The 144,179-nt window shown below is 39.2% G+C and overlaps 9 protein-coding genes and 1 pseudogene across 11 annotated transcripts in view; 4 read left to right on the top strand and 6 right to left on the bottom strand.

Annotated features, from left to right (window-relative positions):
- LOC115669741 (disease resistance protein RGA2-like) overlaps positions 1–5,351 on the bottom strand; it is a 13,620-nt gene extending 8,269 nt beyond the window's left edge. Inside the window, exon 1 of the mRNA XM_056315743.1 lies at positions 3,872–5,351. Within this exon, the coding sequence (XP_056171718.1) occupies positions 3,872–5,232 (1,361 nt within the window). The 5' untranslated portion in view covers positions 5,233–5,351. The remainder of the gene's footprint in view (positions 1–3,871) is intronic.
- Positions 5,352–21,975: 16,624 nt separating this feature from the next.
- LOC130139228 (putative disease resistance protein RGA1) lies at positions 21,976–26,665 on the bottom strand. The gene is made up of 2 exons (XM_056315742.1): positions 23,924–26,665; positions 21,976–22,295 (listed from the first exon to the last, which is right to left on the bottom strand). The coding sequence occupies exon 1, from the start codon at positions 26,507–26,509 to the stop codon at positions 23,924–23,926; it is 2,586 nt and encodes an 861-aa protein (XP_056171717.1). The 5' UTR covers positions 26,510–26,665; the 3' UTR covers positions 21,976–22,295.
- Positions 26,666–34,484: 7,819 nt separating this feature from the next.
- On the bottom strand, positions 34,485–37,469 carry LOC130139227 (putative disease resistance protein RGA3; annotated as a pseudogene).
- A 13-nt stretch (positions 37,470–37,482) lies between these two features.
- On the bottom strand, positions 37,483–39,289 carry LOC130139226 (putative disease resistance protein RGA4). Its single transcript, XM_056315741.1, has 2 exons — positions 38,984–39,289; positions 37,483–37,524 (listed from the first exon to the last, which is right to left on the bottom strand). The coding sequence occupies exons 1-2, from the start codon at positions 39,287–39,289 to the stop codon at positions 37,483–37,485; spliced, it is 348 nt and encodes a 115-aa protein (XP_056171716.1).
- Positions 39,290–44,204: 4,915 nt separating this feature from the next.
- On the top strand, positions 44,205–99,427 carry LOC115673878 (external alternative NAD(P)H-ubiquinone oxidoreductase B2, mitochondrial-like). Of its 2 annotated transcripts, none has more exons than XM_056315803.1 (10): positions 44,205–44,424; positions 95,040–95,310; positions 95,665–95,871; positions 96,142–96,392; positions 96,897–97,113; positions 97,225–97,329; positions 98,099–98,371; positions 98,465–98,586; positions 98,842–98,961; positions 99,063–99,427. In XM_056315803.1, exons 1-10 carry the CDS (start codon positions 44,222–44,224, stop codon positions 99,148–99,150), a joined length of 1,857 nt encoding a protein of 618 aa, XP_056171778.1. In that variant the 5' UTR covers positions 44,205–44,221; the 3' UTR covers positions 99,151–99,427. The 2 variants fall into 2 exon arrangements, with proteins under 2 accessions (XP_056171778.1, XP_030451999.1); XM_030596139.2 differs by lacking the exon at positions 44,205–44,424 and adding an exon at positions 93,633–93,847.
- Positions 53,454–58,018, bottom strand: LOC130139255 (disease resistance protein RGA2-like). Its single transcript, XM_056315802.1, has 2 exons — positions 55,330–58,018; positions 53,454–53,696 (listed from the first exon to the last, which is right to left on the bottom strand). Exon 1 carries the CDS (start codon positions 57,910–57,912, stop codon positions 55,330–55,332), a length of 2,583 nt encoding a protein of 860 aa, XP_056171777.1. The 5' UTR covers positions 57,913–58,018; the 3' UTR covers positions 53,454–53,696.
- Positions 79,677–83,418, bottom strand: LOC115667813 (putative disease resistance protein RGA4). Its single transcript, XM_056315801.1, has 2 exons — positions 80,719–83,418; positions 79,677–79,841 (listed from the first exon to the last, which is right to left on the bottom strand). Exon 1 carries the CDS (start codon positions 83,302–83,304, stop codon positions 80,719–80,721), a length of 2,586 nt encoding a protein of 861 aa, XP_056171776.1. The 5' UTR covers positions 83,305–83,418; the 3' UTR covers positions 79,677–79,841.
- Positions 99,428–102,862: 3,435 nt separating the features above from the next.
- On the top strand, positions 102,863–104,830 carry LOC115673789 (importin subunit alpha-1-like). Its single transcript, XM_030596032.2, has one exon. The coding sequence runs from the start codon at positions 103,005–103,007 to the stop codon at positions 104,751–104,753; it is 1,749 nt and encodes a 582-aa protein (XP_030451892.1). The 5' UTR covers positions 102,863–103,004; the 3' UTR covers positions 104,754–104,830.
- A 1,718-nt stretch (positions 104,831–106,548) lies between these two features.
- LOC115673893 (pentatricopeptide repeat-containing protein At5g46460, mitochondrial) lies at positions 106,549–109,104 on the top strand. Its single transcript, XM_030596158.2, has one exon. The coding sequence runs from the start codon at positions 106,629–106,631 to the stop codon at positions 108,750–108,752; it is 2,124 nt and encodes a 707-aa protein (XP_030452018.1). The 5' UTR covers positions 106,549–106,628; the 3' UTR covers positions 108,753–109,104.
- Positions 109,105–116,045: 6,941 nt separating this feature from the next.
- LOC115673800 (sugar carrier protein C-like) lies at positions 116,046–127,878 on the top strand. 2 transcript variants are annotated; one of them, XM_030596038.2, is made up of 4 exons: positions 116,046–116,298; positions 116,371–116,693; positions 117,470–118,099; positions 118,491–119,232. In XM_030596038.2, exons 1-4 carry the CDS (start codon positions 116,163–116,165, stop codon positions 118,968–118,970), a joined length of 1,569 nt encoding a protein of 522 aa, XP_030451898.1. In that variant the 5' UTR covers positions 116,046–116,162; the 3' UTR covers positions 118,971–119,232. The 2 variants fall into 2 exon arrangements, with proteins under 2 accessions (XP_030451898.1, XP_030451899.1); XM_030596039.2 differs by lacking the exons at positions 116,046–116,298; positions 116,371–116,693; positions 117,470–118,099; positions 118,491–119,232 and adding exons at positions 125,028–125,173; positions 125,445–125,767; positions 126,359–126,988; positions 127,324–127,878.
- Positions 127,879–144,179: the final 16,301 nt, after the last annotated feature.

Raw genomic sequence — 144,179 nt, 5'->3', positions numbered from 1 at the left:
GTGGACAGATTAACCAAGTCAGCGCACTTCCTAGCAGTGCGAAAGGATTTTGAGCTAGAAAGATATGCAGATTTATATGTACGGCAGGTAGTCCGATTGCATGGAGTACCGGTATCGATCACTTCAGACCGTGATCCCCGGTTTACTGCGAATTTTTGGAAAAGTCTGCAATTGGCCATGGGGACTAAGTTGCAATTCAGTACGGCCTATCATCCTCAGACGGACGGCCAGTCTGAAAGGACGATTCAGACATTAGAAGACATGCTGCGAGCATGTGTTTTGGATTTTAAAGGTGGTTGGGAGGAACAGTTGCATTTAGTCGAATTCGCCTACAATAACAGCTTTCAGCAGAGTATTGGGATGGCGCAGTTTGAAGCACTTTATGGCAGAGCGTGTAGAACACCGTTGTGTTGGGATGAAGTGGGGGAAAGAAGTATAACGGGTCCAGAGTTGGTTCAACAGTCGGTAGAAACAGTAAAGATTATCCGGGAAAGGCTAAGAACAGCTCAGAGCCGTCAGAAAAGTTACGTAGACCGAAGGCGTAGACCGTTGGAGTTTCGAGTTGGCGACCATGTGTTTCTTAAGGTCTCGCCGATGAGAGGACTATCTCGATTTGGCAAGAAAGGGAAACTAAGTCCAAGGTATATAGGCCCATTCGAGATTTTGGAAAAGATTGGGATGTTGGCATATCGTCTCGCCTTGCCGCCGAATTTGTCGCAAGTTCATAACGTCTTCCACGTGTCAATGTTAAGAAAGTATGAACCGGACCCGACCCACGTGCTGAACTACGAGGAAATAGACGTGGACGATAGAGTGTCGTACGTGGAAAAACCAGTTCGGATCGAGGACAGAATGGAGCGAGTGTTGCGGAACAAGACAATTCCGATGGTTAAAGTGATTTGGGAACACCATGGAACCGAAGGTGCGACGTGGGAAAGTGAAGAGTTGATGCGACACCAATACCCCCATTTGTTTGAATAGTTGGGTTGGATTGTAAATTTCGAGGACGAAATTTTTGTAAGGGGGGAAGAGTTGTGACATTCCGAATTTCGGCCCATAGTTGGGATTTATAAAACGTGTAATTCGTCAGTGTGCTTATAATAAAATCTCGCCCGGGAACTGATCACTCTCGGTTATTGTTTTAAAATTGAGATTTCGCTAGAATCCCGCTCGATCGAATTTGGCCGTTATTTAGACCCCGAACTTGGCAGTCGATTTTCGGGAGTTTCAGGACGAAATAAATTGGACGGTGTCAATATTATCGTAGCCAGCGTTGAGATTGTCAGGAATAATGGAAAAAGGGGAGTTTTTGACCAGGTGCGAATTTGGACTAGTAGACCTCCCTCGCTATAGTTTGATTTAATTAATTCGGCCTTTGTCCCTTTTTATATGCGAGGCTTATTTTGGACCGGTAGATCGCTTTCGGTTTTGAATTTGGGTCATCGGATCGCATTTAATATTTGATTGAAGTTAAATTTTTTTATTATTTTTCTCTCTCCTCTCTCCTCCGCGCGCACGCTCCCCCTTCTGACCGCGCACGTTCTCTCTCTCTCTCTCTCTCTCTCTCTCTCTCTCTCTCTCCCCGGTCACCTTTTCCCCTTGCGCACGTTTGCCCCCCTGTCAGACCCATCCCTTCTCCTTCTCTCTCTTCCTTTTTCTTTTTCTTCTTCCTTCTTTCTTCTTCTTCTTCCTCCTCCTTCGCCGCTCGATCGTTTCTGCTTCTGCTCGCACCAGCCGACGCCAACCGAGCTCGCCTCCAGCCCCGTTGCCGTCGCTGCCGTCGCCGCCGTCGCCCGACCGAGCTGTGCCGCCGCTCGTCGCCCGCGACCACCGCTCGTCGGCCTTGTCCGCCCTGTCGCCGGCCACTGTCCACGCTGCACGCGAGCAGCGGCTTGCAGCTGCGTCCGCCGTGGTCCGCGTTGCCCGGCCGTCCGCCGGCCTGTCCTCCGTCGCCCGGCCACCCGAGACGCCACCGTGCCACCTCCGGCCGCCGCGCGACCCCCTCTCCCCCGGGTTCTCTCTTCCCCGATGCCTTCCCGAGTTTGGTGCCCGGCTCCCGCCGCCGCCGCGTGCCGTCGTTCCGGCCGCCGCCGCTCGGCCTCCGCCACCCGGCCTTTCCCCCGGCCACTTCCGCCGATCTGCCGGCTCCCCCCTTGGCCGCCACCACCTTTCTTCCTCTGTTGTTCTTCCTCCCCGACACCTTCCCTGTTTTGGGCTCTCCCCGGTGCCGCCTCGACCAGCCGCCGCGCATCGCCGTACCGGCCGCCGTCGCTGCCCCGTCTACCACCACCTAGCCCCGGCGACCCTGCCCAGCCAGCCCGAGGGTGCCCCGGGCCGTGGCCGAGCCCGCGCCCTTGCTCGTACGGTTCAGCCGAGGGGGGGCCGTCACTGTTCATTCCGGGGTACTGTTCATCCGGGGCCATTACTGTTCATTCCGAGTACTGTTCATTCGGGCCATTACTGTTCATTCCGAACACTGTTCATCAGGCCCGTTACTGTTCATTCGGCACTGTTCATCCGGCCCGTTTTTGAGCCCGTGCGGGTTTTTCCCGAGCCAAATTGAAGTAAGTGACTTCCTAAACCCTACCTAGTACTTTGGGTATTTTATAGGCTTGTCTCGGGTTTAGAACGGCTAGGGCGTGTTTTAATTAAATTATATTATGATATAATTGTGCTAATTGGATTGGATAAAATAATGTGCATGATTTGGGTGATCATACGTGGCCGACTTGAACGTCGGGTTTGTGGATTGACGTGGCGAATTGTGAATATGGATCCTTTGATGCAATTGGCGTGAAATTGATTGAATTGAATGGCGTGTGCATGCCTGTCGATTTTAAGCCCGGATTGATCGGAGGGCTACGGACTTGGGACGTGTTGACGGCGGTCCGTGTGAAGGCATGAATGGTCGATGTGCCAAATGGATTCGGGCTTGAGACATGTTGACGGTGGCCCGTTAAAGGTGTGTTGGACCGGGACGTGTTTACGTCGGTCATTGGAAATTGATTGAATAATGTGGCTTGGGACGTGTTGACGGCGGCCACTGGAAATTGATTGAATAGTGTGGCTTGGGACGTGTTGACGGCGGCCACTGGATTTGTTTGAATGGTATGGCTTGGGACGTGTTGACGGCGGCCATTGGAATTGATCGAATTGTGTGGCTTGTGTGCCTGTGAGACCGGACTTGAGACGTGTTGACGGTGGTCCGTGAGAGGAAAGTTGGTTGGACACGTGTGTGCGATGTGACTGATTGGTTTGGCGGATTGCGAGTGGGAGTGTGTGCCGAGTGATTGTGATATGGTGGTGAACTATTGTTGCGTTATCATGTTGGACTAATATGCGGGGTTGGCACGTGGTTCGAGGCGAGGTAAGCTTGTTGTGTGAAATTGATTGTGTTGTTTGGCTATTCGCATGTTAGACTTGTCTGGGTACGCATTGGCCTACGTGGGGTATAGGGGGTTGCTTATTGAGACTCGTTCTCACGGTTATTATATAACCATTTCAGATCCGCGATCGTGATCGATTCGGAGATGCCGCCAGAGCTCCACAGGGATTGAAAGATAGATCATTTACCCTGTCTTTTGAGTACCTTTTGTAGAGGAGATAAGTTTGTCAACCACTGCCCCCTTTTGAAAATTGTGGCTTTAAATTTGGTAGACTGGGTTATTGTTTTGTAATAGTGACTGCTTTATGATGTATGCAATTACTGTTGCGTGCTATCCCTTTGTTATTGTTTATTGTCTGGGTTAATTAATTTCGCTTCTGTTTGCCTTTATTGTTGGGTGTTTCGTTTGGGTCGGCGACGCGTCCTGGGACGTCGCGTTCAATACGACCGTGGAAGGGGTGTCGCAAGCCCGTTGGGGTTCGGGGCGTGACAGAACTAATGAGTCCTAAAGCCATCCATATCCTAACTAACCTAGGGCTAGTAATTGCACATCCTTTGGGAAAGAGTGAAAATATGGTGAAACAACGTTTTAAGTGGGATGGTAAATGATCATAGCTAAGCTTAAGAACCGGCAGAATGTCCTCCTTTTCTTCCACTAACTTCCATATCTCGCTATCTCTTATATGGGCCCAATACCCTTCTTCGCCCTTTGTGTAAAGGAGACTCCCCAAAGTTTTCACGAGGAGAGGAACTCCTTGACATTTTATGACAATGTCATTTCCAATGTCAAGGAGATCAGGACGTGGTTGCTTTTCCTTTTGATCGAATGCCCATTTTTTGAACAATGCCATGGAGTCTTCATGAGAAAGACTGTTTAGATTATGCGCTGGATGGGTACCCATCATAGAAGCGACTTCTAAACTGCGCGTCGTCACAATTATCTTACTTCCACTAGCTCCTTCGCTCAGCAAAGCTTTCAATTCTTCCCATCTACTGCGGTCGTGGCTCCATACATCATCCAAGACTAGTAGAAATTTCTTGTCCTTGATGGTGTCTCGGAGAAATGTTTGTGATTGCTGAATAGCATGGTTACTCATGCTTTGACCAATTGCATCTTTAAGGATTCCGTCAATAGTTTTTTTAAAATCAAAATCCTCGGGTACACACATCCATAGTCGCAACTCGAATTGCTCCTTCACACTGTCGTCATTGTAAATTAATTTAGCTAGGGCCGTCTTGCCCATACCTCCTATTCCAACAATGGGAATCACTAAGAGGTTTTGGTCATCTGGCCGCATCAATATCTCAATTATCTTTTGTTTATCAACATCTCTTCCGACGACATCCAACTTGTTTATGAACGAGTAAGTCATCTCTCGTGATCGCAAATGCACCACACCATTGTCAACACTCCGCACACTAAGATCAAATTGATTCTTTTCTATAGAAATTTTAGATAATGTCTCCCTGATCTCCTTGATCTTATGACTAATCTTTGCACGGAGTATTAGCGGATTAGAGAGGGAAAAGAAGTGGTGTACCTTCTCTCTGACACCCCCGTACTGATTGATTACCCGCTTTCGTAAGGCTTCACACTCGAATTCATCGAGAATATCCTCTGCATCGTATAACACGTCTTGAAGCCGTCGCAGCCACTGTTGCAGGCGATGGTCCTTCGCCTGTTTCTCCTCAGCATCTAACAACACGGCAGTAACAGTAGTCAACGTATTTTCAAGCTCGTGGATCTGATTTTCGAAGCAGCAAATTGTGACGGCTTTTTTGAACGCTGGTGATGCTATCTTCCCTAGCACACCCTGTGCAATGCTGAAAAGGAGTGATTGAGCCATGCTAAGTGATGGGGAAATTGATTCAGGCTATTTGGTTTGAGACGAATCAGAAGAACACACAATGTCTTCCTCTCGTGAGTCAGTTGATATGATGATGGCTTGCTTACGATTGGATGAAAGGGAGGTTCTTTCCTTACGAGTGGCCTGCAAGTTAACCCAAGCATGCCTTCTGCCTTTTCTTTATCTTGCTTTCCTGGGAACAATAAAGAATCGTGATTACTTCAAAGATCCAATCTCGTCCAAGTATCTATTCTTTACTTGTGTATGTAACTCACCTAAAAATGATTGTCTGTATCACCCGGTATAGTTAGATGACCATAAATTTGTTCATTTTAAAAAATAATCTATGCCTAAACATTTTCGTTGATGATGAAAATACTTTTCCATCAATTCAATTTTGCGAGCAACATAGACGATCATTTTTTGTTAGGAAAATATTTTCTGCATCGTTCATACGGTTCTCTCGGCATTTAATTTTCAGAGATGATCCGGAACATTAATGATGTTAAGAAAAGAATTATTGATCAAACCAAACGAAAAAATTAAGTTGGGATCCGACGAAATCAATGAAAAGAAGGATGGCACATTGGAGAAGAGTCGAAAACAAATTCTGCCTCAACCATTTGAACCAAAAGCCTATCTCAGTTTCTACGGATTAAGTTTAGAGCAAGGCATTGGGAACTCCGAGACTCGTCACTTTTCTTCCATACCGATCAAACCAAGCAAAGAATCAAAGTGAGATATGGACAAGACCTTGTACGGACAATGGATTGAACTCTTTTGTGATGTGCTGGACCATCACCTTTAAAATTATTAATTAATGATGAGCACCCGTTCACTAAAGATTGGAAAAGAAACTCTTTTTTTGTCTGAGAATCCGTTTGATTCTCAAAAATATTTTCAATTTCCATTTTCATTGAAATTGAGAGTGAAATTAGTTTCATTTTCTTGATTTCTATTTTCCTGAAAGTGCGTTCAGTTCGTGGAGAAGAAAACTTTCGATAGAAATGAAACTACGAGAATATGTTTGGTCGTAATGTTTTCAAAAGGAGTACCTATCAATCCGTTTCAATTGCCCAGTTGCCCATTAGATTACAATTTGTCGCTGAGAAAGCCCGATAGATCGATCTCACCAAGAAATTTCAGTTCGAACAAAGTCCAAATGCATTTCGGCGAAAGTTTCAAGAGTTTCGGATCTAAAAAATTGAAAGTTCTCGAGCCGTAAGACTTAGACTGAGCAAAAAAAAAGTGAAAGACAAAAGTCGATCCGTATAGTCAGACCACTCTAAACTTTCATGAACCCAAAAGAGCAATTTTAAGATTAATTTGGATTTGCCCCCAAATTGCAATCGGGTGGAAAGCAGTTAATTTGACAAGAGAGCACTTGTTAGTGTCACGTTCTCCATGAAAGCATAAAAGTAATTTTTATAATTTTGTAAGGGGTAAATATGATATACACACATATATTTTTAGGGTGGACACCAAATTTAATTTAAATTTTATATTAGATGAAAAATGGCAATGAAAAGAAAGAAGAAGAGAATATAGATGTGCTGCTTGGCCAACGTTGGAGTTGGGATACTATAAAGCTTGAAGGAACGTGGGAAACTATGATGCAGAGAGTTGGGGGAGCCCAACAACATGCATCCTTCTCGAATTCCACCCCACCATGTCCAAAAGTGTTTTTTTTTTCAAATTATTTTTACAATTTAGCAAGTATATTTTCGATATTTTCATGACATGTCTAGTTTGGAGGGCTAATACCACAAAAAATCACAAAACTGAAACACTTGTAACAAATTTACCCGCAATTAATTTTCATTAAATTTTACCGTCAAATTACTGAGTTAAATTACACGTGATAGTTTATGGATATATCATTTTGAGGTTTTACCCCTCTTTTTGTCACAAGCTTACCAGTTTATGATTCTTCGTGATATTAATCCAATTTAACGGAAGGTAAATTTATCACAAGTGTATCGGTTTGGAGCTTTTGATGGTCAAAAAATTAGTTTCAGGTAAATTTGTCACAAGTGTACCAGTTTATAGTTTTTAATGATCAAAAAATTAATTTGGGATAAATTTATCACAGTAGTACCAATTTAGAGTTTTTGGTGGTATTAACCCTGGTTTCAATAGATAGTGGGAACTATAATGGGAAAATGACAAAAATTGTCTTTAAATTTTGGCTAGATGTGCAATGTTATCTTTAAATTTTTAATTCGTTCAACGTTTTCCTAAAACTATTCCTAAATATGTACTTTAGTCACTAAACTTTCAATTAACTCAATTTAATTCCTCAACTTTCCATTAAAAAGTTAAAAGTTTTGATAATTTTGACTTGGGTTCGGAGATGCATGTGCTCCTCATTCTGAGTAGCTAAGTGGATAAATGTCCATTTCATTTCGAGCTCGTATTGACTTGCGTTCCAGTTTAGATTTGGGCGCCAGACTTGGGTTCAGTAATTGTTACCAAAGATACTATAGCGAGATCTCAACAGCAAATTCTATAGAGAGAGATGTGCTTAGAAACCGAAAGTTTCCGCTGCCATTTTCAACCGCCCGTTGATCATTTATGGCCTTCCAACCATTCCCCGAAGTATGGATCTCGCTCCCGATGTCATCGATCGCTTGCCTTCGACTTGTTCATGTGCTGAGTAATTGGGGCATGGACGCTCGAGCAAAGTGTCTTCTTGGCGATCAAGGGTGGCGGTGGCTGGGGTCTTGGCTCGGCTAGACCCGATATCGTATGAGATCCATTGACGTTGGGTCACGCTGATATCAAAATCCATTCAAGCTGCTCGTGCAATATTTTTCTTTTCCATTTCGAGTGTAGATTTTAGTGTGTTTTCTAGATCGTGTTGAGATCGATCGTAAGCTGACTTCGTCATTTTTTAATAGCGAAGCGTCACCGAACTCCTCAGTTTCTTTTCGACACAGTCTCGGCCAACTTCTACCGATGCTTGGTTTTCATTCGACGGACGTACCAATCCACATGCTCTCCAAAGATTATTCAAACGATATCCGGCGTGCCAGGTAATAATCTTTGAGAAACATGGAACAATACATGTGACATAATGTTTCAATTGTTCTTGGACCTTTTCGTCATAGTACAAAAACTTAGCGAGCATAGTTTTGCCTAAACATCCCATCCTAATTATGATGGGAAGGCACGCGATCTGAGCTAGCTCAGCAGAATTTCTGCGATGTCGTTGAAAAGGATCGATTTGGCCATTTTTTTTTACATTGGAAAAGCAGTAGGGGGTATCAAGAGCGCTTCATGAACCGCAGACAATGAATGCCAATTGTCGTCTCGTCTTCTCGTCTTTGGCAGACGATCAGAATGGCTATACTTAAAACCGTTCCAACTAAAAGGATCATTCTGTTTTATAAGCAATGAACTGAACATTAAGGTTTTAAAATGGTGCAACTCGACCATTGGTTCTTCTAGGACATGTGGCTTAATGGTTATCTTTTTATTTTCTCACTTTCAAGGTGAAAACCGGTTTCAGCTTCGAATGATACTGATTTGGCTAAATCTACGAACCGAGCCCCTCAACTTTATTCTCATATTCAGGATGTCCAATTTGGGCACAGCCGAGGATATGCTGAATTTATGAGGAACCATAGCATAGACAATCATGAGTCCAAACAAAAGTACCCGGGAGTCTAACAAATCTGATGAAGGCTTTGAGAAGATAACAAAACATTTATTGTTCATGCGATTAGCCTCTGTGAATTCATATTCTAAGATTCAGCCTTAGGAGCAAAAGGAAAAGAAAAATCTAATCTTCCTGTGTAGAAGTGAAGTAAAATAAATTCAAAACGAAAAAAGACATGGTTTTTCAAATGCATCCTTTATGGTAAACTCTTTAAGTAGACTAGTGAGATAATTACAAAAAGGTCGAGGAATTGACTTTCATTTACCAAAAATAAGATTTTATGGTGTGGTGTGACGTTATTCATTGTCCATGGATAAAAGATAAATATCAATATAAGAAAATTCAAATAGAGATAATGCGACAGTTGGTCTCATACACTATGAATTAGGCATTTTCTCCATAGAGAAATTTGCAATACAAACACAAACGGATAATAAAGAACTACGCTCATTTAAGGAAAGAAAGAAAGACATATAATATCAACGGCCATTGTTTTCATCCATGAAAATGAAAGAGATTGACGAAGGATTAGCTGAGTGTATATTTATCATAAGTGTACTAATTTGAGATTTCTAGTGGTCCAAATATCAATTTGGGATAAATTTATCATAGACGTAGCGGTTTAGGGTTTTTTGTGACAAAAAAATTAATTTTTGATTAAATTTGTCATGTATGTACCAATTTGGGATTTTTCAAAGTATCAACCCTACAAACAATTGTAATTTAATGTCACACTGGTGTCGAAATAGCAACGACGTATGACAACATTTTTTGCAGTTTTAATTTTGACATTGATCTTCGAAAAATTGAACTATATACTTTGCCTTTCATAAATTTCACTATTCCAGATGTCAATCACCAGAATAGTTCAAATAGTATGGCAAGGAGAGCTTATAGGATCCCAAAAGTTGATTTTTACAACAACTATAGATCAGATTATAGCAATGTCATGTACACATTTCAAGCTGAGGAAGTTTGTACTGTCCATCAATTTGAAAAGGAAAAAAAATGAAAGATATAAATAGCGGAGGGTAGACATGAGAGGCGATGAGTGAACTTGCACCAAATACCCATCATTCATTTGAGAAAATTTGTACGGAAGATGGAAATTTGTATTCATAGCAACCAAAACCATGATAACCAACAGTTTGACATGGCTCAAAGTTATGTGATTTCATCTAAACATACTTGCAAAAACAAAATTTTCTTCGGAATCCGCCGTCCTCGCAAGCCCCTCCCAAGGGATATCCGGCGTCGATGCAAGCCGTGTTGCAATCCGGGAGCGCAAAACACGACCCTATCCTCTTTTTCCAAATCCTTCTCGCAACTGATGTTTCTGAGACGCACCGGAATTCGAGGTAGTTCAGCGATGATCGACGTAAGACATGATATAAATTATATGGACTTGGAAATTTGTTAATTCGAGCGAACAGATAAAATGCGTCCTTCGACCCTTCGAGTTGAATATCGGTCTCAAGCGTGGTCTAAATCGAAACAGAAGGAACTCGATAGAGAGATGAAACGGAAGGCTAGCGATTACCTGCTAAACAAAGAGAAATGAGGCAAAGAAGGACGATGAACAAACTAACTCTTCCTGAAGCCATTTTGAATGATGACCTCTTCTCACTTCTCTTTAGGTTATGAATGTAGAGTTGGTCGTGGAAATTTTAGACAAAATCCCATCCCATATGTAAGCAATTGGAGCACCACCATCATAGCCGCTTTACATATATGGAAATTGAAATGAGATATCAATTGCCATTTACAAAGCTCTAGAGTCCATTTTATGGCAAAATGAATCTACAATCGGATATCAATTGCCATATGATGATAATTGTTGGGAAAACTCAATTCCCGATCGTCGTGTTCGAAACATATTCGGAACGAATTCGATCAATGCGGAAAACGTGCCCAAGGATCATCAACTTGTATCACCGATCGTACAGGCATATCACACAACGAACATACCCGGTATTGTCACAGATTAAGTGCCACTTTGCGCTTGAGAGTTCTACGATCGTCTTTCGTACTCACGTGCGTTCCGAAGCAAAAACAGAGAATACGTTGTGTCGAAGGAGTGTGTTTGCACATATGAAAAAATCACTTCTGTTTTCCAAGGGGTGCCTTCTATTATAGATAGGCAAATAACTACCTCGTGGGCCCTTGTGGCTCACGGGCCGGGTTTGGCCCATCTTGGGCGGTCCACCCAATATGTCTTACATCTCCCACTCGCCCACGATGGGCTAAACACAACTCTCTTCCTTGCAAAGCTCATATTGGCAAATAATCCGTGCGACCAGCATACTACGAGAGCTCGTTGTTATACATCTGTTAGGAATATATAACAGCTCAAATTTGGGCATTATCCAGAGTAGAATTAGTATGCAGTTCCCTAGATCAATCAGTCACAATTTTCATCTCTCTTGATCTCTTTTAGTATCTCGTATATTGTATTCACAACTATGATTTACTCAAAATCATAATTGGTCGACCTGTGAATACAAATATAGAATGTGACATCATAAATTAAATTGATCTTCCTCTTTCCTTAAACCTCTCCATTTCAGTCCAACTCGCTTTTCTAGAAATGCCCCGTTAGACCGAATTATCATGATCATCGGCAACATCCTAAGATAGCAAACACTGAATAGAAATTTTGAGAATAAGTAAGAGTCGTGAGGGCACTTTAATTGAGAAGAACTATTTTCTTCAAGAGTCTCACACGACTTAAAAATTGAGATCACAAATTTTTGCCAACTCTTATCGGTCGTCCCATGCATACGTAATATGAAATACGTATTACGGTATTCTCTCCTTTTCCCATAGAGCGTATGTCTTTACTCTCAATACCGTACAGATGATAGTTTAGACATACTCAATGTCTAACTTGAGTTCACCAATCTACTCTATTCATAAGCATCTATCAGAACTCACATCTGGCATTAAAGACAGGTAAAGTGAAATATGTGGGTCATTTCACTTTCGGACATAATAATCCATATGTCCTCATCTTAACATTTTGTTAAGGCGACGTCCATGCTTCAAGCTCGAGCTCTCAATTATCACCTAGATAACAAGCTTAAAACTGTCTCATCTCTATTCATCACATAGTGAGTAGAGGCGATTACCCGTGTGAGTGGGCTAATCTCTCATCTGTCCGACATAACTTTTCAATATAATGCACTCAGCATCGACATTCACAAACGTCATACAAACTTATAGGCATTGATAATAACAAACTTCATTAATAGTGAACATTCTGGGAAAATTACAATATTCAGTACATCATATTCTACACAGTCCTAGAGATCTCACATGACCATGGAAAACTTCTCTAGGAATCGGCTTCGTCATAGGATCTGCTATCATCCTTTGTGTAGATATGTACTTCACGTTCACTTCCTTTCGTGCAACCATGTCCTTGACATAGTTATACTTGATATCTATATGTTTGGTCTTTCCATGGTACTTGGGATCCTTAGTGTACGCTATTGCTGCTTGGCTATCACAATAGACCAATACTGGGTTTGCAGCATTCTCAGTAACACCTAAGTGATCCAAAAATCTTCTAAGCCAAACAGCTTCTTGTGCCGCTGCTGATAGAGCCACGAACTCGGCTTCCATTGTAGATAAGGCTACACACTGTTGTTTCTTACTGCTCCAAGATATGGCGCCATTATTCAGTAAGAACACGTATCCAGAAGTAGATTTCCTTTCTTTTAAATCTCCTCCCCAGTCAGCATCAGTATAGCCTTCAAGGTGTAGATCACTTCCTTGATAAGTCAGCGCATAGTCGGCACTTCCCTTTAGATATCTCAGGATTCTTTTGACGGCGATCCAATGTGCTTGACCTGGATTGGATTGGTATCTACTTACCATTCCAACTGCATAACAAATATCAGGTCTTGTACACATCATAGCGTACATCAAGCTTCCGACAGCACTAGCATATGGAACTTGTTCCATTTGCTCCTTTTCTTGTGAAGTCTTAGGACACATTCTGTGGCTTAATGCTTCGCCTTTTGCAATAGGAGTATCTATTGGTTTACAGTCTTGCATACGAAATCGCTCAAGGATTTTATTCACATACGTCTCTTGTGAAAGGGATAGGGATTTCTTTGAGCGATCTCTTGAAATCTTAACTCCAAGAATGTATGCAGCTTCACCCATATCTTTCATCTCAAAATTGGAAGATAACCAATTCTTGACTGTATTAACCAACTCCATACTGCTTCCGGCAATTAGTATATCATCAACATATAATGACAAGATCACAAATTGATCTTTGGATCTTTTGATATATACACAATTGTCTTCACTAATCATTACAAAATCATATGCCATTATGGCATCATGAAAACGTATATACCATTGTCTCGAAGACTGCTTAAGGCCATATATCGACCTCAATAGTCGACACACTTTGTGCTCCTGGCCTTTTGTAATGAAACCAACAGGTTGTTCCATATAAATTTCTTCCTCTAATTCTCCATTGAGGAATGCAGTCTTTACATCCATTTGATGTAATTCCAGATCCATACTAGCTACTATTGCCAGAATAAGGCGAATAGAGGTAAATCTAACCACAGGAGAAAAAGTTTCTTCAAAGTCAACTCCTTCCTGTTGATTATATCCTTTCGCCACAAGGCGAGCCTTATACCTCTCTTTTGAGCCATCAGCCTTACGCTTTATTTTGAGAACCCACTTGTTCCCAATGGCTTTGCGTCCTTTTGGAAGGTCAACCAATTCCCAAACTTGGTTTGATCTTAATGACTCCATTTCCTCTTCCATTGCATGTATCCATTCTTCCTTATCAGGGCACTTTAGAGCATCGTTCACATTCTTCGGCTCATCTTCATCTTGTGGGGCGATCATGAAAGCTTCTCCTTCAATGTCAAAACGTCGACGGGGAATCCTATTACGACTTGACTGTCGTATGGAATGCTGTACTCCTGATGATTCACCCCGTTCCATTGCGCTCCCACTAGAATGAGATAATGGTGGTGTCGTCTCTTTAAGTGGTTGCAATTGAGACTGGGTTGCATTCAACTCTCCATTTGTCACAATGCTCCCACTAACTTCACTATCACGATCCACAGATTCGTATAGTGAGTAATCACCACCTACTTCGCCCTTTTTAGGAAATTCATTCTCTAAGAATGTGACATCCCGTGATTCAAATTCAGTTATACTTCCGCTTTCTTGCTCACCTATGAATACATATCCTTTTGAGTGCTCCGAGTATCTTATAAAAATACTCTTTTTGCCTCTTGGGCCTAATTTTCCATACTTGTGAGAAGATTCACGAGTATAGGCAGCACAACCCCAAGGTTTTAGAAAGCTTAAATCAGGCTTTCTGCCTGTCCATAACTCATATGGAGTAGAAGCAACTGATTTAGAAGGCACACGGTTAAGTATGTAGGCAGCAGTCAACAAAGCATCACCCCAAAAGGTGATTGGCAAGTTAGCTTGTGCCATCATTGATCTAACCATTTCCATTAAGGTTCTGTTTCTTCTTTCCGCAACACCATTTTGTTGAGGAGTATATGGAATAGTCAGTTGTCTTTCTATTCCCTTTTCATCACATAAATTTCTGAACTGATCAGACAGATATTCTCGACCTCGATCGGATCTTAATGCTTTTATTTTCTTGTCTAATTGATTTTCCACTAAGGTCATAAATCTTTTAAAGCAATTTAAAGCTTCAGACTTTTGAGAAATCAAATCGACATGTCCGAATCGAGTATAATCATCAATGAATGTGATGAAATAAACAGACCCGTGCCTTGCTTTTACATTCATTGGACCACAGATGTCAGTATGGATTAATTGCAAAGGAAATTCAGCTCTTGTTCCTTTTCCAAATAGTTTCCGTGTTGTTTTTCCTTCTAGGCAATGCTCACATATGGGCAAATCAACCTTTTTAATATTGCCCAATAAGCCATCTTTAGCCAATCTATTCATTCTTTGTTGGCCAATATGACCAAGTCTAGCATGCCACACGTTCACATCATTCTCATAAGAATCAGATGATGTAAATAAGGAATAACTAACATTAACTTCACAATAGTCAACATCTAATACAATGAAACCATCTAAGAAATATCCGGAACCATAATAACTTGTATCTAAAGACAAGTCTACACCATTTTTATGGAAGTTTACATTAAAACCAAGTCTAACTAAAACCAACACTGAAACTAAGTTCCGACGAATCTCTGGAGCAAATAGCACATCATGTAGGAACAACGTGCGTCCACCGCGCATAAGTAGTTGACAGGTGCCAATGCCTCTGACCTCCACTCTTGAATTGTTCCCCACGTATATCCACTTCGTTCCTTGTGGAACTCGTCGGAACTCCACGAAAGCTCCTCTGTCCTTCGCTACATGGTCTGTGGCTCCCGAGTCTACAGTCCACAAAGGATTAGATTCGGTTAGAAACACTGAACTAGACACATAAGTAGCATTTTCATGAATGCTAAGGGTTTCTACCTTCTTTGGTTCGCCACAGTCGCGAGCAAAGTGACCCTTCTTGCCACAGTTGAAACATTTCACTCTTGAAATGTTCTTCTTGAAAGGACGCTTTCCTTTCTCCCGTTGGTTGAGCCTCGGCTTCTTGCCTGAAGGACTTGGCCCCTTGCCTTTCCACTTCTTTGACCCAGCAGGGTGCTTCCTCTTGGAGCCCGAAACTCCATGTGAGCTAAAACCAGCAAAGTAAATATCAGTTTCTGGCTTAGCCGCCATGAGGCGATCCTCTTCCAGCTCAAGATGCCGCATAGCATCCTCGAAGGTCTTGATGCCCTCATTGTGGGTCAAATGGATCTTCATGTGCTCCCAGCTTTGAGGCAAAGAGCGGATTACTGCCTGCACCTGCTGTTCATCAGTGAGTATGTGCCCGGCATCCTTTAGCTCACTAATCATATTCGACATCTGCCTCAAATGTTGTTTCATGGTCTTTCCATGAGACATCTTATATGAGTCGAAACGGATAGTGAGTTGTCTTAGTTTGGTCACAGAAGTTCGACCAAATCTTGATGCCAGTGCAGCCCACATGTCTTTGGCGCTCTGGAAACGTCCGAACTCTCGCATGATGTCATTGTCCATGCTGCTTAGCAACGTAATGCGAGCAAGAGAGTTCTTTCTTTTCCAAACAGCAAAGGCATCTTTGTCCCTCTTGTGTTGGGCAGTTGTCCCATCCTCAGGTTCTTCCATAATCTGGTTTAGAGCTTCGAGTGCCTCTTGCTCTTCCAGCACATATTGAATCTTGAGACTCCAAATCTCATAATTGTCACCATTCAATTTTTCTCCCTTATTCAGTTCAGCCACTATGTTCTTAGTTGCTTGAAGCCATCGTATCTGAACATTTCAGACACATACGCACGAGTTATTAAAGCCTATCTAAATGCTTCATCAGCATCATGATTACATAAACTAATCATATTAATGAATGGTTTCACAAAAGGTCTTAGAGTCGAAAGTTCACTATGTTCCCAATCATCGTCTAAAAAACCCAATTTGAAATTACCATTAACATAATCATTTATGTAAAGAAATTGGTTTTTCAAAAGTTATACAAACTTTGAAGAACTTCCCACATATTAACATAACATGTGATATGGCAATATAAAATGAGAAATCACAAAAAATTCATAGCCATATATATATATTTCATAACACATTCACAAATATTTAAGAACATGTAATAACAACTTGAAACATATACAGAATTGATTCCAAATTCCAAAAGAACAACATCAAGTGTACCAATCTAACACATAGACAGGAAAGGACTCATAAAATTCTTTAGAAAGTTTTATTTTCTTCGGAACATAAACAGAGGCTCCTGGAAAACCCCTAGATCCGGGCCATGATGTGCGCCTCGACCCATTCAATGCAAGGGTTGATGTTCTTCTTGCCCCAACCCTTATGTATTCTTGCACAAAATTCTCCACAAGCATCTTATAGCTTGGACCATTTAAGGTTTCTTTAACCTTATCAAGCATTCTTCCCAACTCATCAGGCATAGTGCATTTTAGGGCTCCGACCATTACATATCCCGGCATTACAAAACCGTTCCAAATGATATCCTGTATCATTTTGTTGACCTTGATGATGTGTGTCATCATATCATCTTTAGCGTCCCATCGATAAAGAGCTAGCTTGACTCTTAGGTTTTCAAGCTTCTCCTTTTGAGCTGCCGTTCTGGGGATTATCGGAGTGCATCTCAAATGTACCATTGTTCCTGCAACGAATGCAGAACGAAGGATTACTTATAATCCATGATACATTAAGATAAGGAATGCTTATTCATATACATATGATCTAGCACTTGTATTTCAAAAAAAACTATAGAGAAATACTAGAGAAAATGCTAAAGAATATACCCCTAAGTATGTGTACATAGGGTTTATCGTGCATTTTCACATTCATAAGTGCAGAAAAACTGTAATATGAATACACCATAACGTAGAACATTCCGATACGAGCACGTCGATACCAAGAACGCCCAAATCGGAGTTCAAATGAGCTCGAACGGGCCGAAAGAAATAACTTGGTCATTCTGCCGGTTTGAACCGGTCCGGTCCGACCGGTTTGACCGTTCCGACCGTTGACCGGTCAACGGTCAACCGGTTTGGTCAACGGGGCCGGGTCAACGGGTCGGGCCAACGGTCAACGGGTCGGGTCAACGGTCAACGGGTCGGGTCAACGGTCAACGGGTCGGGTCAACCAGGTCAACAGGGTCGGGTCACCGGTCAACCGGGTCGGGGTCTCGGGTCGGGTCATGGTCCGCTTCTGATGACGTCACGATGACGTCATCATCGGCGGTTAGCGGCGACCGACGCGCCCTTTCGCACGGCCGCGCGTGGTACGCACGCGCCGTCGCGCGCACGGTCCTTGCCGGCGCGTGAGGGCGCGTGCGGCGTCCTCCGGCGACGTGCCGCCCATCATTTTGCTCGTCTCGACGAGCCCTTTCTGTTTATACAATAAAATTTAAGTTTTGACGAAAAAAAAAAATCGAAACATGTATGAACAGTTCGGTGACGCGACGAAAACGAACCAAAAAACAAGGCCGAAACGAAAAAACAAGCAGTATACACTTCAGACGATACATATGCATGTTCGGGAAACAAGTAAACGGGCTCTGATACCAATGTTGGGAAAACTCAATTCCCGATCGTCGTGTTCGAAACATATTCGGAACGAATTCGATCAATGCGGAAAACGTGCCCAAGGATCATCAACTTGTATCACCGATCGTACAGGCATATCACACAACGAACATACCCGGTATTGTCACAGATTAAGTGCCACTTTGCGCTTGAGAGTTCTACGATCGTCTTTCGTACTCACGTGCGTTCCGAAGCAAAAACAGAGAATACGTTGTGTCGAAGGAGTGTGTTTGCACATATAAAAAATCACTTCTGTTTTCCAAGGGGTGCCTTCTATTATAGATAGGCAAATAACTACCTCGTGGGCCCTTGTGGCTCACGGGCCGGGTTTGGCCCATCTTGGGCGGTCCACCCAATATGTCTTACAATAATGATAATAACGAAGAGGGAAGAATTCATCTATTTCTCCCGGGCGCGTCTGTGAGGAATGAAGATGACCGACCCCATTTTCTTATGAACGACCGAGGAAGGCTTCTAGAATGGGTTGGAGACAAATTTCATGCACACTGATGGTTATAACAGAAAAAGGGAATTGGTTATCTCGGCCGCAAGGAGGGGCTGATCGTAGTGCCAGATGCAGAGAAGAAGGGAAGATCAGTTGGGATCGATCGGAAGAAAGAAAAACTGAAGTTCTCGGATCGGAGGGGGCTAGAGGTACACACATTCGACTACGAAAATTCTGGGAAGCTCTCTGGGATTCTCGTTTTCGTTTTTAACTCACTGAGGAGAGTCGGCCGGAAGTTGCCATTCGTTTCAGATCGCCAGCCACTGCCGCATCACCGGGGGAGACATCAGCCACAGCTTTTCGTGATCAGGAGGAAGGATTGAACGGTGATTTCCGGCGTCTCCGTCTTCGTCAACCCTGATTCCGACGACTTCTTCTCGCCGCATGAACCAGGTAAAACCTCTCTCTTTTGTACTCTGTTTTGCTCTGTTTTCTTATGGAAAGGCAGCCTAGAGTCCAATTCTCTGAATAGGATCAAACTGAGATGAAACCGACTATATATGAGAGACTTTTTCTCCGATTTAGAGTGTCATATGTTCATCTAGTTTGAGTTCAATCGCATGCTATTTCTGTCAGAATTTAAATTCACGATATTCTAATTAGGGAATGAATTTAATCATACGAGTCAAACAATGTTCAAATGCAAATCTAATTAACGAATGAATCCGTGATTCTCATGCTAATTCAACCCAAAAAGTCTTTTCAACCATTGCGGTTCAAGATTTCCCGGCTAAAGTATTGCTTCAATGTGGAAATCCCAATTTTGAAAGATTGACTGAGTCGGTTTCATCGAATTAAATTTCATTTTTTTTCCTTTAAAATATGTAATAAAAGTATTTATATACACGGGGCCTCGCTTCACGGATTGACGACTCTCAAGGTCTCCGGTTCTCTAGTCAATTTGAATTGATCTCCTCTATATCTATGGAGATGGGTTCAGCTTTATTTAATAGGGTTTCTAAATAATTACATATAATATTCAACAGAATGACGATCTATTTTATTTTCTATAAAAAATATACATTTATTTCAATATCATAACAACGTTTTTTCTAATTTGGGGATCTATTTTTAAAGCGTGTCTCCTTCAACATGCAATTTTTGAGAGAGAGAACCTTGCCCATGAAAGGCAAGAAAAACAGCAAAGACAAGAGAGACTCCAAATAAGAAAGATTTTCAATTCAAATGAGCTAAAATTTCAAGTATGAGAGCTTACAGAGAACTTACCATGCTTGGAAATTATCAGATTGAAGCTTATTTATTGGAAAATGAAATGATTCATAGTGGGAAATGAGGTGAAGGGTATCCAAAATGTTGGACAAGGCCGGAAAAATGATGTGCAAGATTTTAGGTACACGAAACCGGGCCACAATGACCACCCCGCCCTCAAACACATTAATGGAGAATTCCTTAGAGCCCGTTTGATATATCTGTGGTGGAATTGTAATTATGCTATGAAATGATGTAACACGTGTTTTAAAGTTCTCTCTAAAGAGAGAGAGAGGAAGGAAGATTGCCCTCTGGTCCATTTAAACTTGTATATTTTGGCCTCTCCTTATAATTTACGAGCAATTGTTACTCAAAATACCGTATAAAGATCTCAACAGAAAATTCTCTAGAGAGAGATGTACTTAGAAACCGAGAGTTTCGCTGCCATTTTCGACCGCCCGTTGGTCATTTGTGGCCTTCCAACCATTCCCCGCATTATGGATCTCGCTCCCGATGTCATCGATCCTCACCTTCGACTTGTTCATGCTCTAAGGAGCAATTGGGGCCTGTACGCTTGAGTGAAGTGTCTTCTTGTCGGTCGACAGGGGGAAGATCGGTGCTACTCAGTCTGAAAGGTGCTCCAAGGAGGACAGTGATTTGAGGGGATGGGTGGTGGCGGTGGCAGTGGCTGGGGTCTTGGCTCGGCTTAGACCCGATGTCTTATGAGATCCGTTGACGTTGGCTTACTGACATCAAAATCCATTCAAGCTGTGCATGCTATAGCTTTCTTTTCATTTTGTGTATAGATTTAGTGTATGTTCGAAATCATCTTCGGATTGATCGTAAACTGACTTCATCATTTTGAATAGCAAAGCCACAAAGAACTCCTCAGCTTCTTTTCGACATGATCTCTCCCAACATCTTCCGATGGTTAATTTTCATTGGACGGACATATTAGTCCACATGTTCTCCAAAGATTATTCAAAAGATAGCTGGTGTACCAGTAATATTTGGGAAGCCACTTCGTTGACTGCGGGTTTTGCCGAAACTAGGCAACTTCCCTTAGCGCCTTCCATGAACGAATCTCTCATCTCATTCCACGTGCTACAAGTTCGACCATTGTCCTCTACGTCGTCTAGCACGAGGAAAAATTTCTTAGCATTAACTATCGCAAATGGGTTTGCAATTGCTCAAAGTCCAAGTTATCCGATAGTGACTGAAACTCTAATCAAACCTTGACCGATAGTGTCTCTCGAGACTTTTGCAAGAATTTTCTTTTGATCAAAATCATTGGAAATGCATACCCATATTCGGAAATCAAAAACTGGTTCGTGGATCTTTTCGTCGTTGTACACGAGCTTAGCAAGCACTGTTTTGTCTAAACATCCCGTCCTAATTATTATGGTAGGGCATGCAATCCGAATCGGCTCAGCACACTCTCTATGATGTTAAGAAGGACCAATTTGGCCATTTTCTTTTCTTGCCATTGGAAAAACAGTAGGGGGTATCCAGAGAGCTTCATGAACTGCAAACAATGAATGCCAATCGTCCCTCGTCTTTGGCTAAAGATCATAATGGCTATACTAAAAACCATTCCAACTAAATGGATCATTCTGCTTTATAAGCAATGGACCGAACATTACGGTTTTAATACGGTACGACTCGACCATTGATTCTTCTAGGACATGGCTTTATGGTTATCTTTCTGTTTTCTCATGTCATGGTGAAAACCAATTTGAGCTTCCCAATGATGCCGATTTGGCCGAATCTACGGACCGAGCCCCCTCAACCTCAGTCTCGTCTTCAGGATGTCCCATTTGGGCAGTTCTGTGCACTCTAGTTTAGTCATGAAAGCAACCGAGGAGGTGCTATACTTTATGAGGAACCATAGCATACACAATCATGAGTTCAAACAAATATATGTGAGGTATTAAAATTGATAAAGGCTCTGAGCATAAAACAAAGATGTTATTGTCCATGCAATTAGCCTTCGTGCATTTATTTTCATAAGATTCAGTCCCAGGAACAAAAGGAAAAGAAAAACGTAATCTTCCTATGTGGAAGAGAAGTAAAACAGAATAAAAGCGAAAAAAATATATGATTTTTTAAATGCATCATGTCTCGGAAACTCTTTAAATAATCTGGTGAAATAATCATAAAATGATCAAGCAACTAGCACTAATATACCATAAATAAGATTTGATGGTGCGGCGTGATTTCATTAGCTATCCATGAATGAAAGATATATATCGCTCTAAGGATATTCAAACAAAGATAATGCTACAGTTGGTCTCATACAACACGAATACGGCGTTCTCTCCATAGAGAAATTTGCAATACAAACACAAATATGGGATGAAGAACTACACTTATTCAAGGAGCGAAAGAAAAAGGTACAATATCAACGGCCATTCTTTTCATCCCTTAAAATGAAAGAGATTGAGAGAGTAGTAGCTGAGTGCACGTCCAAATGTTTGCGGAGACCCTCATGGCGTGGCAAATAGATTTGGGAGTTCATCTGCGGTCAAAAGGGAAAAATAAAAGAAATGAGCTTAGAGTATTTATAACATAATATTCTGGCACTGATTGCAATGTCATGCGGACTAGTCATTCTTAGATTTCCTACTACGCAAATATTTTTCAGTCATTAGCAAAATTAATTTTTACATGGTTGTAAATTCCTTTGAATAGAAGCTGGTGTGGAAGGTTTCGCTTGTATAAAAACGTGTGGAAATTTTGGTTCTCATAAGTTTTCCTCAAAATTTCTGCTAAAACAAAATATCATGACTGCAGAGGTACATGTGTCCAATTGATTTACTATTGATAGGTTACATCGAAATGGAGGGTCCATATATAACCTCTATCTAATTCATTTGATGTACACAATTTGACTTTTTGTTAATTCGAAATATATGAAACTTTCACAACATGTAAATATTAGCAAGCAGATTTATATATAGATATATTTATTTTCTTAAAGTTGAATAGCATTTTAAATTTTAGCGAGAAAACAAAAAACAGAAAAAACCTTTTACTTTTGCTTAATTGGGAATAAACAAGCCCTGTAACTGTTGAGTTGACGACCTATGTATTACTATCCTACGTCACTAGCTGGCAGACCCATGCTTCGCTCGGGCCATTTTTCACGACAAATTAATTTTTTTACAAATATTCAAGCCAGTGAGAAAAGGGCATCTTATTTTGTAGAAATATTCTTAGCCACTTACATTTCCTCTTTTGCCATTTATGTTATACCTTAACAAATAACGTGCGAGGGTGAATCGATACATAGAAAAGTTCCAAAGGTGGCCCAGCAATTTTGGGATTTAGCTTTATGCTTTTTTGTCATATAAAGTACTATAAAAAAAAATTGAAAACAGTCTAGTTATAAGAAGTTGGACCACATCACCATAAAGAATCGTGAGCATTAGACATGTGCTACTATATTGATTTAAAAAAAATTAATTGAAGACATTTCGATAGTTTTTTTAATAAGATCGAGAAAATTATTTATTCTCAAATGGGAAAGTTAAATTAAAAGTGAATAGATTTCCCTATGCATTAACTTTTCGTGCATATCAAGTTATAATAACCGTCGATTTACTGGATAAATTATCTTTATTTGCGGATGTCTTTATTAAGTGTCTTGCCAATAAAGATTATCCCATATTTTTCAAAATACATTATTTTGAGCAGCAATCTTCTCATGCTCTGCACGGAACTGGATTCACGGCATATAAATGTTGTTTTTCGTTTTATTGTTTGAGTTAAAAGTTTTAGATAGTGTTACGAATTGAGTATGTAGTTTTAAGTATAAATCCAATGTTAAATGCAAACTTCAATGTTTTGATTAAATAGTAACTCAACTGAAGATGTACTGCTCGTTTCTTTGAGTTTAAGATATTATTTTTTTAATAAATTTGATTTGGTTAATTATTTTAAATATAACTATCTAATATTTAATTCCTTTTGCGATGTAATGACCTATTGTTGATTGTATCTTAGTAAATATTTTTTTTTCCATATCATTTTTTCTTTTTCTAAGCAGTACTTTAATTAAATTTCAATTCAATTGAAGAAATAAGTGAATCTCAATATATGGGCATGTTACATGTAAGAACAGAGAAGAAATAGATAGATCCGTACCTAATCCTCCGTCCATTGTACCTTTACACCATCAAGTTCAATTTGAGGAATGTGAGCGATTTTGGGCCAATCCTCGCCAGTTGTTGGTCGACATCTCTCGCTCAGTTCACCACAATCATCGATGCATAATTTTTTGAGGGCAGCAAGGGACTGGATTTCTTGCGGCATAGACAATAAATTGGGACATTTGATCAAGTTAAGAAATTTTAGACATGGATGATTGGGCAGCCATTCGGGTACAGCCACGAAGCTCAAGCATTTCCCGACAGTGAAGGACTCCAAAGTATGAGAAGATTCGTTAAAACATTGAAGCAGCTCCATCACCTGTTCGAACTGTACTATTGACAGCGCACGAAGATTAGAAGGAAAGTTGGACTTGTTCTCCTTGGTCAACACGAGCTTGCAATTTTGAATTTCCAAGACCTCTAGGGCGATTAGTTCCCCAAAAGGCAGAGATATTGGTCTCCCACAATCTAAAATTATCAACCGTCGAAGGCGAGTTAGTCGGCAAGCACCTTCAAACAAAACTTCGAGATTTTGGCATCCTTCGAGTGCCAAAAATTGCAGATTTTCCAGGTACTGTATTCCGCTTTTTTGCAGACTCTTCTGCTTTGTTGTTATGGATAGAAATCTAAGGCTGACAAGCCTCTTCATATTTTTGGGTAGATCGCCTAGCTCTGAGCAACCATTGAGGGACAAGTGTTGTAAACTCTGCAGCTCACAAATGGTATCTGGAAGCTTCTTCAATCGCTTGTTGTCAGAGAGAAATAACGTCCTCAAGTGCTTCACGTTGCATATGGAACTCGGCAGCTCCTCAAAACTACCATCCACCAAATCCAAATACCGTAAGTGGTTACACTTGGAGATGCATGCTCTAACAAACTCTCTAGTTATAACTTCATCATCAACGGCAAAGGGAAATATTATTGTACGCAGCCTCTTTGAAGTTGGCTTTCTTAGAAAAGGTGGAACTCCATTGAAATTTGAGATTCCCTCTAATGAAGTGCTAGAGAATGAAACATGCCGAACTCCTTCTGAAATTTCTGTAGTATCTAAGCCAACACTAGAGCAATCATGTTGTGCCACAATCGTTGCAAGAGAATGGACTAGATCGTGCACTTTAAAAGATAACATCAAGTCAAACTCTTCAACTTCTTGGATCAAAGATCTCTTCCACAACTCGTTGAGATACTCAATACCAACGTCTTCCAATGATTGTTCTTCCCCTGTTAAACTAATGAGTCCTAAACCCTTCCATAACCAAGCTAACTCATGGCCATTGATTTCACGTGCTTTGTCAAAAAGAGATAATGTGGCAAAACATCGTTTTAAGTGGGACGGTAAATGATCATAGCTAAGCTTAAGTACCGGAAGAATGTCATTTTTTTCTGCCACTAACTTCCATGTCTCGCTATCTCTTATATGTGCCCAATACCGTACTTCGTCCTTTGTGTAAACTAGACTCCCCAAAGTTTTCAAAAGGAGAGGAACTCCTTGACATTTAATGACAATGTCATTTCCAATGTCAAGGAGATCAAGACGTGGTTGCTTTTCCTTTTGATCGAACGCCCATTTTTTGAACAAGGCCACGGAGTCTTCATGAGAAAGACCTTTTAGATTATGTGTTGGATGGGTACCCATTATAAAAGCGACTTTTGAATTGCGCGTTGTCACAATTATCTTGCTTCCGCTAGCTCCTTCGATCAGCAAAGCTTTCAATTCTTCCCACCTACTACGATCATCGCTCCATACGTCATCCAAGACTAGCAGAAATTTCTTGTCTTTGATGGTGTTTCGCAGAAAGGTTTGTGATTGCTGAATATCAAGGTTACTCAAGCTTTGACCAATTGCATCTTTGATGATACCGTCAATAGTTTTTTTCAAATTAAAGTCCTCAGGTACACACACCCATAGTCGCAACTCGAATTGTTCTTTCACACCGTCGTCATTGTAAACTAATTTAGCTAGGGTCGTCTTACCCAAACCCCCTATTCCAACAATAGGAATTACCGAGAGATTTTTGTCATCTGGCTGCTTCAATATCTCAATTATCTTTTGTTTATCAATATCTCTTCCGATGACATCCAACTTGTTTATGAACGAATAAGTCATCTCTCGTGATCGCAAAGGCGCCACTCCACTGTCAGTACTCCGCACATTAAGATTGAATTGATCCTTTTCGATGGAAATTTTAGATAATGTCTCCCTAATCTCCTTGATCCTATAACTGATTTTCGCACGGAGTATTACCGGATTAGAGAGGGAAAAGAAGCGGTGTACCTTCTCTGAGACGCCCCCGTATCGACTGATTACCCGCTTTCGTAAGGCTTCACACTCGAGTTCATCGAGCACATCCTCCGCATCGCACAACACGTCTCGAAGTCGACCTAGCCATTGTTGCAGGCGGTTGTTCTTCGCCTGTTGGTCCTCAGCATCTAACAGCACGGCTGTAATAGCAGCCAACGTATTTTTAAGCTCGCGGATCTGATCTTCGACGCTGTAAATTGCGACAGCTTCTTGGAGCACCGGTGATGCTATCTTCCCTAGCACACCCTGTGCGATGCTGAAAAGGAGTGATTCAGCCATGCTAAGTTATGGGGAAATTGATTTCAGGCTATTTGGTTTTGAGACGAATAGAAGAGCACACAATGTCTTCCTTTTGTGAGTTAGCTGCTATGACGACGACTTCCTTACAGTTGGATGAAAGGAAGGTTCCTTCCTTACGAGCGGCCGGCAAGTCAACAGAAACGCGCTTTCTACCTTCCCTTTATCTTACCTAACCAGGAATGAAGACTTTCGGTTCCACCGATCAGATAGCTACCGTTCTGTCTTTTCCTTGAAAGAGTCGTCCCAAATAATTTGAGGAGAAAAAGGACGGGCTACCCAGATTCACCAAGAAACGCGATAAACTGATACTAATTCTAAATTAAATTAACAACTAAATAGCATGCACAGTTTAGTGATAATTCGACGCACCTTTGCTGGAATATTTTCATGAATTAGATCACCGGCCATTACAAAATCAAATATAAGTATCAACTACTGTGCTCTTTTCACGGTATCAAATGAACATGAACATTCCTTAGCAAAAATTTTTATATTTCAGGCTCTATTTGTTTCACGGAACATAAATAATTCGGAAAATAATTTTTTTAAAACCGATCGCTTGTACCGCTCGAAATAATTAGCCAATGAAAAATGCTTTCATGATCGGTAATAATTTATCTGAATATTTTCGAAAATGATGAAAAATATTTTTCGTTCATTTATTTCTATAAATGATATAAGCTATCATTTCTAAAATAATAATTTTTTGAATAATTCATTTGCCGCAAAGCAAACGAAACTTTAGTCACAGATGTTCATGCCAAAAAGCCATTTTGCTTTCTGTTTTGCTATGACAACAAGGAAAAGCATGCGCCAACCAGGAAAGCCCTAATAAGTCATTTTTTATCTCATTAAAATTATGCATGCAACATATTTTATGTATATTGATTTTTCAATCGGCTCATTCACTTATCCTCAAAATAACATTAACTCACAAAATCCGGACTCACACTTCGCCGGAGAACATCGTGGATTTGGAGGATGGAGGGGACGGGTTGATCAAGACTGCGGTGGATTTGCACGGCGGCGAGGAAGAGAATTTGATCTGTATCGACATTTCTCTGGCTAAACAGCATCACAATTGATAGGTTATATTGGGCTTATCCATCAAATTGACATTGAAATTTGAATATGTGAATACGAAGATTTCGGATTCCATTTATTTATTGGGGATGAGAGAGTTATTGAGAGATTGAAATCTGTGAAAAGAGAGGAATCGGGTATTGTATACATCAACGGTCAAAGTGCGCACGTCACCTGATCCAAAGGTCTGAAATTGAGCTTACGTGGAATTATTGAAAATTCATTTTAATGGACAGAATGGTAATGGACAACAAGGACTTTTCACTTAGCAGTGGATAAGAGAGATCACGATAATGCACCGACTCATGAAGACCTGGTTCGCTTTGCCTTGCCCGATAAGCCCTTGCGGGGCCCACCCCGTGTAAAGTTATATCTTCGTCACTTTAAGAATTAAACTACAAAAAATCCTAAATTACGCTCACTACGATACAAATTCCTTAAACTTTTTTTGTGCGTCACTAAAAACTCTAAACTTGCCTGTTATGATACACGTACCCCAAACTTTTTTTAATGTCATAAAAATTCCCAAACTTATACAAAGGGGCAACGTCGGGTATATATTCAGATACCGTAAAAGTTATATAATCCGGTCTTTAATTATTCTTTAATTTTATTATAAGTAAAATTTATTGACGATTGACTTATAGATAAAATTAAAGTTAAAAAAAAACTTTAACCCTTATAAAGGGACAAGTAATTGGATTGATAAAAAAAAATAATAATAACCTCTGATACGTCAAAATAATACCTTTTATCTAAGACATGAGATATATGTAACTATTTGATTATAATTGAATTTTATTACAAGGACATTTAAAGGATAAAAGGAGACTTTAAGCTAATAAATGGACACACAATGAATTGAAAATAGATAAACTTGTTATGTTAAAATGATAGTTCAAGATATAAAATAAACGAAAGTGCAAATTGTTCTGTCAAATAAATGAGAATTACACTTGCAAAAGATGGACAAATGAGTGCCTTACCACCAGGAATCACATCTGTAACCGCCAACTGGGCGCGCGCATTAATGAATTTAAAGATGTTAAAGTGCAAACCTTGATTTTTATTCTACCTTTCGAGATGTTTCGATAATTTTCCTTCATAAGACCAAAGAAATTCCAATGTTGAATCGAACCAAGCAGAACCGAACATCTGATCTCCCTATTCCACCCCACTACAACCATTAGAACTGTTCGTTTTTAATAAGAAAAATTGGAGGAAAACGAAGCATCGGATGGACATAAGTCTATTCATCCAATGAAAACAATGCTTGGCCCACATGGCGACCAATTGAGAAACATCGAACCAATTTATGCCAAAAAAAAAATTGGTACAATCATATTATGTTGTCAAGCTTATTGATAATTGGGTGAACAAATCAATAGCTAGCTTATTCATTTTTCATTATTAATTTGCAATTGGAAATTTATGTCATAAATACATAGTCACCATGTCCATAACCTTACTACTGAATATATTAGTCCAATAAATGTGGGTAGTCCAAAGATGTACAATTGAGTCAAACTTGCATAAGAAAGTCGACACATCTTAATAAATTCATTCTACATTGTTTATCCAATGATCAATTTTTATGCTGCATATCTATCCATCTACATATAGAAAATGTGAAGGATACTGCTTGTCTTCTCTCCGGTGGCAAATTGTAATTTCGCCAATACAGATGTACAATTCTGGGCTTGTCTTGAGGCTTCTGTTCATCACTTGGACCCACAGATACCCCCACTCTCTCTCTCTCTCTCTCCTTTTTAACTTTTGTTTTTTTACGAGTCTATTATATTTTTTTTCATTTAATTCTGTATCAACATAATTATTTCGGGAGTCCTAGTATTGATCCGATACTCGAGCCTTAAACTTTCAAATTGTACAATTAAATCCTAAAAATTGTCGACGTTCTTCACGTTAGTCCTTTCCGTCAAGGAGTCGGAACTCAAACCTTAAGCCGAGTGAAAAATGACTTAAATTATTATTTTATTTTGAAAAACAAAAAGAGAGAGTTGCTCATCCAATTAGAAAGGGAAAAAATTAGCACCAATGATGGCCAATCTATGTAAATGATATATATCTATGGAAGACTCATATATTTTTTATGACCAAAACTTTCTCTTCTTTTTTTTCTTTTTTTTGTGCGTTCTTATCCCACTTTTTTTTCCTTTGACAAGTCATGTCCTTTTCATGCCACATGACAACGTTCTTTGAAAAAGAAAAATCGCACCAAAAATCCGCGTTCGTTAGAGTTCTATCACTCTCTCCTGCGTCCATGACAATCTTGACGTGAAAGGAAGTACGTGAAGCGTTCAAATTTCCGTTCTCCGATTGAGTTTTCGTCGAAGAGCGAGATTTGCAAGTGGCCTCTCTCGCAAGAAACCGATTTTGGGGGCAATTGAGGAGAGGGAGAAGGGAAGGGCATCTGAGGAGGGAGAAAAACTGACGGGGAGTCGTGGAACGAGAGATACTTAATCGAGATCTAAATAGAAAATTCTTTAGAGAGGGACGTGTGTAGACACCGAGAGTTTCTGCCGACGTTTTCGACCGCATATTGATCATTTAGGGCCTTCCAACTTTTCTTGGAAGTGTGTATCTCGCTCCCGATGTCATCGATGGTCGCCTTTGGCTTGTTCATTTGCTAAGGAGCAATCGGGGCACGTACTCTTGAGCGAAGTGTCTTCTCGGCGATGGTTGGGGGGAAGATGGGTGTTACTTAGTCTGAAAGGTGCTCCAAGGAGGACAATGATTCGAGGGGAAGGGTGGCAGTGGTTGGGGTCTTGGCTCGGCTAGACCTGACGTCCTATGAGATCCGTCGACATTGGCTTACTGATATCAAATTCCATTCAAGTTGTGCATGCTATAGCATTCTTTCTTTTCATTTTGTGTGTAGATTTAGTGTGTTTTCGAGATCATCTTCGGATTGATCGTAAGCTGACTTGGTCATTCTGAATGACCAAGCCTCACCGAACTCTTCAGCTTCTTTTCGAAATGTGCTCTGCCAAACTTCTTCCGATGCTCGGTTTTCATTTGACAGACGTATCAGTCCACATGCTCTTCAAAGAATACTCGAAAGATAGCTGGGTGTAGTATTCTTTGGGAAACATGGAACAAAATGTGAAACAACGTTTCATTTGGTGCGGCAAATTGTTGCAACTAAGTTTTGAGTGCGTGAAGGATGTTGTTTCTTTGTACTGATTCCCACACGCTGCTATCGTGTCTTATCGATACCCAGAATTGTTGATTTGGCCCCCAAGAGATTTCAGAGCAAGAGGAACTCACTTGCGTTTCTCGACGATTTCGATTGTGATCGCGAACCGTGCATTTTCTTGCTTTCAGTCGAATGCCCGTTTGAGAAAAAAGGAAGAAGCGTCCAGAGAGGAAAGGCCTTGAACTTGAATGCTAATACAGATCCCATGAGGGAAGCGACTTCGTGACTGCGAGTTGCCAAATGGGTCAGCAATTGCTCAATGTCCAAGGTATTTAATAGTGGGACTGTGATCAAGCCACGACTAATAGCATCTCTCAAGACGTTTTCAAAAGTTTTCTTTAGATCAAAATCATCAGAAATGCATACCCATATTCTGAAATCAAATTGTTCTTGGACTTTTTGGTCGTTGTGCACAAACTTAGTAAGCATGGTTTTGCCTAAACATCCCACCCAATTATGAGAGCACATGCAGTCTGAGCTGAGCTGGATCAGCACTCTCTCAACGACGCTAAAAAGGGGTCAAGTTGGCCATTTTCTTTTCTCGCCATTTAAATTACAGCAGGGCGTATCAAGAGATCTTTATGATCCGCAGACAATGAATGCTAATTGTCGTCTCGTATTTTGTAGAAGGTCATAATGGCTATATTAAAAATTGTTCCAACTAAAAGGATCGTTTTATTTTATAAGCAATGGACCAAGCATTAAGGTTTTAATATGGTGTGTCTCGACCATTGGTTCTTCTAGGACATATGACTTAATGGTTGTCTTTTTGTTTTCTCACTTTCCGGGTGAAAACCGGTTTCAGCTTCAAACGATACCGATTTGGCTAATTCTACGGACCGAGCCCCCTCACCCTCATTCTCATCTTCAGGATGTCCAATTTGGCCAATTCTGTGAACTCTAGTGTAGTCATGAAATCATCCGAGGAGGTGCTGAACTTAGTTTGGGGTAAATTTATTACAAATGTACCAGTTTGGGGTTTTTTGTGATATTAACCCAATTAATATTTGCACATTTTGAGATATTTTAGATATTTAGTGCAAAATAAAAGTCAAATTCCATTGTGACACTCGTAAATTTTAGGAAAAATATATACACAGTTTAAATAATGGGTTCGTAATTCTGCCTTTGATTTTTAAGCATCCTTTGAAATTACTTTTCATTTTAACTGCCGGTTCTTTATTTTATTTTATTTTTACCGGAGAGATGGTAGAAAATTACTTCCTTGTTTTCTTTCTTCTTCTTTTTATTTTGGGGTTGGCATGAGGAGAGAGCAGCTGTCCGAGTTTCTCGTACTCAACCACCCAACGCTACGATTGGTAGCCTTTCTTGTCCAATTGTCCCGCGCCGCATCCTAGATCCGACCACGTGCCACGTGGACTCTTCTTACTCGTGCCTGTTCCTTTCCTTGTTTTTTTTTTATTAATACTACAAAAAAACCACAAATTGGTACATTTATAACAATTTTACCCAAAACTAATTTTTTAACCATGAAAAATCTAAAATTGGTACATCTGTGACAAATTTACCCAAAACTAGTTTTTTGATTACCAAAAACCCCGAACTGATATATTTGTGATAAATTTACCCTCCGTTAGTTTCCATTAAATTGAATTAATACCAGAAAAAATCATAAACCGGTACGCCTATGACAAACGGAGGGTAAAATATAAAATTAGTACATCCCTCAATTGTCGCATTCCATTTAACAAAGCAATTTGATAGTCAAATTTAATGGAAATAAACTCAGGGTAAATTTGTCACAGGTATACCAGTTTGGGGTTTTTGGTGGTTAAAAAATAAGTTTGGGGTAAAGTTGTCATATGCATGCCAGTTTAGGGTTTTTCGCGATATTAACCCTTTTTTTTTATGGAGGATCCCTATTGATAAGTCATAAGTAGCCATCAATGACTCAAATTCCTAATGTCCATTCAATTGCAAGACTTCAAACTAGCTCAGCACACTCTCTACAATGCCGAAAAGGATCGATTTGGTCATTTTCTTTTCTTGCCATTAGAAAATCAGTAGGGGGCATTGAGAGAGAGAGCTTCGTGAACCGCAGTTAATGAATGCCAATTTTCGTCTCGTCTTTGACAGAGGATCATAATGGCTAAACTTAAAACCGTTCCAACCAAAAAGATCATTATGTTTTTAAGCAATGGAGCGAATATTAAGGTTTTAATATGGTGCGACTCGACCATTGGTTCTTCTAGGACATATGGGCTACCTTTTTGTTTTCTCATTTTCAGGGTGAAAACCGGTTTCAGCTTCGAGTGATTCTGATTTGGCTAAATCTACAGACCGAGCCCCCTCAACCTCATTCTCATCTTTATGATATCCAATTTGGGCAGTTCTATGCACTCTAGCGTAATCATGAAATCAACTGAGGAGGTGCTGACCTTATGAGGAACCATGGCATACACAATCATAAGTCCAAACAAAAGTGCTTGGGAGACTAAATCTGATGAAGGCTTTGAGCAAATAAAAAAAATTTATTGTTCGTACGATTGGCTTTGTGAATTCATATTCTAAGATTCAGTCTTAGGAGAAAAAGGATAGGAAAAATCTAATCTTCCTATGTTGAAGTGAAGTAAAACAAATTCAAAACGAAAAAGACATGGTTTTTAAATGCATTAATTCTGGGAATCTCTTTAAGTAGTCTAGTGGAATAATTACAAAAAGATCGAGTAATTGACGCTCATTTACCAAAAATAAAATTTAATGGAATGGCATGATGTCATTCATTGTCTATGGATGAAGGATAAATATCGATATAAGAAAATTCAAATAGAAATAATGCGACAGTCGGTCTCATACAATACGAATTAGGTGTTTTCTCCATAGAGAAATTTCCAATACAAACACAAACGAATAATAAAAAAGTGCACTCATTCAAGGAAATAAAGAAAGACATATAATATTAACAACTATTGTTTTCATCCATGAAATGAAAGAGATTGACGAAGAATTAGCGGAGTATACGGCCAAATCTTTGCGGAGATCCACATGGCGTGTCAAATAGATCTTGGGAGTTCACCTGCGCTCCAAAGAGAAAAAAAAAATGAGCTTAGAGTATTTACAACACAGTATTATGGCATTTATTGTGGTGACGTACGGATTTGCCATTTGAGGGCATGTATCTACCATCCTAAGTCACTACCTGGCAAACCCCTGCCTCACTCATGCCATTTTTCATGACAAATAATTACAAATATTCAATTTAGTGACAAAAGGATGTACTATTTTGTAGAAATATTCTTAACCACATAAATTTTCTCGTTTTTCTATTACATGTTACATCTTAACAAAAATAAAGAGGGTAAATTGATACATAAGGAAGTTCCAAAAGTGGCCCCGCATTTAAGGAATTTTAACTTTACGCTTTTTGTTATTTAAACAGAAATAAAAAAAAATGAAAGCGGTCCAATTGCTCTAAGTGACCCTTGATCTTACACATCTCTTCCTAGCATATAACAATATTATATGTTTATCTCCAATTCTTTTACAAAATTTCATGCGAAAAATTACATTGTGCTTGCAGTTAGGAAAGCATTTTTATGGCCATGGCTTCATTCACACGCATCGTTTGTGCCCCTATGCTAGTGCATTTTGAAAGAATGTTGTTGGAATTTTTTCACTTTGTGAGAGTTATTGGATTAAATCTGATTGTGCAAAGTAAAAAACCTTGGTGAAATAAAAATGTATATTACAAACATAATTAGAAAGTAGTTATAAGAAGTTGAATTCCTTTTGCAATCTAATGACCTGATATTGATTGTATCTTAGTAAATATTTTTTTCATATCACTTTTTCCTTTTCTAATTGCAATACTTTAATTAAATTTCAATTCAATTGAAGAATAAAGTGAATCGCTATATTACATCTAAGAACAAAGAAGATATAGAGAGGTGCTTACCTAATCCTCCGTCCATTGTACACGAATACCATCAAGTTCGATTCGAGGAATTTTTGCGATTTTGGGCCAATCCTCGCCTGTTGTTGGTCGACATCTCTCGCTCAGTTGACCACAATTTTCGACACGTAATTCTTTGAGGGCAGCGAGGGACTGGATTCCTTGTGGCATAGATGATAAGTTGGAACATCGGATCAAGTGAATTAATCTGAGACGTGTATGATTGGGAAGCCATTCAGGTACATCAGTCAAGGTCGGGCAGTCATAGACAGAAAAGAACTCCAAAGCGCAAGCAGACTTATCGAGACATTGGAGCACCTCCATCACTTGTTCGGACCTTGATATTGCTAGCACACGAAGATTCGAAGGAAAGTTGGACTTGTTATTGTCGGTCAACATGAGCTTGCAATTGTCAATATTCAAGTACTCTAGGGCAATTAATTCCACAAACGGCAGAGAAATTGGTTCCCCACAATCTTCAATTTCCAACTTTCGAAGGTGAGTCAGTTGGCCAGTACCTTCAAACAAAACCTGAAGATTTGGGCATCCGGTGAGTCCCAAAAATTGTAGATTTTCCAGGTATTGTATTCCACATTCTTGCAGACTCTTCTGCTGTGTTGTTACGTATAGATTTCTAAGGCTGACGAGCCTCTTCATATTTTTGGGTAAATAGCCTAGCTTTGAGCAATGATTGAGTAATAAGTGTAGCAAACTCTGCAGCTCACAAATGGTATCTGAAAGCTTCTTCAATTGCTTGTTTTTAGAGAGATGTAACGACCTCAATTGCTTCAAGTTGCATATGGAACTTGGCAGCTCCTCAAAGCTGCCACATGACAAATCCAGATACCGCAAGTGGTTACATTTGGAGATGCATATTCTACCAAACTCTGTAGTAATAACTCCATCATCAACATCGAATTCAAATTTAATTGCACGGAGCCTCTTTGAAGTTCGCTTTCTCAAAAAAGGTGGGACTCCATCAAAATTTGGGATTCCCTCCAACGAACGGCTAGAGAACGAAATGTACCGAACTCCTTCCGTAATCTCTATAGTATCTAAGCGAACAGCAGAGAAATTATTTTGTGCCACAATCGTTGCAAGAGAATGGACTAGATCGTGCACTTTAAAACTTAATATTGATTCAGACTCATCGACTTCTTGGATCAAAGATCTCTTCCACAACTCTTTGATGTACCCATCGCCAACATCTTCCAAATCTTGTTTTTCCCTTGTTGAACTAATGAGTCCTAAAGCCATCCATATCCTAACTAACCTAGGGCTAGTAATTGCACATCCTTTGGGAAAAAGTGAAAATATGGCAAGACAACATTTTAAGTGAGACGGTAAATGATCATAGCTAAGCTTAAGAACCGGCAGAATGTCCTTCTTTTCTTCCACTAACTTCCATATTTCGCTATCTCTTATATGGGCCCAATACCCTTCTTCGCCCTTTATGTAAAGGAGACTCCCCAAAGTTTTCACAAGGAGAGGAACTCCTTGACATTTTTTGACAATGTCATTTCCAATGTCGAGGAGATCAGGACATGGTTGCTTTTCCTTTTGATCGAATGCCCATTTTTTGAACAATGCCATGGAGTCTTTATGAGAAAGACTGTTTAGATTATGCGCTGGATGGGTACCCATTATAGAAGCGACTTCTAAACTGCGCGTTGTCACAATTATCTTGCTTCCACTAGCTCCTTCGCTCAGCAAAGCTTTCAATTCTTCCCATCTACTGCGGTCGTTGCTCCATACGTCATCCAAGACTAGTAGAAATTTCTTGTCTTTGATGGTGTCTCGTAGAAATGTTTGTGATTGCTGAATATCAAGGTTACTCAAGCTTTGACCAATTGCATCTTTAAGGATTCCGTCAATAGTTTTTTTAAATCAAAGTCCTTAGGTACACACATCCATAGTCGCAACTTGAATTGCTCCTTCACACTGTCGTCATTGTAAATTAATTTAGCTAGGGCCGTCTTGCCCATACCTCCTATTCCAACAATGGGAATCACTACGAGGTTTTTGTCATCTGGCTGCATCAATATCTCAATTATCTTTTGTTTATCAACATCTCTTTCGACGACATCCAATTTGTTTATGAACGAGTAAGTCATCTCTCGTGATCGCAAATGCACCACACCATTGTCAACACTCCGCACACTAAGATCAAATTGATTCTTTTCTATAGAAATTTTAGATAATGTCTCCCTGATCTCCTTGATCTTATGACTAATCTTTGCACGGAGTATTAGCGGATTAGAGAGGGAAAAGAAGTGGTGTACCTTCTCTCTGACACCCCCGTACTGATTGATTACCCGCTTTCGTAAGGCTTCACACTCGAGTTCATCGAGAATATCCTCTGCATCGTATAACACGTCTTGAAGCCGTCGCAGCCACTGTTGCAGGCGATGGTCCTTCGCCTGTTTCTCCTCGGCATCTAACAACACGGCAGTAACAGTGGTCAACGTATTTTCAAGCTCGTGGATCTGATTTTCGAAGCAGCAAATTGTGACGGCTTTTTTGAACGCTGGTGATGCTATCTTCCCTAGCACACCCTGTGCAATGCTGAAAAGGAGTGATTCAGCCATGCTAAGTGACGGGGAAATTGATTCAGGCTATTTGGTTTGAGACGAATCAGAAGAACACACAATGTCTTCCTCTCGTGAGTCAGTTGATATGATGATGGCTTGCTTACAATTGGATGAAAGGGAGGTTCTTTCCTTCCGAGTGGCCTGCAAGTTAACCCAAGCATGCCTTCTGCCTTTTCTTTATCTTGCTTTCCTGGGAACAATAAAGAATCGTGATTACTTCAAAGATCCAATCTCGTCCAAGTATCTATTCTTTACTTGTTTATGTAACTCACCTAAAAATGATTGTCTGTATCACCTGATATAGTTAGATGACCATAAGTTTTTTCATTTTAAAAAATAATTTATGCCTAAACATTTTCGTTGATGATGAAAATACTTTTCCATCAATTCAATTTTGCGAGCAACATAGACGATCATTTTTTGTTAGGAAAATATTTTCTGCATCGTTCATACGGTTCTCTTGGCATTTCATTTTCAGAGATGATCCGGAACATTAATGATGTTAAGAAAAGAATTATTGATCAAACCAAAAGAAAAAATTAAGTTGGGATCCGACGAAATCAATGAAAAGAAGGATGGCACATTGGAGAAGAGTCGAAAACAAATTCTGCCTCAACCATTTGAACCAAAAGCCTATCTCAGTTTCTACGGATTAAATTTAGAGCAAGGCATTGGGAACTCCGAGACTCGTCACTTTTCTTCCATGCCAATCAAACCAAGCAAAGAATCAAAGTGAGATATGGACAAGATCTTGTACGGACGATGGATTGAACTCTTTTGTGATGTGCTGGACCATCACCTTTAAAATTATTAATTAATGATGAGCACCCACCCACTAAAGATTTGAAAAGAAACTCTTTTTTTTATGAGGATTCGTTTGATTCGCGAAAATATTTTCAATTTCCATTTTCATTGAAATTGAGAGTGAAAATAGTTTCATATTCTCGATTTCTATTTTCCTGAAAGTGCGTTCAGTTCGTGGAGAAGAAAACTTTCGATAGAAATGAAACTACGAGAATATGTTTGGTCGTAATATTTTCAAAAGGAGTACCTATCAATCCGTTTCAATTGCCAAGTTGCCCATTAGATTACAATTTGTCGCCGAGAAAGCCCAATAGATCGATCTCACCAAGAAATTTCAGTTTGAACGAAGCCCAAATGCATTTCGGCGAAAGTTTCAAAAGTGGCCCCCGCATTTAAGGGATTTTAACTTTACGCTTTTTGTTATTTAAACAGCTATAAAAAAAATGAAAATGGTCCAATTGCTCTAAGTGACCCTTGATCTTGCACATCTCTCCCCAGCATATAACAATATTATATGTTTATCTCCAATTCTTTTACAAAATTTCATGCGAAAAATTACATTGTGCTTGCAGTTAGGAAAGCATTTTTATGGCCATGGGTTCATTCACATGCATCGTTTGTGCCCCTATGCTAGTGCATTTTGAAAGAACGTTGTTGGAATTTTTTCACTTTGTGAGAGTTATTAGATTAAATCTGATTGTGCAAAGTAAAAAACCTTTGTGAAATTAAAATAAGAATGTATATTACAAACATAATTAGAAAGTAGTTATAAGAAGTTGAATTCCTTTTGCAATCTAATGACCTGATATTGATTGTATCTTAGAGAGGGAAAAGAAGTGGTGTACCTTCTGTCTGACACCCCCGTACTGATTGATTACCCGCTTTCGTAAGGCTTCACACTCGAGTTCATCGAGAATATCCTCTGCATCGTATAACACGTCTTGAAGCCGTCGCAGCCACTGTTGCAGGCGATGGTCCTTCGCCTGTTTCTCCTCAGCATCTAACAACACGGCAGTAACAGTAGTCAACGTCTTTTCAAGCTCGTGGATCTGATTTTCGAAGCAGCAAATTGTGACGGCTTTTTTGAACGCTGGTGATGCTATCTTCCCTAGCACACCCTGTGCAATGCTGAAAAGGAGTGATTCAGCCATGCTAAGTGACGGGGAAATTGATTCAGGCTATTTGGTTTGAGACGAAGCAGAAGAACACACAGTGTCTTCCTCTCGGGAGGCAGTTGATATGATGATGGCTTGCTTACAATTGGATGAAAGGGAGGTTCTTTCCTTACGAGTGGCCTGCAAGTTAACCCAAGCATGCCTTCTGCCTTTTCTTTATCTTGCTTTCCTGGGAACAATAAAGAATCGTGATTACTTCAAAGATCCAATCTCGTCCAAGTATCTATTCTTTACTTGTGTATGTAACTCACCTGAAAATGACTGTCTATATCACCTGGTATAGTTAGATGACCATAAATTTTTTCATTTTAAAAAATAATTTATGCCTAAGCGTTTTCGTTAACGATGAAAATACTTTTCCACCAATTCAATTCTGTGAGCGACATAGACGATCAGTTTTAGTTAGGAAAATGTTTTCTATATTGTTCATACGGTTCTCTCGGCATTTTCATTTTCAGAGATGATCCGCGATATTAATGATGTTACGAAAAGAATTATTGATTAAACCGAAAGAAAAAATTAAGTTGGGATCCGACGAAATCAATGAAAAGAAGGATGACACAATTGAGAAGAGTCGAAAACAAATTCTGCCTCAACCATTTGAACCAAAAGCCTATCTCAGTTTCTACGGATTAAATTTAGAGCAAGGCATTGGGAACTCCGAGACTCGTCACTTTTCTTCCATGCCAATCAAACCAAGCAAAGAATCAAAGTGAGATATGGACAAGATCTTGTACGGACGATGGATTGAACTCTTTTGTGATGTGCTGGACCATCACCTTTAAAATTATTAATTAATGATGAGCACCCGTTCACTAAAGAGATCGGAAAAGAAACTCTTTTTTTTGTCTGAGGATCCGTTTGATTCGCGAAAATATTTTTAATTTCCATTTTCATTGAAATTGAGAGTGAAAATAGTTTCATATTCTCGATTTCTATTTTCTTGAAAGTGTGTTCAGTTCGTGGAGAAGAAAACTTTCGATAGAAATGAAACTACGAGAATATGTTTGGTCGTAATGTTTTCAAAAGGAGTACCTATCAATCCGTTTCAATTGCCAAGTTGCCCATTAGATTACAATTTGTCGCCGAGAAAGCCCAATAGATCGATCTCACCAAGAAATTTCAGTTTGAACGAAGCCCAAATGCATTTCGGCGAAAGTTTCAAGAGTTTCGGATCTAAAAAATTGAAAGTTCTCGAGCCGTAAGACTTAGACTGAGCCAAAAAAATAAGTGAAAGACAAAAGTCGATCCGTATAGTCAGACCACTCTAAACTTTCATGAACCCAAAAGAGAAATTTTAAGATTAATTTGGATTTGCCCCCCAAATTGCATTCATGTGGAAAGCAGTTAATTTGACAAGGGAGCACTTGTTTGTGTCACGTTCTCCATGAAAGCATAAAAGTAATTTTTATAATTTTGTAAAGGGTAAATATGATATACACATATATATATTTTTTAGGGTGGGCACCAAATTTAAATTTAAATTTTATATTAGATGAAAAATGGAAATGAAAAGAAAGAAGAAGAGAATATAGATGTGCTGCTTGGCCAACGTTGGAGTTGGGATTCCATAAAGATGGAAGGAACGTGGGAAACTGTGATGGAGACAGTTGGGAGCCCAACAACATGCATCCTTCTAGAAATTTGGGTCGCTCTTTCCGTAAATCCTCTCGCGAATTCCACCCCACCATGTCCAAAAGTGTTTTTTTTTTCAAATTATTATTACAATTTAGCAAGTATGTTTTCGATATTTTCATGACATGTATAGTTTCAAAGGTTAATACCACGAAAAATCACATACTGGTATACCTGTGAAAAATTTATTCTTAATTAGTTTTCATTAAATTTTACCGTCAAATTGCTGAGTTAAATTACACGTAACAATTGATGGGTGTACCAGTTTGAGGTTTTACCCCACTGTTTGTCACAGACTTACCAGTTTATGATTCTTCGTGGTATTAATCCAATTTAACAGAGGATAACTTTATCACAAGTATATCGGTTTAGAGTTCTTGGTGGTCAAAAAATTAGTTTGGGATAAATTTATTACAAGTGTACCAGTTTGTGGTTTTTAATGATCAAAAAATTAATTTGGGGTAAATTTATCACAATAGTACCAATTTAGAGTTTTTGGTGATATTAACCCTAGTTTTAATAGATAGTGGGAAATATAATGGGAAAATGACAAAAATTGTCTTTAAATTTCGGCTAGATGTGCAATGTTATTTTTGAATTTTTAATTTGTTCAACGTGTTCTTCAAACTATTCCCCAAATATGTATTCTAGTCTCTAAACTTTCAATTAACTCAATCTAATTCCACAACTTTCCATAAAAAAGTTAAAAGTTTCGATAATTACACTATTGCCCGGATTTCAAAATATCTATTTTTTTATAAGGATTTTAGAGTATCTTTTCATTAAATCCATTTCCTAAGTCAACAAAGATAGTATTATCTTTTTACTACTTGTTTACCTTTTTGGTCTTTATAAATATTACAATAGTTGCATTTAAGTATATCAGCTTATGATCTATGTAAAAGTGAAAGTAGAACCTAATTTAAAGTTGTATCGGGTTGATATTCCTAATATTATAAGCTCTTAGTTTAGAAATTTAACTAAATTTAAATAAAAAAAATGAAACACAAAAACTTGATAATTTTATCAATCTGAAAAAATGGGAACAATATTTAAATTTAATATAAGTGCGAAAAATCTATAGATAAATTGTTATCGTAGTTAAATAATCTTATGAAAACACTAATTATTGAAATAAAAAGAATATGAATCCAATATAAACTCTAAATAAGGTTATATTTGTACTATTATAGAGACTATAAGTTGAAATATATTTAAATCGAGCTATAGTAATATTAATAAAGATCAAAAAGGTAAAAAGGCAATAAAAATATAGCATATTTTCTGTTGAATTAGGAAATGGATTGAAATGAAAACTTATGAATATTATCGAAGGACTAATTTGACTTTGTTATGAAAAAATGAGGGACTATATTAAACAATGTGTCATTTTCCGAAATGTAATCTACACGAGCAATTTTTTTTTTTACTTTTGGTCTTGTTTTATTCTAACTCTTAACTCACTGTCAAACTTTTGTTCTACATCTTTGCAGAGCGTGGAAGTCGAACTCCATACCTAAAACTAAATGTCTCCACCCCCAACTTTCCCATCCCCATTTCATATAGGAAGGATGGCCACTTGGGGCAACCCCCAGTGGTTACACGAGCAAAGTTCAAACAATGACATCAATACATATATCCATATGTATCATTCATTCAAATATATATATATATATATATATATATATATATTTTTACATATTTAGAAAGAGATGGCTCCACGGAATATAAAAGTCAAATTGCATTGTGATACAGACAAATTTTGGAAACACAAAATTACAGTAAAAAATTTGACCGGTCTCTTTCTTTCCCCGAAAGAGAGTTGAAAAGTCCGACTTGAACACGTACGCCCCTCGCCAATTGTCCAGCGCACGAGAAGTGAGGGAGCCGTCCGAGCTTCTCGTACTGTCCCACCCAACCCCTACGATTTAGCCAGCCTTTCCACGTCCGATTGTCCAGCGCCGCATCCTACGACTGACCACGTGCCACGTGGACTCCGCTCATTCGTGTCCCCTTCCCCACTTTTTAGGTCCCTATCAATAAGTCGTGGTTAGTCATCAAATTGCTCAGATTCCCCAACCTCCGTTCAATGTCGGCTTTTACCCAAAAACCCGATTTTGATTTGGGCGTCAAAACTTGGGTTCGGAGACGCAAGTGCCCCTTATTTTGAGTAGCTGAGTGGATAAATGTCGATTTCATTTCGAGCTCGTATTGACTAGCGTCCAATTCCGTATGCCTGTGCATGAAAAAAAAAGAGAGGAGATGCCCTTAGGATTGGCGCCGGTTCATTGGGTCGTCCAAGGATTTCCAATTCAAGAACCAAAGTTCGCTCGTTTGAATCCTATCACCACGTGTGAATTGTTCAAGGTCAATATCACTCGCGCACAGGCTAAATTACTAAGTTTAATCGATTCACAGGGCTTTTGCAAGGTATTTCATGAATGTTTGGGTAGCCGGATTTCAATGCTCGTACCCCTGGATTGTCAAAGAAGAAAAGTGGAGAAGTGGCGCTGGTGTGCGAGCGAATGAAGAGAGAGAGAGAAAGTAAAGGAGGCGAAAGTAAATAGATCAAATTCAACCAAACATCAAGAGTGTTGCTAATGCACCGTTTCGTTGTTTTACATTGCACGAGAAGATGAAATTTTAACCCTGATGAGCAACAGATTGGTTCCTCATCTTGCACTTTTATTTATGACATTCCTATCGACATTTGAAGATGGAAATTTCATTAGAACAGAGAATAATCCGATATACTTTTAGAAAATGTCATAAATAATAACGTAAAAAGTAACTATGGATCCTAAATTCAATCAATGAATTGAGAGCCTGAGGCATCCGGCAGCAAAATGCTTGAGATAATAATATTCAGACCGATCATGAGCACACGTGCATCGCACGATTCGCACCAGGCGGCCCCCAGGAAGACCGCGCACGTTATAGCAGCTGAAAACCCCGCGTGCATCCAACTGGGGGGGTGTGGGGCCCGCCCGCCCCGATCCGGCGGTCAACGGCCGTCCGATCCAACCAAAGCGGCCACGCGCCCTTTCGGGAGCGTGTGGGGCCCCCCGCACATGCGCGCACGCCGTCGCGAGCCTTTAAGAGGAGGAGAGCACGAGAGCCGCGAGTCCCGCCACGTGGCCTCCGTTCCTTGACCGCCAAGTCAATGACAGCGAGCTCCGAAAATGAAACTAGTAAAAAAAAAGAAAAAAAGAAAAAGGAAAAGAAGAAAACTCCACCGAACAACGCAACAAGAAAAGGAGGAAGGAGCCTGGAATGATCGCGACGTTGACGATCTTCCTCTGTTCTTTGAACGAACAACTGTTCTCCAACATCGTCGGAACTCGCCCGCCGCAGATCCATCCGGAGCGCCCGCTCGGGGAAGAGATGGGGACCTCGACGACGCTGCTCGACAGGTTCTCCCGCGCCTTCCACGACCACCCCTCCCTCGCCAAGCTCGTCGTCCTCTTCACCGTCAGGTTCATGCTCTGAGGAGCAATTGGGGCCTGTACGCTCGAGTGAAGTGTCTTCATGTCGGTCGACAAGGGGAAGATCGGTTTTACTCGGTCTGAAAGGTGCTCTAAGGAGGACAGTGATTCGAGGGGATGGGTGGTGGCGGTGGCAGTGGTGGTGGCTGGGGTCTTGGCTCGGCTTAGACCCGATGTCTTATGAGATCCGTCAACGTTGGCTTACTGACATCAAAATCCATTCAAGCTGTGTATGCTATAGCTTTCTTTTCATTTTGTGTATAGATTTAGTGTATGTTCTGTTGGAAATATGGGATAAATTGATGGGTGAATGAATGAGAAATTGATGCTCAAAGAACACCCTTGAGTTGGAAGTGGGAAGTGGAAAAACACTAATCCCACATTGGAAAAGAAAGAAGGCTATGTAGCGCTTTATATACAGTTACACTCATTTGAAGTGGTAACTATCATAGCACAAACACTATGCCTCGTGCGCAGACGCAGAGGGGTGTAAATCCGACGCTCGACAAGCTGAAACTTGGGCGCGAGCGCACGTCTCGTGTACACGATTGCAGGACCGAAAAGCAGGCCTCACGACGAGCCCAATTTTGCCTTCTGATTTATTTTTCAACTCAAGCTGTTACAAATTTCAATTTGTAACGTATGATTAATAGCAGGTTAATGGCGTCGTTACGTAATTAATTATATAACGGCTAGCTGTTACGAAATTAATTATATAACGGCAAGCTGTTACGGAATTAATTATATAACGGCAAGCTGTTACGGAATTAATTATAACGGCAAGCTGTTACGGAATTAATTTTATAACGTTTATAACAGCAAGCTGTTACGGAATTCCTTTTATAACGGCAGATTTAATCGGCCGTTATTCCCGATGTGTATTAATTTTGTAACGACCGATTTAATCGGCCGTAATTATTCCCGAAATTCTCTCCCCTCTGTTCTATTTTATCAAAATCATTCTTCCTCTGTTTTACACTCTCTGCATTTGCACAGTTTTCGATAGTGTTCAGTTCCACAATTTGTTCAAGTTCGCCGGAAGTTTTGAAGTGCTGATTACTTCTTAGCCGTCAACCGTTGTATCCTGGGAGATAGACGTTCACGAAACCTCAAACGCGTGCTGAAGGGAACGAATCTATTTTAAGAAAACTGTATCAAACACAGGCCTCGGTATTCATTTGTATCGATTCCAAATTTGTTATTGCAATTTCGTTTCTTTACAATTCTGTATTGTTTGTAATATTTATACTAATGCCGATTTGAATTTCGCAACAATCTTAAAACAGATTCGTGCTTTTAAAAATTCAAATGGCTACTGGGAACGAAGTCGTGGATGTGGCTGCTGGAAACGTTGGTGTCGATGTGGCTGCTGACAACATCACCAAAAACTCTGCCTATGCCTCGGCTGTCCAACTGCATGGCTCATCCTCTGTTCCTTCTGCGTTTTCTGTCCACCATGTTGAGAAACCTGAAAAGTTCGATGGATCGAACTTTAAAATGTGGCAGCAAAAGATGTTGTTTTATTTAACAACTTTGAATCTTGCGAGATTCTTGACTGAGGAAGCTCCTAAGTTATCCGATGGAGAAACGGATAAGCAAGCCTTCAACGCTGTTGAAGCATGGAAGCACTCTGACTTCCTTTGTAGGAACTATGTCATGAATGGCTTACATGACTCATTGTACAATGTCTATTGTGCAAAAAAGACGGCAAAGGAGTTATGGGAAGCCTTGGATCGGAATTATAAAACAGAGGATGCCGAAGCAAAGAAATTTGTTGTCGGTCGATTCCTTGACTATAAAATGGTGGATTTTAAGACTGTGATCAGTCAAGTGCAAGAAATTCAAGTGATCTTGCATGAAATTCAGGCTGAAGGAATGAACTTGAGTGAAATCTTCCAAGTGGCTGTTATTATTGAAAAGCTACCTCCTAGGTGGAAGAATTTCAAGAACTATCTCAAGCACAAGCGAAAGGAAACGAACTTGGAAGAGCTGATTGTTAGACTTCGAATCGAAGAAGGCAATAGAGGATCTGAACGCAAAGGGTTCAATCCTACTACAGCTAAGGCAAATGTTGTGGAGCTTAGGCAAGGCCACAAGAACAAGAAGATTGTCAAGCCAAAGTTGGGACCAAAAGGAGGAATTTCCAAGAACAAGTTTCAAGGAAAATGCTTCAACTGTGGCAAAATGGGGCATAGATCTGTGGATTGCAGACTTCCGAAAAAGAAGAATTATGAGACAAATATGGTGAATGGCATCGCTCAAGACGTGTCAAACATAAACCTTTCTGCAACGATTTCTGAAGTAAACTTAATTGGGTCCAATCCGAAGGAATGGTGGATTGACACTGGTGCCACTAGGCACATATGCTCTAACAAGGACCTGTTCACAAATCTTGAACCAATTAATGGGGAAAAGGTTTTTATGGGAAACTCTGCCTCTTCTGCTGTCGAAGGCCAAGGGAAGGTGTTGCTGAAGATGACATCTGGAAAAGAGCTGACTCTGAACAATGTCCTATATGTGCCAGAAATTCGAAAGAACCTGGTCTCTGGGTCTCTGTTGAACAAGCATGGATTTCGTATGGTGTTCGAGTCAGACAAAGTTATTTTGTCTAAATCTGGAATGTATGTGGGGAAGGGATATGTATCTGATGGGCTTTTTAAGTTCAATGTAATGACAATTATCAATAAAGATAATAAGCCTTCCGTTTATTTGCTTGAGTCTTCCAACTTATGGCATGATAGACTAGGACATGTTAATTATGATACATTGCGTAGATTAATTAACTTGGAACATATACCTTCATTCCAAATTGATTCAAAACATAAATGTGAAATTTGTGTTGAGGCAAAATTAACGAGATCATCATTTCAAACAATTGAAAGAAACACCGAACCCCTTGAATTAATTCATAGTGATGTCTGCGATTTGAAATTCATTCAAACGAGAGGTGGTAATAAATATTTTATTACTTTTATCGATGATAACACCAAAAAATGCTACGTGTATTTGCTTAAAAGCAAAGATGAAGCCTTAGAGAAATTTGTTCTCTAGAAGAATGAAGTTGAAAATCAACTCAATAAGAAAATTAAAAGATTGAGAAGTAATAGAAGTGGCGAGTATGAAGCACCAATTGGTGAATTCTGTGCACAACATGGAATTATACATGAAGTAACTGCGCCTTACTCTCCTCAATCAAATGGTGTTGCTGAACGTAAAAATCGCACATTGAAAGAAATGATGAATGCGATATTACTAAATTCAGGTTTGCCTCAAAATATGTGAGGAGAAGCTATTTTGTCAAGCAATTACCTTTTAAACAAGGTACCTCGAAAGAAAGAGGATAAAACCCCTTATGAGTTATGGAAAGGTAGGAGACCATCCTACAAACACTTACGAGTGTGGGGGTGTCTTGCAAAAGTGGCGGTTCCAACACCAAAGAAAACAAAGATAGGTCCTAAAACGGTGGACTGTATCTTTATAGGCTATGCACATAACAGTAATGCATATCGATTTCTTGTACATGAATCTAAAATTCCAGATATACACAAGAATACGATAATGGAATCTAGGAATGCATCATTCTTTGAAAATGTATTTCCTTATAAATCCAATGATGGATCAAGTTCATCTAAACGAAAGAATGAAACTATGAATGAAGAAAGTCATGATTCGGCTCATGAAATTCATGACTCAGATCATGAACTAGAACCGAGACGTAGCAAAAGAGCAAGAGTGGAAAAATCTTTTGGAAATGATTTTCTAACTTATTTGTTAGAAAAGGAACCATTAAATTATGCAGAAGCTATGAATTCTTCTGAGGGACCTCTATGGAAAGAAGCAATAAAAAGTGAAGTTGATTCTATTTTGCAGAATCATACTTGGGAGCTAGTGAATCTTCCTCCTGGTTGTAAGCCTTTAAAGTCCAAATGGATTTTTAAAAAGAAAATAAAAGCAACTGGCTCCATTGATAAGTATAAAGGCAGACTTGTGATCAAAGGATACAAATAACGAGAAGGCTTAGATTACTTTTATACTTATGCTCCTATGACGAGAATAACCTCCATTAGGATGATAATTGCAATTGCAGCATTGCGAAATCTAGAAGTACATCAAATGTATGTAAAAACAGCTTTCCTAAATGGTGATTTGGATGAAGAAATCTACATGGAACAACCTGAGGGTTTTATAGTTCCAAGACAAGAAAGGAAAGTCTGTAAATTGGTGAAATCATTGTATGGCCTAAAACAAGCACCAAAGCAGTGGCATGAAAAGTTTGATAATGCAATGATTACCAATGGTTTTAAGATTAATGAATGTGATAAATGTGTCTACATTAAAGAGACAACAAATGGCTATGTCATTTTGTGTCTTTACGTAGATGACATACTAATTGTTGGTAGTGATGATAAAATGATCAAATCTACCAAGTATATGTTGAATTCAAGATTTGACATGAAAGATATGGGACCTACTGATATGATTTTAGAAATTAAAATCACAATAACGTCAGAAGGTCTTATTTTAAACCGGTCACACTATGTGGACAAGATTCTTGAAAAATTCAACATGAATGATTCTGGTATTGCTAGAACACCATTAGACAATAGTCTTCATCTGTCCAAGAATAGAGGAGAGGGTATTTCTCAAGTAGAGTACTCTAGAGTTGTTGGAAGTCTAATGTACTTAATGAGTTGTACTAGACCAGACATTGCCTATACGGTTAGTAAATTGAGTAAATATACGAGCAATCCGAGTGCTGACCATTGGAAAGCAATTGTGAGAGTATTTAGGTACTTACGATATACTCGGAATTATGGCCTGCATTATACCAGATACCCAGCTGTTCTAGAAGGATATAGTGATGCGAACTGGATATCTGATATAAAAGACTCAAAATCTACTAGTGGATATGTATTCACACTAGCAGGAACAGCTGTATCTTGGAAATCCTGTAAACAAACTGTTATAGCCATATCCACAATGGAATCTGAATTTATAGCTTTAGATAAATATGGTGAAGAGGCTGAATGGCTATGCCATTTCTTAGAGGATATTCCAAAATGGCAAAAACCTGTGCCACCAATAAGTATACATTGTGATAGTCAATCTGCGATTGGAAGAGCACAGAGTAATATGTATAATAGTAAGTCTAGACATATACGTCGTAGACATAATACCATTAGACAACTACTCTCAACAGGAATTATCTCTATTGACTACGTAAAGTCAAGGGATAATATTGCGGATCCGCTAACCAAAGGGTTAAACAGAGAGTTAGTTGAGAAATCGACAAGAGGAATGGGACTGAAGCCCATGAAAGAATAAGTTGGTATAAAGGAAACCCAACCTAGTTGACTGGAGATCCCAAGATCTACGTTCAAAGGGACAACCTAATTATATAAACTTAGTGATGTCACTGTGGGGGTTATCCCTAAAACCATTCCTATATAAAATATCAGTGATATTGTAAAGAAAAGGATAGCAATTTTGCTTTAATGATTCTTAAGTGGAGTAAACAAATTACTCAAAAATTAAGTAATCACCTATGGGAGAGAGAAGTGGGGCCGCTTCAAAGGAAAATTATTTAAGGGCTAAATTCTTTAGAAACTCTTGCAGAACCAGGTTGATGTTCATGGCCAAAACGAACATAACTATGAGAATTGAACAAACGTATAGATGATTCCTGTGTGAAGTGTATGGTTCATTTACATAAGAAAGCTGGACAGTTCAAGGACATCATGTCTACTGGACAACTAGTAAAGTAAATATACTTTCACAAGGGAAGGTTCAAAGGGTAACACCTACCTATCCTATGCAGGTTTCAATTGTTGAACACTATCACAGAGTCAAAACTAAAACAATTTTCATTCATGTGGGGGATTGTTGGAAATATGGGATAAATTGATGGGTGAATGAATGAGAAATTGATGCTCAAAGAACACCCTTGAGTTGGAAGTGGGAAGTGGAAAAATACTAGTCCCACATTGGAAAAGAAAGAAGGCTATGTAGTGCTTTATATACAGTTACACTCATTTGAAGTGGTAACTATCATAGCACAAACACTATGCCTCGTGCGCAGGCGCAGAGGGGTGCAAATCCGACGCTCGACAAGCTGAAACTTGGGCGCAAGCGCACGTCCCGTGTACACGATTGCAAGACCGAAAAGCGGGCCTCGCGACGAGCCCAATTTTGCCTTTTGATTTATTTTTCAACTCAAGCTGTTACAAATTTCAATTTGTAACGTATGATTAATAGCAGGTTAATGGCGTCGTTACGTAATTAATTATATAACGGCAAGCTGTTACGAAATTAATTATATAACGGCTAGCTGTTACGGAATTAATTATATAACGGCAAGCTGTTACGGAATTAATTATAACGGCAAGCTGTTACGGAATTAATTTTATAACGTTTATAACAGCAAGCTGTTACGGAATTCATTTTATAACGGCAGATTTAATCGGCCGTTATTCCCGATGTGTATTAATTTTGTAACGACCGATTTAATCGGCCATAATTATTCTCGAAATTCTCTCCCCTCTGTTCTATTTTATCAAAATATTCTTCCTCTGTTTTACACTCTCTGCATTTGCACAGTTTTCGATAGTGTTCAGTTCCACAATTTGTTCAAGTTCGCCGGAATTTTTGAAGTGCTGATTACTTCTTAGCCGTCAACCGTTGTATCCTGGGAGACAGACGTTCACGAAACCTCAGACGCGTGCTGAAGGGAACGAATCTGTTTTAAGGAAACTGTGTCAAACACAGGCCTCGGTATTCATTTGTATCGATTTCAAATTTGTTATTGCAATTTCGTTTCTTTACAATTCTGTATTGTTTGTAATATTTATACTAATGCCGATTTGAATTTCGCAACATGTTCGAAATCATCTTCGGATTGATTGTAAACTGACTTCGTCATTTTGAATAGCAAAGCCACAAAGAACTCCATAGCTTCTTTTCGACATGATCTTTTCAGTTGAAAATATGTCTCGAATTTGAGCCCAAAGCAAAAATTTAAATTAAAAAAAAAAATCTAAGGTCAAGTTTCGGAAATTAGCTTTCCGAATGTGAGTTGCAGTCTTCACCCACTGCAAAAGGAAAGTCCAATTGTGTTAGAGAAAGGAAGGAAACACTACTTGAATCCGGTCAAAGAAAAGTCAAAAGAGGAAAGTCCAAACTTTGACTAGTTGACCGAATAACATGATTTCCTAATCCATGACGTTAGCTATAAATATATTCAGTGGGCACTTTGGGCGGTGGTTGTTGATGAATACATGACGTTATTCTTGAAGTGCCGCTTGTGTGCGAGTGCTTCGCGGTGGACGATTTTCATAGTTTTGTTCGTGAAATTACATCAAGAATTCAAGTATTTATAGCGATTAAATCTTGTAATAAGATTTGTGTATAATTCCTTTACAAGATTGAGAGATTATTTCGTGAGGAATTGTGAGGCTAAACACTGCATTAGCTATTGGGTGTAATTTGAGCTTGAGAAATACTAAGAGTGTTTGAGTGACTCGAGTGTGGTTGTAATCTCCATTGTATCGCTTGATCTATAGTGAAATTCCGTACTGCTTTCTCCGTGAACGTAGGTCACTACAACCGAACTACGTAAATCTGGTGCCTGATTTATTTTCTTGTTCTGTTAATTTTAATGTTCGATTGCTTGGTTTCCGTAACATCTCCCAACATCCTCCGATGGCTAATTTTCACTCGACGGACATATTAGTCCACATGCTCTCCAAAGATTATTCAAAAGATAGCTGGTGTGCCAGTCATCTTTGGGAAGCCACTTCGTTGACTGCGGGTTTTGCCGAAACTAGGCAACTTCCCTTAGCGCCTTCCATGAACGAATCTCTCATCTCATTCCACGTGCTACAAGTTCGACCATTGTCCTCTACGTCGTCAAGCGCGAGGAAAAATTTCTTACCATTAACTATCGCAAATGGGTTTGCAATTGCTCAAAGTCCAAGGTATCCGATAGTGACTCAAACTCTAATCAAACCTTGACCGATGGTGTCTCTCGTGACTTTTGCAAGAATTTTCTTTAGATCAAAATCATTGGAAATGCATACCCTTATTCTGAAATCAAAACTGGTTCCTGGATCTTTTCCGCGTTGTACACGAGCTTAGCAAGCACTGTTTTGTCTAAACGTCCCGTCCTAATTATTATGGTAGGGCATGCAATCCGAACCGGCTCAGCACACTCTCTACGATGTTAAGAAGGACCGATTCGGCCATTTTCTTTTCTTGCCATTGGAAAAACAGTAGGGGGTATCCAGAGAGCTTCATGAACCGCAAACAATGAATGCCAATCGTCCCTCGTCTTTGGCTAAAGATCATAGTGGCTATACTAAAAACCGTTCCAACTAAATGGATCATTCTGTTTTATAAGCAATGGACCGAACATTACGGTTTTAATACGGCATGACTCGACCATTGGTTCTTCTAGGACATGGCTTTATGGTTATCTTTCTATTTTCTCATGTCACAGTGAAAACCGGTTGGGCCGAATCTACGGACCGAGCCTCCTCAACCTCATTCTCATCTTCAGGATGTCCCATTTGGGCAGTTCTGTGCACTCTAGTGAAGTCATGAAAGCAACCCAGGAGGTGCTAAACTTATGAGGAACCATAGCATACACAATCATGAGTTCAAACAAAAAATATGTGAGAGATTAAAATTGATAAAGACTCTGAGCATAAAACAAAGATGTTATTGTCCATGCAATTAGCCTTCGTGCATTTATTTTCATAAGATTCAGTCCCAGGAACAAAAGGAAAAGAAAAACGTAATCTTCCTATGTGGAAGAGAAGTAAAACAGAATAAAAGCGAAAAAAATATATGATTTTTTAAATGCATTATGTCTCGGAAACTCTTTAAATAATCTGGTGAAATAATCATAAAATGATCAAGCAACTAGCACTAATATACCATAAATAAGATTTGACGGTGCGGCGTGATTTCATTAGCTATCCATGAATGAAAGATATATATCGCTCTAAGGATATTCAGACAGATAATGCTACAGTTGGTCTCATACAACACGAATACGGCGTTCTCTCCGTAGAGAAATTTGCAATACAAACACAAATAAGTGATAAAGAACTACACTTATTCAAGGGGCAGAAGCAAAAGGTACAATATCAACGGCCATTCTTTTCATCCTTGAAAATGAAAGAGATTGAGAGAGTAGTAGCTGAGTGCACGTCCAAATGTTTGCGGAGACCCTCATGGCGTGGCAAATAGATTTGGGAGTTCATCTGCGCTCAAAAGGGAAAAATAAAAGAAATGAGCTTAGAGTATTTATAACATAATATTCTGGCACTGATTGCAGTGTCATGCGGATTAGTCATTCTTAGATTTCCTACTACGAAAATATTTTTCAGTCATTAGCAGAATTAATTTTTACATGGTTGTAAATTCCTTTAAATAGAAGCTGGTGCGGAAGGTTTTGTTTGTATAAAAACGTGTGGAAATTTTGGTTCTTATAAGTTTTCCTCAAAATTTCTGTTAAAACAAAATATCGTGACTCCAAAGTGACAAAGGTACATGTGTCCAATTGATTTACTATTGATAGGTTACATCAAAATGGAGGGTTCATATATAACCTCTATCTAGTTCATTTGATGTACACAATTTGACTTTTTGTTAATTCGAAATATATGAAACTTTCGCAACATGTAAATATTAGCAAGCAGATTTATATATAGATATATTTATTTTCTTAAAGTCGAATAACATTTTAAATTTTAGGGAGAAAACAAAAAACAAAAAAAACTTTTTACTTTTGCTTAATTGGGAATAAACAAGCCCTGTAACTGTTGAGTTGAGGACCTATGTATTACTATCCTATGTCAGTAGCTGGCAGACCCATGCTCCGCTCGGGCCATTTTTCACGACAAATTAATTTTTTTACAAATATTCAAGCCAGTGAGAAAGGGCATCCTATTTTGTAGAAATATTCTTAGCCACTTACATTTCCTCTTTTTCCATTTATGTTATTTCTTAAAAAATAACGTGCGAGGGTGAATCGATACAAAGAAAAGTTCCAAAGGTGGCCCAGCAATTTTGGGATTTAGCTTTATGCTTTTTTGTCATATAAAGTACTATAAAAAAATGAAAACAGTCTAGTTATAAGAAGTTGGACCACATCACCATAAAGAACCGTGAGCATTAGACATGTGCTACTATATTGATTTAAAAAAAATTAATTGAAGACATTTGGATAGTTTTTTTTAATAAGATCGAGAAAATTATTTATTCTCAAATGGGAAAGTTAAATTAAAAGTGAATAGATTTCCTTATGCGTTAACTTTTCGTGCATATCAAGTTATAATAAGCATCGATTTACTGGATAAATTATCTTTATTTGCGGGTGTCTTTATTAAGTGTCTTGCCAACAAAGATTATCCCATATTTTTCAAAATACATTATTTTGAGTAGCAATCTTCTCATGCTCTGCACGGAACTGGATTCACGGCATAGAAATGTTGTTTTTCGTTTTATTGTTTGAGTTAAAAGTTTTAGATAGTGTTACGAATTGAGTATGTAGTTTTAAGTGTAAATCCAATGTTAAATGCTAACTTCAATGTTTTGATTAAATAGTAACTCAACTGAAGATGTACTGCTCGTTTCTTTGAGTTTAAGATATTATTTTTTTAATAAATTTGATTTGGTTAATTATTTTAAATATAACTGTCTAATATTTAATTCCTTTTGCAATGTAATGATCTATTGTTGATTGTATCTTAGTAAATACTTTTTTTCCATATCATTTTTTCCTTTTTCTAAGCAGTACTTTAATTAAATTTCAATTCAATTGAAGAAATAAGTGAATCTCAATATATGGGCATGTTACATGTAAGAACAAAGAAGAAATAGATAGATACGTACCTAATCCTCCGTCCATTGTACCTTTACACCATCAAGTTCGATTTGAGGAATGTGAGCGATTTTGGGCCAATCCTCGCCACTTGTTGGTCGACATCTCTTGCTCAGTTCACCACACTTATTGATGCATAAGTTTTTTAGGGCAGTAAGGGACCGGATTTCTTGCGGCATAGACAATAAATTGGGGCATTGGATCAAGTTAATAAATTTTAGACACGTATGATTGGGCAGCCATTCAGGTACAGCCGTAAAGTTCAAGCATTTACTGACAGTGAAGGACTCCAAAGTGTGAGAAGATTCGTTAAAACATTGGAGCAGCTCCATCACCTGTTCAGACTGAGATATTGACAACGCACGAAGATTAGAAGGAAAGTTGGACTTGTTCTCCTTGGTCAACACGAGCTTGCAATTATGAATTTCCAAGATCTCTAGGGCGATTAGTTCCCCAAAAGGCAGAGATATTGGTCTCCCACAATCTGAAATTAACAACCGTCGAAGGCGAGTTAGTCGGCAAGCACCTTCAAACAAAACTTCGAGATTTCGACATCCTTCGAGTAACAAAAATTGCAGATTTTCCAGGTACTGTATTCCACTAGTTTGCAAACTCTTCTGCTTTGTTCTTATGGATAGATATCTAAGGCTGACGAGTCTCTTCATATTTTTGGGTAGATCGCCAAGCTCTGAGCAACCATCGAGGGACAAGTGTTGTAAACTTTGTAGCTCACAAATGGTATCTGGAAGCTTCTTCAATCGCTTGTTTTCATGGAGTAATAACGTCCTCAAGTGCTTCAAGTTGCATATGGAACTTGGCAGCTCCTCAAAACTACCGGCCACCAAATCCAGATACCGTAAGTGGTTACACTTGGAGATGCATGTTCTAACAAACTCTCTAGTAATAACTTCATCATCAACGTCAAAGGGAAATATTATTGCACGCAGCCTCTTTGAAGTTGGCTTTCGTAGAAAAGGTGGAACTCCATTGAAATTTGAGATTCCCTCTAACGAAGTGCTAGAGAATGAAACATGCCGAACTCCTTCTGAAATTTCTGTAGTATCTAAGCCAACACTAGAGCAATCATGTTGTGCCACAATCGTTGCAAGAGAATGGACTAGATCGTGCACTTTAAAATCTAAAATGAAGTCGAACTCTTCAACTTCTTGGATCAAAGATCTCTTCCACAACTCGTTGAGATACTCAACACCAACGTCTTCCAATGATTGTTCTTCCCCTGTTAAACTAATGAGTCCTAAACCCTTCCATAACCAAGCTAACTCATGGCTATTGATTTCATGTGCTTTGCCAAAAAGAGATAATGTGGCAAAACATCGTTTTAAGTGGGACGGTAAATGATCATAGCTAAGCTTAAGTACCGGAAGAATGTCGTTTTTTTCTGCCATTAACTTCCATGTCTCGCTATCTCTTATATGTGCCCAATACCGTACTTCGTCCTTTGTGTAAACTAGACTCCCCAAAGTTTTCAAAAGGAGAGGAACTCCTTGACATTTTTTGACAATGTCATTTCCAATGTCAAGGAGATCAAGACGTGGTTGCTTTTCCTTTTGATCGAATGCCCATTTTTTGAACAAGGCCACAGAGTCTTCATGAGAAAGACCTTTTAGATTATGTGTTGGATGGGTACCCATTATAGAAGCGACTTTTGAATTGCGCGTTGTCACAATTATCTTGCTTCCACTAGCTCCTTCGGTTAGCAAAGCTTTCAATTCTTCCCACCTACTACGATCATCGCTCCATACGTCATCCAAGACTAGCAGAAATTTCTTGTCTTTGATGGTGTTTCGTAGAAAGGTTTGTGATTGCTCAATATTAAGGTTACTCAAGCTTTGACCAGTTGCTTTGATGATTTCATCCATAGTTTTTTTTAAATCAAAGTCCGCAGGTACACACACCCATAGTCGCGGCTCATACTGCTCTTTCACACTGTCGTCATTGTGAACTAATTTAGCTAGGGTCGTCTTACCCAAACCTCCTATTCCAACAATAGGAATCACCGAGAGATTTTTGTCATCTGGCCGCTTCAATATCTCAATTATCTTTTGTTTATCGTCATCTCTTCCGACGACATCCAACTTGTTTATAAACGAATGAGTCATCTCTCGTGATCGCAAAGGCGCCACTCCACTGTCAACACTCCACACATTAAGATCAAATTGATTCTTTTCGATGGAAATTTTAGATAATGTCTCCCTAATCTCCTTGATCCTATGACTGATTTCTGCACGGAGTATTACCGGATTAGAGAGGGAAAAGAAGCGGTGTACCTTCTGTAAGGCGCCCCCGTACCGACTGATTACCCGCTTTCGTAAGGCTTCGCACTCGAGTTCATCGAGCACATCCTCCGCATCGCACAACACGTCTCGAAGTCGACCTAGCCATTGTTGCAGGCGGTTGTTCTTCTCCTGTTGCTCCTCAGCATCTAACAGCACGGCCGTAATAGCAGCCACCGTATTTTTAAGCTCGCGGATCTGATCTTCGACGCTGTAAATTGCGACAGCTTCCTGGAACACCGGTGATGCTATCTTCCCTAGCACACCCTGTGCGATGCTGAAAAGGAGTGATTCAGCCATGCTAAGTTATGGGGAAATTGATTTCAGGCTATTCGGTTTTGAGACGAGTAGAAGAACACACAATGTCTTCCATTTGTGAGTTAGCTGCTGCTATGACGACGACTTCCTTACAGTTGGATGAAAGGAAGGTTCCTTCCTTACGAGCGGCCGGCAAGTCAACAGAAACGCGCTTTCTACCTTCCCTTTATCTTACCTAACCAGGAATGAAGACTTTCGGTTCCACCGATCAGATAGCTACCGTTCTGTCTTTTCCTTGAAAGAGTCGTCCCAAATAATTTGAGGAGAAAAAGGACGGGCTACCCAGATTCACCAAGAAACGCGATAAACTGATACTAATTCTAAATTAAATTAACAACTAAATAGCATGCACAGTTTAATGATAATTGGATGCACCTTTGCTGGAATATTTTCATGAATTAGTTCACTGGCCATTACAAAATCAATTATAAGTATCGACTACTGTACTCTTTTCACAGTATCAAATGAACATGAACATTTCTTAGCAAAAAATTTTATATTTCATGCTCTGTTTGGTTCACGGAACATAAATAATTTCTGAAAACAATTTTTTTAAAACCGATCGCTTGTACCGCTCGAAATAATTAGCCAGTGAAAAATATTTTTATTATCGGCAATAATTTGTCTGAATATTTTCGAAAATGATGAAAAATATTTTTCGTTCATTTATTTCTATAAATGATATAAGCGATCATTTCTAAAAAAATATTTTTTAAATAATTCATTTGCCGCGAAGCAAACGAAACTTTAGTCACAGATGTTCATGCCAAAAAGCCATTTTGCTTTCTGTTTTGCTATGACAACTAGGAAAAACATGCGCCAGCCAGCAAAGCCCTAATAAGTCTTTATTTTATCTCATTAAAATTACGCATGCAACAAATTTTATGTATATTAAATTTCCAATCAACTCATTCACTTATCCTCAAAATAACATTAACTCACAAAACCCGGACTCGCACTTCGCTGGAGAACGTCGTTCTCCGATGGGATTTGGAGGATGGAGGGGACGGGTTGATCAAGACTGTGGTGGATTTGCACGGCGACGAGGAAGAGAATTTGATCGATATCGACATTTCAGAATTTGATCGATATTGACATTTCTCCAGCTAGACAGTATCACAATTGATAGGTTATATTGGGCTTATCCATCAAATTGATGTTGAAATTTGAACGTGAATACGAAGATTTCGGATTCCATTTATTTATTGGGGATGAGAGAGTTTTTGAGAAATTGAAATCTGTGACAAGAGTGGAATCGGGTATTGCATACATCAACGGTCAAAGTGTGCACGTCGCCTGATCCAAAGGTCTGAAAATTGAGTTTACGTGGAATTATTGAAAATTCATTTTAATGGACAAAATGGGAAGGGACAACAAGGACTTTTCACGTATCAGTGGATGAGAGAGATCACGACATTGCACCGACTCATGAAGACCCGGCTCGCTTTGCCCCACCCCGATAAGCCCTTGCGGGGCCCACCCCGTGTAAAGTTATATCTTCGTCACTTTAAGAATTAATACCACAAAAAATTCTAAATTACGTACACTACAACACAAATACCTTCAACTTTTTTTGTGTGTCACTAAAAACCAAAACTTGCCCGTTATGACACACGTACCCCAAAATTTTTTTAATGTCATAAAAATCCCAAACTTATACTAAGGGGCAACGTCAGGTATATATTCAGGTACTGTAAAAGTTATATAATCCGGCCTTTAATTATTCTTCAATTTTATTATAAGTAAAATTTATTGAGGATTGACTTATAGATAAAATTAAAGTTAAAAAAAAAACTTTAACCCTTATAAAGGGACAAGAAATTGGATTGATAAAATAAAAGAAAATAACCTCCGATACGTCAAAATAATACCTTTTATCTAAGACATGAGATATATGTAACTATTTGATTATAATTGAATTTTATTACAAGTACATTTAAAGGATAAAAGGAGACTTTAAGCTAATAAATGGACACACAATGAATTGAAAATAGATAAACTTGTTATGTTAAAATGATAGTTCAAGATATAAAATAAACGAAAGTGCAAATTGTCCTATCAAATAAATGAGAATTACAATTGCAAAAGATGGACAAATGAGTGCCTTACCACCAGGAATCACATCTGTAACCGCCAACTGGGTGCGCGCATTAATGAATTTAAAGATGTTAAAGTGCAAACCTTGATTTTTATTCTACCTTTCGAGATATTTTGATAATTTTCCTTCATAAGACCAAAGAAATTCCAATGTTGAACCGAACCGAGCAGAACCGAACATCTGATCTCCCTATTCCACTCCACTACAACCATTCGAACTGTTCGTTTTTAATAAGAAAAATTGGAGGAAAACGAAGCATTGGATGGACATAAGTTTATTCATCCAATGAAAACAATGCTTGGCCCACATGGCGACCAATTGAGAAACATCGAACCAATTTATGCCAAAAAAAAATTGGTACAATCATATTATGTTGTCAAGCTTATTGATAATTGGGTGAACAAATTAATAGCTAGCCTATTCATTTTTCATTATTAATTTGCAATTGGAAATTTATGTCATAAATACATAGTCACCTTGTCCATAACCTTACTACTTAATATATTAGCCCAATAAATGTTGGAAGTCCAAAGACGTACAATTGAGTCAAACTTGCATAAGAAAGTCGACACATCTTAATAAATTCATTATACATTTTTTATCCAATGATCAATTTTTATGTTGCATATCTATCCATCCACATATAGAAAATGGGAAGGATACTGCTCGTCTTCTCTCCGGTGGCAAATTGTAATTTCGCCAATACAGATGTACAATTCTGGGCTTGTCTTGAGGTTTCTGTCCATCACTTGGACCCACAGATACCCTCCCCTCACTCTCTCTCTCTCTCCTTTTTAACTTTTGCTTTTTTTACGAGTCTATTATATTTTTTTCATTTAATTCTGTACCAACATAATTATTTCGGGAGTCCTAGTGTTGATCCGGTACTCGAGCCTTAAACTTTCAAATTGTAGAATTAAATTCTAAAACTTGTCGACGTTCTCCACATTAGTCCTTTCCGTGAAGGTGTCGGAACTCAAACGGTAAGCCGAGTGAAAAATGACTTAAATTATTATTTTATTTTGAAAAAAAATAAGAGAGAGTTGCTCATCCAATTAGAAAGGGGAAAAATTAGCACCAATGATGGCCAATCTATGTAATTGATATGTATCTATGGAAGACTCATATATTTTTTATGACCAAGACTTTCTCTTCTTTTTTTTCTTTTTTTTGTGCGTTCTTATCCCACCTTTTTTTTCCTTTGGCAAGTCATGTCCCTTTCATGCCACATGACAACGTTCTTTGAAAAAGAAAAATCGCACCAAAAATCCGCGTTCGTTAGAGTTCTATCACTCTCTCCTACGTCCATGACAATCTTGACGTGAAAGGAAGTACGTGAAGCGTTCAAATTTCCGTTCTCCGATTGAGTTTTCGTCGAAGAGCAAGATTTGCAAGTGGCCTCTCTCGTAAGAAACCGATTTTGGGGGCAATTGAGGAGAGGGAGAAGGGAAGGGCATCTGAGGAGGGAGAAAAACTGACGGGGAGTCGTGGAACGAGACATACTTAATCGAGATCTAAATAGAAAATTCTTTAGAGAGGGACGTGTGTAGACACCGAGAGTTTCCGCCGACGTTTTCAACCGCATATTGATCATTTAGGGCCTTCCAACTGTTCTTGGAAGTGTGTATCTCGCTCCCGATGTCATCGATCGTCGCCTTTGGCTTGTTCATTTGCTAAGGAGCAATCGGGGCACGTACGCTTGAGCGAAGAAGTGTCTTCTCGGCGATGGTCGGGGGGGAAGATGGGTGTTACTCGGTCTGAAAGGTGCTCCAAGGAGGACAATGATTCGAGGGGATGGGTGGCAGTGGCTGGGGTCTTGGATCAGCTAGACCCGACGTCCTATGAGATCCGTCGACGTTAGCTTACTGATATCAAAATCCATTCAAGTTGTGCATGCTATAGCATTCTTTCTTTTCATTTTGTGTGTAGATTTACTGTGTTTTCGAGATCATCGTCGGATTGATCGTAAGCTGACTTGGTCATTCTGAATGACCAAGCCTCACCGAACTCTTCAGCTTCTTTTCGAAATGTGCTCTGCCAAACTTCTTCCGATGCTCGGTTTTCATTCGACGGACGTATCAGTCGACATGCCCTTCAAAGAATACTCGAAAGATAGCTGGGTGCAGTATTCTTTGGGAAAAGATGGAACAAAATGTGAAACATCGTTTCATTTGGTGCGGCAAATTGTTGTAACTAAGTTTTGAGTGCAGGAAGGATGTTGTTTCTGTGCACTGATTCCCACGCACCGCTGTTGTCTCTTATTGATGCCCAGAATTGTCGATTGGCCCCCGAGAGATTTCATAGCACGAGGAACTCACTTGCATTTGTCGACGAGTTTGATTGTGATCGCGAACCGTGCATTTTCTTGGTTGCAGTCGAGTGCCCATTTGAGAAAAAGGAAGAGAGTGACTAGAGAAGAAAGACCTTCAACTAGAATGCTAATAAAGATCCCATGACCACGAGGGAAGCAACTTCGTGACTGCGGGTATGACCATTGTCCCATACGTCGTCTAGCACGAGGAAAATTTCTTACCATTAACTAAGTATGACCATTGTCCCATACGTCGTCTAGCACGGGTTGCTCCGCAACGTGGAGCCCAACAACCGGCATCCTTCTAGAAAATCGGGTCGGTCTTTCCGTAATTCCCCTCTCGAATCCGACCTGAAAATGTCCAAAAGTTTTCAGTGTCTTATTTTCTTTTATTTACAATTTAGCAAGTATTCTCGTCAATGTTTTCATGACATGTGTTCTTTCTAGAGAATTCTATATAGGTGGGCAAGATAATCTATGCCAACAGAGAAGTAACAATGATATATATATATATATATATTTTCATACACACGTGCACTACTTCAAATATATAAATGTTTGCACGTTTCGAAACATTTTAGATATTTCGTGCAAAATAAAAGTCAAATTTCATTGTGACACCCACAAAAAACATATATAATTAATATAATAGGGTCATAATTTTACCTTGAATTTTTAAGCATGGTGTTAAAACTAAGTTGTATTTCAAACGCCTGGTGAGGAAATATTTTTCGATAGAACATTTTTTACGTAATTTTTTTCCTCGAATTTTGACTGCTCTTGTTTTTGGCCGGAGAGATGGTGGAAAATTCCCAATCGGACACGCATCCTCCAATTTCTCTTTTCCTTTTTCCCTTCTTGCGATTTGGCAAGAGAAGAGAGCGGTTTGGCATCCTTGAAATTCGAACATGTATGTCAAGAGTGCGGGCTTGTTGGACAAGGATCGTTCACCATTTCGGACATTTACTTGTGCCATTCCCGTCGAAATTTGAAGATTTATGTCATTTAAACCTAAAAATTAGGTATAAATTAAAAAGTCTGAAGTGTTTCGTGACGAAGAAAAGTCGAAATATAAATTTCACAAAATATAGAAAAAATGTCAAAAAAAAAAATGTAAATATTCAAACTGATCATGAGTGCATGTGCATCGCATCAGGTGGCTCAAAAGACCGTGCGGTCCACTGTTAGGACCCGCGTTCTTCTCGATCGGAACCTGAGAAAGCATGTAAGCCACGTGCCCACTGACGAAGGACACATGGAATCCAAGGATTTTATAGCGTGTCATAAGAGCAATTTGGTTCCGACCGAAAAAATAAATAGAGCAATTAGGTTTTTGAAAATTTTTATCATCTTTTCGGGCTCTATTTATTTTGCGAAAAATAAATAATTTTAAAATATTTTCCTAAAAACATCGCTTGTATCGCTTGAACTAATTAGTTAATGAAAATTATTTTCATTATCGATAACAACTTATGTCTAAACATTTTCATTAATGATGAAAATATTTTTCGTTCATTCATTTTTTTAAGCGATTCAAACTGTTGTTTTTAGGAAAATATTTTTCAAACTATTTATTTTTCACAAAACAAACGGAGCCTTAATAATTAAAATTTTTCTCGAGCTGATAATCAATGACGATTTTATTCTTAATTGAACCTAGTTCTTTTAATGTTATAAGGAAATAAGCGTGCTACTTTTGTTAGTTCTATCCAATTGATATTTATTTATACTATATAGCTTGTGAATGAAACATATCATGAAGTAATGAAACATATAAGAAGTATAATTGAGCATTTAGACATGACAAACGTTGTTTAGTGATAATGATATTAGATAAGCATTTATTACTTAAAGTAACCAAACATTATTTTTTTTTATCAAGAAACCTTTAGATAAACTAAAAACAAATCAAATGATTTTACTAATTATAAATGAAAATAAAAATAAATGCAACCAAGCGGTACCCAATTTTTTTAGATCGACCTATAATCAATTGGCGAAATGGTTGATGCACAAAACTCATTTTTCAGGTATATAATTATAGATAGTAGATGACTTGTGAAAATATACAAAAACCACACACTACTTAGAAACTTTTTTTTCTCAGGAGCACTCCTTTCCTAAAGGTTTAATAAACTCTTTTTTTTTCTTTTAGGACCCGTTTGGTTCACGAAAATGCTTTCAGATTTCATTTTTGAGGGAAAACGAGAATGAAAATACTTTTATGTTACTCACCCATGGGTAGCTCAGTTGGTTCGGGCGTATTTGGGATTGTGTGGTTAGGCGCACTAGTCCCAGGTTCGATTCCCCATCGAGGTGCGCGCAAGCTGGCCCGGACACCTCGGTTACCAAAAAAAAAAATACTTTTATGTTCTCATTTTTCTATTTTCCTGAAAATCTGTTGGGTTGAAAACTTTCGATAGGTATGGAAAATTATGAAAATGCGTTTGGCTGTAATGATTTGATAAATAGTACCTATTAATCCTTTTCATTTGCTCAATTGACCATTATATTCCAATCTGTCGCCGGAAAAGCTTAAAAGATCAATCTCACCGAGAAATTCCAGTTGCCAGTCATTTGAAGCTCGCGCATTCTGGCGAAGAGATATCAATAAATGTGCCTACAAAAATATGTAGAAAGCCTTTTTCTTTTTCCGTCAAGATTTAAAATAAGACTAACGCCATTAAAAATCTCAAACTAGTATACCTTGAAGTAGTTGCCCTAGACAAATTTTCATTCCCCTAAATTAGCATCCTAGATCCAAATTTACTGTCCGTTAATATTCCGTTCAATATCCTCCTATAACGCATGTGCGGCAGATGAATGCAAAACGGATATGATATGGAGAATAACGGATCCGGTATTGAAATTCCATACGTATTGACATGGCGTGCATTTTAACGGGATATTGAATGGATTATTAACACGCGAGGATTTTCTAACGTCGGATCTGTCGTTCTCCACGCCATATCTGTTTTGTAATCGCCTGTCATTGTGTTGACACGTATGTGTTTAGAACGGAATGCTAACGGAGGGTGGATTTGAGTAAAATAGGGTATGGGATACTGAATTGGATATTTCTCGGAGATGAGAGTTGCTCTCGTTGAACAGTAGCATGCGGTGCCGATTTGGAGCTGAAATACTGTAAAACTGGAAGGCACGTTGGAAACTCTGATTGGTATAAAAGTCTTTTTTTTTATGATTTTTTCTTTTTATAATTTAGCATGAATCTTTTCGATGTTTTCATGACATTTATTATTTCAATAGTGTCACGCCCCGTACCCTACGAACACGTAACATCCCGCCGTGGTCATTAAGAATGCGACTCCCAGGATTCGTCGCCGATCCGTTACCATCGAAATAAGAGAATATACGTGGAAGCCAAACGAACACTCCAGTCAACAAACATTCAAATGGGATAACAGAGAGAGACAATTTAAACAAACCAACTATTTTATAAACTTAACGTCGATTACAACATATACATTAGCAAGCCTTCTACGAGACCACTATCTATAAACCACGCACAATAACAAGGATTGGGTGGTTGGTAAGCTTAACTCCTCTACAAAAATATGCACTTAAAAGACGGGGTAACTCGATCTATCATCAATCCCCGTAGTATCCTGGCAACGTCTCCGGATCAATCACGGTCGCGGGTCTGAAATGGTTTGGTTAAACAACCATGAAAACACTTCTTAATAAGCAACTACCTAAGCCTCGCTTAGGGCAATACGTACCTCCGGCACCCTCATCATGCAATTCTAACCAATAGGGTAAGTTCTTATCAAATGAACAATGGTACCACATACTATGCAAAGTCTCGAATTGCATCGCAACCATGGCATACTATCAATATGCATAACAGCAATAATAATAATCCAGACATACTCAATCATTCACACGAGTCTCGATTATAAGATGAAATCACTTCGGCCCGTCCCATACCGTGCCTCATGATTTTATTCCATAATCAAGCGCAAAGCATGCCATATGCACAAAACACTCGAACTTGTCCAGATTATTAACGACCCACCATAAGTCACACCGAACTCCCACCGGTCTTCCGGCATAGCCAGGCATCACCCCACTACTTTGGCCGTGGCAACGTTCGGGATCGAACCCCCCCTCCCCCCCGACAAGTCAGGTACCGGACGACATTCCATTTAGGAGCATCGATCCGGCCTCCACCGCGATCGGCAATGTCTGGGATCGAACCCCCCCGACAAGTCGGGTACCAGACAGCATCCGAACTTCCGCCGGGCATCGTCTAGAACTCGTCTTAGACGGAACTCATCATGGCCACACACGTAAACAACCACGCATTGCCAATTTTAATCTTCCTTAATTAGCCAATGCAAGTGTTTATGACGTGCAATTTACTACGAATAAATATGCCATGAATCGCACTCGTTTTCGTATCAAACATCAATATATGATCACGATATGCCATGCCAAGCCAACAATAGCCATAATTAACCACATGATCCTCTTTTAAAATCCTACGATTATTCAACAAGTGCGAGATCAACCATGAACCATCAATTTCAACCATACGATCTTCGTTCTAGGCCACGAAATCATCATTCCGACCACACGATCGAGTCACAGTCAACTATTTAGCCATGATTAAATAAATTAACCATACGATTAAACCATTTAACCATGCGATCAGCATTAAACAACTAATCCACCACACGATCGTCATTAAACCTTTAATCGGCACATAATCGACTAATTAGCCATGCGATTGTCAATCAAAGCCACATGATCAACTTCAAATCTCTAATAAGCCATATGATTTCATTTGATCATATCCTAATTTAATCTAAACGGTTGGATCAAAATTAGCACATAATCATGATAATTAAGCCCTAAAATTAACCTTAACCAATCTAGAACCAATGGGGGCCATATGATCAATGTCCAAATCATCCAATTCAGCCACTACCACATGATTATTGCAGCCACAAGACTAACCCACGAATTTAATTAAAACATCCACTAAACAATCATAATTAGCCAAATTAAGCACAATTAACAACATTAAACATATGCTCAAGCTCAAGTCACATAATCTACCTATCTTAACATTCAAATCAGCCACATAATCATCAAATCCAGCCACCAACAAATCCTCAATTCAGCATCTACCATAACCCCTAAAATAACTCCTAAATTACCCTAACAACCCCTAAACACTATCCATTGGTAACCTACTAACCTAATCAAGGTTTAGGGAGTTACTTACCACTAATTTAAGCTAAGAACTAAGCCCAAACAGCAGCAGCAAGCCACGGCCAGATCTGGAATTTCCGGCGAACGGCTGCTGATCCAGGCGTGAAACGGCGGCTTGGAGGCGGCTCATGGTGGTCCACGGTGACCAAGGGACGTGGGCTGAGGTGCTGGTGGGTGGTGGTGAGGCTCACGGCCAAGAGGGGGAGAGAATGAGAGAGAAAAATGAAGAGAGAGAGAGAGAACAAGAGAGAAAGTGAGGAGAGAGAGAAAGAGGGCTGAAATTTCAATCAAGATCAAGGGTTGAGATGTGTTCTTGATGCCCAAGCAAAGATCTAAAAGCTAGGATCAAGCCTTGCTCTCCAAGTTCCATCCAAAGGCCAAGATTAAATCTTGCAAAAAGGTTTCTAGAATGGCATTTTTGTAATTAACCAAAAAGGGCAAGGGCAAAGTTGTCCAAGAGAATTTTCGGCCACTAGGGTAGAAATACCAACATGTCCTTCCACTCAACAAATAAACTCTAGAACGCACAGGAGCAAAATCGTCTTTTCCAATTTCCGAGCCAAATTTCCCTTTTTCGCGAATTTCTGAGCAAACCGATAATAAAGCGAGCTTAACGCGGCGTCGTCCAATATAATAATTTTGATATCCTTGAAAGTTCGATACCCAAGTTTGGATTTCAATTCGTGGCCAAAATCAATCAAAAGCAACTTTCGTGTATCTCAAACTAACGGGCGGCTTTTAGGATTTACGCGTGTCGACCCGTGGTTGATTTGATATCAATCCACGTTTAAGTTTACTCGAGTCATGGTGACTTCGGTTGTCATGTAATTACGAGGATCAATCACTAATTCCGAATGACACGATGGTTAGAAATTAATTTTGGAACATTCGGAATGCATACAACTATTAAACGGAATCACCCGTGACTCAATTGTATAGCATTGTTAAATTGTTCCATAATCATTCTTGGATCGGCCTATAATGGCCCAAAATATCCCTTCGTCAATCTTTATGGTCGAAGTGTCGATCCAGGTTCGAGTTCTTGGGTCATGCGTACCGAAATCCTAACTAACCATTCCCTAACGGTTAGTATTCTCAAGAATGGCCAATTCCGAGTGAGATATAACAGAAAGTGCATTGATGATAATATCATTTCATAGATCCCGAAAGTGGGTCGAAATTCAGAATGTCACAAATAGACTTCCACATAGATATGGGAAAGATACTCTCCGCAACCGAAGATCGAACCGTTATATATACAATATATATATATATATATATATATATATATATATATATAATGTTTTTTGCATAATTATCTGGGCAGCTTTAAGATTTTTTATTTCTTGCTTTTGTTTATTGATCTCATGAGTAAGATCACTTATAGAAATGGGTTTGAAACTAGTATTCTTAGCCTTGCCAAGAATAGTAGAAATATTATAAGGACTATCAAATTGGATGACTGGTTTAGAAACTGGCTTGGGATTTTGGAAATTATTTAAATATTTTATTTTTGTTTCGAGATCAGTGATTTGATCAAAAGTTTGTAAAAGAATTTCTTCTTCTTTTGTCAAAACGTTAATTTCAAAACTGGTGTCTTCTTCCTTTTCACTTTCTGAAGTTGATGAGGAAGAGGTTTCCAAATCACGAACTTGAAATCCTTTTTCAAAACTAGATTCATCATAAGAACTACTATCAGTTTCAACCATTAATTGATTGAGCTGATTAATAATTTCTTCATCTAAATCTAACTCATTAACTTTTTTGTTGAGTTTGCAAAATCGAGAAGTATGGCCTTTTTTGCCGTAGTTATAGCAAGTGATGTTTTTAAAATCTCTTTTAGGTTTTTTGGTTTTATCAAAACTATCATTTTCTTTTCTTTTAGAAAACTTCTTATCAAATTTCTTTTTATAATGTTTCTTATAAAATTTCTTTTGCTCTTTCTTCTTAGAGGAGCATTCTCCTGAACATTTGGGTTTTTTAAAAGATTCAAAAGATGGATCATATTGGGCACAAAAATCTCCTAATCCTTTTTTAGAAAGTTTTTGTTCTTTCTTGATTTGTTTTTGGAGACGAATATTAGTGCACAACTGTGTTCCTATTTTATAGACATAAGAGGTTAGTTCCCCGTAAGAAAGATGGTCATATGGAATTTTATTTCCATATTCTTCCCTTATCTTACCACGAACTTGTTCTCCTATGAGTTTTGGTAAACCAGCAAGAAATTTTTCTTTCCAAAAAGACTGATTGCAGTTTGTCCTTTGGAAAACTCTTTGCAAAAATATTTCTTTATATTCTCGAAATTCTCCTAAAGACCTACATTTCATATTGGATAAAAGATCTTGATTTTTATCAAGGATATGAGAAGAATCTCCTAGAAAATGTTGGGATATAGAGAATATCAAAGTATTAACAGCATCTTGGATGGGCTGATCATCTTCGTCAAGAATATTTTGACCAAAAGGGTGTAGTTTATAGGCATTTAGAATTTGGGACCTTTGCTCATCATTCAGATAGTTATCCCACCATCCTTTGAGCTGGCCTGTAAAACCGGCTATTATAAGATATGCAACAGAGTGATCGGAAGTATCCAGAATTGTTTTATAAGTGTTGGCGAGCATAACCATTTGGGTTAAAATATTAATGAGGTTTTGCTCAGAAACACCATCTATGTTCCATTCATAAATAGCATCAGAAGAATACTTATTTTGAACTTTTGAAAATGTTTCTTCTGTGAGGATATCTGGAGGAGTGGCACGAGAATAATATAATTTCTGGGGATCCCTCCATGTGATACGATTTACCTCAGGAATGGATTCAGTATCGGATTTATCCAAAAGATTAATCTGATTGGAAGGCTCCATACGATCAGGAGTGTCTTTGACACTCAGGTTTTGTACGAAAGGAGTATCTAAAATTATGGGATTTTTAGGGATTAAAACTGCTTTTCCTTTAAGGAGTTTTTTCCTATCTTCCAAGGCTTTAGCAAATTCAAGACTGGGATTTTTTGGAATTTCAAAATTTCTAAAGAGCGGTGGTTTTAAATCCTTTTTTGGAATTGTTATAGAAGAGGATGAAAAACTATTTTGAGTAAAATTTTCAATCCGATCAAGTTGTTTGCCTATGGTGTGAAGATGTTGATTTGAAAAGTTATTTTGTTCAACGATCTTCTTGATTCCTATGCCATCTATTTCGGAGGCTGTTTTGAAAGGAGAAGCTATTATTTCAGTTTCCCGATGTTCAATTTTAATTTTTCTAAGAGGAGGATGATTAGACTCGATAACATGGCCATCGTCTAATTTCCATTTATAAAATTGATCTAAAACAAAAATTTGTTTTTCTTTTAGAAATTTATTTTCAAACCAATCAAAGAAAAATATTTGGATTTCATGTTGGTATATGTAATCATAATATTCTTTTTTTATTTCAAGAGCTTGGTTTCGAAAATTCTCGAAGAACCAATCTCTGATTTGTTTATTTTCAAAAGAATTAAATTCCTTATTTAAAAGTATTTTATCAGGTTCAAAAACTAATTCCAGAACATTGATTTCGGGATCTTCCATTTCAGAGGGAGTTGGATCAGGGAAATCAGGAGTATGCTGATAAACTGGTCTAGAAATTTCTGACCTGCTATCAATTCCGCTAATGTTTGGAAGAGGGGGAGCACTTGCGGATGCTTCCTCGGGATTATTTAAAGGGATATTAGGAATAGTATCTACTGACCTTCGAGAAGAAGTGGAATGCCAAGAAGGAATTGATCTAATGTCGCAAGACCTTCTAGGAATATCTACAGATCTTCTGAAAAATTGAATAGTTACTCTTCCTTCAGGATGTTGGATAATATTGGTAGGATTAGAATTTTGAATGATTGGCTGGGGAATACGGTTTTCTAATTCCCATTGATCAAGAAGGGTTATTTGATTCCAAGGAATGGTCCTGGGAATGGTAACATTTGCTTTAGAAATATCAGTTTGTAAAAGAAGTGTTTCTCTATTGGAATTCAGTTTGAAAGCTTTGCTACCAAAGGCAGAATTCATTACTTTGTAATAAACTCTGTAAATGAGAGCTATGGGAATAGAACCTTCAGCTATAGAATAATTATGGGTCTTTATTTGAAGGGTGAGGGATTTTAAAATATTCCTGTCTTTGAGGGAAATGGTAAGACCAGGATGACTATCAAAATGAATTGGTCCACTGCAAAGACTTGTCTCTATGGCCCCAAGAATGGATTCATCGTATTTTAAAAGTCTAGCATCTCTCAAAACAAAGAGTAAAGAAGTATCTAAACCTTCTTTGGTAAGGGGCTTTGCGCCGACCTGTACCAAACCTATGTGCATATAATTCCATTTCTGGGAATGTTTCTTTATAGAATCCTTATTTAAAAGTTGTATAGAAGCAAAAGAATTAGAAAGTGGTACATCTCTTTCTTCAGTAACAATGACATAGTCATTGTTTCCAAAGAGTTTAAACTTGGAATGTTCATAAATTTTATCAAGTTTAACTTTTGGAATGAACCAATTTTCAATGGATTTATTGAAATCTTCTATATTAATTTCTTCTCTATTTATTGGTCCTTGATATGAGGACATTCGTGATAAAGAACTAAAAGAAGATTCAGATCTTCTTAATAAGTTCATTTCAAAAGACTACTTTCTTCTTTTCAATAGATTTCGACGATGCTTACCAACGGACTTACTACTCCACTGGGCTTTACTGCCTAGAACACATCCAGAAATCACTCGAAAAGACCTCCACGAAGGAAATCGTCTTTACTGAGAATGAAATTATAAAGATTATCTTTATCAACCCCTTGGCTCTGATACCATGAAGTGCCTACAGGATCTGGGGATTATAAATTTATAAGATGATCTCTATAGAAGATGGAACTTATTCTGACCTTTTTCGTTTATTAGAAAGGAATCGAGGAAATAAAAAGATAATAATAACAAAGATGTATGTAATCTGTAATCGTCGATCTAAAGGTTCAAAATATCTAATATATTGAGAAAATAGATAAAGGATATGAGATATGCTTCTAGACCTAGCAATAGCGAAAATATATTCTAATATAAAAGTGCAGATTTCTACACAGAAAACTATTAAATAAATAAAATTAAATAAAATAGCGAGCATTATAAGCTATATAAAAACCATAAGTAACATATAAAATGAGAAGTAGAATCACTAAACCAACCATGTAGGTGGTATTGCTAAGTAGAAATGAAAAGGGCAAAACAGCAAGAAGAAGTAAGGATATATAACAAACGCAGAAAGTTGTTTAAAATAAAGTACAGACCATCCACAGGCGGTTCGACCTGCCGTTTGTGGGGTATGTATATGTAAATGCAAAATCGTATTAAGAAGAGATTATTGTTATTTAACCATGATGGAAAGATTACAATAACAGTATTGAAAGATTACAACTAAAATGCATATATTGAAATACAGGTGTAGAAGTAAGGAAATTTCTTTGGTAGAAATTCTCCCGTTACTCAGACTATTTGGTAGTCTAGAACGAGAAGATTTTCCACACTATAAAAACTAGAAAAGCTTTTGAAAGATCTTGAAAGTATAGAACAGGATCTTTACAAGGATCAGAAACTTACTGTGTATGGAAAGGTTATAGAAAGGTTATGAGATCAATGATCTCTTATTCTTCGAAGAAGGCTTTGAGAGATCTGGAGAAGCTTGGAGAGGTTTTGAATTCTGGGAGAAAGGGTCCGAATTTTGTGTCCCTCCCAAGTGAGTGAGGTCTGATTATATAAGCAGGTTGGGTTCCTGTAGAAATAGTTCACGGGTAGTACTGTAGCAAATAGTAGTAAGTGCACAGTGAACGGTGATCGAACATAATTATGAAAGTTTTGAAAAAGGAAAAGGTTGACAGACTCCTTTCGACTAGAAATTATGAAAATAGCAGGAGTCTTTCGGCACCTTTCACCTAGGAGAATTTGGAGAGATCTTCCACCGGTTCAGGTTCTTCTTCTTCTTCTTCGTCCTTCACGCTTGCCCAGTTGTGAGGAATGGGATCGAATCCTAGGATACCATAGCAATCATCCTCGTTGGAGTTGCCACTGTGATGAGAAGAAGTGGTTTCTTCCAAATCTGAAAGGGCTTGTTTTAGCATTCCTGCTAACTGTTGGTGAGATTTAGCGGATGCTAGAGTAGAAAGCACAAACCCTTTGTCATGTAGAAAGGGGGTGATATTATTAGAACTGATGGGGATGGAACCCCTAGAAGTTAGCCATTCTGAGACGGCTTGCTTGGTGATTCTATCAAAAAATTTGAAACCATTCCACCATTTGGTTTTGAATCGCCTTATGAGAATGGGGATGCCGGTTTCGATAGCTTTTCGATAGTCAAAATACCATCCGAGGACCCAGGATACTCCGAAGTAATAGAAAAAGAGCATTAGTTTGGGAAAGTTTTTCTCATATGGAAGCGGAGTGAATTTTGCAAGGAAAAAGTTCATAACTGGGTTGGATTTTTGGGTGGATTATTTCATCAGTAGGTCCCAAATGTTCCCACCAACGAATGAACCAATATAGAACAGATTTGATATCAAAGTCTTCAAAAAAGAATAGCCAAGTATGAGAATTATTGGCATTCTTTCTCCAAAAAGTGTTCCACCAAGCCTGTTGGTAGTCAAAATATGAGAAGGATGTTCTGTATGAAAGGAATTCGGTCTTATTGAATTTTTTCAATGCTAATGGATTAGGTTTCCATTGAGAAGGGTGAATGACCCTATGAATCCTGGCTGTGGAATAATTTACATGACCCTTATCAGAGAAATGTCTGAAAGTAACGGATTTCGTTTCTTCTAGAATTTTCTCATAAAATTCCATTGTTTTGTAAATATCATAAGGAGTATAAAAGAATTTCTCAGAAAACATATTTCTAGCAAAAACATATGGATCTGCATTATAAAAGCCATTTTCAGCATTGCAAATGTTTTGAAATATTGTTTTATGAAAAAATTTTGATTTTGAAGGGGTAGTCTGGGTAGACTGTATTACCACCTCACTAGAAATTGTTTTTCCCTTTGCCTTCTGAGTGGCTATGGGAGAAGGATCTGGACTTACCATCGCCATGGATGGTTGAGGCTAAGAATTGAAAGCCTGTTGTAGAAGCTGTAAGGCTTCTTCTTGAGATAATTGGGTTATGTCATATTGAGAAAGTTTATTAAACTCAGAAGGATTTCCCGTAAGAGGAACAAGTTCTTTTTTGACCTGGCTGGAAATGGTAGTAACATTCAATGGTTGTTGGGCAACCTGGAGCCAGGTTCTGATATTGGTCAGTCCGGAGGGTTTCTTTTCAGATGATGGTTCTGCATTTTGTTTTCCTTTGTCTCTCCTCGTGGGTTTATTAGGAGGCTTTGGAGGCATTTTCCATGTAAGAATTCTCGTGTGAGAAAATCTGGGAGAGAATTTGAAGAACCATTTATAAATTCTATATCAAAATAAAAAAACGAATAAAATGGCTTGCCATCTGGCAAAAATCTGTTTGGAAGCAATATTTTGAACATCTTTCTGCAAAACATCTTTTGCAGATTTACAATCAATTCTTAATAAAAATTTCTGATTCAAAAGATCTCCTTGAAATTTAGAAATAGAAAGTACAATACCAAGAATTTCTTTTTTGATTGTAGAGTAATTCTTTTGACAATCGTTCCAATGTTTAGAGACAAACTGAACAATTTGTTCTTTATTGTCTTTAGATTGTTTGAGAATTCCTCCATAACCAATATCAGAAGCATCAGTTTCCACAATTTTGAAAGCAAAAGGATCAGTGAGATGTAGACAAGGGATTTCCTTGACAGTTCGCTTGATCTGTTTTACAATATCAGTATGAATCTGAGTCCATGGTGGAGGATCTTTCTTGAGCCTCTGATGGAGTGGTTTGCAAATTATATTGATGCGAGGGAAGAATTCAATAATATAATTCAAACTTCCTAGAAATCTTTGCAATTGATTTTTGTCTCTGATTTCATTAGGAAATTTTTCAGAAAATATTATTGATCTTTCAATAGGTATGATAGTTCCTTGATGAATGTAATGTCCTAGAAAACGAATTTTTGTTTTAAAAAGGGATATTTTAGTAGGGGAAACTACTAAACCATTCTTTTTCACAATATTAATAAAATGAGTGATGTGTCTAAAATGTTTTTCTATGGATGTAGAAAATATTAGAACATCATCTATGTAGACTATAATGTAATCAAAACAATGGTTAAAAATATCATTCATAATCCTTTGGAATTCAGAAGGGGCATTTTTCAAACCAAAAGGCATGACATTCCATTCATATTGGCCAAAAGGAACGGTAAAAGCTGTTTTGTACCTATCCTTTTCGCTAATTTGAATTTGCCAGATGCCTGATTTCATATCAAATTTTGAAAAGATTTTTGCATCATAAAGTCTATTCAACAAATTCTTTTTGTTAGGAATTGGATATCTTATCCATTTTAAAGCTGTATTTAAAGGTTTATAATTTATTACCAAACTTGGAACTCCTCTTTCTAGTTCAGCATTTTTGTTGACATAGAAAGCAGAGCAACTCTAAGGTGATTGGCTTTTCCTAATAAGCTTTTTCTCAAGAAGTTCCTGTATTTCTTTTTGACAGAAATTTAGAACTTCGTGATTCATTCGAGAAGGTCTAGCTTTAGTAGGAATGTTTTTTTTTTCTGAAAAACCTGGTTCATAAGGCAGGTCAACTATGTGACACTTACGAGACCAGAAAGCATTGGGAATATTAGAACATATGGAATCTTTGATTTGATTTTCAAGATTAGAAATCTTTTTCTGAAGACTTGCTTCAGAAAGATTTTTGTCAATCCTATTGTATTCAAGATCTTCCTTAAGAAACTGAAGATGAGTTTCTTTGTCTTGGATTATGCAATTAATCTCAGAAATGGAATGTTCTTGAAGAGTATTCAAATTTCTGGTTTGGGGTTTTGAAATGAAATTAAAGCAAATTCTTTTGCCTAAGGTTTCAGTTTCAATTCCTTTCTCAGAGACTTTAAAAGGCTGGAGTAGATTGACAAAAGGTGATCCTAAAATAACATTTTGTTTGATATTTCTAACAAGAAGAAATGGAGTTTTAAAAGAAATTTGGTCTTTCACAACCTCGGCTTCAGGAATTTTGTAATTTATAATCAGCTTATCACCAGATGCTGATTTGAGAGATTGGGAAGTTTTTTCAAAATATTTGGTTGGTATAAGACCTTCTTTTATACAATTAAGATCTGCACCAGTATCAAAAAGGGCCGTTGTTTGTAAAACAATTTCATTTTGGATTCTTATGGAAATATTGATAATCCATTTTCTGGTAGTTATTTCCGAAAGCATTAAAAGGAAGTTTATATCAAAAGAAGAAGTGAGTTGAGGAACATCATTTCCTTCAAAATCTTCTTCCTTTTGTTTTCCTTTTAAATTTTTCATTTTAATATCAAAGATACCATGAAGGGTTATTTGATTCCAATGAATGGTCCTGGGAATGGTAACATTTGCTTTAGAAATATCAGTTTGCAAAAGAAGTGTTTCTCTATTGGAATTCAGTTTGAAAGCTTTGCTACCAAAGGCAGAATTCATTACTTTGTAATAAACTCTGTAAATGAGAGCTATGGGAATAGAACCTTCAGCTATAAAATAATTATGGGTCTTTATTTAAAGGGTGAAGGATTTTAAAATATTCCTGTCTTTGAGGGAAATGGTAAGACCAGGATGAATATCAAAATGAATTGGTCCATTGCAAAGACTTGTCTTTATATACACTAATTTCCGGACAACGCTATAGCACTACTAAATATATATTAATATGGGTTAATATCACGAAAAACTCCAAACTAGTATACATGTAACAAATTTACTCAAAACTAATTTTTTGGCCATCAAAAGCCCTAAACTGGTACGCCTGTGACAAATTTACCCCAAACTAATTTTTTGACCATCAAAAACCCCAAATTGGTACATTTATGACAAATTTATCATCTATTAATTTCCGTTAAATTTGATTAATATCACGAAAAATCACAAATTGGTATATCTGTAACAAACGGAAGGTAAAATCTCAAATTTGTACACCCGTCAATTGTCACGTATCATTAAACTCAGTAATTTGACGGTAAAATTTAACGAAAACTAACTGAGGATAAATTTTTCATAGGTGTACCAGTTTAGGGTTTTTGATGGTCAAAAAATTAGTTTGGGATAAATTTATTGCATGTGTACCAATTTAGGGTTTTTCGTGATATTAATCCTATTAATATTTGCACATTTCCAGATATTTTAGATATTTCAGGCAAAATAAAAGTCAAATTCCATTGTGACACTCGTAAATATTAGGAAAAATATATACACAGTTTAAATAATAGGTTCGTAATTCTGCCTTTGATTTTTAAGCATCCTTTGAAATTACTTTTCATTTTAACCGCCGGTCCTTTATTATTATTATTTTTTACCGGAGAGATGGTAGAAAATTACTTGCTTGTTTTCTTTCTTCTTCTTTTTATTTTGGGGTTGGCATGAGGCGAGAGCAGCTGTTCGAGTTTCTCGTACTCTACCATCCAACCCCACGATTGGCAGCCTTTCTTGTCCAATTGCCCAGCGCCACATCCTAGATCCGACCACGTGCCACGTGGACTCTTCTTACTCGTTCCTGTTCCTTCCCCTGTTTTTTTTTTTTTGGTTAATACTACAAAAAATTTCAAACTGGTACACCTATGATAATTTTATCCCAAACTAATTTTTTGATCACGAAAAACATAAAATTGGTACATCAGTGATAAATTTACCCAAACTAATTTTTTGATCACCAAAAATTCCGAACTGGTATATTTGTGATAAATTTACCCTCCGTTAGTTTCCATTAAATTGAATTAATACTAGAAAAAATCATAAACCAGTATGCTTGTGACAAACGGAGGGTAAAACATAAAATTGATACATCCCTCAATTGTAGCGTGTCATTTAACAAAGTAATTTGATAGCAAAATTTAACGGAAATAAATAAAGGGTAAATTTGTTACAGGTGTACTAGTTTTGGATTTTTGGTGGTCAAAAAATTAGTTTGAAGTAAAATTGTCACAAGCGTATCAGTTTAGAGTTTTTCGCGATATCAACCCTTTTTCTTGGGGTGGGTCCCTATCGATAAGTCATAAGTAGTCATCAATGACTCAAATTCCTAATGTCTATTCAATTGCAAGACTTCGAACTAGCTCAGCACACTCTCCACAATCCTTGCCATTAAAAAATCAGTAGGGGGCATTGAGAGAGAGCTTCGTGAACCGCAGTTAATGAATGCCAATTTTCGTCTCATCTTTGGCAGAGGATCATAATGGCTAAACTTAAAACCGTTCCAACCAAAAAGATCATTCTTTTTTTAAGCAATGGAGCGAACATTAAGGTTTTAATATGGTGCGACTCGACCATTGGTTCTCCTACGACATATGGGTTACCTCTTTGTTTTCTCATTTTCAGGGGTGAAAACCAGTTTCAGCTTCGAGTGATTCCGACTTGGCTAAATCTACAGACCGAGCCCCCTCAACCTCATTCTCATCTTTATGATGTCCGATTTGGGCAGTTCCGTGCACTCTAGCGTAGTCATGAAATCAACTGAGGAGGTGCTGACCTTATGAGGAACCATGGCATACACAATCATAAGTCCAAACAAAAGTGCTTGGGAGACTAAATCTGATGAAGGCTTTGAGCAAATAACAAAATTTTATTGTTCGTACGATTAACTTTGTGAATTCATATTCTAAGATTCAGTCTTAGGAGAAAAAGGATAGGAAAAATCTAATCTTCCTATGTTGAAGTGAAGTAAAACAAATTCAAAACGAAAAAGGCATGGTTTTTTAAATGCATTAATTCTGGGAAACTCTTTAAGTAGTCTAGTGGAATAATTACAAAAAGATCGAGTAATTGACGCTCATTTACCAAAAATAAATTTTGATGGTATGGCGTGATCTCATTCATTGTCTGTGGATGAAGGATAAATATCGATATTAGAAAATTCAAAAAGAAATAATACGACGGTTGGTCTCATACAATACAAATTACGTGTTTTCTCCATAGAGAAATTTCCAATACAAACACAAACAAATAATAAAGAAGTGCACTCATTCAAGGAAATAAAGAAAGACATATAATATTAACAACCATTGTTTTCATCCATGAAATGAAAGAGATTGACGAAGAATCAGTGGAGTGTACGGCCAAATCTTTGCGGAGATCCACATGGCGTGTCAAATAGATTGTGGGAGTTCACCTGCGCTCCAAAGAAAAAAAAAAGAGCTTAGAGTATTTACAACACAGTATTATGGCATTTATTGTGGTGACGTATGGATTTGCCATTTGAGGACTTGTATCTACCATCCTAAGTCACTACCTGGCAAACCCCTGCCTCACTCATGCCATTTTTCATGATAAATAATTACAAATATTCAATTTAGTGACAAAAGGATATGCTATTTTGTACAAATATTCTTAGCCACATAAATTACCTCGTTTTTCCGTTACATGTTACATCTTAAAAAAAACAAAGAGGGTAAATTGATATATAAGGAAGTTCCAAAAGTGGCCCCGCATTTAAGGGATTTTAACTTTACGCTTTTTGTTATTTAAACAGTTATAAAAAAAAAATGAAAGCGGTCCAATTGCTCTAAGTGACCCTTGATCTTACACATCTCTCCCCAGCATATAACAATATTATATGTTTATCTCCAATTCTTTTACAAAATTTCATGCGAAAAATTACATTGTGCTTGCAGTTAGGAAAGCATTTTTATGGCCATGGGTTCATTCACATGCATCGTTTGTGCCCCTATGCTAGTGCATTTTGAAAGAATGTTGTTGGAATTTTTTCACTTTGTGAGAGTTATTAGATTAAATCTGATTGTGCAAAGTAAAAAACCTTAGTGAAATAAGAATGTATATTACAAACATAATTAGAAAGTAGTTATAAGAAGTTGAATTCCTTTTGCAATCTAATGACCTGATATAGATTGTATCTTAGTAAATATTTTTTTCATATCACTTTTTCCTTTTCTAATTGCAATACTTTAATTAAATTTCAATTCAATTGAAGAATAAAGTGAATCGCTATATTACATCTAAGAACAAAGAAGATATAGAGAGGTGCTTACCTAATCCTCCGTCCATTGTACACGAATACCATCAAGTTCGATTCGAGGAATTTTTGCGATTTTGGGCCAATCCTCGCCAGTTGTTGGTCGACATCTCTCGCTCAGTTGACCACAATTTTCGACACGTAATTCTTTGAGGGCAGCGAGGGACTGCATTCCTTGTGGCATAGATGATAAGTTGGAACATCGGATCAAGTGAATTAATCTGAGACGTGTATGATTGGGAAGCCATTCAGGTACATCAGTCAAGGTCGGGCAGTCATAGACAGAAAAGGACTCCAAAGCGCAAGCAGACTTATCGAGACATTGGAGCACCTCCATCACTTGTTCGGACCTTGATATTGCTAGCACACGAAGATTCGAAGGAAAGTTGGACTTGTTATTGTCGGTCAACATGAGCTTGCAATTGTCAATATTCAAGTACTCTAGGGCAATTAATTCCACAAAAGGCAGAGAAATTGGTTCCCCACAATCTTCAATTTCCAACTTTCGAAGGCGAGTCAGTTGGCCAGTACGTTCAAACAAAACCTGAAGATTTGGGCATCCAGTGAGTCCCAAAAATTGTAGATTTTCCAGGCATTGTATTCCACATTCTTGCAGACTCTTCTGCTGTGTTGTTATGTACAGATTTCTAAGGCTGACGAGCCTCTTCATATTTTTGGGTAAATAGCCTAGCTTTGAGCAATGATTGAGTAATAAGTGTAGCAAACTCTGCAGCTCACAAATGGTATCTGGAAGCTTCTTCAATTGCTTGTTTTTAGAGAGATGTAACGACCTCAATTGCTTCAAGTTGCATATGGAACTTGGCAGCTCCTCAAAGCTGCCACATGACAAATCCAGATACCGCAAGTGGTTACATTTGGAGATGCATATTCTACCAAACTCTGCAGTAATAACTCCATCATCAACATCGAATTCAAATTTAATTGCACGGAGCCTCTTTGAAGTTCGCTTTCTCAAAAAAGGTGGGACTCCATCAAAATTTGGGATTCCCTCCAACGAACGGCTAGAGAACGAAATGTACCGAACTCCTTCCGTAATCTCTATAGTATCTAAGCCAACAGCAGAGAAATTATTTTGTGCCACAATCATTGCAAGAGAATGGACTAGATCGTGCACTTTAAAACTTAATATTGATTCAGACTCATCGACTTCTTGGATCAAAGATCTCTTCCACAACTCTTTGATGTACCCATCGCCAACATCTTCCAAATCTAGTTTTTCCCTTGTTGAACTAATGAGTCCTAAAGCCATCCATATCCTAACTAACCTAGGGCTAGTAATTGCACATCCTTTGGGAAAAAGTGAAAATATGGCAAAACAACGTTTTAAGTGGGACGGTAAATGATCATAGCTAAGCTTAAGAACCGGCAGAATGTCCTTCTTTTCTTCCACTAACTTCCATATTTCGCTATCTCTTATATGGGCCCAATACCCTTCTTCGCCCTTTGTGTAAAGGAGACTCCCCAAAGTTTTCACAAGGAGAGGAACTCCTTGACATTTTTTGACAATGTCATTTCCAATGTCGAGGAGATCAGGACATGGTTGCTTTTCCTTTTGATCGAATGCCCATTTTTTGAACAATGCCATGGAGTCTTTATGAGAAAGACTGTTTAGATTATGCGCTGGATGGGTACCCATTATAGAAGCGACTTCTAAACTGCGCGTTGTCACAATTATCTTGCTTCCACTAGCTCCTTCGCTCAGCAAAGCTTTCAATTCTTCCCATCTACTGCGGTCGTTGCTCCATACGTCATCCAAGACTAGTAGAAATTTCTTGTCTTTGATGGTGTCTCGTAGAAATGTTTGTGATTGCTGAATATCAAGGTTACTCAAGCTTTGACCAATTGCATCTTTAAGGATTCCGTCAATAGTTTTTTTTAAATCAAAGTCCTCAGGTACACACACCCATAGTCGCAACTTGAATTGCTCCTTCACTCTGTCGTCATTGTAAATTAATTTAGCTAGGGCCGTCTTGCCCATACCTCCTATTCCAACAATGGGAATCACTACGAGGTTTTTGTCATCTAGCCGCTTCAATATCTCAATTATCTTTTGTTTATCATCATCTCTTCCGACGACATCCAACTTGTTTATGAACGAGTAAGTCATCTCTCGTGATCGCAAATGCACCACACCATTGTCAACACTCCGCACACTAAGATCAAATTGATTCTTTTCTATAGAAATTTTAGATAATGTCTCCCTGATCTCCTTGATCTCATGACTAATCTTTGCACGGAGTATTAGCGGATTAGAGAGGGAAAAGAAGTGGTGTACCTTCTCTCTGACACCCCCGTACTGATTGATTACCCGCTTTCGTAAGGCTTCACACTCGAGTTCATCGAGAATATCCTCTGCATCGTATAACACGTCTTGAAGCCGTCGCAGCCACTGTTGCAGGCGATGGTCCTTCGCCTGTTTCTCCTCAGCATCTAACAACACGGCAGTAACAGTAGTCAACGTATTTTCAAGCTCGTGGATCTGATTTTCGAAGCAGCAAATTGTGACGGCTTTTTTGAACGCTGGTGATGCTATCTTCCCTAGCACACCCTGTGCAATGCTGAAAAGGAGTGATTCAGCCATGCTAAGTGATGGGGAAAATTGATTCAGGCTATTTGGTTTGAGACGAATCAGAAGAACACACAATGTCTTCCTCTCGGGAGTCGGTTGATATGATGATGGCTTGCTTACAATTGGATGAAAGGGAGGTTCTTTCCTTACGAGTGGCCTGCAAGTTAACCCAAGCATGCCTTCTGCCTTCTCTTTATCTTGCTTTCCAGGGAACAATAAAGAATCGTGATTACTTCAAAGATCCAATCTCGTCCAAGTATCTATTCTTTACTTGTGTATGTAACTCACCTGAAAATGATTGTCTGTATCACCTGGTATAGTTAGATGACCATAAATTTTTTCATTTTAAAAAATAATCTATGCCTAAATATTTTCGTTGATGATGAAAATACTTTTCCATCAATTCAATTTTGCGAGCGACATAGACGATCGGTTTTCGTTAGGAAAATATTTTCTACATCGTTCATACGGTTCTCTCGGCATTTCATTTTCAGAGATGATCCGGAATATTAATGATGTTACGAAAAGAATTATTGATCAAACCGAAAGAAATACTTAAGTTGGGATCCGACGAAATCAATGAAAAGAAGGATGGCACAATAGAGAAGAGCCAAAAACAAATTCTGCCTCAACCATTTGAACCAAAAGCCTATCTCAGTTTCTACGGATTAAATTTAGAGCAAGGCATTGGGAACTCCGAGACTCGTTCCCTTTTCTTCCATGCCAATCAAACCAAGCAAAGAATCAAAGTGAGATATGGACAAGACCTTGTACGGACGATGGATTGAACTCTTTTGTGATGTGCTGGACCATCACCTTTAAAATTATTAATTAATGATGAGCACCCGTTCACTAAAGATTGGAAAAGAAGCCTTTTTTTGTCCGACCATCCATTTGATTCGCGAAAATATTTTCAATTTCCATTTTCATTGAAATTGAGAGTGAAAATAGTTTCATATTCTTGATTTCTATTTTCCTAAAAGTGCATTCAGTTCGTGGAGAAGAAAACTTTCGATAGAAATGAAATTACGAGAATTTGTTTGGTCATAATGTTTTCAGAAGGAGTACCTATCAATCCGTTTCAATTGCCCAGTTGCCCATTAAATTACAATTTGTCGCCGAGAAAGCCCAATAGATTGATCTCACCAAGAAATTTCAGTTCGAATGAAGCCCAAATACATTTCAGGGAAAGTTTCAAGAGTTTCGGATCTAAAAAATTGAAAGTTCTCGAGCCGTAAGACTTAGACTGAGCAAAAAAATAAGTGAAAGACAAAAGTCGATCCGTATAGTCAGACCACTCTAAACTTTCATGAACCCAAAAGAGCAATTTTAAGATTAATTTGGATGTGCCCCTGTTGACACCTAATTTTTAGCCGACGCGTCATTAAAAGTAGAAAATTCGAAATTATGGTTTCCGATCGCGACGGAACCCGTTTCTTGAACAAAAAGTGTCGTTTTTTTAATTCTGTTTGTTAGCCTAGCATCTGTAAATAATTTTCTATTCATTTCATGCAAAAATCCGAAAAGTCAAACGGTTGACTTTCGAGTTGACTTTTTGGTCAACCCTTTGACCAAAAGTCAACCCCAGGTCAAATTAGGGCTTTTCGCATAAAAAGATTCCTTTCAAGTTCAATTTCACTTTAGAAATGGAAATTCCAGAAAAATTCAAAGATTTGATCATAAAATCAAACTTCTAGTGAAAAGTCAATTAGGGTTTGACTTTTGATCAAACCTTTGACAAAAAAATTGAAAAATACAAAAATCCAAAAATCATTTTATTTTACATTCAATTTGCCTTTGGCATTGGAAATTTTGCAAAAATCGATTTAGAATCAACTTTTTCCCAATTTGCGGAATTTGGTTCAAATCGGCCAAAAATAAAATTACTTCATTTCTAGTCATTTTTTTGGTTGGTTTTCTTCACGACATTTGATCTAGAGGTCATCTTATATTCAGTTTTGGAACAAATTTTATAATTCCAAGCCAAACACAAAAACCCCCAAATTTTGGCCCTAATCAGTGATTTGGATTGATTCTTTATGATTTGCACAATTGAGGCACGAATGAGCCTAATTTCTTATATGAAATCCAAATTCAAAATCAATTTTGGAAGATTCACATGAATTTGAGTCAATTTGATCAATTTAGTGATCCAATGATTAAGAAGTCTAAGGCTAATTGGTCTAATCAGTGCAATTCAACTTGACCTACTCTAGACTAATATTCAATTTGATGAATTGAGACTCAATTTGGTTAATTGGACTTCAATTAAATTTGTTAGTCTAGCTTGGCCATGCAATTACCCAAATTCAAGAGCAGTTGAGACAAACAAGTTAAATTGGATCAATTTGTGCATCGGTTCAATCCAATTTGATTGAATTTGATATTGATGGGGTCAATTAATCATGATAGAGATCAAATTGTACCAAATTGGAACAAATGGAATCAAGGATTGAACTAGTTCAATCAGGCCAAATTCGGGGCTAACCGGCTCAACCCGGTTTGATTCAAATTGAATCGGTCCGATCAGACTAGCCATTTTCCGGTCGAAAATCCGGCGATCGACGGTCCATTCCGACTAGCCAAGGCCAGTCACATCCTTTTGAGCCCAAAAATGACAAAAATGCCCTTAATTGAAAATTACGAAAATGCCCCTAAGTGAAAATTACCAAAATACCCTTCATTAAGGATTAAGCAAATTAATTAGGGGATAAGCAAATCAATCATGGCCATTCATTTAGAATTGATCATGTCCATCCATGATGCCATGTCACCAATCCTTAGCCCTTAAAGAATATTCTTAATATTAAGGATGCATTTTAGGCCATTGGATCAATCTAATGGCTAAGATTCAAAGTTGAGGGGAGTATATAGTGTTTTTTCCCTCCAAAATTTGGGGGGACACTCATTTTCAGATCTGGATTCTCTCTCCTCTCTCTCTCTCTCTAAACTCACGTTCTCTCTCTCTTTCTCAAAGCTCACGCATCTCTCTCTCTCTCGTTCTCTCCCGGTCACCGGCCATCCCTCCTCATCGCCGGTCATTTTCCGGCGGATCACCGCCTCACCGTCGTCCCCCACGGTGTCACGAGGTCGGTGCCGCAAGACAAGTCCAGGCTGCTGGTGGCCGGAGCTTCTCATTCCGGCGAGTTTTCCTTCGCAAGATCACCGGTGTTGCTGCCGGTGATTTGATCCGCCGGTTCAAGCGGCTGAACCGGCCAACCAGCGTTCCCTCAGGCGATCCAGAACCTCCAGCAGTGTTCCTCGGCGTCTTCATGTGGCTGTGGTGGCCGGTTTCTCGTTGAACAGCCACCTGATCGTGCCTTTTGATTTGATTCTCTGTTATTAGTTCACTAGTGCGAAAACGAATCGATTCTCACTATAGTTTGTGCAATCTATTATCATAGGTTGGCCGAGCTTTCTGAAACTTCTCCGTGCTGTTCTTGATCTGAATACGGAGGCCGGATCGCTCGATTGTGCGTCAGGGCATCGTTAAACAAGGTAAGTTCACTTGAATGTGGTTCTGTGAATTCGTATCCAGGAAGACCTGCATGTTTGAGATGCTGATTTGAGCTCGTTAATGTCGAAATCTGGCAAAGTGACAAACTAGAGAATCGTAAAACACGTCTCAAGCTTTGATTTGATATATCGCATACCTCAATCGGACTTAATTTGCTATGTCAAAACACTTTCGGAAGTTAGGATCAGAATCTGGATTGTGATGTTCAAGTCTGTTCTGATGATTTCCTGATTGACGTTGTGCTGTTTGATGATTTTTCTGATTTTCTACGATCATTTTTTGAAAAAACCTTCTTCATGAAAGTTGTAAAACACATCTTAATATGTTTTTTTTTTTTTTTGGTAACCCAGGGAACCCCCGCACGGCCGACAGCCGGGAGGTAAACCCTGGGGGCGACACGTGCTAGCCACCACACACGTGCACCGGTTAAGTCACCCTGCGGCGCCCGGGATTCGAACACCCAACCTTTTGCGAGAGGAAGAGTGATCACATCTTAATATGTTCATCATCAAATTTTCGTAAAATTCCAAGCATGTTAGCCTGGTACGATCTGCAACGTCATTTATGCATGATTCGGGTGACAGACTGGTTTCTGATTGACCTTCGTGTGTTATTCGATTTTCATAAATTCGTGTGTTCAAAATATGGAAATTTTTTCTTCAGAAAAGTTCACACTGAGATCGAGATCTTTCTATTGATACTAATTTCATCAAAATCGTAATTCATTCGAATTTTCAAAAGGAATTTTCATTATCTAATCAGTATCTGTGTTCAGATCTGATTTTCATTCCTTTGGAATCCAAAAGATGTTTTTCCGAATTTGATAAATTTAGAGTCCTCTTTTGCAAAAAATCAAAATTACAAAGTCGTTCATTGGGGTCTCATTATGTTGACTGAAAATTTTGAGGGCCTAATAGCAATTTTTAGAGGGTCAATTTGTTTAAAATTTCATAAAAGGTCTTCTCGGGTTAAAATTTGATTTGCAATTGAGTCCTTTGCAAAAACCGAATTTTATAAAAATTTTGAGGACTTTTTAGCAAAAACTCAAAACATGACAGTTGTTTCACACGGAGAATCCTAACTGCCTAAAAATTTTCACACGGTTTTGATAAGGTTTGTTATTTTCCCGCCATTATTTTGAAATCCATAACAGAATCGGGTCCAGCCTGTCACCGAGAGTGAATTTGTCATTTTCGTGAAAATCGATGAGGATTTAGAAAAAATGGTCTTCTTGAATTTTGATCCTCATGTCATAATATTTCTAATGACACCTGAATTGCTTCATTTGGACATCATTAGGGTAGTTAATCATATCTGAACAGAAACAATCCGAATTAGATAATAACTCAATAAGTGGTCTCTTTATGAAGCCCACTTCTCATTGTTTGATTGGCTTCGAAATAAGGCCCATGGGCCTGAATGCATGCTTATTTCATTGCCATGCATGTGTTTGTTAGATGAATGTTAGGCCCGGTGCATGTTCGGCGGGTAGCCCATTGTGATCATTTAGAACCCCGACTTTAGGGGTTAATTGATATGAGTCGCCGTTTTGTGAATGCAAATGGTAGCCCATTATCATTAACCATTGATTAAATAATATTAGATGATTAGGTGGGTGATGAATTGAAATGCATGAAAAACAAAGGCCGATCCCGAGGCCCGTGCTTGATTAGTGAATTGTTTGCACCATTGTTTGTCATGAATGTATGTTGTGAATGCAAACACCGACACCCGAGAGACGGTCCATGGGAGGATAATCCAAAGTTCTAAAAGACCAAGACGATTGACCGATGTCCAATCCGGTCTCAATTTGTATTCATTTAATGATGGCGATAGACCGATGTCCGATCCGGTTTCAATTTAATTCATTCATTCCCGATCATGTCTCGGGTTTTCAATTTGTGTTGTAATAAACACCCAACGAGTTGCGGGTTTTTTACTTTCTCGCACTTAGAACTAGCTCGTCTTTACAATGTTTACTTTATGTAATGCCTTTCAATACAATCGTTTCTTTCTTTCTTTTCTAGACTAAGATAGGATTAGTTTAGAATCTTAAATGAAAACAACAAAAACAAGATGCATGATCACATTGTGGACCAAAACTTTGACATGAAAATGGTAAAGAACAAATGCATGACAACTTAGATAACAACCATGTTAAGTTTAGCGGTACCGAAAGGGCGTTAATAGAAATATTAACGTAAGCTAGTCCCCGAACCTTTGATCTCTGGTTTTCGTAGAAATCAATACGAAATTCCCACGTATTGGTTAGGTATTCTAGCCGACCTCCGACCTAGGCTAGTGGCGACTCCTTAAAAGATAAAATTGATCCTCTGTCACGCGAGGTATGAATTATGGAAGATTCACGTTCATGAATAATGAACTGTACGGATGAACCATCTTTTATGATGTACCGTATAGATCGTTTCATGAACACTACCTCTAAACCCGCTTCACCGAGTTCAGCCCTCGTGAGGTAGGTCGCGACACCCCCAAATTGCAATCGTGTGGAAAGTAGTTAATTTGACAAGGGAGCACTTGTTTGTGTCACGTTCTCCATGAAAGCATAAAAGTAATTTTATAATTTTGTAAGGGGTAAATATGATATACACATATATATTTTTTAGGGTGGGCACCAAATTTAAATTTAAATTTTATATTAGATGAAAAATGGAAATGAAAAGAAAGAAGAACAGAATGTAGACGTGCTGCTTGGCCAACGTTGGAGTTGGGATTAGGGGTGTGCATGGTCCGGGTGGGCGGTTCCCACCCCGGAACCGTGGACCGCCCGCTACAGGACCGGTTCCAAAAATTGAAAACGAGAACAGCCCGTCGGTTCCATGGATCCGCCCGAGAACCGGACCGCCGGTCCGGTCCGGTTCTTGGGCGGGTCCATGGAATCAGTCTCAACAAGTTTTCCTAGACAAATAAAAAAAAATCTGTGGACCAACATCGGATCAACAGAACAAAAGGAAAAGAACATAACTTTTCATACAATTCCTACACTATGATCGATTATATTAACCACATCATCCATAAATCAAGTGGGTACCCATTAATTATTGGGAAAAATGACCAAGGTATCCCAACTACACAAGAGCTTCAGACATGATAACAAATTTTATTCTTTTTTTAATTTTTTTTTGGTCAGATTTTTTTAATTAAAAATTTAAAAATAAAATATATTATTATTATATTACTGGTTCGGTCCGGGTGGGCGGGTGGACGGTTCCACATAGGGAACCGGGAACCGGCCCAAACAGTACCGGTTCCAAAAAATTGGAACCGGGAACAGGACCGGTTCCCTTGGGAACCACCGGTTCCGGTCCGGTTCCGGGCGGTCCAGGCGGGTCCCGGTTCTTTTGCACACCCCTAGTTGGGATACTATAAAGCTGGAAGGAACGTGGGAAACTATGATGGAGACAGTTGGGGGATCGCAACAACATGCATCCTTCTAGAAAATTGGGTCGCTCTTTCCGTAAATCCTTTCTCGAATTCCACCCCACCATGTCCAAAAGTGTTTTTTTTTCAAATTATTTTTACAATTTAGCAAGTATATTTTTGATATTTTTCATGACATGTATAGTTTCGAGGGCTAATATCACAAAAAATCACAAAACTGAAACATTTGTAACAAATATACATTTAATTAGTTTTCATTAAATTTTACTGCCAAATTATTGAGTTAAATTACACGTGACAGTTGACGGGTGTATCAGTTTGAGATTTTACCTCTCTTTTTGTCACAAGTTTACGAGTTTATAATTCTTCGTGATATCAATCCAATTTAACGGAGGGTAAATTTGTCACAAGTGTATAGATTTGGAGCTTTTGATGGTCAAAAAATTAGTTTTGGGTAAATTTATCACAAGTGTACCAGTTTGTGATTTTTAATGATCAAAAAATTAATTTTTGGTAAATTTGTCACAGTAGTACCAATTTAGAGTTTTTAGTGGTATTAACCCTAGTTTCAATAGATAGTGGGAAATATAATGGGAAAATGACAAAAATTATCTTTAAATTTTCGCTTGATATGCAATGTCATCTTTGAATTTTTAATTCATTCAACGTGTTCCTCAAGTTATTCCTAAATATGTACTCTAGTCACTAAACTTTCAGTTAACTCAATCTAATTCCTCAACTTTCCATAAAAAAGTTAAAAGTTTCGATAATTACACTATTGCCCGGATTTTAGAATATCTGTTTTTTTTTTGTAAGGATTTTAGAATATCTTTTCATTCAATCCATTTCCTAAGTCAACAAAGATAGTATTATCTTTTTACTACTTGTTTACCTTTTTTGTCTTTATAAATATTATAATAATTACATTTAAGTATATCAGCTTATGATCTATATAAAAGTGAAAATAGAACCTAATTTAAAGTTGTATCGGGTTGATATTCCTAATATTATAATATCCTAGTTTAGAAATTTAACTAAATTTAAATAAGAAAAAAACGAAACACAAAAATTTGATAATTCTATTAATCTAAAAAATGGGAACAATATTTAAATTTAATATAAGTACGAAAAATATATAGATAAATTGTTGTCGTAGTTAAATAATCTTATGAAAACACTAATTATTGAAATAAAAAGAGTATGAATCCAATATAAAATCTAAATAAGGTTATATTTGTACTATTATAGAGACTATAAGTTAAAATATATTTAAATCGAGCTATAGTAATATTAATAAAGATCAAAAAGGTAAAAAGGCAATAAAAATATAGCATATTTTTTATTGAATTAGGAAATGGATTGAAATGAAAACTTATGAATATTATCGAAGGACTAATTTGATTTTGTTTCAAAAAATTGAGGGACTAGATTAAACAAATTGAGAGTTTAGGGATTAGATTGAACATTTGGAATAGTTCAATAATCACATTGAACGAATTAAAAAGTTCAAGGATGATATCGCACAACGGGCTCAAATTTAAGGACTAGATGTGTCATTTTCCCAAATATAATCTACAAGAGCAATTTTTTTTTTGTCTTGTTTTATTCTAACTTTCAACTCACTCTCAAACTTTTGCTCTATCTCTTTGCAGAGCGTAGGAGTTGAACTCCATACCTAAAACTAAACGTTTCCACCCCTAACTTTTCCATCTCCATCCCATGTGGGAAGGATGGAAAGGATGGCCACCTGGGGCAACCCCCAGTAGTTACACGAGCAAAGTTCAAACAATGATATCGACGCATATATTCATATGTATCATTCATTCAAATATATATATATATATATATATATATATATATATATGCATTTATATATTTAGAAAGAAATGGCTCCACGCAAAATAAAAGTCAAATTGCATTTGTGATGCTGACAAATTTTGGAAACACAAAATTACAGCAAAAAATTTGACCGGTCTCTTTCTTTCCCCGAAAGAGAGTTGAAAAGTCCGACTTGGAACACGTACGCCCCTCGCCAATTGTCCAGCGCACGACAAGTGAGGGAGCCGTCCGAGCTTCTCGTACTGTCCCACCCAACCCCTACGATTTAGCCAGCCTTTCCACGTCCGATTGTCCAGCGGCCGCATCCTACGACTGACCACGTGCCACGTGGACTCCGCTCATTCGTGTCCCCTTCCCCACTTTTTAGGTCCCTATCAATAAGTCGTGGTTAGTCATCAAATTGCTCAGATTCCCCAACCTCCGTTCAATGTCGGCTTTTACCCAAAAACCCGATTTTGATTTGCGCGTCAAAACTTGGGTTCGGAGACACAAGTGCCCCTTATTTTGAGTAGCTGAGTAGATAAATGTCAATTTCATTTCGAGCTCGTATTGACTAGCGTCCAATTCGGTATGCCCCGTGCATGAAAAAAAAACGAGAGGAGTTGCCCTTAGGATTGGCGCCGGTTCATTGGGTCATCCAGGGATTTCCAATTCAAGAACTTCGCTCGTTTGAATCCTATCACCACGTGTGAATTGTTCAAGGTCAATACCACTCGCGCACAGGCTAAATTACTAAGTTTAATCGATTCGTGGGGGTTTTTGCGGGGTATTTCATGAACGTTTGGATAGCCAGATCTCAATGCACGTACCCCTGGACTGTCAAAGAAGAAAAGCAAAGAAGTGGCGCTGGTGTGCGAGCGAATGAAGAGAGAGAGAGAGAGAAAGTAAAGGAGGCGAAAGTAAATAGATCAAATTCAACCAAACATCAAGAGTGTTGCTAATGCACCGTTTCGTTGTTTTACATTGCACGAGAAGATGAAACCCTGATGAGCAGTAGATTGGTTCCTCATCTTCCACTTTTATTTATGACATTCCTATCGACATCTGAAGATGGGAATTTCATTAGAGCAGCGAATAATCCGATATACTTTTAGGAAAATGTCATAAATAATGACGTAAAAAGTCACTATGGATCCTAAATTCAATCAATGAATTGAGAGCCTGAGGCATCCGGCAGCAAGCGCTTGAGATGATAATATTCAGACCGATCATGAGCGCACGTGGCATCGCACGATTCGCATCAGGCGGCCCCCAGGAAGACCGCGCACGTTATAGCAGCCGAAAACCCCGCGTGCATCCAACCGGGGGTGTGGGGCCCGCCCGCCTCGATCCGGCGGTCAACGGCCGTCCGATCCCAACCAAAGCGGCCACGCGCCCCTTCGGGAACGTGTGGGGCCCCGCCCCCGCGAATGCGCGCACGCCGTCGCGAGCCTTTAGGAGGAGGAGAGCACGAGAGCCACGAGTTCCGCCACGTGGCCTCCGTTCCTTGACCGCCAAGTCAATGCCAGCGAGCTCCGAAAAACCACAAAAAAAAAGAAAAATGGAAATTCGACCGAACAACGCAACCAGAAAAGGAGGAAGAAGCCTGGAACGATCGCGACGTTGACGATCTTGCTTCCTCTGTTCTTCGAACGAGCGACTGTTCTCCAACATCGTCGGAACTCGCCGGCCGCAGATCCATCCGGAGCGCCCGCTTGGGGAAGAGATGAGGACCTCGACGACGCTGCTCGACAGGTTCTCCCGCGCCTTCCACGACCATCCCTCCCTCGCCAAGCTCGTCGTCCTCTTCACCGTCAGGTTTTTGCCCCTCCTCCTCCTCCCCTGCTTTTCCCGCTCGTGTTCTCCGCGTCTTATCGATCGGAGCGGTTTCGGGGCGACGTCGTCTCGTGGCTATGAAAGGGTCGGGTGTCGTTGAGTCTTCTCGGTCCGTGTTGCGTGGGGGCGTGGTGGTTTTTTTGTATGTGCGTCTGTCTCTGTTCTGTGAGGGAAGGTTTCTGAGGCGGGGACCGACGAGCCGTTTCCTGTTTGTTCCCGTGTGATATCGGGTGTTCGCTTGGATGTAGCTTTAAAGTTTCTGCATCTTCGTTGTTATGCCCTGTGAATGGCGTGAAAAGTAACTTGGTGTCTTGTCGCTTGAGATTGTATGTCCTAATGCTTGAAAGTGGGGCTGAGGAATGCTATATTTTTGCGGAGATCGATAAATCTCTTTGACTTGTTGAATTTTTTCGAGCCTTGTTGCATCTGGGTGTGGCGGTTTTTTGTATGTGGATGTCTCTGTTCTGTGAGGGAAGGTTCTCAGGCGGGAACCGACGAGCCGTTTTCTGTTTGTTCCCGTGTGATATCGGGTGTTCACTTGGATGTAGCTTTAGAGTGTTTTTTTGGTAAGGAAATGTGGCTTTAGAGTTTCTGCATCTTCTTTCTAATGTCCTGTGAATGGGCGTGAAAAGTAATTTGGTGTGTTGTCGCTCGGAATTGTGCGTCCTAATGATTGAAAGCGAGGATGAGGAATGCTAGATTTTCGCGGAGATCGATGAATTTTGTTGGCATGTCAAGGGACGATGATGAACCGAGAAGGGGTCTGGCAGGGCTTTGGCCCCGACCCCCTGCAGCGTGGTGCTTGCTGCTGTAATATTTAGCAAGTATGCATTTTATAATCCTGGAAGTAGTTTAGCATAAGATTCTCACTTCTCGCCCGAGAAAGAGTATTGCCAATGCTTTTATCTCGCTTCCCCGAATCTAAAAGTTCCGACGTCTGCCTCTATCAAGAACTATGGAGATAGGGTATTGCGTCGAGTACTTAAATAACAATCGCAATTGCATATTCACTGTATATGAAACCGTGTCAGATACCAATTTCATTGCAAATGGTAGGATTTTCTTTTAAAGCGAAAAGATAAAACGCCATGTTCTCTTTTATTGATAGTTTTCCGTAGTTTATCATTTAATGTTAGAGTTTCACAGCTTGTTTCTTCTGTTATGATTTGTTCAGTGGAGGAGGGCTTGTGGCATATGCAGAGGCAAACTCAGGTGCACAAGCAATTGTGCCAGTAGAAGCAGAGAGCAAAAAGAAGAGGGTGGTGGTACTTGGAACTGGCTGGGCTGGAACATCTTTTTTAAGGAATATTAAGAACTCCTCCTATGATGTCCAGATTGTGTCACCTCGTAATTACTTTGCATTTACCCCTCTGTTGCCGAGCGTTACTTGTGGTACAGTGGAAGCTCGTAGCATTGTTGAACCAATTCGGAACATTGTTCGGAAGGTAATAGAACTCTCATGGAATAAGATTAGATGATCAGAAGTCCATTAAATCATGTTTTATTTGCACGTGAATTTCTTATTTGGAATGCTTATTGAGGATTAGACAGGTTCAATGAGAGTGGTCTATGTGATAAGTTCCTAGAGAAATATTTATTCTCTATAACTTTAATCATCCTGGGGGATATATCATAAATCTTCATTTATGGGTTTGGTGTCTTTGATGGACCTTGAAATCATTTGTAAACCATCTTATCACCTGTTTCTGAAATGATTGGGCAGACCTTTAATCAGTGACTATAGAGTTTGTGCGAGTAGCAATAGCTTAATATGGTTTGTCTTGTGTTTTTTGAAGCAGAAAAATATGGACATTCGTTTCTGGGAAGCCGAGTGTGTCAAGATTGATGCAGAAAATAAAAAGGTCTACTGTCGAACTAGTAACGGGACCAATTTGAATGGAAAAGAGGAATTCGTTGTTGACTATGACTATCTCGTTATAGCCATTGGTGCCCGGTCCAACACATTTAATATTCCTGGGGTTGAGGAGAACTGCAAGTTCTTGAAGGTAAGTTTCCTGTAACTGTCTACTTATACCTAGATTTGTAAAGATAAAACAGTACCATATGGTTAATTTTGACTACAGGCACGATTGACTATAGGCATTAATAGATTGGAGATTCTTGTGTGCCTTCTCATGTATTTTCAAATAGTAGGATGTGTGAATAAACTGCACTGAAGTTTTGATGCCTGTGAGCAATTGTCATTGGAATTTTAGTTACTGCACCAGGAATGGAGTTTATGATGTTTTGTTTTTTTTTTCATGTTGACCTTTTAGGAAGTAGAGGATGCTCAAGAAATTCGAAGAAGTGTCATCGACTGTTTTGAAAGAGCAAGCCTACCAAACTTAAGTGATGAGGAAAGAAAAAGAATTCTTCATTTTGTTGTTGTTGGCGGTGGCCCAACAGGTGTGGAGTTTGCTGCAGAGCTTTATGACTTTGTGAATGAGGATTTAGTGAAATTGTATCCACGGGTGAAGGAGTTAGTGAACATAACACTTCTGGAGGCAGCTGATCATATCTTGAACATGTAATTACTCTATACTTCATTATGTTGTTTCTTTGGCGAACCAATTATTTATGTCTTCTTCGTGTAAATGCATACCGGCTATCTAGTGTCTACGTACACAATATTTCTTCTTCCGTCTTGGAGGGTCTCCATACTTTCGAATATAGTGATATGGATATTCTCCAGAATCAGGGCATAGTGTAAAAACTATTGTTAGTCTAAACTCTTTAATTTATCTCATGTGATTTAATGTCATTAATATACTTGCCTCGTAAGAGGAAGATTATCTTCTGGAATGTCTGCTAATCTGAGGATGCTAACTTTTATGCCTTAGGCATGGCATGATGTTATCAATGGGATGGGTTTGTGCATTAGTTGGAAGAATAGTAATATCAACATCTTATTATGATAGTGCGACCTCTCTCATCTATCTGGAGGCTGAAAGGGTAGTATGCCTACTAATAGCGGAACACTCTCATAATTCAGACAAGGTTCAGCATACTGAAGACATTTAGTCTTTGGCAGGTTTGACAAAAGAATCACCAATTTTGCTGAGACCAAATTCCGAAGAGACGGAATTAATCTAAAAACTGGGTCAATGGTTGTGAAAGTAACTGATAAAGAAATTTCTACCAAAGAGAAGACTGGGGAAACATCTTCTATTCCCTATGGTATGGCTGTCTGGTCAACTGGTATTGGGCAGCGGCCTGTAGTAAGAGATTTCATGAAGCAAGTTGGTCAGGTATGTCATATGATAATTTGTCTGCTTCTAGTCTACATTACATTTGAGTTACCCATAAACTTGTATTCTTGTGTAAATTAATTATTTTGGATCAACATTTCGGTGAGACAGGCTAGTAGACGCGCTCTGGCAACTGATGAATGGCTTCGTGTCGAGGGATGTGATAGTATATATGCACTTGGTGATTGTGCCACAATTAATCAGCGAAAAGTCATGGTAAAGTTCCTATATAGCTCTCTAATACATTTCTTTCATGACCTTTGTGGCTTACTTTCATTTCATTATTAGAGTTTTACTTGTCAATCTACCTTGGAACTTAAATGCTAAGGTTGACATGTCACGATTTGTCTTAATCGAAAAAAGCTTTGTTCTGAATGAAAGAGTCAACGCTTCTCCAGAGTGTAAACACCCATTTCCCATGCGGCCCTTTACTCATGCAAAAATGTTTTGACGTGTTTAAGTTGTCTTGTCACAGTACATAATGGCTAAAGCCAGTTTGAAGTGCCTTACATTTCATTATGAAAAGATAACCACTACATTTTCTGTCAGTTTTGTGTTCAGATTTCAGCACTTGCTATTCAGCATCTGCTTCAGTGTGCTCTGTTAAAATTTAATCAATCTGAGTGCCTAATAACTTGCACTCTTCTGTTTTGGCTTTCTCAGTTGAATTGCTAAAAGGTTGCTCCAGGAAATTATTGAAACGCTTATGTCCTGGTACTGTAGCAGGGGCCGAAATTGGAGTTTTCTTTGAGTTTAGAGAACATGAATGCGTCCACTTAAAGATAGGGCCTTCACAAAATATGCTAATCAGCTAACATGAATGTGTCCACTCAAAGATAGGGCCTTCACAAAATATGCTAATCAGCTAACTACTAGTCATGGCATATTTCCCTTTACACTAAGAAATGCAGTTTTAGTGACAGAGTTAATGGAACCAACTCCATCTAGGGATGGCGTGACAATTTGTTTGATTGTTTGTTCTCAGGAAGATATTGCGGCTATATTTAGTAAGGCAGATAAGGACAATTCGGGGACACTGACTGCAAAAGAAGCTCGTGAGGTCATTGCTGACATCTGTGAAAGATACCCTCAGGTGGAGCTGTACCTGAAGAATAAGAAATTGGGAGACATTGTTGATCTGTTGAAGGAATCGAAGGGGGATGTCGAGGAGGAATCAATCGAATTAGATATTGCAGAATTTACCTCGGCTCTTTCCCAGGTGGATTCTCAGATGAAAAATCTTCCGGCAACAGCGCAGGTATAGCTCCAGTCATGATCAAAACACCTTTTCTGGATGATGCGATTGGATTATTTACTTATGGTTTTACTTGAATCTGCCATATGAACTCAGGTTGCAGCACAGCAAGGTGCCTATCTAGCTGATTGTTTTACCCGGATGGAGGAGTGTGAGAAAAATCCTGAAGGTCCTCTCCGGTTCAGAGGAGAGGGCCGCCATCGGTTCCGTCCTTTTAGGTACGTAAAAGTTTGCTGAAGCATCCCATCTGTGAACTCTAAACGAGATCAATTGTAATCCTATGAATACAAATGTAGGAATTAAAGCTTATTCTGATTACATTTTCACAGCAAAAACAGTACGTTTCTGTGTGGTTATAACCTTTCTCCGAGACTATTCTTTAAAGCTCATTACATTTTGACTTTTGAGAAGCGTTTTAATATGCTGAACCACTTCATATGCTTGACTCTATTTGCGTTGTGTGATTCCTGAAGGTACAAGCATTTAGGACAATTTGCTCCTCTGGGAGGAGAACAGACAGCAGCACAACTTCCTGGTGATTGGGTCTCAATCGGTCAAAGTAGTCAATGGCTCTGGTATTCTGTCTATGCGAGGTATCTCTCTCTCTCTCTCTCTCTCTCTCTCAAATGTTACCTTCAAGCACGATGTCGTTTAATGGCAATCTGATTTTAACCTTGCTAATTGCGAAATTCAGCAAGCAAGTCAGCTGGCGCACGAGGATGTTGGTGATATCAGATTGGACGAGGCGTTTCGTTTTCGGGAGGGACTCGAGCCGTATCTGAAGCTACATAAGTTTATGCTGGACTTCTTTTCCTCACGACTACGGCGTATGGGCTAGTGATTCGATTTCAAAGTTTTGAGAGCCTCCTTTAAGAGTTTTGCTTGTAATAATTCAATTCACAGTCCCATTGATTTATTCATGATAGGTAGCCAACTAAGCATATAGCTACCAAAAATAAACTTAACTGCTTGAAGCAGCAAAATATTATATTGGGGAGACATCCTTTCATTTGGATGGTGAACGTTAGTAAAAGTTTCTGCTTGAGATTGGACCGCCTACTTCGATGACCGCCGATGTGATCAATTTCTAAGTAGGACACAATTCGTAATTCTCGCTAAATTCATATAATTCAGCAGCTTTGTGCATCAGTCTCAAATATCAGATAATAATCAAGTTTGTCATGTCATTTTGGTGATCTCTTCTTCATTGTAACCGTCCTTTAGAAGCAAATAATGGACAACATGTAATGGTGATAGCCTAGCCTTCTTTGAAAACCGCCAATAGGGGCAAGCATCTTCTTTCTTTCTATGCAACTCAGCTTGACAAACTTATTCATACGATCTAAGCTGCAACATGAGTACAACTAGAGGATACAAGTGGGAAAAGGCTCTCTTTTGACTTGATCCGAAGAAATTTGATTTTCGCAAAGAGTGTGTAATCCCGATAATATGATGCATTTGAGTCATCAATTAATAGGGGTGCGCAAGTTTCAAAGCGAGGCTGGGTGTATCTTCTTGCCTATAAACTCATTTAATCGTTACTGGCCGTCTCTTTGGAGTGTATGGATTCGGGCAAAGGATCTCTCGAATTTATTTAGAAGATTATCAGATGCTTAAACCGGATATCATGCTTAAACTAAGTCGCGTTCCGTGTTGCAGAATCCCTATAGCATGCATTACATAAGTCTCCCATAACTTGTGAATGCCAAGTAAATTACATGGTTGATTTTGCTTGAACACATGAAGACCAATTTGATCTTGATGAGGCATTCTTCATTGTAGTGTTCTTCATTCTACACGACCACAAAATTCATAGCCAGTGTCTATCCACCAACTCGAACCTCGTTGTAACTCGACATCTAGTAGTCTAAAAGCATCAAAGGAGACGCCCCCACCAGTTCAACTTTTACTTCGTGTGGGCAACATCACAACACGTGCAGCATAGCCCCAACTCTTTGTGCACATGTAGTCTCTCAAGTTTTGCAACGTTATGTATACTTTGTGCTCTATATATGCATCTTAAAACTTATCTAACATGCCGGTTCGTAGTCCCGGGCGTTATGTAGGGAATGCAGTTGAGTCATAAACCTTTCAATTGATTTAACCAATCCTAAACCTTCACCGAAAAGTACGATGGAGCCCTAAACCTTTCATTTGATTGAGTTAAGTCCTCGATCTTTATCGGAAAATGTAATTTAATCCTAAAATTATCTCGAATAGTGTAATTCAAAGATGCCGTATAAGCACATTTTAAGTACACATAAGTAATTTTAGATATTGCTCTTCGCAATGACTTGATTGCACTTTTTGAACAAGTCATGGCTTAATACAACTAATTGAAAGGTTTAGGACCTAATTGATCCAATTGAATGGTTTAGGACTTGGGTACATTTCACGCACAAGATTTAGGATTTCCGGTGCAACTTTCCCCAGTATGATTTCCTTCTCAGATTGGAGCTCCCCATAATTTTATTTTTATATCCCCCCCTTCCCAATCTTTGTTTTGGCTAATTGTCAATTTCAAGCAGTTGGAAATTGGAATGATTACAAGCACGCAAAAACCGGATCCACAACCGATAACTCAAGTATACACATGGTTGGTTCATACTCTTGTTTCAAATCCAAGCAATAATCTCTCCCTCTATGTATTCCCACTTATGCTGCTATGTTTATATGGCATATAGGGTCAACTTTGCCCAACAGAACTTAGATCTATAGAGGTAAATTGATTCGTGGGGACTACCTTTCCCTTTGAAGCCAAGCGATTTTTCCAGTCTAAGCATTAGCTTTTATCTCTCCTTCTCTTGAATGTATTCTAGTGGATCAAGTCAATCATATATCGAAAAACAGGGTAGGATTCATATTGAATTCTACGACAATTATGTACCGGTTTTTGTACCTTGCTCATATCTTCGAATGAAAATTGAAAAACATCGTCAGTGCAAAAAATGTCCTTGTAAAGGGGTATGAAAGAGAACAAAAAAGTAAGAACGCAATTGAAAACCAAAACATTAGGTTAAATGAAATAGAGGAGGAATTTCGGGCATCAATGCCGATTCCCTTTAATAGAATGAGCGTTCTGCTAAGAATCTCATTTGTTATCGGCATCACTGAAACACTATTTGTACAAAGAAAGAAGAATGGAGGCCAGAATCGATCGCAATTAGATAGCAAACATAGCACAAGAGTTACTACAATTAGATGTCCATGATTCTAAGGTATCGAAAATGAGTAGAGTGCGGTAATTTCCAAGGACATCCATAGGCGCAAAATCTACATTCCTCGATAAAGAAAATAGACTAAAAATTATGCGATTGCGACGACGATAAACGAAATAAATCGCTAATTCACCATCGAAATTGATCCGAGTTACGTATCGATGTTTATACCGGTGAGAGTTGTATTCACAAGATCACACTTTTCGGTCCACAGTAAATAGCCATTGAAAAGCCGTGAAAAGTTGCACGAAGTTTCACCTCCTAAAGAGAAAGTGAACAAGTGCCAAAACAGTTGCGAGGCAAGCGAGGAGGGTTTTTTCAGTCTCTCACATGGGTGTGGGGTTGCAAGAATTTATCATTATCACGCCTCAGGATATTGAAGTTGTCTACTTATTAATGTGGTCCATATATACATATATATATTTATATGTATTTATGCATTGGCCAATGCGTACTAATCGAAATGGCTGAGCCATACGATCGACCGGAGATACTATAGGAGAAAGCTAGCAATTCATGCGCCTATTTCGTCATCGATGTAAAGAAGCTAATCAGTCACTTATCGGTATCTAAGTATCCAAAAAGAAGAAGAGAAAAAATCCGAGACGTCATTAGCATCATCGTACCTTCTAATCGACCATTTCCTGATATGCAACGCATGTACAAGATACTTTCTAATATGTCGCACATCGTTTAGCCAAATGATGGCATTTGATCCACCCTTTTCCTAATTCTCTCTCTCTCTCTCTAACTCTCTCTTCTAGCATCAATCCCGCAGCTTTTGTCTCTTGCTAATGAGAACCAAAGCCCTGCGTTCGCATTGTAGAATGCAATCTTCTGTCAATCACATCTTCAGATGGTGAAAAGGAGTTTTAACTCAAAAGATGAGAAGCCATTGATGGAAAAAGAAAGTAAACGTTGCGAAGTTTTCCTTCAACAGATGTTCTTGAATCCAACGCGGGAGCAAGCAAATGTGTCGCCTTTTTGCTTTCTCTAGGGGGGTGAATGTATGGAATCGATGGTTTTGTCATCCAATTCGAAGCTCTTGATTTTCCCCATGGATGAGAGTCCGTTCTCCAGCAGGTTTAATCATAGTTTAATCATAGTATATATGTATATATGTATATACATATTATATACATAGATTTTATGGATAATAATAGAAAAATGGCTCTGTCCATGTCATCTCATTTTCGAAGTTAAGTGACAAAATAACGTTGTATGAACTGTCACTTTTATACGACACCCCAGTCCAAATACTCAGAGCCTTGTGGTAGCAATGAATGAGCGCATAGGCTCCGATTCAGCTTCTTCCAGGAACCAAAGATAAAAGTCTCATCCTCTTCGATCCCTCTCAAAACTTGCAGACACTGACTTTGCAGGATGTTCTTCTTCCGCAACAGCTAGCAGATGCAGAAATGGGGGAAGGAGAAGGTGGAGCAGAAGGAACGCCAAGACAATCCCTCCAAGAACAGAGTTGCCAAGAATCAAACCCGACCTGCAAACGGGCCATCGAGTTGGTTTCTTCGTTGGCCTCCCTGTCTCGCTCGATCAAAGTCTTCACGGTGAAATGGCAACTCATTCGGAGCAAGCTGGTGGAGATATCTTCTGCACTGGTCGTCTCCGATGAGGGGGATGAGCTTTCGGGCATGGTTCAAGAAATGATGGTCACGGTCGGGGAGTGTCGTGGCCTCGCTGAGAAATGCATGGCTTGTTCCTACGGTGGGAAGCTGTTGATGCAGAGCAATTTGGACATGGTCTTGACAAAGCTGCATTGCCATGTCAAGAATCTCTCTGGGATGCGGAAAGCTGGTCCTTTTCCTCACGGGTATGCCATTGTTGTCTCAAAGCCGAGGTTTGGGGCTTGTAAGGAGGACATGAGGTTTTATGTTAAGGATTTGTTGACAAGGATGAAAATTGAGGAAGACCCGGAAATAAAGAGGCAAGCTCTGGTCAGTTTGCACGAAGTTGCGAGCGAAGATGAGAGATTTGTGAAGGTGGTCACGGAAGTTGGGGAGATCATTCACCTCTTGGTCAGCTTCCTTGATTCTCTGGAGATAGAAGTTCAAGAAGAGGCTGCAAGAATGCTCTCGGTGGTTGCAGGGTTCGAGTCATGCAGGGATGTGGTGATTAGTGCAGGGATTGTTGCTCCACTGGTTAGGGTTCTGGAGTGGGGTGGCGACGTGGGAAAAGAACTGTCTGCAAGGTCTTTGTTGAAATTGACTGCTAATTCGGAGAATGCATGGAGGGTCGCCGCTCATGGCGGTGTCACAGCTCTGTTGAGAATATGTTCTTCTAGCACCGACTTCTCCAAGGCAGAGTTGATTTGCTCTGCTTGTGGGGTGCTGCAGAATCTCGCCGGAGTTTTGGAGATCAAGAGGTTTATGCTTGAAGAAGGCGTGATTTCGGTGCTCCTTAGGCTTGCAGGGGCTAAAGATGAGACCGTGCAGATTAGTTCAATCGAGTTCCTGCAAGATTTTGTCTCAGGGGATGAGTTCTTGAGGCGAATGGTTGTCGAAGAAGGCGGACTTCACGCTTTAATGCGCCTTCTCAATCCGCTATCATCGTCTTCATCGTCTTCCAAAGCACTGGAGGTAGCTTTCAGGGCAATTGAGGACCTCTGTTTCTCTTCGGAGACCGGTGTCAAAATGCTGCTGAAGCACGGGTTCGTGGAAGTCCTAGTCCGCTTCCTCCGCGACCGCGAGGCCTCGGTCCAAGAACTGGCCTTCAAGGCGGCATTCAAGCTGACCAAGACATCATCCGATGATGCCAAAAGGGCGCTAGGAGACGCTGGCTTCATGCCGGAAATCGTCCGGTTCCTCGGCGCGAAATCGCACAGGGTCGGCGAAATGGCGGCAGATGCGCTCTCCAGCATGGTTTCGATCCCGAGGAACAGGAAGAGATTCGCTCAGGACGAGCAGAACATGGAACTCCTGATGCATCTGCTCGAGACGGAGGCGGATCATTGGGGCGGGAGGAAGTTCTTGCTATCTGCGTTGATGTCGTTGACGAGCTGCGGCAGCGGGAGGAAGAAGATTGCCAATTCCGGGTATCTGAGGACCATAGAGAAGCTCGCAGAGGATGAGGTTTCAGATGCCAAGAGGCTCGTGAGGAAGCTGTCCACGAACAAATTCCGTAGCATGTTGAGTGGAATTTGGCAGTCTTGAATCCAAGAACACGTATGCTTTTCCACTTTGTATAGTTTCACTCCCTTTCTGTGCTTAGTAAACTTGTTCTTGCTGAATTTTCCCTGCAACTTCTGTCACATATTTTTCCTGAATTAGGTTCTTTTTTGGTCTCATATCAATTTTGCAATGCAGAGACTGCAATGAACCGAGATTATATTACTACTAGGTGTCAAACAGGATGGGTCCAGTCCAGGTTTGGATGGCAAAAAGACCGGTCCTATCCAAATTGAGCAATTTAATCCATATTGATTCAGTTTTACGTAATATAATTTTGGCGACCTAATTCGGACCCGACCCATACCCGATCCAACTCGAAGTTCAATTACGAGCAAATTTCCTCCTTAATTTGGCAATATTGAAAGCAATGAGATTTTGTGTACCGATCTTTGCGAATGATTTTTATATTTTTGGGTTGGATTTGAAGCATTTATGCAGATCTAGGAAAGCTTCAATAAAAGATGCTACTGTGAATTTCTTGCATTTAATGTGTTGGGGCAAAAATGTATGAGTAATTAATTATACATCCCATCTTTGAATATTCTGGGGGTCGTGGAGCTTGTGATCCTGATCCGTTACTCAGGAAAATCATATCACTACCGCTTTATGGTTGTATGATTGTATCATAATTCCTCTCTTTTTTTGAAAATTCAAAAGACAAACAGCTTGCAATTGTAGCGAAGAATAATTGCATTTATTACTTTTTTTGACATATTTATGAACATCTTTGAAAAACAACTCAAAGGATACATTATTATTATTATTATTATTATTATTATTATTAAATAGACAAATAAATAGGGACAAAATTACACATTTGGTTTTTTAGAGATGGGTTTTGTAAAGACGAACACATTATTCAATGTTAATTTTTTTAAATTTGTGCAAATAAGTTTGAAATTTTTAATGACAACTTATATTTCGACCGGTAAAAATATGCTTTTGCAAACACTAAAAGTACCTTGATGGCGACGAAACTGATCTCATAAAAAATTGGTATAACATTCATCGTTAAGCTCTTTCTTTTACTCTTTCTTTTTTGTTTAAAACATCATACTTTTTTTATTTACGGACTTATTTACTCTTTATATATATGTGATTTTTTTCTACTTATTAGGTTAAATTGTTGGGTTAGACTTTCTAACAAATATTGTATTAAACACAGTTGTGTCCTAATTTATTTTATGTGTGCGGCCTCCGTTCATCAAATGTCACGTATCACTTAAGAAGGAGTGTTAAACTATTGCACATTTCTTGTTTACGGCTTTGCAATAGTCTTTTTGGTCGTAAAGGTGTAGGACCATTTCCATTTCTAGATATCTATTCTTATAGCTCATTTTCTTGTAGTGGCTCCACCTCTATACAATCTCAATATAGCGAGAATATTTAACCGCGTGTTGTTGCTAGACCAAAAGGATTTAACAACCATAATATCGTCAATCTTTTCATTACATCGAAAAGTTGATGCTGTAGCTCCCTTAATCATTTTTAATCCTTCAACATATGTAGCGCTCTTTACGAATTTCAACTTATCTAAATATATTTATGAAGTAAAAGTTCAGCCAGTTTTATATATATAAAAAAAATATTATAAAATTACCATTATATATTAAGAACACATATCGAATTTAGTGTCAAGAGACTCATTAAAATGATTAATTTTAGGCCACCCATATTTTTGTCATGATAAAAACCCAAAGTAATTATTTTCAAAAATAATATCCCCATGACTCGATTAGTTTTTAAAAAGATAGATAATCAATAAATTATGTTTTTTCCTTTGCAAACAGCAAAGTACACGACAACGTACAAAGCATATCTCATCGTTCTCGTTCGACAGCAGAGAAGCCCGTCGCCATGATCAGGTTTCGCGCCGTCTTTCCATATCTCAGATGCTCCTGCACGCGTGCATTCCCATCTTCATGGCTCTGTTCGTGCGAAACCTTCGCTCAACTCCACCATCGCTTCTCTAAACGCGCGAGTCATGCAGCTCGCGACAGTCCCGCAGCCTCTGCACACCTCAAGAACGGAAACCCAGATGGAACTCGGGAGGTTCTGGACATGTCTCGATGCCCAGATGTTCGTTCGGTCACGAAGATGATCGCGGGTCGCTTGCGAAACGGCCGCCTTGGCGACGCCCTGAAACTGTTCGACGAAATGCCCGCGAGAGACTCGGTTTGTTGGAACACGATGATCAAAGGCTGCTTGGACTGCGGGGACTTGGTGACGGCAGAAGAGCTTTTCGACGAAATGCCCGAACCGAGTGTTGTTTCGTGGACGACGATGGTGGATGGGTTCTTTCGATTTGGACAAGTTGAGCGGGCGGAGAAATTTTTCAAGCAGATGCCCATTAGAGATCTTACTGCATGGAATGCGATGCTTCATGGGTATTGTGAGAATGCGAGGGTGGACGATGCTGTAAGATTGTTTGAGCAAATTCCTTCTCGTAACGTCATTTCATGGACTTCAATGATTGGCGGGCTTGACCAAAATGGGAGATGTGAAGAAGCTTTAGTTGTTTTTGAGAGAATGTTCAAGTCTGGTATGGTACCGAATGCGAGTACTTTGACATGTGCATTGAGTGCCTGTGCAAATGCATTGTCTTTTCCTCTTGGTGTGCAGATTCATGGTCATGTTTTCAAGTCAGGATTCTGCCTTAGTGGCTTTGTATGTGCTTCTCTCATCACATTCTACGCTAACTGTAAGCGAATTGAGAAATCAACCCAAGTCTTCAATGAAGTGGCGTCTAGGAATGTGGTCATATGTACAGCTCTTCTAACTGGTTATGGCTCGAATGGTAGGCATGAAGATGGCCTGAAGATTTTCAGTGACATGATAAGAAAAAGTGCTCTTCCTAATCAATCTTCTTTTGTAAGTGCTTTAAATTCTTGCTGTGGTTTGGAGTCTCTAGATCGAGGTAAGGAGGTTCATGCGTCAGCTGTTAAGCTGAAATTGGGATGTGATGTTTTTGTTGGCAATTCTCTTATAGTCATGTATAATAAGTGTGGAGTCATTGATGATGCTGTTGGGGTGTTCAAAAGGCTCAGGGAGAAGAACATCGTAACATGGAATGCTATTGTTTGTGGGTGTGCACATCATGGCCGAGGCATGTGGGCCATGGAGCTGTTTAGCAAAATAATACGTGGACTGGTGCAACCAGATGAGATCACACTCACGGGATTGCTTTCTTCCTGTAATCATTCTGGGATGTTACAGAAGGGGAGATGCTTGTTCCGGTACTTTAGTGAAAACACTTCCATTGAATTGAAGCACGAGCATTATGCATGCATGGTGGATGTCCTAGGACGATATGGGAAGCTAGAGGAAGCAGAGGATCTTGTAAGAAACATGCCCCTTAAAGCTAACTCCATCGTGTGGCTTGCTTTGCTTAGTTCTTGCAGGATGCATTCTAACATAGATTTGGCAGAGAGAGCTACAAACTATATTCTTGACCTAGAACCCCACTGTAGTGCTGCTTATGTTTTATTGTCCAATTTATACGCTTCTGCTAATAGGTGGAGTGATGTATCGAGATTAAGAGTGACTATGAGGGATAGAGGGATTGTGAAGCAACTAGGTAGCAGTTGGGTTACCATAAAGGGCCAAAAGCATTTATTTCTTTCTGGGGATAAATCTCACCCTTTGAGTGAAAACATATATTGGAAGCTGGATTGGTTAAAAATGAAGTTGAAAGAATTGGGTCATGTTCCAGATAGGAGGTTCTCTCTCCATGACGTGGAAGACGAACAGAAGGAAGAGTCGTTATTTTACCATAGTGAAAGGCTTGCTGTTGCATTTGCATTGATTAGTACAGTCGAAGGCAGTACAATAACTGTAATGAAGAATCTTCGCATTTGTGGCGATTGTCATTCTGTGATAAAACTTATTGCAAAGATTGTTGATCGGGAGATAGTTGTGAGAGATTCCAGCCGCTTTCATCATTTCAAGAGTGGCATTTGCTCTTGTGGGGATTATTGGTAGCGAGGGCATGCGGTTATTTCTCCTGTCATGAACCTATGAACATCCTGAAATTGCTCATCTTGTTAAGCACTGATGAGAGTGGAGCAGCTACACTGGCCCTACTAAATATGGGCTTACCTTTGTTGTTGACATAATAGACAACAAATTCATCTGGAATCTGGGCTTTTTTATCAGTTCCAGTGTGGACCCCACATGATCCAAGAAGTTGATTGATTTAGTCTAGTAGGCTGAGGGTGTCCAAGTATTTCTCAGCTATATGAGTTGGGCATGTGGAAAGTTGGGTGACTTGGGAGGAACTCTTGCTTTGGATGGCAATGCCATCCATGGGCTCCATACCGGAATTTCTGTTGAAGTAAGTATTTATCGCTTTGCTTATGGCTTTAACCCCACCAAACAAACAGAAATACTCATTGTAAGATATCCCTTCCGCAGGATTAAATCAAGTGAGAAAACCCAGACCTTGGAAATAGCTATTTTCTATATCTCTCGAGAGATATAGAAATTAGGGCATTTAGGAAGAAGGAAGTACCGCTTCGGTAAAAGAAAAGAAATCCACCCAACCAAAAGGGTACCTGCCCTGCCTCCCCTTTTCTGATTTGGAATTGAAAGTTGGTCCTTTTCTGGAAAAATCCCATCAACTCTTCTCCTCAACCCCTCTATTAGCATTCTCACAGCCTCTCTCTGTTTCTTCGTTATGTGATTTAACAGAAGCTTCTTCATCTTTGGATAAAACTTCACCTAATGTCCTCTCGCAATGTTGCTGGAGCTTTTCAACAAATCGACAGTACCAAGTGAGGTTTGTTAACTTGTGGTGCCAAAATTAGTCCTCTCATGTTTCTTGTCTTTGAGCAGATGTCAGTGATAGAAACTGGTAGTCATAAAAGCACAATAAAATTTCAATGGTCTGGCACAATTGATCAGTTATCGATGCTCCCTTATGTATTGCACAAGAAGTGGAAACTATTTCTTTTGATAGTGATTAGTCAACTCTTCATTTTGGAGTTTTCACTATCCTATTAGGTCTGTCTCTTCAAGAATTCTTTTACTTTTCCTGTGGATTTTTTCTTGTTGTGTGGGGTTGAAGTCCATATCTCTTCTGCCATCTATTTTCTCATGTCTTTCTAATATGTGGCTCAGGCTTCCAATTGAGAACTAGTCTTGTTCATGTTGAAGATGAATTCCACAATACCTCTGCCAGTAATAATCTAGCACTACCTTGCGGATTCCTTATTTCTATGTATAAAAGTAGGATCTCAGAGTGCATTTTAATTCATAGTTCTGACGATACGTACTTGAGCTGAGTTTGCTTGTTGTAGGTTTCAGGTTGTGCTTACCAAGTTTAACACTTCCCACGATCGAAAGTTACACTTGGCCTTACATTTGAAGCTGTGTGTGCATTAAGAGAAAAGTTTATGGTTTTTTGTCAGACTATTCATGTTCTTTGGCCTCGTTAAACACTGCACATTATGTCAAGACTGGAGACTTGTCTCCCAAAATGTCTGCATAAACTGGTTAGAACTTTTCTTCTTCTGTTTTACTAGGTACATGAAGTGCTAACAGTCCTTGCCCTTCAGTTACTTTTCATCTTGCTGTTATGAGTAGAAAGCGTTACTTTATTCTGGTCTTATTTGATGAACTAGTCTTGGTTTTGAGGTTAGAGGTGTAAACTTTGAAGAACTGACTCTTTTGACATCTGGTCAGGAATGTTGTGATTCTTTGACTAATGGAAAGTACCATTGTGATATGTAGGGTAAAACAGAGCTCTGTCATTTGTTTACATGTATATATGATTGATACCCAAGAGGTTTGGACTTGTCATTCTTTAGAGTCATGTCACATTGTGATCTGATTTGCAATGAAGCTTTCTTGATATTCATTACTTGCTATCATGTATTAGAGGTTTATAACATAGCATACAGGTATGGCTGTGTGATTTTACTCCCCCATGACCCATAAATTACAATGATTACTCTTTCAGTGAAGTCTTCACAAAATTGTCATATAGATTTATCTTGGCCTTTACTCTGCAAAAAATGGGAAGAGAAGCATGTTAGTTTGCATCTTTTTGAAGTACATGTAGAAGATTATCCTGTAGAAGATTATCATTAGGAGATGCAACGACCTTGGCTGTCTCTGATTGATGTTCTCTGATATATGTTTTATACTGTTAATTTTCTTTTATTATTGTTCCTCTAGTTCATGAAGGTACATCTCTGTTGACTTTGCTTTTGTGTATACACTTAATGCATTTACCTATAGGCCCAAATCGCAATGGCAGTCTCCCTTTAGTGACGGAGGCATGGGCAAGTGCTGCTTGACAGTTTCACCAAATAGCTCCCATGAGAGTTCTCTTACCTGACACGAACAACCACTTCCGGTTGGGAAAGCTGCAGGTGAAAGAATGACTCACTATGGCACGAGAGGTTGATGTTTTTGTAGTTGCTTGCAGCACTAGGAGGAACTGGCTTGGCAGAGAGAACACTGGGATCGTTGTTACACAGCGAGCACAAGAACATTAGTCTTCCAACTCTTCATTGTTTTCAACTTGCTTTTTGTTTCGTGGAATATGTATAACAATCTTTGATAAATTAATGGGAGCTAGTTGAAATCAGAAAGTAAATATAAGAACAATTTGGAAGAATATCCAAATTTCACTATTATTCCTCTACAATGAATTTTTGTCCGTTTTATATAGAAGTGCCTGAACTTTTTTTTTTTTTTCCAATTGAGTACCTAATCTTTCAAAATATAGCTCCATATGGTGACTTGCTTACTCTGATACACATTGCTATGTAGGAGTGCCAATTTAAGATGGATTAATTTTTTTTTTCCCTAAACATGGTTTTTATTATTTATATTTTTTCTTTCATCTTCATCATATCCTTCCATGTTCAGCCATCGTCTGGGCGAGAGTTAGCCAGAAGATATGGCTTTGTTGGAAGCCTTGAGCTTTATGTCAACGGAACCTCCATTAAAGCGATCAATCCGTGTTCATATAGGAAACTTGCTATTCTGAGTGCTTGCAACTGTAAATCCTTAACTCTAATCGAATCAATTGGTAACTTGAGATCTCTTTTGCACCTAACATTGGAACATTGAACTCAGGGACCTCCTTCTTCTATTCGATTGCTGGAGAATTCTTCCAATGATAAATTATGTCCCTCAACTCCGTCCCAAATTTCGTGAAGTTAGTTCATAATCAAACTACATGCACTATAAACAATTTAGATGATTTTGAGGTTATAAACTTTACAAAATTAGAAAATTTGGCCCATCCGAAACTTATTGTATCACGAGAATTTGATAGTAAGGTTGATACCCAAATTGAGCTCGATACTCATGGATCCGACTAAAATTGACAGCATTAGCCCAAATGAATAAGGTCCCCGAGCCTTGAGGAAGGGTTGGCGTTTCACAGAAACAACACCCAAAAATAGATGCTGGGTGGCAAGTAAGGAATGAAGAGTCACTTGTTAGTACTAATAGGATAAAAAGATTGGCTGTTGGAAATCGATGATAGATCAGCTACCGCGTGTCAGGAGGACATGGGCTAATCATGTATTGCTCTGAGCCACCTAGCCAACACTTTCTAAAACATTTATTCTAGGATCCTACCACCTATCCCAAATCATTCGTTCATGGAACAGTGCTCAAGTGATATAAATTTGCAAAATTTAAGAAAGTAAATAAAGAAATAATATGTATTTTTCATAACTATAAATAATCAAAATTATGCATTTACAACTTCAGGATACTCAAGTCCGTGACAGGGTTCTTTCCATATGGAAGTACTAATTTTAACTTTGTACATGGACAAAGCTCCAATTATCAAAAGAAATTATACTCAACTGTAATCTTGTAAAAATCTCTGTCAATCTCCAAAGTTTGACTTTGATTCCTACATTATTCTATCCTTCAAATACCATTATATGCACTTCCTAATTGTAAGAGGACCCAAACTAAAGATGGATTTATTTTCTCAAATCTGCGTGGCCTAATAAAAGTACTATTTCCTCGATTAGAGTTATATTCCCATTTTGACATTCTGTCATTTGCGGTAACTGTATCTATTCATATCCATATTTGATATTGCTTTGAATCTCACATCAGTATTCTTGATATAATAATAATAATAATAATAATAATAATAATAATAATAGTAGAAAAGAGTGATTAACCTAAAATATCTTTAGCTCCAATTTTCATTTTTTTTTCTTTTTCTTTTTATTGAACGACATCATAGTGAGACGCAAGTTTGGCCGAGGATATCTAGGCAGACACTCAACAGACATAAATTCCTTTTCTGGCATAATCAATTAAGAGGTTTTTTTTTATATGAGTATTTAATAGGTTTATTCGTATTCACATATACAAAAATAAGGCTACGGATTTTCTACATAAATTTCCACATCTGGATTCCTCCATGCCTATGTAGTCTGACGTGTAAAATTAAAAGTTTCCAAGGAGCTGACCATTTATCCACCATTAATTAAGTTTCTATTAGGGGACATTTTTTTTGTCCATTCTTGTGCTCGTACTAAACTTTGCAATATCACTCATTTGAAAATTTGGCCGGTCCCAAATTTATTGTATCACAGGAATCTGATAGTAAAGTTGACAACCCAATTGACCTCGTTATTCAAGGATCAGGCTAAAATTAAAAGTATTAGCCCGAATGGATAAGGTCCCCGACCTTGAGGAAGAGTTGGCGTTTCACGGAAATAACACCAAAAGTAGATGCCAAAAAGTCTCCTCATGAATGAATTTGATAAGGTGTTTATACTGGTAGGATAAAAAGATTGGTTGTCGGAAATCGATGGTAGATTAGTTACCACGTGTTAGGAAGTCATGGGCCAATCATGTACAGCCACATGTAAGGAGGATCATCCGAACGAGTCTCTCTCTGATCCCATCAACGAGCAATAATAATCTAAGATCCTGCCACCTATCACAAATCATTCGCTCATGGAGCAATGATCAAGTAAAATAAACTTACAAAAATTTAAGAAAGTGTATAAAGAAATAATATATTTTATTTTTCACAACTATGAATTAACAAAATTATGCATTTATAGTATCGTATTTCAACTCCACAACACTCGACTCCGTGACAGGATTCTTTCCATATAGGAAATACTATTTTTCTTTGGTATTGAGGAAATACAAATTTTAACTTTGTACATGCATGGACAAAGCTGCAATTTTGAAAAGCAGATTATACTCAACTGTAATTTCGTGAAAATCTATGTCAATCTTCAAAGTTTGACTTTAATTCCTACATGATTCTATTCTTCAAATACGATTATATGCACCTCCTAATCGGAGGAGGACACAAACTTAAGATGGATTTATTTTCCCAATATCTGCGGGGCCTATTAAAATCACTATTTCCTCTTCTAGAGTTATATTCCCATTTTGACACCGTCATTTGTGGTAACTCTATCCATTCATATCCATATTCGATATTGATTTGAATCTCACATCACTATTCTTGATATAGTAATAATAATAATAATAATAATAATGGAAAAGAGTAATTAACCTAAAATATCTTTGTCTCCCACTTTCATTTTTTTTCTTTTTCCTTTTATTGAAAAACATCATAGTGAAACGTAAGTTTGGCCAAATCAATTAAGGCTGCGTTTGGTAGGCAAGATAAAATTCAGGATAGGATAACATTTATCCTATGCTATGTTTGGTTCTTACTCAAGATGGGATAAAGCGGGATATAAGGGGGATATAACCCGGATAAAATTATTTTAGGGGAGAGGTAGGATAAATGTGGATATGATTTCTTATATTTATGATATAAAAGCTATTTTTCTCGAAACAAAATTTTTAAAAGATAAAAATAAAATAATATTTGAGTTATAATATTAAAAAGATAATTTAGAATAACAAAAAATAATTATCGTTTTTTATATATTCCTATATTATTTATATAATTGAATTTCTTTCTACTCTATAATATATATTTAATATCTATATTATTACATATTTTAGGTATAATAGTATAGTTTATAAGTTGATAAAATTTTTATAAAAGACTAATGGAAGGGAATAAAAAAATAAAAAAAGAGATGGAAAAAATAAAAAAAATTGAGTAAATAAGAATGAGGTAGAAGAACCCAGATTTTAATAAACAAATTCAAATTTGAAAATAATCTTTCTAATTCTCGAAAAATGAGGGGCAATGAAATTTCTAAAAAAACCTACGTACCCTCACTCTACTCCTATGTATTTGGTTCACGTTGAAGCTTTACGACTCTGTAGTTTTTTAGTTCACGTTAAAGTTCCATGAAAGTGGCGAGAGAGTCTAAGCTTCTTCTCATTTGTGGCTCTCCGGTTCATGTCTAAAGTCCACAAAAGCAGCAAGAGAGTCGAAACTCCTCTGTAATTTTGTGGTTCATATTAAAGTTTCACAAAAGTAGTGAGGGAGTCCAAATACTATATTTTTCATAATCACAAAAGTGAATGATTATATTTTTACTCTCTTACTAGATTTAGCAATGAATTATGAGAGATTTTTACAATATTCGTTTGTGTATTTTTATATTCATTTATATTGATATGTCGTAAATAACAAACAATGGATGTGATAAAATATGAAAATATCCGGCTTTTTACTACGATTCACCAAACAATGGATAGGATATGGCAAAATCCTTGGATTTCATATCCTATCATATCCAATCCAATCCTAGTTAGAAATCCGGACAACCAAACGCAGTCTAAGAGGTTCTCTGTTTTTTTTTTTTTTTGCATTTAATAGGTTTATTCGTATTCATTGATATAAAAAGAAAGGCCCCAGATTTCCTACATAAATTTCCACATCCGGATCGCCTATGTAACTCCAAACAGCTGACCATTTATCCGCCATTAATCAAGTTTCCATTAGGGGGACAATACATTTTTTTGATCCCTGCAATTTGAGAGATTTCGCTTTCGGTCCTTATACTTTGCTCGGGTCAGAATTCTCGTCCTCGTACTATTCTCCGGCCACGATTCAAGTCCTTCCATGAAATACAAGTCTCTAAAATAAACTCACACTTTTGATCCCCGTACTTTTAAAATGTTCAAATTTAAGCCGTTGTGCTCTATTTTTGCATGAAATAAATTCTAGCAAAACGGATATCACCATAGGATAGACATTGATAGGGACCAAGAAACGATGACATGGATCGATATCGAGTCGTATCTTTCTTAATAAGAAGAGCTTTAAAAATGGAAAAACACAAGAAGAAAGAAATAAAAGAGCGGATAAGGTCGGATTAGTACTAAATATACTCCAGTCCATACTTCATGGAAGCACTTTTCACTGCAAATAGCCCTTAAAATTCCCACATTCCATCTCGCGACTCATTCTCGCTTCGTCTTCCTCACGTGTGAAGAAGAGCTAGGGTTAGAAGAATGCCTGCAGCAGGAGGGATAGTCTCCGGTGGCAGCGACAGGGAGTACCCGGGGAAGCTCACCGGGAACGTGCTGGTGACATGCGTCGTCGGCGCAATGGGCGGCCTCATCTTTGGCTACGACATCGGCATCTCCGGTACACAATAGGTTTCGCGCATCGTCTTTCACCTCCGTCTGATAACCGGGCTGAAACTCTGGTTTTTTGCAGGCGGGGTTACGTCGATGCCCTCATTCCTGAGGAGGTTCTTCCCGTCGGTATACGAGAAGCAGCAAGGGGATAAGATTACGAACCAGTACTGCCAGTACAACAGCGAGACGTTGACCCTGTTCACCTCGTCGCTCTACCTGGCGGCTCTCCTGTCGTCGCTGGTCGCTTCAACCGTGACGAGGAGGTGGGGGAGGAAGCGGTCCATGCTCTTTGGCGGGATCCTCTTCTGCGCCGGCGCTCTCCTCAACGGGTTCGCCGAGCATGTTTGGATGCTCATCGTCGGGCGCATCTTCCTCGGTTTTGGTATTGGATTCGCCAATCAGGTTCATGCATTTTTTTTTTCTCTTTGATTTTTTTTTCTCTTTGATTCTTATATCACGTGGTATACCGGCATCAAATTTGCATATGTTGCATTATGCACTTTTTGTCAGATTGGCATTGTTGCAAGTTCAAGATGTTAGTGTTCGCCAGAAAATTTTTGTTTTAAAATTTATGACCTTGTTGGCCTAGGTTTGTTTTTTGGTCAAAGTCGGCCTAGGTCAGACCAGGCCTGATATGCTCTCGAGGGATAAAGGAGCGAATCTAACAAGCAATTTTCTTCTTCGAGCCTATTCAGGCTCGGTCTATTCGAGCCTATTCAGGCTCAATCGATTTTTTCGAAAGAAATTATTACTTTCTCTAATCATAAGACCTATGTAAAAGTTTTCTTCAATCTCGGTACAAGGATTCATCCCCTCATTGATCATATCTTCGATCGCATACGTGATTCCTTGGTTTTCTTATTCCTAATGAATGAGATTTTTTCTATTTAATTTCAATTGCAAATATCAAATATAGTAAAGTCAAGGTTTAGAAACTCTTCATGTGGTGTGGACACTTTGGAGGTTGCCATTGAAGAACGTAGTATAAATAGGCACTAGAGAAAAAGGTTTCATGAGGCAAAATCAAAGATTGACCTTAGTATGTATATATATATATACGTACAATAGTTATTTGATTTTTTTAATAGTTATTTGATTTTCAATCATTACTTTTATTGTACTTTTTGAATGGCTAATTTTTCTAATATGTTAATTCATATGTTAATTTGAATTTTCAGTCTGTGCCACTCTTCCTCTCTGAGATGGCCCCTTACAAATACAGAGGAGCTCTCAACATTGGGTTCCAGTTATCCATCACGGTTGGAATCCTGGTGGCCAATGTCCTCAACTACTTTTTTGCGAAGATCGAGGGCGGTTGGGGGTGGCGGCTGAGCCTCGGCGGCGCCGTGGTCCCTGCCCTCATCGTCACCGTGGGGTCCCTCATCCTCCCCGATACCCCGAACTCGATGATCGAGCGGGGCGAGCGCGAAGCAGCCAAGGTGGAGCTGCAGCGGATCCGCGGCGTCGAGAACGTCGACAATGAGTTCGAGGACTTGGTGGCGGCGAGTGAGGAATCGAAGCGAGTGGAGCACCCTTGGCTGAACCTCTTGCAGAGGAAGTACAGGCCTCACCTCACCATGGCAATATTGATTCCCCTCTTCCAGCAGCTCACTGGGATCAATGTGATCATGTTCTATGCCCCGGTCTTGTTCAACACCCTGGGGTTCGAGAACGACGCATCCCTCATGTCCGCCGTGATCACGGGGCTCGTCAACGTCGGCGCCACTTGGGTCTCGATCTTTGCCGTTGATAAAGCGGGCAGGAGAGTCCTTTTCCTAGAGGGTGGAACTCAAATGCTGATCTGCCAGGTACTTGACCTTATGACTTTTGCTACGACCAAATTCATTTGCAATCGTTTTGTTTAGTACATTATGCATATAGCCCAAAAATGTCGGTGACAAGCAACTTTATATTAGTCCCTCAATTCAGAGACATTATTAACTAAACCTATCATATGTACTAAATGAATTAGGACCATCAGATTTAATTGGACCCGCCAATTTCTATGGTTCATCTCTAAGATATGTACATATACTATTTATGTTATAATTTATTTATTAGATATGAAACTATATTTGGTCCTTATCCTGGTTCATCCCTGAAAGTGTGGTTTATAGATGTGCACTTATAATTTGGATCAATGAACGAATTGTTGAGGGCATGAATAGACATATTGCAATTTTCCGTTGACATGTTCAGATTGTTGTTGCTTCGGCAATTGGTGCGAAATTTGGAGTGGATGGGAATCCGGGCGAGTTGCCCAAGTGGTACGCGGGCATCGTGGTGGCCTTCATCTGCACCTACGTCGCTGGGTTTGCGTGGTCATGGGGGCCGCTCGGGTGGCTCGTGCCGAGTGAGATCTTTCCCTTGGAGATCCGGTCGGCCGCCCAGAGCATAAACGTCTCGGTCAACATGTTCTTCACGTTCGTGGTGGCTCAGGTCTTCCTCAACATGCTCTGCCACATGAAGTTCGGGTTGTTCTTGTTCTTCGCCTTCTTCGTGATCGTCATGTCCATATACATCTACATCTTCTTGCCCGAGACGAAGGGCATTCCAATCGAAGAGATGAGCATGGTGTGGAAGAAGCACTGGTACTGGTCTAGATTCGTTGGCGATGACGACATTCTTAAAGGAGGGATCGAGATGGGCCGCGACAGACCGACCCCGAAGCTTGTGTGAATGAAGAATTATGTGAGCTTTTGGACATTTTCGTTGTTTCTAGTTGGTCGTGGTGCAAATAATCGTAATTGTTCTAGTTGTCTTGATGATGCACTCAGTTATTATATTTACTTTCGTGGACTGTCAGTTTCTGATATTTTCTGAATAAATCCTTGTACAGGAGGAAAAGGAAATGTGTTATGTGATTGTGAAGTAGAGATGTGACGCTACTTATTGGGTGATATTTTGTGTGCATTGGATGAAAGTGTGGTTTAATGTTTAATTATTCTATCAGTTTATTTTGTTTTGTGACGTACCCCAAGGTTGACTACTCGAACAATAGGATCGGGAGAGTGACTTGCACATACGGAAACTTCGTCACAAAATCGAGTAGAAATTTCAGTTCTGCGCTAATTTCAGAAAATAGGCATAACTCTGTCGAATCAGATCGGAATGACCTGATTCCAAATCCAAAAGAACAAGGACTCATGGATCTACAACTTTTGTGTTTTGAGTTTTCTCAAATAAGTGCTGTGGAGTTGTCGAATTTGGAAGGAAGTGGGCGGTCGTGACTGGTCAGAATGCGGGAAAGGAAAGGAACTTCAAGGATGCTCTTCTAGGCCTCCAAGGAAGTTGAAAGGACATCAATTCCTCTAGATTGATGGCTGCAACTCTTCCATGATGCAGACTTGAAAAGCTCTGACTTTTCAAGGACGAAGTGAAAATTCTTCTAGGTTTTCAAGGGGCTTGAACTCTTCGAAGTTCAAGAAATTGCACTAGGCAAATTGTATTAATCAAATTCAGTCTGCTTTTTACATGGACTTGAGGCCCTTTTATACAAAACAAAAGAAGAGCAAAAGACTAAACCTAAAAACCATAAACTATTAAAGTACATAGAAACTAGAAGCACTTAGAAACTAGGAACTATTAAATGTACAATAATTCCAGTACTAGTTGCCGTCTCGAGGAGTCTTGATGCAAGCTTCGATGCATGGAAAATGACAAAGTCAAAGATGAGGCTTTTCACTTATCGATCTTATCGATGAGACTCTTGGTGTTTGTTGATTTATCGATCTTGAATATGAGCCTATTTCTTGGCTGAATGAGCTGGTCTTGAAGCCGGGCTGCATCATTTTGTTTGTGCATACAAGGAGGACATTTCGAGAGTCAAAGCATGACATCAAAGTTTATTTTGTAGCATGGTTTGGTATAATACTCGGTTGTGCAATTTAAAGGGAGTTAAGTAACCTAATTGAATCAATCTGACCCCCAAAAAAAAAAACGCTAATTGAACCAAAATGAGGTTTATGAATTACGGAGATTATCGAGCAAAACTCGAGAACTGAGACTACTGAGGTCGTCTCCTTAATTGATTTATGCTTCAGCGCGTTACTAGGATGTCGCTTTCAAGCGATTTATATCTAAGAATTGCCTCTAATCCTATAATGAAGTGCGGGAAAAGCAAGACTTACAGCCTTCGATCAGTTTGCTCTCAGCCATGGAAACAGCAAGCAGAAGTGAGAGCACCAGCAACATTTGGAAGCAGAAGATAATTGCACTCTTTCCAATATTTGCCATTTCTTGAGTAAATGTATATGTAAATTTAAGGCCAATAAGACTATGATTTGAAGTGACTATTGTTGCGGAAGCAAGCGATTAAACAGTAAAATAGATTGAACAAGAGAATAAGTCGGACATCAAATTTAAGTGATTCGGTCGAGGTGACCTACATCCATGGATAGAGCAACAAATAATTTCATTATAGATCAAGTGATAGAATAGAGATTATAACCACGTTCAAGTCACTCAAACACTCTTAATATTTCTTAGCTCTCAATACACCGAATAACTCACGTAGTGTTTAGTCTCACAATTTCTTGGGAAATAGTCTCTTAATCTCACGAAAGATTTAACAAATCTTGCCACAAGATTTCATGGCTACAAACACTAGTCCTCCTTGGATGTAATTGCACAAAGTAAACCTTCACTTTGAATTGAGACAACAACCTCACGAAGAAGCGCTCCCTTTGCATGCGTTCATCAACAACGGCGCCACTTGCAAGTTGCAATACACTTGCAAGCTTGACACAGGCAAAAATAAACCTTCGATATATTTATATGTAACGCTGCATGAGAAGTCCAAGACCGAGAGATATCGGGAAACAAAGTCCAAAATTTGGGATTTTCCTTTTTTTTCTTCAATTAACTTTCCTTGGCCGACTCTCACACCAATCAAGACAATATTTCTTTGTCTCTAAGTTATCAAAATTTAAGTCAGAAACTTGCTCGATGTGAATCATCTGAAAAAAATCAAGTCTGTGCTTATCTATAATTTTCTCAGGTCGGGTTTCATTCACGGGCTCAAATTCGAGATATATTTTGACAAAATCTATACTTGGTTGTGAATACCCACTTGCATCCAATTGTGGTCTTTCCCTTGGGAAGATCCATCATATCCCACATTCCATTTTTTTCCGGAGCTTTCATCTCCTCAAGAATTGCTTCCTTCCACTTAGGAACTTGAAGGGCATCCTTCACATTTTTTGGAATCTCCAGACAAGACAATGTTGAGGTAAAGGCACGAAAATTGGGTGAGAGGTTTTTGTAATACACATAATGAGATAGGATGTTTGGTAGAAGATCTAACTCCTTTTCGTATAACAATAGGTATGTCAAGTTCATTAGTATTTTCTTTTTTTTGACTAAGATCAGGTTGAACAAATTAAGTTGGAACATTACGTGAAGACTGCATGGAATTCTGATCATGTCCTAATTCAGACTCATGGTACCTAAAGGGAGCAAGAGACTCATTTCTTTGAGTTTTGTCTCTTCTTGTGTAGACTTTAGAATGGGATGGAAGCTCTATACTCTTGATACTAGTTTCCCACCTATTATGCTCACAAGTAGGATGAGATGCCAATGCAGGTGGACCCGAATTTTCTTTATTTAAAACACTTGGTTCAAACTCTGATATAAGGGTTGCGGGAATAGGATTTTTAGGAAGAGGACTTTCAGGTTCTGTTAGACGAAAAGACTCGATGATGGTGTTGTGCAAATCTGTACTTTCTTTCCCCCCTAAAGACCGGCTCCAAAAAAAAGGTGTTAATTAAAAAATTGTGACATCCATGGTGACAAACATTTTTTTTGGAAATCGGGTCATAGCATTTTTACCCTTTTTGATTAGGTACATAACCAATAAGCACACATAATTTTGCTCTAGGACCAAGTTTCTCCTAATATTTGTCATGGATGTGGACAAAGGAGGTACAACCGAATAGTTTTAGGGGCAAGACTGAAGCAAGTCTAGAGGCTAGGTAGGACTTCCGAAGGACTTTCAGGGGTGTTTGAAACCTTAACACTTTGAAAGGCATCCTATTGATAAGATATGTGGATATAAGAAAAGCTTCACCTCAGAAGTATGTAGGAACTCTAGTTGTGAAGAGTAGATCTTTAGTAACTTCTAAAAAGTGTTTATTCTTCCTTTCTGCCACCCCATTTTGTTGAGGGGTGTCAGGGCAAGAACTTTGATGCACAATTTCTTTTTCCAAGAAAAATTGTCCCAAAATTTTATCGAAATATTCTTTCTCATTATCACTCCTAAAAATCTGGTTTTGTGCTTAGAAAGTGTTTGTATCATGGTGTAAAATTTTAAAAATAGTCTCTACTTTAGATCTCCCTTTTAACAAGTATACCCAACTCACCCTCGTATGATCATCAATATATATAAAAACTAGAGGCTAATGGATTACGAAGTAAAACCTAAGATTTAGCTTGGGCTCTCCCAAACCCATACTAACTCGCAACTAAAGGTTTAAAGTTATTAACATGTAAATCAATTTTTTTAGGAGTCATTACTAATCAGTTAGAGTGCATCGATTATAAACCCAAGTAAAGCGACGGGAGAATCGCCTTACTCCTATGAACTAGAGATTCAATGAGTTCATGGACTTGATTACACTAGTTATTTATCTAGTGCCCTTTCAGTACCTAACCTTGTTCAAATGCCAATTAAGATGTTCATGCATCAAACTTGCAGGTCGGGAGCAAAAAGATTTTCTTCATGATCAGGCTAACAACCCAAACGGGAATGTACAAACAACAACCTAGCAAGCCTCTAATCATCAACATGCGAGGTAGACTTAAAAACGCAATTCAAACATGCAAAGCAAACAATGTGCAATCAAGCATAACACGAATCACACCAAAAGGACAAGGATCGATCGGGACCGATTCAGGTGGTCGAGGCCACAGGCACACCAAGCCTGATTCGCATGCTCGATCTAGCTTGCAAAAAGGTCCCCAACCCCTAAAAGAAAACAAACAAAACTGAGCCCAGCCCAAAGCCTATTTCTAGCTTCCTAGCCCAGCCCCAAGTGCACAAAAATGGCCCAGAAACAAGCGAATCGGGTTGGCCAGACCCGCAAACCCAACCCAACCCGATTTGTGGCCTGCTACTTGGCAGCAACCCTACCGCGATGGAGATGGCCACGGCAACAACGGGGAGCCGCGTGTCTCCGTCTAGTCTAGAGGGGGGCACAGTGGGGATGCCTTGGTCGAGTCGAGCCTAGTGCTCAAGTCTTTGTCTGGCCGGCGGCGCTCCAACGGTGGCGGACTGGGGGCGTCAGCCACCTCGACCACAATGCCAGGCCTGCATCACCCCTTCGCGGCTTTGCTCTACTCCCGTCAAGTTGCGTCTGCTCTACCCCTCCTCTATCAAGTTGCGTGAGGAAGGAGGAAAGGGAAGGAAGAGAGATGGAAGTAGGCCGGGCCTAGCGGAAAAGAAAGAAAGAAAGGGAGCTGGGTCGGCTCGGCCTCGGCCCTATTCCGCCCTTTTCTCTCTCTTTTTTTTATTTACTTTTTTTTAAAATAATAAAAAAATAAAAATATGTTCTAATGAGCCCAATTAATGCTAATGCACCTAATGTCTATATGACATGTCATTTGATGAGAAATTATTTTTTTGTTTAGGGGTTAAATATTAATCCATAATTTTCTATGCGATAAATTACTAAATGGGTAATCAAAATCTAGGTGTCAACAATTATATGACTGGTCATCTCCTTTCTTGAGAGAACATAAGGATTTCAAGGGTATTCGAGCAAATGGGTAAGAAGAGAAAACATACATTCTCAATTTTGATTCCTCGCTGGCCGGGGGAAATGTCTTAATTGCTTTTGAGGTTCCTGGATCGTATTATTTTAATTCCGATTGATAGTGATTTATTTACCTATTGAGTCAACGTAACGTCTGATAGTGATTTCTTGTGAGGAAATTTTCAAAAGTGAGATTCTTTTATGGATGGATAAGTCATAATTAATAACCCTGGCGATTGGCTCCATTAATTAGCTAGATTTAATTTTCTACTGAGAATGGCAAATTACCAAGATTATTATGAACAAAGCTTGGATAAGTACTGAATTGTGAAGTACGGATAAAAATAACACGGAACCCGAGGAAGGAAATATTATCACATGAAACTAGCTCTGTGTATGCATTCGATCCATCCAAACCGTTGAATATTTCATAAGTATATACACATACGACGGACCTCATCAACCTGATTCATCCAAATAAATATCGATGCATGAAACGACTTCTCGTGCGTAATGTATCATTTGGATTTACATGTATTGCCGATGTTAAAATCGACCCTAAAGTATTAATAGGACGCACTATCATCGAGATAAGAGACTGATGACGACGAATTGACATCGAGTCTTTATCTTCTTCTTAATCAGGAAAGCTAATTAAAAAAATGGAAAATGTAAGAAGTATATATGGATTTGGGTTAGGATTAAAGGTATCCCCTTTTGCTAATTTAAATCCTGGTAGCGATTTCTTGTTAAGGGGATACCTTTAATCCCCTTTACAACTCAATTATGAAGTGATTTTACTTGCCCTTTTCTGCATTTCTTCTGTGACTCCCTGAACATTTCCGTAATAGTCGACAAGGCCCCTTAAATTCCTACGATCCTCCCCCTTCGTTATTTGCTCCACATTTTCCATCTCTCACAACTCCATTCTCACTCATTTCAGTGTCATCTCCTTCGCCAGTGAGTACAAAAGAAGAACAAGAGCTGGGGTTAGAAGAATGCCCGCGGTAGGAGGGATAGTCTCCGGTAACGACAAGGAGTACCCGGGGGAGCTCACGCCGTACGTGCTAGTGACATGCATCGTCGGGGCGATGGGCGGTCTGATCTTCGGCTACGACATCGGGATCTCCGGTAAAAAGAAATGGGTTTCGTATGTTGTTTTTGATTAATGCATCGGAACTAGCATGCCAATGATCTCTATCCGTTTCTCCATGCCTTCTTCCCTCTGCCATGTATATGTGTGTGTGAATGAAAAGAACTCGAGGAAAAGAGTTTGTAAATCTAAATCAGTTTTATCAGTCTCCAAACCATGAAACAAAGCGCGTGTCATAATCTTAACCCAGGATATCGTTCACCACCGGAAAATAACCAGGCTGAAATTTGGTTGTGTGATTGTAACAAGGTGGGGTTACGTCGATGCCGTCGTTCCTGAAGAAATTTTTCCCGGCGGTGTACGAGAAACAACAGGGGGAAAAGACGACGAACCAGTACTGTCAGTACAACAGCGAGACCTTAACCATGTTCACCTCGTCGCTCTACTTGGCGGCTCTCTTGTCATCGCTGGTCGCTTCGACTGTGACGAGGAAGTGGGGGAGGAAGTCATCCATGTCCCTCGGTGGGACTCTCTTCTGCGCTGGCGCTCTCCTCAACGGATTCGCCTACTCCGTGTGGATGCTCATCGTTGGGCGCATCTTCCTCGGTTTCGGTATTGGATTCGCCAATCAGGTCACGCTTATCTCTCATTCACGAGATTAAAATAAAAGGAATACCATCTGATTCTTATAGCACGGGGCGTACTTAAGAAGCGTTACATATGTTACATTTTTTTGTTTCACTCTGCTATAGGAAATATGTAACGCTACCTAAATACGCCCCGTGCTATAAGAATCACGTCTTGCCAGTTTAAGATGTGGTTAGTGTCTGCCTAAATTTTTTTGTTTCACTCTGCTATAGAAAATGTTGCGCATGCCCCGGGGCCGGCCTAGGTTCGATCTGGTCTGGTTTAACGAAATGGGCGAGCCTGACAAGCAACTTCCTTTTCGACCCGGTTTGACAAAGCTCATCTAGGCTCCATCAATTTTCTAGAATATGCATTATTTTCTCTTTTATAGGCAGACTAGTAAATAGGAATTTAACTAGTATGTTACATTATGTACTTTTTGAATGTTAATTCACATTGCAAGTTTTCTACCCCAGCATCGCGTTTTACATACTGTGATGCTTTTTAATTGATAAGCAATACGAGCAATCTCGCTTACAAAAGGAACAATTCAGACTTTGACAATCTTTCTTGGCCTAATTTGGATATACTTACAGTCTGTGCCACTCTACCTCTCTGAGATGGCCCCTTACAAGTATAGAGGAGCTCTCAACATCGGCTTCCAATTGTCCGTCACGATTGGAATCCTGGTGGCCAACATCCTCAACTACTTCTTCGCAAAGATCAAGGGGGGTTGGGGATGGCGGCTGAGCCTTGGTGGTGCCGTGGTTCCCGCCCTCATTGTTACCATCGGGTCCCTTGTCCTCCCCGATACCCCAAATTCGATGATTGAGCGGGGCGACCACGAAAAGGCCAGGGCGGAGCTGAAGCGAATCCGTGGCGTTGAAAACGTTGATGAGGAGTTCAATGACCTGATAGCGGCGAGTGAAGCATCGAAGCAAGTGGAGCACCCTTGGCTGAATCTCTTGGAGAGGAAGTACAGGCCTCACCTCACCATGGCAATACTGATTCCCTTCTTCCAGCAGCTCACCGGGATCAATGTGATCATGTTCTATGCCCCCGTCTTGTTCAACACCCTGGGGTTCGCGAACGACGCCTCCCTCATGTCTGCCGTCATCACGGGGCTCGTCAATGTCGGTGCCACGTGGGTCTCAATCTACACTGTTGATAAAGTGGGCAGGAGAGCCCTTTTCCTTGAGGGTGGAACTCAAATGCTGATGTGCCAGGTACTTGATCCGATGACTTTGCTAAGACCAAATTCTTTTGCAGTCATTTTGTTTAGTACATTAGGCATGTAGTTCATAGATGTCGTAAGGAGCAATTTTTTGTTTGTCCCTCGGTTCGGAGATATTATTAAGTAAACCTATCACACGTACTAAAATGAATTTTAACTATCAGAGCTGATGGGACTCATCATTTTCTATGGTTCATATCCAAGATTAGTACATATACCATTCATGTTATAATTTCTTTTGTAGATTTGAAACGATATTTGGTCCTTATCATGGTACATCCCTGAAAACGAGTTATATAGATGTGTACTTATACTATTCATGTTCAGATTGTTGTTGCATCGGCAATTGGTGCGAAATTTGGAGTGGACGGTAATCCGGGTGAGTTGCCCAAGTGGTACGCGGGCGTCGTGGTGGCCTTCATCTGCACCTACGTCGCTGGGTTTGCGTGGTCGTGGGGGCCGCTTGGGTGGCTCGTGCCGAGCGAGATCTTTCCCTTGGAGATCCGGTCGGCCGCCCAGAGCATAAACGTCTCGGTCAACATGTTCTTCACGTTCGTGGTGGCTCAGGTCTTCCTCAACATGCTCTGCCACATGAAGTTCGGGTTGTTCTTGTTCTTTGCCTTCTTTGTGGTTGTCATGTCCGTATACATCTACCTCTTCTTGCCCGAGACGAAGGGCATTCCAATCGAAGAGATGGGCACGGTGTGGAAGAAGCACTGGTACTGGTCTGGATTCGTTAGTGACGACAATGTTCCTAATGGAGGGATCGAGATGGGCGACGCCGGACAGACCCCGAAACGTGTATGACTGAAGAATTTTGATTGATAACATTTTCCATTGTTTCTAAATATGGTCGTGGAGAACATCATGCTAGTTGTTTTAGATGTCTTGACTATAGACTTTGTTCTCGAATTTGCTTTCGTGGACAACCAGTTTCTGATATTTCCTGAATAAATCCTCCTACAAGAAAAAAAAAATGTAATGTGTTACGTGGAAGTAAAGATGTGATGCGGCTTATTGGTGATATTTTGTGCCCATTGGTTTAGATGACTTTTCAAACTGATTGATAACACCTTCATGTGAATATTGAAAGATGAACAAAACATTTATAGTTGTTAGTCCTAAACCTAAGTGCGAAATGGGAGGGACTGATTAGGAGGACAAATGTGTTGAAACCATCATGATAAATTAGTAAAGTTGCAATTGCGATATGGTTCGTCACTTCTGTCAGAATTGCGTTGCCAAACAAAATTCATTTACTATAATTGATGTATAATCGTGATAAAAATTTTTAATCTCGTATCTGATAGTTTTAGGAGTATTGGATGAGCTCATTTGGTCCTTGATTTGACCATATAAACCGAATTGATTTGTCATTGCACAACTAAAATGGAGGTTTTTGGAGCTATTGGTGAGTAATTTTCGAAGCCCATTAGAGTCTAGACACAAGGTAGTAGAAGTTCACACTAGAAGGAAGAAGCCAAGTTCACCTTTGACACACGATGAATCACAAGCACCAAAGAGACAAGAACCCTGAAATGGAGGAGTCAGGCCGATTACTCCTTATTCATACTGAGGTTAAATTGATGCCTCTTCTCGGTTAAGCTCTTGCGGGAACACCATGAAGGCCGAGTGTAGCTTGGTATCTTCTTCTACTGAACACACAAAGTCATTGACCCGGGAATAGAGAATCGCAGTCGACGTTGGGGTTGATATCTGCGAAGATGCCAGTCGACAAGCTGAACGTCTCCGCCACGGTGGTACAATTATCCCCCGCTCTTGCACCGGAAGCCGTAGCACACGCCAAGGCAGGATCCTTCTCTCGGAGGATCCCGATTGCTCGATTTCGCGTCAAAAAGAAGAAGCAGTAACTTTCAAGATTGGTGAAAGACGCGTCAATCATGAGCCGCTATTCCTTCCTCTCTTCTTTAGTTTAACAAGAATGGATGATAACGTCAATAGCATTGAAATATATATTGATACTATGTACGTAATAGGACCAAAATAAGGTATATCGACGATCTTGAATATCTAGCAAAACTCTAGTGCTAAGACTACTGGTGTTGTCTCCTCAATTGATTTAAGGATAAGTGCACTAGTTATCCTAAAACTTATCACTAAAGTGCAACTGAGTCCTACAACTTTCAAAAGTGCAATTAAGTCTTTTAACTTGTCAAATTGGTGCAATCAAGTCCTTCCGTTAACTCCGTCCAATTTGGCTAACGGAAAATGCTGGCATGGCTAAAATGATGTTGTTTTGGTTAAAATCTGATTTTTAATACAAATTTTATTTAAATTACATCAACAATAAACAAAAAAATTTTAAAAAGAGAGAGGAAGAAGCAAGCGAGGGCTACCGCCCCCACTATTGCCGGCCCTCCACCATCGTTGGGAAGGGCCGGCGATAGTGGGGGCTGCGGCGTTGGTGAAGGCTTTATTATTTTTTTTTCTCTTTTTTGTACTTTTTTTTAATTTTGTTTATTTTTTTATATAATTTAAATAAAATTTTATTGAAAAATCAGATTTTAACCAAAACGGCATTGTTTTAGCCATGTCATCGCCACATATGGCAGAAAATAATAAGAAAAAGCTACATAAGCATTTTCTATCAGCCAAGTTGGATAGAATTAACGGAAAGACTCGATTGCACAAATCTGACAAGTTTTAGGATTTAATCGAACTTTTTGCAAATTTTAGGACTCAATTGCACTTTCACGACAAGTTTTAGGACTTCCAACGATCATATCCCATTGATTTATACTTTAGTTCATTATCAGTATAATGCTTTCAAGTGATTTCTATCTAGGAATTGTCTCTAATCCTATACTGAAGTGTGGGAAAAGCAAGACTTACAGCCTTCGATCAGCTTGTTCTCAGCCATGGAAACAGCAAGCAGGAGTGAGAGCACCAGTAACACTTGCAAGAAGAAGATAACTGCACTCTTCATAATATTAGCCATTTCTTATGTAAATATATATCTAAGTTTAAAAGACCAATAAGATTGATTTGAAGGGACTATAGCTCATCTGTATATGTATAGTGAGGACCTTGCGAAACTGGTTGAGTGGATGATGACAAAAGGCAGGCTTTTAGCCAATACCTAAGTAAGAGATGATGTCTCGGTGTAAAGAAATAGCGCATGCTAAACCATGCATTTTGTAAGGTTGCAAGAACATTCTCTTCCCGTGTAAGATGTGCTAAGAATGAACAAACACTTGTTTCACGTGGTGGTTTTGTTTCCATTGCTCCCTGCGGACCGGGCGCGTAGAAAACTTGTTTTGAGTTTGAGCCCATAAGGAAACACAATCCAAATAGGTTTTTTTTTTTTTTTTTTAAATTTGAGCTGGTTTCCTTAAAGGAGTGGGTTCTTTTTGTTTTTTTTTAATCCAAATACTATATATATACGGATAAGTGCATTTGAAGTCTTAAAACTTGTCATGGATGTGCAATCAAGTCCTAAAACTTATCAAATTGGTGTAATCAAGTCTTTCCATAAACTTCGTCCAACATGGCTAAGGAAAACACTAACGTGTCTATTTTTTTTTAATCATTTTCTCTCTCCTACATGGCGCTACTGTGGCTAAAACATGAAGGACAAAGCCAAAATGATGTTGTGGTTCAAATTTGATTTTTAATCTAAATATTATGTCGCGACCGACCTTCGCTCGCTCCAGAAGGATGAAGGTTCTCGCCCTAGTTATGCGCTAAGTTTAAGTTTAGGACTTAACTTGGACCCTCCCAAGCCCATACCATAGTGCGACTTGTGGTTTAGTTTTTTAACCTGCAAGTGATTTTTATCTAGGAGTCGTCACTAATCAGTTTACGGTAGATTGATTAAACACCCAAGTAAAACAGTGGGAGGATTGCTTTACTTGTGCGAGCCAGAGATTAAATACGTTTGAGGACTTGGTTACGCTAGTTGAATGACTAGTGCCCTTTCAGTACATTTTATCCTGTTCATTTCAGAAAATATTTATCAGGCAGTTTGGATTGATCTTAGGACCTAACTCCTAACATGTGAGGTGATCAAACAAGTGCACAATCATTAAATTAACGAACAATAGTCAAGATAAATATGCAACCTAAGGTTCTAATCCTAACTAAGGCGACAATATTCATAATATGATAATTTATGCAATCACATACTAATTAGAAATTACATTTATAATAATAATACAAAAGTAGTGAAATTAACATCCAAAATCCTATCATATAGCCCTATAGGCTTATCCGATTTAGACATGGTTATTAATCAAATAATACACATAATTTAGAAAATTATTTAAAAAAATACTAATTTCTGAGTTATTCCCTAATTAAAAATTTTCAAAAAAAATTACCTTACCAAAATTTTTTTTTCAAAAAATTCGATTTTTTATTTTATTTTTATTTTTAATTTTTTAATTAAAAATAATATAATATTCGATAGGGTCGGGTCGGCGGATCTAAATCGGTTTAGAACCGACCTATGTCAATGGACCCGACCCAAAGTCATTAACCCAGATCGGATCTCCGGATCCGAATCAAGACAGGGGTCAACCCATATCCTGAACCGAATTGTGCCTAGTTAGGGTTCGGTCTGGTCAAAATAGTCAAAAAGGCCGGCCCAACCAGGTCGGACTGGTCGAACTGGGCCGGTTTGGCCAGGTCTGCTGTACGCCTTAGGCGCAGGAGACCACTGATTGGATGAAATTCCTGTGATTTGCCGACGATTTCGTCCAGCCAAAGGTTTCACTCTTTTCAGCACCTCAAGCTGAAGAGATCCCAGCGTGCCAATCGCCTAAGGATTGGCCAAGGTGATCGCCAGCCAAGCCCCGACTAGGGCTCGTTGAACCCAAATGCTGGTTGGAGCTTGGCCGGTGGACTTAGGCCAAACTTTGGCTTTCCTTCGTACCTAGTGACCACCACAAGGCTAACCTAGGCTAGTTAAGTCACTGTTCGCTTACCTGCTTGCCGGCGAAGGCCAAAACCAAACCGGCCTCACTGAGGCATTTCATCAAACATCTGGTGCTCATGGCCAAAACAAAGCAACCTTGACCTGTTCTAAGGCTCCGGCCTGCTTTGATGGCCATTACTCGCCATCGACAGTGACGTATGGACCAAAAGTAGAGTCGGTATGGGTCGGGATACACGCGAAACGATTGGCGTGAGTCCCGGCCAAATTGTATAGAAAAACAGGGGAAAATAGAGCAACAAGGGGGCCAAGAAAGATTACCGGTCGGAGCTGCTTCTAGGGGGATTGCCGGTCGATTTGCAAGCAACGATGAGGCTGCTGGCTTCCCTTTGCGACCTGCAAACTCTCAGTTCACTCTATTACTCTTTGTCTCTATTAGAATATCTTAAAAATCGGCAAAAGTACACTAGAAGTGCCATAACTTGTGTACGGCGATCACTTTGGTGCCATAACTTTTTTTCGGATCACTTTGATGCCAACTTTTGTGAAAAACGATCATTTTAGTGCCAATGCTGACGTGGCTCGTCGAAATTCTGATGTGGCGCTGACACGGCTCGCCAGAGAGGTCCAGTCAGCATTAAAAACCAAAAACGACGCCTTTAGCCCGCTGACGTGTACTTTTTTTTAAAAAAATTAAAATAAATAAATAAATAAATAAATAATATAAAAAAAGGCCTGCAGTAGCGACGAGGGAGCCCTCGCCGCTGCTGCCACCAACCCACCACCACTGGGAAGGGCCGGCGGTGGTGGGCGCGGTGGTTGGCGAGGTCGCCGGCCACAGTCGGGGCCGGCGACCCTCGGCAGCCCAACCCGAGGGCCGGATCCGGCGAGGTGAGACCTCGCCGTCACGACCCAGGCGACGGCGAGGTCTGGCCTAGCCTTTGCTGGGCGAGGCGAGACCTCGCCGTCGCCTGGGTCGCGACGGCGAGGCGCGGCCTCGCCTTCGCTAGGCGAGGCGAGACCTCGCCGTCGCCTGGGTTGCAACGGTGAGGTCTCGCCTTGTTGGATCCGGCCTCGGGGCTCGGCGAGGTCGCCGGCCCGCCTGGGCCTGCGACCCTCGCCGACCATTGCGCGCCCACCACCGCCGGCCTTTCCCGGCGGTGGTGGAGTTAAGGGCAAAGAACGGCGAGGGCTCCCTCGCCGCTGCTGCAAAATTTTTTTTTTAAAATTATTTTAATTTTTATTATTTTTCTAAAAATTAAAAAAATCGAAAAAAGCCACATAATTTCCACGTGTACAAGTCAGACCATTTTTTTTAAATATAAATGCCAGGTCAGCTTTTTGGCCGGAGTCACTAAAGTGATCTATTTTCCTCCGACTTGGCACCAAAGTTATCGCCGTACACAAGTTGTGGCACTTCTGGTGTACTTTTGCCCTAAAAAATCTCTCTCTTTTTTTGCTTTGTTTTTGGCCTGCTTTCTCTCTCCTCTTCGCCAGCTTATATAGCGACCGCTGGCCACTAGCTTCTGCCCTGGAAGTCCTCCACTTCATGCTCTGCACCGGCCTACTTTGCTCTATTGACTTTTGTGGTCATCTTTGCGTGGTGGAGTGGCTTATCTGCACTTCTCCAGGCGACAGTCGGCTGCAAGGGAAGAAGGAAGAGAGAGGAGGAAAGGCCGAGCAGTAGGGAAGGAAAAAGAAGAAAAGGGAGTTGGCTGGGCCTACGAGGGGGGGGGGGGGGGAGGAGAGGGCCTGGCTGACCCAGCCCGATCCTAATTTTTTTTAAATTTTTTTTAAAGATATTTTCTAATAGACTATTAATGCAATATGCCTAATGTTTATATGCCATGCAATTAAATGAAAATAATTTTGTTTTAGGAGTTAAAAATTTAATTCCTAAATTTTATGCAATTTAATTAGGCAATAATAAAAAAAAGGTGTCAACATATTATTTAAATTCGATAAAAAAATAAACAAAATTTTAAAAAAGAGATGAAGGCAAAAGAGGGCAAGGGCCTGCAAGACCCTTGTCACTATCGCCCACCATCGTCGGAAAGGGCCGGCGAGGGTATGGCATGGGTCAGCGAGCCCTGGCCAATGGCTAGAGACCACAGCCAACCGCAGAGGGCTGCCACTCGGAGGAGTGGGGCGACCGACCTTGCTAGTGGCGGCCCTCAGTAAGATTTGGGTGAGGCGACCCTTGCCTAAGGGTGGCCAAGGTCGCTGGCCATTAGCCGGGGTCCGGCGACCTCAGCCGACCCTCACTCCACCACCACTGGCGATGGCGGGCTTTCCTTCCTTTTGTAATTTTTTTTATTTCTTCATCTAATTTAAATAATATCAACTTTGGACCAAAACAATGTCGTTTTCTTGTCCTTCATATTTTAGCCATGTTAGCATTTTCCGTTAATCAAGTTAGACAAAATTAATAGAAGAATTTGATTACACAAATTTGACAAATTTGCGGAAGTACATAACACAACAATAGAAAGCGCTTAATACAAGAAACCGAGGGATGATTTCTAATTATCTAATTGCCAATCACTTAACAATTCAAGTGCCCGCGTACCTACAACTTGCCATTTACTTTCTTTTTCTTTTTCATGATTCAATCAATAGAAAACATTTTCTTTTCACAAATGAACTTAGACAGCATTTTTTGTTTGATAAATTGTTAAAAGTAATTAATTCTGGATGAGAATACACATACATTCACAATTCCGATTCCTGTTCAGCTGAGGAAAGTATCCAAATTGCTTGTGAGGTTCTTGGATGGTAATGGTATTATTCGATTAATGTTGACAATTATTCACGTACCTGTTAATCAAAATGATGGTCTATAGACCCACCTGCGCATGGCCGAGTTGGTGGGCGCTTTCCTTCCCTCAGAGAGGTTCTGGGTTCGAATCCCCGCTCGGTTCCGTAATTTAAGTGGGGGGCCCTGGCGGTGGGTTGCTGGGCTAGTCTCCCCCGAGGTATAGGCGCCCCGATTACCTGTGCGGGCTCGTCCCCCGGGAATGGTGGCGGATCCTCGGTTACCAAAAAAAAAAAAAAACATGATGGTCTATAGCGATTACGTGTGATTTCTATTTTTTCTACCATACAAATTATTTATTTTATATTGGAAAGAGAGATTTCTCACAAATTATGCTTGTCATCTGGCTCATTGAGCTCGGATGTTCCATATGGCGCACACTCTATCAAGAAACCTAACTGATTTGTTGTTGCACAACTAAAATGGAGTTTTATAGAGCTATGCTGAGTAAGTTTTGAAAGCTCATTAGAGTTTAGACACAAGGTACTAGACGATTACACTTGAAGGAAGAAGCCAAGTTCACATTTCACACCCATAAATCAAAAGTACCAATAAAGAACCCTAAAATTGAGGAGTAAGTCCAATTACTTCTTATTTAGACTGAGGTTAACCGAAGCCCCTTCTTGGACAAACTCTTATGGAACACCATGAAGTAGAGTTCAGCTTGGTGTCCCCTGAACACAGAGCCATTGACCCAGGAATAGAGAATTGCAGTCGAGATTGGGGTTGATCGAGTCGAACGCATCGCTCGTCAAGCTGAACGTCTCGGCCACGGTGGAACATGAATCCCCAACTCTCACAGCAAAACCCGTATCGCATTCTGGGGCAGAATCTGCTGCGAGGATCTCAACTGTTCAATATCATGTCAAAAAGAAGGAATGGTTATTTTTGAAGTTGGTGAAAGATGTGTAAATCATTAGCTGCTATTCCTTCCTCTTTTCGTTAGCTCAATACGAGTGGTCGATAACATCACAAGCATTGAAATATTTCTTGATTAACCATATCTAAAGAATCCCTAGACTTGGAGAATACCCTTTTGCTCTTTGAAGAAATTTTGAGGGCAAAAAGATCATAAAATCTCTCTCTCTCTCTCTCTCTCTCTCTCTCTCTCTCTCTCTCTCTCTCTCTCTCTCTCTCTCTCTCTCTCTCTCTCTCTCTCTCTCTCTCTCTCTCTCTCTCTCCTGCTTTTGTTTGTGCATGCAAGGAGGACATCTTGAGAGTCAAAGCGAGATATCGAAGCCTATTTTGTAGCTTGGTTTGGTGTAATACTCGGTTGTACAATTTAAAGGGAGTTCAGTGTCCTAATTGAACCAATCTAACCAAACAATAAAAAGAGCAAATTGACGCATAAAGAGGTTTATGAATGATGGTGAATATCGAGCAAAACTCGAGAGCTGAGACTACTGGGTTCGTCTCCTCAGTTGATTTATACTTTAGCCCGTTATTAGGATAACGATCTCTAGCGACTTCTGTCAAAGAATTGTCTCTAATCCTATAGTGAAGTGTCGGAAAAAGCAAGACTTACAACCGTTGATCAGCAGGAGTGAGAGAACCAGGAACACTTGGAAGAAGAACATAATTGCACTCTTTCCAACATTAGCCATATCCTGAGTAAAAATTTATCTAAACTTGAAAGATCAAGGAGACTACGATGGGAAGGGAGTGTAGCTCATCTGTATATATAGTGAAGACCTTGAGAAACAGGTTGAGTAGATGATGACAAACCCCGTTGAATCCAATCACTGGCCCCGCATTTTGTCAATACCTAAGTAAGAGTTGACGTTTGATGCAAAGAAACGGCGGATTGTGCTAAACCATGCATTGTGTAAGGTTGCAAGAACATTCTCTCCCCATGTAAGTTATGCCATGAATGAACTGAAAGCACTAATTTCGAGTGGCGGCTCGCGTCGCTCCGTGTAGGCCGGGCTACCAAGTTTTTGGTGCAACAGATGCCTGGCTCCATGGAGCCTTTTTTGGGTCTCCGGTGGTGCAGAAACCTCGATTTCAAAATAATCTTCCATCACCCGATCAAAACATCAAGTCACAATAAACATACAGTTTGTGATTTGATTGAACTATTTTTGTAATAGTCATCACTCTCTAGGTTTTGATTGTAATGTTAACCCTCTCTGGCATTTCATGATTACAATTGCAAAACCGGCAAAACATGATAATTAAAAATGAGTACCCTTAGAGCATTTGTTGAATGGCTAATTACGAATAGGCTACGGTTATCGATGCGTTCACTAATCTTGTTAAGTGTGCAATCAGGGGAAAATTACCAAAAAAGTCCTAAACCTTTTGCAGTTGTGCCAATTCAGTCCTAAATTTTTTTTTTTGGCCAATTCAGTCCTAAACCTTTTGCAAACCAGCCAATTCAGTCCTTTTGGCAGGCGCTGACGTGGCCGGCCGGCTGGCTGACGTGGCGCCGGCCGGCGTCCACGTGGTAATATTTTAATATTTTTTATTATTATTTTCGAATTTTTTTTCTTTTTTTTTTCTTTTCCTTCTCCCCCTGGCCTGTCCGGCCAGGGGGGAGGCTCGTCGGCGAGGGCCCAGCTCCGGTGAGGCGAACTGGGCCTTCGCCGGAGCTGGGCAAGCTCGCCATGGCTGGGCGAGCTCCGCCTCGCCAGATCTGGGCGAGGGTGGAGCTCGCCCAGCCATGGCAAGCTCCGCCTCGCCGGAGCTGGGCGAGCTCACCATGGCTGGGCGAGCTCCGCCCTCGCCGCCGTTGGGCGAGCCTCGCCTAGCTCTCGCGAGGCGGAGCTCGCCATGGCTGGGCGAGCTCCGCCCTCGCCCGGCGGCGGCGAGGGCCCGGCCGCCATGGCCGGGCGAGCCGGGCCCTCGCCGCCGCCGGGCGAGGGCGAGCTCGCCCGGCCTCCGGCGAGGCGGAGCTCGCCTTGGTTGGGCGAGCTCCGCCATCGCCCAGCGGCGGCGAGGGCCCAGCTCGCCTTGCCGGAGCTGGGCCCTCGTCGGCGAGCCTCCCCCTTGGCCGGACAGGCCAGGGGGGAGAAAGAAAAGAAAAAAAAAAGAAAAAAGAAAAAAATTCGAAAATAATAAAAAAAATATTAAAATATTGCCACGTGGACGCCGACCGGCGCCACGTCAGTCGGCCGGCGCCCACGACAGCGCCGGCCGGCCAAAAGGACTGAATTGGCTGGTTTGCAAAAGGTTTAGGACTGAATTGGCAAAAAAAAAAGGTTTAGGACTGAATTAGCACAATTGCAAAAGGTTTAGGACTTTTTTGGTAATTTTCCCGTGCAATCAGTGTTGAAAATCCAAACGTTTTTTATGAAGTTTGTTCAACAAGCGCATTAAGGTCCCTCGTTAACAAATTGGTGACGAATCACGTCCTAGTCAAAGCAAAAACAAAAGAGGACCTCTCTCCTTAAGTAGTAAGTAGAAATCGGATGAACCGATTAACGATTAATTTTTCACACCATTTCACCGTTGGTGAAATTCACAAATCAAGAAATTGATCTGTTAGAATCTCATGCGTTCATCTAAAATTGTCAGACATACTGGCACTACATGTACACACTCATCTGTTATTTTCGAAGTTGTTATTGGAATATCAAAATTGTCTTAATTTAGTTCCTCTAATTATATTTAAGACTCCCGTACTCCAAGTTGTTTAAATCCAAAAGGAAAAAAGTATGTTAGAAATTTTAAAGACCCATATGCGGAACGAATATGAGTTACTGCTTTTTAATTTTAGGGTTAATACCACGAAAAACTCTAAACTGGTAGATTTGTGACAAATTTACCCCAAAATAACTCCAATTGATTTACCTGTGACAAATTTACCCTCCGTTAATTTTCGTTAAATTTTACTATCAAATTGCTTAGTTAAATGACATGTGGTAGTTGACGGATGTGCCAATTAGGGTTTTATCCTCCGTTTGTTACGGGTGTACTAGTTTGTATTATTTTTTTTTTGTATTAATCCAATTTAACATAGGGTAAATTTGTCACAAATATATTAGTTTGGAGTTTTTTATGGTCAAAAAATTAGTTTTGGATAAATTTATCACATGTGTACCAGTTTGAGATTTTTTGTGGTCAAAAAATTAATTTGAGGTAAATTTGTCATAGGTATACTGGTTTGGGGTTTTTCGTGGTGTTAACCCTTAATTTTAATCAATGTTAGTTCTAAATCTTGATTTAAAAGTGCAATCAATTCTCAAACCTGTACTTTATGCAATCAAGCACTAAACTTTTACTCATAAGTACAATCAAGTTTTGAATCCATACTAACAAGTTTGATCGAAGGTTTTCCCATAGCCGATGTTGGAGAGCCCTGTGGGCATTCCCAGTCCCTTTGATCGAAACAATTTGATTAAATGTTTGGGGAAAAACACCTTGGACTTAATTATGATAAGCAATAATGGGTTCGCTACAGCGTTGCTGCTATTGGCATTGCATCGATTGGTTCCATATTAAGAGCTTTATCTGAGATTAATTGGTACCGATTGATGCTTCTTAGCACAACATTGCTTCATATATACCTACAATTTACATAAAGAAGACATGGGAATGATAAAAAGAAAGATGGACCAGAAGATTTCATTTCAAATCGAAAGCTCTGCAAACTATGATGCTTGATTATCACACAAAGGAAGAAGCCACGTTCACATCTGACACACATAAATCAAAAGTACCAAGACACAAAAACCCTAAAATAGAGGAGGTAGTCTAATTACTCCTTGTTCATACTGAGGTTAGATTGAAACCCATTCTTGGATTAACTCTTATCCAGCACCATAAAAGCTTCATATCCCGTGAACACAAATCGGGAAAATTGTTAAAAAAATCATAAGTCTATTGTACTAAGGTTTAGAACTAAATTTACCATCGTACAATAAGTTTAAGACTTTTTGGACAATTATCCCACACAAAGCCATTGACCCACGAATAGAGCATCGCAATTGAGATTGGGGTTGAGTGAGTTGAAGATTTCGATTGTCAAGTGGGACGTCTTCACCACAGAGAAACATGTATCCCCGGCTCTCACACCATAAGCAGCATCACATTGCAAGGCAAAATTTGCTTCGAGAACCCTGACTGTTCAATTTAATGTCAAAAAGAAGAAACGGTAACTTTTAAGATTGGTGAAAGTGTGTTAATCAGGAGCTGCTATTCCTTCCTCTCTTCCTTAGAGTAACATGCATGGTTAACGTCAATAGCATTAAAATGTTTCTTGATTCTACATATCTAAGGAAACCCTAGGCATGGAGAATGATACCCTTTTGCTCTTTAAAAGAAAATATGGAGGGAAAAAGATCATAATTCTCTCTCTCTCTCTCTCTCTCTCTCTCTCTCTCTCTCTCTCTCTCTCTCTCTCTCTCTCTCTCTCTCTCTCTCTCTCTCTCTTGTTTTTGCATACGAGATGGACATTTCAAGAGTCAAAGTATGATATGAACGTTTATTTTGTAGCATGGTTTGGTAGAGTGCTTGGCTGTACAATTTTAAAGGAGTTCAGTAACCTAATTGAACCAATCGGGCAAACAAAAAAAGAATCTAATTGAATCACAGGTTTATCAACGATGCTGAATATCGAGCAAAACTCGAGAGCTGAAACTACTGGTGTCGTCTTTGCAATTCATTTATACTTCAGTCTGTTATTAGCAAAAAGCGTTCAAGCAATTTCTATCTAAGAATCGTCTCTAATCCTACAATGAAGTGTGGGAAAAGCAAGACTTACAGCCTTTGATCAGCTTGATCTCAGCCATGGAAACACCAAGCAGGAGTGAGAGCACCAGGAACATTTGGAAGAAGATGATAATTGCACTGTTTCCAATATTTGCCATTTGTTGAGTAAATATATATCTAAATTTAAAAGACAAAGAAGACTATGGTTCGAAGGGACAATAGCTCATCTCTCTATATATTGTGAAGACCTTGAGAAAATGGTTGAGTGGAAAGATCACAAAACCCGTTATCTCCAATCATCGGCAACGCCGACTTTTAGTTAATACCGAAGTAAGAGTTGTTGTCTTGATGTAATGAAGCGGCGGATGATAAACAATGCATTTTGTAGGGTTACAAGAACATTGTCTCCCCATGTAAGCTATGCTGAGAATGAACTGAAAACAGTGATTTCGAGTGGCGGTTTGCATTGCTCCGTGCGGGGCGAGTCCAAGTTTTGATGGACCGGAGGCCTGGCTATGTGGAGCCTTTTCTTCACCTCAGGTGGTGCAAAAACCAATCTTCTATCACCCGATCGACACATCGAGTCTCAAGCAACATACAGTTTTTCTGTAAAACGTCGGAATATGGTTTTGATTGAACTATTTTTGTGAAAATTATGAACGTCTCGGTTTTGATTCTAATGTTAACATTCTCTAGCATTCTAAGGTTAGAATTGCAAAACCGGCAAAACAGGATCATTAAAGATGATTAGCCGTAGAGCATTTGTTGAATGACTAATTAATAATAGACTACAACTATCAATGCATTCACTAATCTTGTAAAGTGTGTGTGATCAATGTTTTTTATGAAGTTTGTTTTTTTTTTTGGACAATTTATGAAGTTTGTTTAACAAGTGCATTAAGGGCCCCGTTAACAAATTGGTGACGGGGTCAATTCCTAGTAGAAGCAAGAAAAAGAGGACCTTTTTCTCCTTTAAGTAGAAATCTAATGAACTGATAATGATTAATTTTTCACACCGTTACATCAGTGGTGAAATTTATAAATTCAAGAAATTGACCATTTAGAATCTCACTCCTCATCTAGCACAGTCAAACATACAGACGCTACATGTACATACTCATCAATTATTTTCGAAATTGTCATTTGATTATCTAAATTGTCTTATTTGAGTTTCCCCCATCATCTTTAAACTCATGGTACTCCAACTTGTTCAGAACCATAAGGAGAAAAATATATTAAGAAATTTTTAAGACCAATATGTGGAATGAATTGAGTCTAAACCTCTTTAAATTTTCATCAATCAAAGTTCTAAATCTTGATTTGAAAGTGCAATCAATTCTCAAACCTTTACTTGATGCAATCAAGTCCTCGACTTTTACTCATATGTATAACTAAGTTCTAAATCTGTATTAACAAATTTGATTGAAGGCTATTCTAAGGCAACGTTTGAGAGCCATGTAGGCATTCTCAGTGTATTCTCAAGTTTGATTCCCCTTTAACTAAGAAAAGTACCCTAATTGCTTATGAGATTCTCGGGGAAAAGTGCCAGAAAAGTCATAAACTTATTGCATTGATGTCAATTTAGTCTTAAACTTTTTGATCTAAAACCAATTCAGTCCTTTCAGCTAATTTTGGCCGAATATTATTGACGTGGATGCCAGTTGGCTTACGTGGCACGGCCGGCACTGACATTGACATATTTTAATAAATTTCGCCAAATCTGGGGAGACCTGGTGTCGCTTGGGCGAGGACGGCCTCATCGAGCATTGCCTAGCAGCAACCTTGCTAGGTGACGCCTGACTCACCAGACTTGGCCTCGCCCAGGCTAGGCAGCCTCTCTAGGCATTGATTGGGCTAGGGCGAGGCCAACCCTCGCCCAGGCGACACGTGGCCTTGCCTATGTTCGCCCTCGCCGGCCACCAGAGGAAAGAAAAGGAAAAAAAGAGAGAAAAAAAAAAGGAAAAAAGGAAAGACAAAAAAGAAAAAAATTGAAAATTATTAAAAAATGTCCACGTCAACACCGGTTATGTTACGTAGGTCTGCCGGCATCCATGTCAGCAATATTCAACCAAAATTGGTTGAGATGACTGAAGTGGTTTTAAGTCCAAAGGTTTAGGACTAAACGGGCACTATCAAAAGGTTTAGGACTAAATTGGCATAAATACAATAGGTTTACGACTTTTCTAACATTTTTTCCCGAAGTTCTTGGATTGTATTATTCAATTAAGGTCGATAGTTATATACCTATTGATCCAATATAATGTTTTATGGTGATTTCTTATGATGATTTCTATTGTTTATCTTACATATTATTTGTTTTATGTCGGAAACATAGGTTTCTCCGGTCACGAGCGAGTAATGTTTGAAGCTTGTTAGAGTCAAGACACACGATACGAGAAGATTACACTTGAAGGAAGAAGCCAAGTTCACATTTGACACACATAAATCAAAAGCACCAGGACACGAAAACCCTAAAATGGAGGAGGTAGTGCAATTACTCCTTATTCATACTGAGGTTAATTGAATCCAATTGTTGGAAAAACTCTTATCGAACACCATGAAGTAGAGTTTAGCTTGGGGTCCCCTGAACACAAAGCCATTGACCCACGAATAGAGCATCGCAGTTGAGATTGGGGTTGATCGAGTTGAAGACGTCGCTTGTCAAGTTGAACATCTGCCCCACGGAGAAACATGTATCCGCAGCGCTCCGGCCGAAAGCCTTATCACATTTCGGAGCAGAATTCGCCGCGAGGAACCCGACTGTTCAAGTTGATGTCACAAAGAAGGAACGGTTACTTTTAAGATTGGTGAAAGATGTGTTAAGCATGAGCTGCTATACCTTCCTCTCCTGCTTAGCTCAACACAAATGGTAGAGAACAACAAAAGCACTGAAATTTTTCTTGATTCTTCATATAAAAAAAAAAAACCTTAAACTTGGAGAATACCCTTCTGCTCTTTGAAGAAATTTTGAGGGGAAAAAGATCATAATTTTTTTTCTCTCCCTCGCCCTGGCTTTTTGTTTGTGCATACGAGGACATATCGAGAGTCAAAGCATGATAACAATGTTTATTTTGCAGCAAGGTTTAGTATAGTACTTGGTGGTACAGTTTAAAAAGACTTCAGTAACCTAATCGAACCAATATGCACCCCCCCAAAAAAAAAAAACCTAATTGAACCAAAATGAGGTTCATTGACGATGTTGAATATCGAGCACAATTCATTCAGTCATTAGAATATCGCTTTCAATCGATTTTATCTAAGAATTGTCTCTAATTCTATAATGAAGTGTGGGAAAAGCAAGACTTACAGCCTTTGATTAGCCTGTTCTCAGCCATGGAAACACCAAGCAGGAGTGAGAGCGCCAGGAACATTTGGAAGAAGAAGATAATTGCACTCTTTCCAATATGAGCCATTTCTTGAGTAAGTATAGATCTAAATTCGAAAGACAAAGAAAACTATGATTTGAAGGGACTATAGCTCATCTCTCTATATATAGTGAAGACCTTGAGAAACTGGTGAGTGGAAGATCACAAAACCCGTTATCTCCAATCATCGGCAACGCCGGCTTTTAGTCAATACCGAAGTAAGAGTAGTTGTCTCGATGCAATGAAGCGGCGGATGCTAAACTATGCATTTTGTGGGGTTACAAGAACATTGTCTCTCCATGTAAGCTATGCTAAGAATGAACTGCAATCACTAATTTTCGAGTGGTGGTTCATATTGCTCTGAGTGGCAGGGAGCGCATCCAAATTTCGACGCACCGATGCCCGACTCCGTGGAGCCTTTTCTTCGCCTCATGTGGTGCAAAAACCTCAATTTCAA

Source organism: Syzygium oleosum, unplaced genomic scaffold, assembly GCF_021117445.2.
Source record: "Syzygium oleosum isolate NSW1041296 unplaced genomic scaffold, Sole_v2.1 Sole_v2.11, whole genome shotgun sequence".
Classification (NCBI taxonomy): Eukaryota; Viridiplantae; Streptophyta; class Magnoliopsida; order Myrtales; family Myrtaceae; genus Syzygium; species Syzygium oleosum.
The sequence above is the reverse complement of the archived record's forward strand: the minus strand, read 5'-3'. Positions and strand labels throughout refer to the sequence as shown.

Excerpts from the sequence above, each read along its gene's own strand:
- LOC115673800 (XM_030596038.2), top strand. The coding sequence starts at position 116,163 with ATGCCTGCAGCAGGAGGGATAGTCTCCGGTGGCAGCGACAGGGAGTAC. Across the intron at positions 116,299-116,370 it reads CTACGACATCGGCATCTCCG|GCGGGGTTACGTCGATGCCC; the intron begins GTACACAATAGG and ends GGTTTTTTGCAG. Across the intron at positions 118,100-118,490 it reads CTCAAATGCTGATCTGCCAG|ATTGTTGTTGCTTCGGCAAT; the intron begins GTACTTGACCTT and ends TGACATGTTCAG.
- LOC115667813 (XM_056315801.1), bottom strand. The coding sequence starts at position 83,304 with ATGGCTGAATCACTCCTTTTCAGCATTGCACAGGGTGTGCTAGGGAAG.
- LOC130139226 (XM_056315741.1), bottom strand. The coding sequence starts at position 39,289 with ATGGCTGAATCACTCCTTTTCAGCATTGCACAGGGTGTGCTAGGGAAG. Across the intron at positions 37,525-38,983 it reads ACGGGGGTGTCAGACAGAAG|GAAAGCAAGATAAAGAAAAG; the intron begins GTACACCACTTC and ends TATTGTTCCCAG.
- LOC130139228 (XM_056315742.1), bottom strand. The coding sequence starts at position 26,509 with ATGGCTGAATCACTCCTTTTCAGCATCGCACAGGGTGTGCTAGGGAAG.
- LOC130139255 (XM_056315802.1), bottom strand. The coding sequence starts at position 57,912 with ATGGCTGAATCACTCCTTTTCAGCATCGCACAGGGTGTGCTAGGGAAG.
- LOC115673789 (XM_030596032.2), top strand. The coding sequence starts at position 103,005 with ATGGGGGAAGGAGAAGGTGGAGCAGAAGGAACGCCAAGACAATCCCTC.
- LOC115673878 (XM_056315803.1), top strand. The coding sequence starts at position 44,222 with ATGATCGCGACGTTGACGATCTTCCTCTGTTCTTTGAACGAACAACTG. Across the intron at positions 98,587-98,841 it reads CATCGGTTCCGTCCTTTTAG|GTACAAGCATTTAGGACAAT; the intron begins GTACGTAAAAGT and ends TGATTCCTGAAG. Across the intron at positions 98,962-99,062 it reads TGGTATTCTGTCTATGCGAG|CAAGCAAGTCAGCTGGCGCA; the intron begins GTATCTCTCTCT and ends TGCGAAATTCAG.
- LOC115673893 (XM_030596158.2), top strand. The coding sequence starts at position 106,629 with ATGATCAGGTTTCGCGCCGTCTTTCCATATCTCAGATGCTCCTGCACG.